The sequence below is a fragment of the Sander lucioperca genome, chromosome 7 (assembly GCF_008315115.2).
Source record: "Sander lucioperca isolate FBNREF2018 chromosome 7, SLUC_FBN_1.2, whole genome shotgun sequence".
Taxonomy (NCBI): domain Eukaryota; kingdom Metazoa; phylum Chordata; class Actinopteri; order Perciformes; family Percidae; genus Sander; species Sander lucioperca.
The window spans coordinates 14,473,132-14,575,708 of record NC_050179.1 but is presented as its reverse complement, the minus strand read 5'-3'; the positions used below and the strand labels follow the sequence as shown (position 1 = coordinate 14,575,708).

At 40.9% G+C, this 102,577-nt stretch overlaps 3 protein-coding genes across 17 annotated transcripts; all 3 read right to left on the bottom strand.

Moving 5' to 3' along the window:
• Positions 1 to 2,291: 2,291 nt before the first annotated feature.
• pclob (piccolo presynaptic cytomatrix protein b) lies at positions 2,292 to 59,895 on the bottom strand. Of its 12 annotated transcripts, XM_036002691.1 has the most exons (38): positions 59,732 to 59,895; positions 58,328 to 59,155; positions 55,996 to 56,811; positions 54,951 to 55,838; positions 53,819 to 54,763; positions 52,665 to 53,606; positions 51,534 to 52,373; positions 50,407 to 51,246; positions 48,977 to 50,173; positions 48,181 to 48,604; positions 47,330 to 48,024; positions 45,757 to 46,851; positions 36,381 to 37,328; positions 28,765 to 35,641; positions 26,683 to 28,250; positions 25,570 to 25,835; positions 24,377 to 25,205; positions 22,809 to 23,859; positions 20,803 to 20,871; positions 20,459 to 20,485; positions 18,877 to 18,965; positions 18,679 to 18,754; positions 18,440 to 18,565; positions 16,645 to 16,753; positions 16,359 to 16,426; positions 16,021 to 16,262; positions 14,718 to 14,765; positions 14,494 to 14,624; positions 13,562 to 13,588; positions 13,023 to 13,116; positions 11,525 to 11,596; positions 10,788 to 11,085; positions 10,211 to 10,405; positions 7,943 to 8,084; positions 7,761 to 7,819; positions 6,893 to 7,030; positions 6,622 to 6,767; positions 2,292 to 5,493 (listed from the first exon to the last, which is right to left on the bottom strand). In XM_036002691.1, exons 1-38 carry the CDS (start codon positions 59,822 to 59,824, stop codon positions 5,350 to 5,352), a joined length of 23,442 nt encoding a protein of 7,813 aa, XP_035858584.1. In that variant the 5' UTR covers positions 59,825 to 59,895; the 3' UTR covers positions 2,292 to 5,349. The 12 variants fall into 12 exon arrangements, 11 of the variants coding, with proteins under 11 accessions (XP_035858584.1, XP_031149395.2, XP_035858582.1 ...); XM_031293535.2 differs by having other exon boundaries at positions 47,330 to 48,604; XM_036002689.1 differs by having other exon boundaries at positions 36,381 to 37,325; positions 47,330 to 48,604.
• LOC116045643 (proline-rich protein 2-like) lies at positions 59,826 to 62,597 on the bottom strand. The gene is made up of 4 exons (XM_036003175.1): positions 62,470 to 62,597; positions 60,087 to 60,941; positions 59,880 to 60,053; positions 59,826 to 59,832 (listed from the first exon to the last, which is right to left on the bottom strand). Exons 2-4 carry the CDS (start codon positions 60,704 to 60,706, stop codon positions 59,826 to 59,828), a joined length of 801 nt encoding a protein of 266 aa, XP_035859068.1. The 5' UTR covers positions 60,707 to 60,941; positions 62,470 to 62,597.
• A 10,694-nt stretch (positions 62,598 to 73,291) lies between these two features.
• sema3e (sema domain, immunoglobulin domain (Ig), short basic domain, secreted, (semaphorin) 3E) lies at positions 73,292 to 97,308 on the bottom strand. 4 transcript variants are annotated; one of them, XM_036002946.1, is made up of 18 exons: positions 96,821 to 97,308; positions 96,194 to 96,754; positions 87,237 to 87,397; positions 86,837 to 86,896; positions 86,169 to 86,288; positions 83,161 to 83,251; positions 82,724 to 82,840; positions 81,990 to 82,132; positions 81,787 to 81,901; positions 80,995 to 81,064; positions 80,766 to 80,910; positions 80,206 to 80,431; positions 79,828 to 79,919; positions 78,493 to 78,534; positions 78,069 to 78,235; positions 77,581 to 77,651; positions 77,035 to 77,174; positions 73,292 to 76,486 (listed from the first exon to the last, which is right to left on the bottom strand). In XM_036002946.1, exons 2-18 carry the CDS (start codon positions 96,312 to 96,314, stop codon positions 75,986 to 75,988), a joined length of 2,382 nt encoding a protein of 793 aa, XP_035858839.1. In that variant the 5' UTR covers positions 96,315 to 96,754; positions 96,821 to 97,308; the 3' UTR covers positions 73,292 to 75,985. The 4 variants fall into 4 exon arrangements, with proteins under 4 accessions (XP_035858839.1, XP_031149413.1, XP_031149414.1 ...); XM_031293553.2 differs by having other exon boundaries at positions 77,581 to 77,648; positions 96,194 to 97,308; XM_031293554.2 differs by having other exon boundaries at positions 77,035 to 77,168; positions 96,194 to 97,307.
• Between the last annotated feature and the right edge of the window lie 5,269 nt (positions 97,309 to 102,577).

The window sequence follows — 102,577 nt, the reverse complement described above, 5'->3', positions numbered from 1 at the left end:
CATACTCCATGAGTATTGTGCATCCATGTGCAGTATTTGTAACCACCAGCAGCATGAATCCAAATGGGGAGATCCTGTCCTACCTGTTATCGTGGGCCTGCATTTTATGATGGTTTAACTGTAAAATGCTTATGTTCCAATTTCAATTGAATTTGTTATTTATTTACAGTCAATCCCCATTTAAAGAAACACATTATAATAACATACAGGGGCAGAAGCTTTGGCTTTGTTTTCAGTGCTGACAAAAGTCACTGTGAAGTTCTTTATTGAAATGCAATGTCCTTTGCATCCTTCTGCAATGTTGTGTTTAAAACGTACATTTATTTGATCATATTTAAATTCATCCAACTCTATAGAAACAGAAACACTAACGTTGGATTTCATTTCAAATGACTGACATATACTGTGTTCACTTTTGGCTCATCCTTTAAAATGTATCAATTCTTCATTTGTCATATCATGATCATCACAATCACAATTTAAAAAATGAAAAATCCAACCATGATCAGTTATTTGCCTGCTTTGCTTGACCCTTGAACTCCTCCTTGCTTAGTAAATTGTTGTTGACTAATAGGTTCGGTTAAAACAAGGAAACATTAACTACGTTATATCCGGGGATGGAAGAAATCATTAAATCCTTTACTTGAAAATAATAATACCACAGTGTAAAATATGCAGTTACAAGTAAAAGTCCTGCACTCAAAACTCTTCTTAAAAAGTACAGTACATATAAGCTTCAATTTTATGTTACTTTATACCACTCCACCACATTTGGGGGAAAAGTTGTTCTTTTTTCTCCACTACATTAATCTGACAGCTATAGTTAGGCCTACTTGTTACTTTGCATATTTAGATTACTGATAGAAAATATAATTAACAAATAAATGATGATGCATTTTTCTACAGCACAGCAGTATATAAAGTGGTTAGAATGAGCTTTCACCACACATTGGTAACACATTGATGCATCAGTAATTATAATATAGTATAGTCCTATGTTATTCTGGGGCGTTCTGCATATTGAGTACTTTCACTTTTGGTACTTTAAGTATATTTTCTTTTGCTAAGTTAACATTTAAAATGCTTCATAGTTGTAACAGAGTATTTCTACACTGTGGTATTGCTGCTGTAGTTATACATCTGTGGTGGTTTCAGAATTATTTCTACAGACTATAAGGACTACATGTAGGGGGCGTGTCAGCTGTCATTGGTCATATGACCCGGAAAATGTGGGGCTTACCATTTAAGTCCTACATGCTGTTGTATGCAGATAACACATAAGTGTTATCAGAAGTGTAATCTGCAAATCATTTCAGATTTGTGGTGGTATTTCCAAATGAAATGTCCTTTTTATTCTGGTAGTTAAACACTGTCCACTTCTTTTAGAACCAGGATGCTCTTCTCTACAGTCTCAGATGTTAGCTGGAGTCAACTCTGCCTCTGAGTGGCCATGTCTTCACATAACAGCTAAATAAAGCATCAAAGATATGACCAAGCATGGGAATGTTGTGTTCATTTAGTTCTAGGCTCTACTTTACAGTTGTAAATGGACTGCCTTTAAACTTAAAAAGAAAAGAAAAGAACAAAATGTTTTTTTTTATATAGTTAAAGCTGATAGAGATTGTGATATGGAGGGTGCTTTCACCCCAAAAAGGATCATTAAAAGGGTAAATGGTAAATTTAATGAATGAAAAAATAAAAGGGTAAATGGTAAATTTAATGAATGAAAAAAGACAAAACTCTCTTTTACCATATTACTGAGAATAAATCTTGAATGTTAAAAAGATGCAGATACGCACCTATAAACTTCACCACAAAATGGCAGCAAGGCTAGGTAAATACATCCATATTTTGAAGTGTCACAGTGCATCACAAGTTGTTTGCACTTAATTGTCAACTTTTGCATTTGAATGGAGGCAGGGTCCATAAGGAGCAGATGGTAAAAAATGAAATGCACTTGCCCTTGAGAAGGTCTAATTAATAAATTGTGATTAAACTACTCCAAAAAATAGTGTTGCAGAGGAGTTACTTTTTTACTGCAAATATGCCCTTTATAATCAGACACACAATGTGCATCACTTTGACACCATCTTGTGGTAGTATCAAGAATGGCACTGTGAAAGGCAGTGCAGACTGCTATGTTTTTTTTTGTTTTTTTTTGTTTTTTTTTACTATAACAAGTCCCTACTCTGACTAGTGAAAAAGCGGTATGGTCTTTATTTAGGAACAAAAAAAAATAGTTCAAAATTCAGTTTCATAATGCGAAACAAAACCATGCCCAACTCTGCATGTGTAATATAGCTCTTCTTAATATTTATTCTTTTTTTCTTTAGACTCAGGGGAAACAGCTGATCTTTTACAGCACAATTTGCATAATATCTCTACACATCCTGTGTACAACCACAAAACCATAACATTAGATTCTTTGTTTTTACACTGAGTGAAAAACAAGACAATTTTACAAGCATATTTCTTTACAGTCAGCATACGGATAAATCTATACATATTATTTCTCTTTTTAAACATAATCTGTAGGCAAAATATACAGACAAACCATCAACAAAACATGCAACATCCAAAACACAAAGTCTCAGACAACTATTGAAGTTGAATAGATTTTTTTTCCCTTTGTGTTGTTTCAGCCGTTTACGGGACGTGGTTGCACAGACAGTCATTGGTTGACAGCACATGTTTTGATTACACAGTCATCTCCCCTTATACAACTATAGACACGCATTGCTGTACAATTATAAGTCTTTTGCGATTTTTTTTCGACACTCACATGCTCAAACTTCGGACGATATAAACATTCAATCTTTGTAGAAAATAAACACTTTATGTACACATGTCAAAGGACTTGAGTCACATCCACACCTCTCAGGACAACAACAAATGGATGGTTTCACAATTACAGGCAACAGCCAATCGGAACAAACAGTAATTAGCTTAAGGAAGGTCTAATGAAACACGAGGGGTTAAACAGTCATGACTGAGCATTGAGGGACTATGTCTCATTTACTGTACGTTGTACACAGACTGGTAAATAGACTATGAGCATGATGTACTGTAAGGGTCATTTCTCCCCAGATTGTGCATTGTGTTTAGGAACCCCAACGTGTTTGTATGTTTTTCTTTTGCCACATAGATACAAAATGCACACCACAATATTTTCTGCCACCCCCATACACCGTGATTCAGTTCATTTCAGTGCAGAAACACAAAACACATAATCTTGCATGTCATGACAGTTAAAATAAGACAAGAAAATAAACAATGTAATAATAAAGTGCACACGCTCCGTGTAGAAGTTAACAGCTGTTAACATCAATTTATATGAAAATCAGTAAAAAAAAATCAATATATTTAATATTTTCTTTTAATGATGTACAAATTAAAGTAATTTTTCTACAAATTTCTTTTAGACAATATCTTCCCAGATATAACATTAAGTTCCCAAAAAAAAAAAAAAAATACATTCAAACACATCTATGTTGCATAGAATTAAGAACCAATGGGTCTGGAGTTTTAAAAAAAAGTGAGGTTGGCACAGCAAATTAAATATCTGAAAAATTAACCACAATCCCTTCTTTATTATATTCTCTTTTTTGTTATCCTTTGCTATATGATTTAAGTGACATCGTGTTCTTAGTGTCTTTGTTGTTTCCTCTGTTATGTTTAATTCTTTAAAAAAATTGCATCAGCCCAGTGATATGCTTAAATACACCGACAGTAGTTCTGAGGGATTCTGATTTGTTAGTGTTTTTTTCTTTTTCTTTCTATAGATATGGAGGCATAACATTACAAGATGAATACATGGCTCACCTGCTCCAAATTAGTACTGAGACTTGGCCCCCATCTGACTGAACTCCAGTGGGCCTGAGTGAGTGTTTTGGTCACAGGCAGTGAAAAAGGCTGGTTTACTGTGTTGCGAGAGTCACTCACATAAAAACAGCATAGTGAGTTTTACAGCACAGCCGGACACAGAGAAACCTTGACATTTGACTGGTAAGAACATTTTTTTTTTTCATTTGAAATTATTTTTAGGTAAAACTCAGACCAGGGGGTTTTACTAATACACAGAAAGCAAAGCTGTCATACTGAAGCGATGGCAGTTGCAGATCCACAGATGGTTTTGACACAACTTGTGTAAATTACATGTTCATTCCAACAGTGTAATTACATGATGAGCTACACAGAAAGAAATATTAGCATACTCTGAGCTACTCTGAGCTCTGAACTACAACAGCCTTAAAGTAAAATGTCGTACACATGACACAGATGTGATAAACTCTTGTCATCCTCTACAGTTGGCTTGTAACTTTCCACACAGCAAGTGTTTTGGATTTTGAAAACCAAAATGCTGTTCATTTTATTGTAATTCTAACCTGCCTTACACAATAGCATGGATCACTGGATGTTGACTTTGACCTTTAAAATGTGTAATCACAGCCCTGTTAAATATCTAATGGTGCATCAGTGTGATCAGAGGTCCACATTCACAAAACGGCTATTTAGACTGCCTACACCATAGACTAAAGTAGCCTACTGGATTGTCAGTGCGTCACCCACAACCTTAAACAGAGATCATATGTCTATATTTTTATTATAAATAATCTGGTGACAAGAGAACAACTCTTATACATGATACTGTATTTAGATATATTCTGCATCTGATATCTTTGTATATTATATAAACATCACACTGTACAATGTGGTTCTCTGATATGCTCTGTAATCTGCATGTGTGATATCTACAATCTGTAGTGCTGTACATTTTGTCTTCATCCCATAGCAAAAGTCAACTGCTGACTCGTTTTTTTCTTCTTTTTACATGAAGCTAAAAGACTATCATACAAAAGAACATTACACATTCCTTCATCATTAAGCATTTCAAGACCACTGGTTTTCACACACATCACAACCATCACTTGGGCATTTCAACAATGAAAACACAATGCTAATTCAGTTAATGATCAAATTCAATTTTTTTTCTTCATCTTTCCTTCTGATAGATATGTTTGTTTAGTTGCACAACACCGAAACAACAAAGTCTCATGTGGATCATGGAGTGGAACTAAGGTAAGAAAGACAACCCTGCTCTAAAAGCCATATTGCTGCATGTTGCAGTGCCTGCTGTGGTATTTGCATGTTTGCATCCCACAATCAAGCACAGCCAGCACAAACTCGATATGAGGTGGACATGTGGGCTGGCAGTGTTGGACTGATAAAGTTGTTATGGTATTAGCACATAATTCCCTCCTTCTTAAAACTTCTGAACTGAACTTTTTCTCTAAATCATCTCTGAACTAGTACATTCTGGCTTCACCTTTTTATCTATCTGGACGGCGCTCAGGGGTTGGTCTGAGTGGAGCTGACGAACAATTTGTGCCAGCTGACCACTCTCTTCCTCATGTCTACCTTGTCCAGCCAGATGTAGGCTTCCCCTATCAGGGTCTTCTTCATGAACTTGCCTCCGTTGGACACCAAGAAAAGCTGGAAATACATTGGAGAGAGAAACAGATTTGTCATGACTGACTCTGTTGTTATCAAATTGTTAGTGTTTGTGCTTTGTCAGCTTGAATAATGCAAGCACCATCAGGTGAAGTGGTTACAAGACGACAAAGTCTGATCTTTTGATTATTTATACCTAGGTAGAAATAAAAAATGTGTAACCTTTAAATCAGGATGAAATGTGGACATGTTAGTATCACCCGCTTACATCCAGGACATGGTCAAACATATACCCCATCATCAGCCAAACTGCTGGCTGCCCCCTCACAGCGAGGGAGAACTAATCACTCAACGAAATCCCGACTGTTCACTGTCCTGGCTCCCAAATGGTGGAACGAGCTCCCCATCGATATCAGGATGGCCGAAAGCCTACACATCTTCCGCCGAAGGCTAAAAACACATCTCTTCCGACTACACCTCGGATAAAAAAAAAAAAAAAGCTTTGTAGCTTTGCCTATTTAAAGCTACTGTATTTGCACTTACTACTTGTAGTCTGGAGTTTGAACCTTCACAGTTGAAAGCACTTAATTGTAAGTCGCTTTGGATAAAAGCGTCAGCTAAATGACATGTAATGTAATGTAATGTAGTATCCAAGACTATAAATGAATGTATTTGTTACACATTCCATTTCATTTTCCCTTCAGCATCGGCTGAAAAAGAATCAATGAGCATGAGATTGTAAGACTTGCCAGTATTTATTAGAATGTACCTTTTATAGAATTTACCAGCTACTTTTAGATGGTCATATCCTGCAGCCCACCATGAGGTCCAATCTCCCAGCTGCTACATGAGGCAGCAGACCAGTTTATAAAACTCACCATAATGAGGTTTAAGACTTGTATTGCCAAGCCTCCAGTTTTAATTAGCTGCAATGAACCATTATGGAGATGGTGGATGTATACTGAACTGAAACTATTGGATTATAACACCACACCTTACTGCAAATCTATGGAATTTATTTTCTGTGATTATTAGGCCAACCAGATATGCAAAAAAATTATCTAATAAAATCAAATTGGAGCAGCATTGTGTGACACATGCTTGACAGGTAGACACAACCAGATCCATATCTGCCGGTCTGCAATTGTCGTATTTGGTGGCCTGTTGTACCTGAATGGAGTGTCCAGTTGAGTTGAGGGGGAATCTGAAGGTCTCATTGAAAGAGGGCTCTCTGTCATGTCGACAAACTCTGGTCTTCTTCTTGATGATTCTCTTCTGAGTGGCTACATTTACCACATACAACTTCACGTATAGGTCTGAAGACAAATTAGATGCATCATAAATATGGATTAGTGAAGCTGCAAACTATTTAATCTTTCTCAAAACACATAACCATATACTTGCACTCATGCATGTGCACAGACACACACTACTTCCAGACCTGGCAGGTGGTCGGGGCTTTTGAATTTATAAGTGATATTTCTGCATTGAAGGATCTCCAAGACCAGTTGGTCGCCTTCTGTCTTCACCTCCTTCTTGAGAGCCACCTTGATCTCCCCCATTACTTGTGTTTTACCGCCTAAAAAATAAGAATGAAAAGAGGGTGATGGAGATTTCTATATTTCTTTATTCCCTGGCTGAGCCCTTGGCTAAGTACCTGCAGGCAGATTCCTACAGTTGCACAGAAAAATGTGTTCTCTTAGGATTATTTAAATTATTTATCAAATATGCATTTCTAAACCTGGACTCATAGCAGAACAAAAGCAGGTCAGGGAACATCTTTCCAGTTTCACAGGTTTTCTTTAGACCATGTCTATCATGTGCCTCTATTGATAATTAAGTGTAAGGATTTTACTAAGACAGGCTAAGTTAAATGAGTTGTTTGGCACCATGGAAATGACCGCCTAACCCTCATCTGTGTAACAGCTGCCAGCTACAGCCTATGACCTTGGGCTTTTTGTTGTAAATTGTAACTAGAGATGGAAGATAGGCACCATGACATCTGAGCTACATGAAACGTAGATACAGTTATGATAGCAGGTAGGATAGGGTGACACCCACTTCTCTTCCACCATCCCAAGCTATGCATTAAGTCATTAGGCTAGGTAAATAATGATTCTTGACAATACCCACTTAACTGAGCATTTCACTCCACAACAAAATAGAGTCATTATGAAAACACAGTTTAGAGGTGGTTAAAAGCGTGTCATTGTAAATAAATGTATTCTGTTGTTATACAAAGTATCCAGCAGGTGGAGACCTACAACCAAGTAACAACTAAAAAAACAGAGGACATTTCTGTAACTTGCCTTCATTTTCTGGGGTGCCTAGTTGGTTTTTGTCGGTGCCGTTAGGAATAGTCTTACCACTGTGAGAAGAAAACAAACATATGGGCATCATCAGATCTATAGAATAGTAATATAATTCTAGTCATTACTGTCAGCCTTGAGCATTACTGGATGTGCTAAGAATGAGCTACAAATGGTCTTACATGCGTGGCACTTGAAATATGGCACTGTCCACTCCAGTCCCTGCCCCCTCTTCCCCATCCAGACCTCCGTAGGCGTCTCCCACAAGACTCGGGGCAGACAGCACCACTGACCCTGAGACATCTCCCAGTCGGTGTCCTGGTCCTGAGGGTGGCAAGAGCAAACATGAGGAAATCTATCTATCTATCTATCTATCTATCTATCTATCTATCTATCTATCTATCTATCTATCTATCTGTCTATCCGTCTATCTATCTGTCTGTCTGTCTGTCTGTCTGTCTGTCTGTCTGTCTGTCTGTCTGTCTGTCTATTTCAATTATTTGTACACAGCAACGGACAAAGAGCAGCTTCACTGACTTTTACTGTACCACACATGCATGCATGTCCAACAGAAACACTTTGCACCCCCAGCTATCACTCACTGACAGTGACGCATAACTTTGACTGAGCATCACATAACAGCATATCAGGGGAGGGACAGATCAGCATAGATGACAGCTTGTCCTTTAGCAGTGCAGTGAGAATTACCTCGTAACTCGTCAAGATCACAGCAAATCCCTTCACTAGGAATAAATCAAGGTCACTTCATAAATGAAAGTGAATATAGTGTGAGGACATGAATGTTCTTTCATAAACTTCATTATTTTCTCTTGGGTCCAAGCTGCTGTTGACTTATGCTCATATACAGTATGAAAGAGCGTGATTAGTTCAGGGAGTATGTGAAGTGTTTCTGTCTAGACTAAGGGTGGATACATTCTTTGCCTTCTTGATCTCAGTGTCCACTGCCTCCATTTGCTTTACAGTAACACAATCATTAATAATCTGTGGCACAAATAGTTGGATAGGCCATTTCTATAGCCATGAAAACACAATTATATCAATAACAAAAGAAACAAAAAAAGACACGCACATGCACACTTAGACATTAACAGACTTACATGAAAAGAGATGGTTTGCTACTTCAATGATTTACACATTTAGTTATATGGCCTTTGTTTCTCATCTTTCTTTTTTTTTAAATTCATTTTTAGTGTTATTACCTTATGGTTAATAAGTTAGGATTAATAATATTTAGCATATTTCCTATGTTGCCTCACCTTCCCTTGACACTTCTGTTCCTCTCATGGTTAGCAGACCGCTTTACTCTCATTGGCCGGTGAGTGAGCCTCCTGTTGACTTTTGAACCTCTTGGTGTGTCTGTGTTTCCTTGTTTGACTGGTTCAGTCTCAGATTTGTGTCTCCTTTGTTTTAGGCGGCAGGTTTGGGAGAGGATTGGGTAGGGAGGGGAGCCTGTGTGCCATACCTGTGTGTGGCTATGTGTGTGTTTTGTGACTTATCTAAGGGTTCACATGCACACAGAGAGAGACTGCAGCATCACAAAGTCCTCAGTGGCCAGGGAACAGTAGCCAGGGAAGCTGCAACTGCATGCTTAGTAAATAGTTCTGACACTGGGCTAACTTATCTTAAAAAGCTATGACAACAAAGTTCTTCAGTTTGAGGACATCACACTAAAGATTATGCATAATCATGAATAGATATTGTTTAAATTGTGTTAATATGGTACAAGACATGGGGGATTGCCATCCCTGTTTGGTTTCTATACCAGGGTTGAATATCTCCACACTTGGGTTCTGTAGAAACCATATGCTTGGGATTGGCACATGCACAATTCATGTAAAAACAGAGGGGTCTGGGGCTCTTATTTTGGAGCTAATTAAATATATACTGTTCATTAGTTGTGTTATAAATTGTTAAACTCTTCTGCTGTGTTAGTGTAATAACTCATAGTAATATATTAACTTTATGTCCTACTAAAGATACCGAAATAGGCAGCAACATGTTAAACAGATGGGAAATGTCAAATACTGTATTTGGGATATTTACTGCACTGAATGTGCCAGATTTATAAATATTTAATTTTAGATTTAAAGACTGAATATAATGTTTTTTTATAGCAAGTTTAGGTTTTGGTATATCTCAGTTGTTTAGTCTTTTTCTTCTGCCTTGGGTTTTGTTTAGTGACTATATTAGGAAGATTGATCTAACTTGGAGGAGTAAAGAATTTAACTAAAATTATTGATCAAAACAAATCACTCTGTGCTCACAGAAAAAAAAAGTAAAACAAGGAGAGCAGAAGGCAAAGGTAAAATGTTAAGGAGGTGAACGCACAGCGGTTCAGGTTTTCATTAAACGTTCTCAACAAAGCGTGCATGCACAGGAAAAAGGAAGCATGTCACAGGAAGTGTGTCATGGGTAGGGGCAGGATTTACTTGGTTGCAGGCGGGACTGTTGCACGGCAGCCTCGGCAGCAGCAATGGCTATCCCAGCATCCTCAAGGTGGGCCTGAGTGACGCTACTCTTGCTTTGGCTTCGGGAGGGGCCATGGGAGCGCAGTTGGCCATCAGAGGAAGACTTGGAGCTGCCTGGGCTGCTGTGTGACTTTTCCAAAGGCATCATCTGCATGTCTGTAGGAAGAAGAAATGGAAGGTTATGAATGCTAGTGGGTCGAGATGATGTGCTGTAGATGAATCCACACTGTTAACAGTATTTATTTTTGTCTCCTCCTCAACGGTCCTTATTGTGTCATTTACTGCAGCAGTTGACAAGCACATGGAGTGTAATAACAGCTGTCAAGAAATGATTCGCATTTTTGTTTTTTATGGTAACAGACTCTATTTCTATGACAACTGAGTGACCAGTTTTATGAATTATTGTTTTTTGTCGCAAACGGAGACCTGCCAAGGATAATCAGTGTCATGATGTGTCATATATACTGATTCATGGAAATGAGTATGTGTATGAGTAGTTCCCAGCCTAAAAACAAATACTTACTGGGGATTATTTTACCTTTGGCTGGATCAGGGAAGATTCCATGGCTTCTGCTCTTGATTACAGAGGTTTTAGGTGAATCATGACTCCCATCTGGTCCATGACCCTGTCCCATACCATGCCCAGGCCCCATCCCAGAGCCTGACATATGGCCTAGGCTGTGTCCCTGACCATAACCCTGACCTGCGCCAGACCCCGGAGGGCCTTGAGCAGCATGGTGGGCTTTGTTGTGCTCAATGCTCTCACTCTGCTCCTTCAGCGGCAGCCATCGAGGAGTGTTGTCGAGCTGGGCCGTGTTCGACAAGTCAATCAACACCTGAGACAAAATGAACATACACACGGCAGTGGCACTGAGAGAAAGACAAAAGAAATTCAACATTCTAAAACAAAGCCCAACACTCAGGTGTAACAGGTAGAAAATAACTCACTGAAACACAGAGAGGAATGTGTATGAAGGTAGATAACAGGACAGTGTGTGCAAACAGTCTATTTGCTAAATAATTGTAATGCATACTGAGTTAAAGGTGCTGTAGGTATCTTTAAGCACAAGATGAATATCACTGCTCATTAAACAGATGTACAGGCATGAAGCTTGACTTGGGAGTTTGTAAGAGGAGGGGGTTCATTCTAGTATTATTAGGTTGTTTTAAGAAAACCTGGTACTTCGAAAAACAGCAGAATCTTTTTGTGTGATGTAAACACTAAATGCATTTGACATTTTCAGACATTTTTATTCAGATTCCAAAAGCACTCACTTCTCCAAGGAAGTCATTGGAGGAGGACCTGTCATAGTCCCAAACTGTCACCTCCAGCGTCTTTTTCTTTAACTGGATAGAAAGAGTGAAGAAGGAGAGAGGGGGCACAGATTATGATGAGGGATTTTGTGTGCATATGTATGTGTGAGGGAGAGAAATGTGTATGTGTGATTGTGCCTGTGTTTGAATGCATGTTGGTGGAGGGAGCGCGAAATAAAACAGGCGCGCTGTATGTGCAGTGCATGAATTAATGCAAATCTATAACAGGCGGGTCATTTACTGTAATAAGCAAGGAAGCAAGAACTTACATTAGATTTGGTCGGTTCCAATACATGAACACGCATGTGTGCATAAACTTGTGAATGTGTATGTCTATATGGAAATGTGTAGGAGGAGATGGAAACATATCTCAAGGGGTGAGTGGGCGAACAGTCAATGCAGCAGCATTTTTAAGGCCGGCAGGCTCCGGCCAGCAATGAGATGTGATTAACAGAAGAGAGCTCAAGAGGAGCCAATGAAGGCCTCTTTTCTCAGACCACTAAAGCTACCGGATCTGCACTCATCTCACTGTTGTAATTACAGTCTGGATGGTGTCTCTGTCACAAACAACACATGCTCCTAGCAAACGCAGACATCCAAAAAGAACATGCACCCATATACACAGTAACACTCGCACAGTAACAGACAAGCATACAGGCACATGATTATCAAGTTTATATAACTCTTTTTGTGTTGAGACTGTGTTAGAGCAGAAATTATGGTTGTTATGGTCTTGGGAGTGCTGATAAGTACCCTAGAAATCTTGACGCACCCTGTCGGCAGCAAATGTAATTTGCAGCCAGGGGGTCTAGCAACTCTCCGTTGGCTTGCGAGCTGGAAAAGCCAAACTCTAGCTGGGCCAATCACATTGTATATAAAGTCGGTGGGCGGGCTTAACATAATGACGGCAGAGTTACGACGGTTGCGCGTGAATTCCCTGCTACTTGAAAACAAAGACGATGGCTGCTGCTGCTGGCGAACAGCGGTCTTTCGAATCGGCTTTGGCCGCGACTCTGGAAGACTTGGAGTTAAGCACTGAAGTCATTTTTAAAAAAGGAAGAAGTGTTCGGAGTTTTGCCGACCGGATACGTTTAATCTATCAACTATGGTTGCTCTGGTTGGTTGTAGCGCTATCCTATTGCATGCAGAGGGAATTTAAAAGACAACCGTTTATCCCGCCCCTCAGATTGAGCCCTGCCAATGGTAAATTCCCAGACCCAACATCTTGATGTGGCTTGTCAGGCTAGCTGATAAGAGGTTGCAGAGGGATACGGAGAACAGCCCTGAGACAGGGCTGAGGATAGAATCCTAATAAGAGTATAAGATATGCACTTCACCCAAAGTGGCCCACAGCACATACAGTAACTGCACAAGAAAGACAGGTTGAAGTGTGTGTGTGTGTGTGTGTGTGTGTGTGTGTGTGTGTGTGTGTGAATGTTAATGTCATTCTGCACAGTACCTGCTCCAGATGAATGTTTTTGTAGATGACAGTCTGGTTCCATTCTGGGTTCATGGTCTTCTGGGCATACTTGGTCCTTCTCTTGTTATCAGCACTGATAAGTCATGATATTCAGAATGATTGGTTGTCAATAATAAATGAAAATGTATCTTCCCTGCCTGACCCAATGGCAAACATTCACCAAATTGTGATATACTCAATACATGTGGACTAAATAGATGCTTGTAAAATAGTCAATCTCCTGCTTTGGAGACATTATAAACAAATTCAAATGTAAATGTTCATTAAATTGTCTGTTTTGGCGAAGATGCTTTTACAAAATCACAATGACTTCAGAGAAAGAAGCTGGGGAGATCTAAAAGTGAGAGGCATGGAGAGAAAAAGCAATGACAGGAGTGTTCTTAAACACCATGAAATAGAGCAGATAATTGGACAAACAACAGAGGCCACAACAAAAGGATGGAAAACCACTTTGGAGACATAATTCACAGAAAGAAAAACATAACACCAACGAAAAGCAAAGATCAGCACCACACTACCTTGCATTCTGGACAACCATGACTTGGCTGAGGGAGTCCAGAAGAGGAAGAGGAGGGCAGATATCACAAACAAGAAAAGCAAAAACACAAAAAACAGTCAGAGAAGCTCAGAGAGCTCAAAGAAAAGCCAGTAAAGGATAGAGAGCTGAGGCAATCAATATTCTCTGTAGGGTGTATCACTGTTTTAGTGCCCAAGCAATGTATGTGACAAGTCCAAAAAACATCACAATGATTACAACTGGCTAATTCACTATTCTGAACTGCTGTTGTCATACCATGACTGTGCACTCTACTGCTAATGTCTGTTAAACAGCAGAGGAACCAAAGTGCTCTCCTGCAGAGCTTTTCTAACCTATAGAGTGTGTAGTAGAGAGGGCTCATAATCTCATAAACAGGTCTGATGGGGTCATTATCTCAGATCAGATACTGTTACAGAGCAGCAGATAAAGGATGTATCGATCCTTTCTCTTGCTATCCGCAGGCTCTCGGGAAGATGGTAGATCAGGGAAGAGGAGGAAGCCCTGGACATAATACTAGGGGACGATTCTAAAATTCCCAATTCTGTCAAAAGTGGGCACAGTAAGAGAGAATTTGTAAATTCAGCATAGAGTGTGTTTGCACACATGTATGCTGTCTATGACCAGATAGTTGAACATATTACATATCTCCTCTCCAAGCTTTGTAAAAAGTCTAAAACACCCATCCATTGATTCATAGACATTATATCAAATTGAAATTGCACTACAAATGACTGCCTCATATCATCATGTCCAGCCTCATTCTCTCATACAAACTTGGGTAGTTAGTCAATTCCGTACAGGACAGTCAATATAAAGACAGAAAGAAATAAGGGAGAGAAAACAAGACAGACACAGAAGCAGAAAGGCAGACACAGACCAGACACCCATCACTTAAACACAGTCAGAGCTCACCCTCTCCCAGGTAAGAGGTAGACCTTGACAAAAGGGTCAGAGTAGCCGTCGTTGTCCCTCGGGGCCAGGTTTCTAGCCTGCAGGACGTGGACGATCAAGTTTCCCAGGTTCCTGTCATAGTTGATCTGGAGCTAAGGGAAAAAGAGTGGAGTGAAGGCTGTGTGAGAAAAACCAAACTACAGCTGAAAGAAACTCTCTAGTACTTTTTGTAAGTGTTTCTATACCTGAATTTCTCCAGTGATGGGGTGAGGTATCCTCATTACCTCTATTGGCTAGAAAAAAATATGGGGAAGAGCATACAATGGATGTAAAATGATTGTTTCATGAACTGACCCACAAAGAAAAGTACATATTAGACTTCAGCCACTATGCACCATCTAGCCATCAGACTCCTAAACAGCAGATAGGAGTTTATACTCATGGTCTACTTCAAAACTGTACTCAACTGTTTACATGTCTCCAGTTTGCACATTCATAACTTACATTATTTACATTTTCAGTGTTTACTATTATTATTATTATTATTATTATTATTATTATTATATTTTCATATGCAGCCTATTCAAATTGTTTTAATTTGTATATCTGTAGTATATATTGTAGATTTTACATTTTGTGGCATTCGGTGGACAGCAAAGGAAGAATTTCATTGTACATGTTTCCTTACTGTGCTTATGACAAAAAACCTTTGAAACTTGAGAAACTATGCTTGGATTATTTTGCAGTAAATGGTGCTCTGACTACACGCTTCGTCATCTTACAGATAAATGGGTTGTCCTTCTAGAAAAGATGTAGAGTAAAGATTTCTCACTGGATCTATACGCCTCAAGAGAGATTTGACTATCTGACCTGTGTACAGTAATTGACTGGAAAGTCCTCCAGTGAAGTTTGAGAAGGTTAATCAATTATTTGAGCTACTTAGACTTTAATATAAATTGTCTGTTTCAGTTTAGACGGTTTCCAAAGTACAAATATATTTCTACTGTTTGTTTCATATTCTATGCTAGGTATTCATCACCATTTGTTATTATATAATGTATCCTCTTTTTTCTATCAGTGTGACATGCCTTTCAATAATCAAGCACATTGCTTATAATTAAACACTTATGTATGCGTACCTAATGCATATTGTCTATTTGATGTGTAAGGAACACCCATACCCAGGGTTATGCACTGTACCACACTATTTTCTTGTTCCATTATAATTGGCCTCTCACTCTCTGATGAACACAGTCACACCATTTGACCTTCACATGCAACCTCCCATTTGTAATGTAATGTATGTGTGATGTAATACTGATGGATGATGCATGATGGATCACACAGGGTTCCACAGACTCCCACTTAAAACAGATCTATACTATTATTCATTCAGACTAGATTTATGTATCAACCTCTGACATATGAACCAGTTGTTCAATATCTATATTCCTCCTCGTCATCACATTGTAAACTGAACTCTTCACAACTGAAGAGTTTGTTTGAGATGAGGCAGCAGAAAGCATGCTAACAAGTCAAATCCACAACCTTGTGTCGTTGTTTCTTGTTTATGGCAGGGGATGCGGGCTGACCGGGGCTTGGCACACCACTGGAGGCAGCTGATCCAGGACCTGAGTGGAGGAGAGCAGAGCGCTCCAGTGCAGAGAGGACCCCCAAACCCCCAGGCCCAAGCCCTGCTCCAGCAACACCAGGAGCCAGCTGCTGGGACACTTTCTGCAGTTCTGCAGCCAACTGCTTAGGATCCACACCAGGGGAACGCTGCCCACCCACTGAGACAAATGCATATAGTAACTCACCTTGTAATGTGAAATAGGTCCACAGATACATGCAGGCATGCAGACATATCAACAAATGCTTGTACATACCAGCCTTAAGCTGGACATGGTGCTCCAGGGCTTGTGGGTGCTCAGGGTCAGACAGCATATTAAGGTCGCTGTTTGGATCCATACAGGAAATTTATAATGGGATATCAAACAGTGTATCTTAGCAGTAATCATAGAGTGATATTTGTCAGATGAAAGGGTGTGGAATGACGGGACGGTAAATTAGGGAGGAGAGAAGGTGTACATGGGTGTAGAGTTAACATATTGCGACTAAACATGTTGGAGTTTCAGTGGGATAGAGGGGTAAATGATGGCAGATGTGACTCACAGTCTCACACAGAGCTCCGCCTCTGCACACGGCTGGCCCATGATGCACTGCACTTCTTCGTAAGTCTTTCCCGTCAGAGGGATTCCATTCCACTCCAACACCTGCATTCCTGTGGTGTGATAAAGGCAAGAAGGCGATTCAGAGTCAAAAGGGTAATATCAATTCCCACACAATATGTTATAGCCTAATGGCAAATTCATTTCACCGCATCTCTGTATAAAATGAAAGATGATTCAGTCTGGATAGTGCAGCCTATGTGTAGTGTATAGTACACCCAATGGGAAACTTTTATAATTTCATTCTCAATTTGGCTTTTGTGTTGATTTTGACATCACATTATTATAGCATTACACACACAGCACAGCAACAGGAAACTAGAGTTTTGCACACAATCTTATTTGTTATTACTCAAACAAAGAATTGCATGTTAGAGGTAGAACAAGTGAGACAAAACAACACATCTGAAATAGAAAATCTATATATTAATGCTTTAATATACAAACATCAGTGCACAGCAAACTTAAACTTCCAACCCAAGGCTAGAGCTGTATGAGGCCTCACTTACACAACTGAAACCTGGTCTTCAGATTAGACTTCTGCTTACGAAGCAACTCACCAGCTGCTGTGACAATAAAGGCTTGAATTAATATCTACATATCGTACTGCATGAGCCAGTGCTCATTTAGATTTTTCCCTCTGCTCTCTCTATATATAATTCACTGTATCCTCCCCCACTTTATTTCTCTTTGCACCCGAAGGCATATTCTGCTGCCATTCTCTTTCAGTGAAACATAAACATCACATTTGCATAGTTACAATTCAGCATACGCTAGAAAGTAAACATGCCGGCCTGACCACTATTCCTATTTCTTTATTACAACTAATAATGCCATGAAAAGGGAACCCAGTCTAACCTTTTCTATTGTATTATTTCCAAACCAAAAATATGAATAAAATATATCAGACGAGAAGAAGAAATACATGATCTTCGTCCCTTGTGCAATAGCAAAGTCATGGCATTCCTTTTGGTGGAGTTACGTTAAAAGAGAGAAACTAGAAGCAATTGTGTTCTAAACATATCTTCAAACTGTGGGAATTACCACTGATATTCAGGCTCCCCTCTATCCAAACAATAAACATTAGAAGATCGATCATTTGAAAATTTGAATAAATGTAGTATGTAGAAATCAAGTAGATTTCTGAACATTCTTAAAGCTAATTATTGTGTATGTATGTTTGTCTATGCCTGCCTTTGTGTATTTGTGTGTCTATAATGACGCTAAATATAGCCTAATGACTAACGTAGCCCAGTGCTGTGGAGGGTGAGTTGACAGGCTTTTTCTGTTTGGATGTGATGTGTCGGGGAATGAGACATGACAGACCACAACACAGAAGGCTACAGCAGCCTCTCACATCTCCATCTGGAATTCACTGATTCAGGCAGAGAGTTTTACTTAAGGCGTATACGCTGCCATGGAAATAATAACAGTTTAAAGATTTGCGTTTACACCATTAATCTCTCAGGCCTCAGAAATTATATTTCTTGTACAGCAAAGTCAAATGAATGCAGCTCCTAATTTGAACATCATGTTCTCTTGTGGAGTGATGGAAATATGTAGCGTTTTTCCTACTATTCCAAACTTAGCTTTGTATTTTCCCTTTTTCCATTTCAAAAAATTAATGTTGTATTTCCTGATTAAGAAATAATAATAAAAACGAAAAATATGCTGAAAAAAGCAAGCTGGGGCAGAAAAACAATAATTTATACCGCCTCCTTTTCTCATTCGCTTCTTACCCTCTATAACTTTTCCTGTTTGTTCTGCCACACCACCAGGGATAACTTTGGCAATGTAGGCTCCAATCTCTCCTCGGCTCCCTGGAATCTCCTTCCCACCTACCACACGGATCCCAAGTCCATTCCCTGAGGGACAAATAAACATGCAAATCCTAATGAGCGTGATAGAAAAGTGATAGAAAATGATTGTGTGCATAATCGTAGTATGGCATGATGTGTGTTCTGTGTTTGCCTCGTACCTGACACACTGGTGTCCTTCGGGTCTCTCTTCAGCTTGATGCAAGTGTGAGGAAAGGCATAAGGGACCAGTTTCATCTGAGAGAGATTTTAAAGCATTTACAGCATGAAGAAAATAGGTTTCAGGTTCAGTGTTTGATATAACATTTAGGTAAGAAACAACATAGTGTGAAGTTGAATGTTGTTGGCTTGGATCTCACCTGTCTCCTGTCTGACACGTTTCCGCTCTGCGGATGCCCTTCTCTTGGTTTATCAAACCAATCTGTGTCCTCTCTCCTGAGGTGGTAGGCTAGACATGGAGAGATAGTGGTTAACAGCCATGTACACATAAACACACACCTACAGTATCCCATAGTTTGATAAATCCCTCCTTTAAATATGGACATGACAACTTGGACAGTGTTCAATCTTGCAATTGAGCTTTGGAAACACAAAGTTTGTCACACATCCATCCCCCTTAGTACAATTGCAGGAAGATCTCTGATCTGCCCTGACTGGATAGATGAATGCACAGAAATATAAACTCTGGTCCACATTATCCATGCCAACTGTGAGATCCAATGATCACTGCAAGCACTAAATGAAGGATGAATACATTTTAACAGCATTTTAAGGTTTGCATGCTTCTCAGTGTGAGGGCTCCCTTCTGTCAACAGTTTTTAAGCTGCTTGATATTGAAACATTGAGAGTTCTTGGAAAGTTTGACTAGACACAGTGGGTTTGAGTTGTCCTATTGTGTGTTTGTATTCCAATAATAATAATCATAATAATATAAAACAGTTTTTATAGTAATTTTCCAAACAATTCTTTGCGCTGTATAATTTGAGGAATTAAGGGGAGAAATATATGCACAGTAAGTCCTTACCTTCCACTGTAGCTTATAGTACACAATCAAAAACCACCAACTGTGAAGTGGTACTGTACTATTTTAATGTATTTATGATGTGTGCTGTGAAACCCCCCAAAGCTCATCATACAGAAATCTAACACCTTTAAAGTGATGTAACATCTAAAAGACATTGGATGTCTTGTGTTACATTTAGCATCATTATTGCAAAGCTCAAAAAACATCTAAAGTCATGGTAACAAGGCAGATTGGTGGAGAATGGTCTACATTAGATATGTGAGTCATCACTTTGGTGTTTGATGCAATTGATTGTCACTAAGGATAGAATGTGCACAAGTCTGCCAAATGTATCTAATTCTAATTCCACCAAGGAGATGCACCCATAATGATGAAGAGAAATGGCCTGATGACTATACACACTGAGGGTAAATGTTGCCTGTTAGCTAAATGTCTTGGATTAGTAAGTACTTATCAGTTCTTATCAGCGTTTTCTGATCTAGAATCAGTAAAGAGTGGCAACATCGACCTTCAGAATTTGTAATAAAAAAATAAAAGTGGATAAAATACCTTAATATAGTATGCACTGCAACAGCAGTTTTGTGGTAACGCTTAGCATGATCACACAATAAAGGCATTTTTTTGCAAAAGTGCATGACATGAATACTAGAAATGGGTCTGATATGCTTACAGAAGCACTGTAATGTCAATCCAAAAAGAGAAACTGAAGTCACTTAAGTATAATACAGAATGGATCTGACATGTCAACTACTACTAGAGACCTGCTAAATGGCATGTATTGTATACTATTGAGATGTGGGTCATTCCAGAATGAGACTGGTGTGTTAACAAAACCAGTGGGTCATTCAGAACCATGATGTGTGGCATGGAGGCATACAGTCTCTATGTAACTACATGGAACTGGGATGCTGTCTCACCTTCTATATTCCAGTTTGGGCCTCCAGCTGGGGTACAAAGTTATATGTTTTTTTTCAGAAATGCGTTCAACACATGTTCAGTAATCTAACAAACTACAGGAACTGTGCTTTATATTGTGAATATACTTTAGCACATGCACTGAAATCAGTAGTGAATATAAGATGCATGCTTGAAATTACTGCAAGTCTGACATTACTAGCCTGTCAGACAGTTACAATTTTAAGAAAAACCAAAAAAGAAAACACATTTTAGGGCAAAAGGTAATCTATCAATTAATGTAAGATTAATCTAATAGCAGTACCATGAAAGTAAGGGTTTTAACTAGTACTGTAAGATACTCTACCGTGTCTGATACTTTCATGAAAGATTCTGGCATCATCTCTGTTCAAAGCCAGCATGGACTCACTTAGTGCTGTAATCAAGGCAGATGGGACACTTTAACGTGGGGTCAGGACAAATATCACCTTCTTATCAAGAATTTAACCATACTGATCCTTCGCAAATTGTTCAGAAACTAAGTGAATGTTGCTAAACATTTTTTTTACTGTGATGCATTGTGATATGTATCTGATAATCAATTTGGATGTATGTGTATCTAATTAAATCTTACAAATACCTTTTCAAGTGGTATATTGACATCTACAGAAATGGATTTGCCTAACCTAAATGAACACTACCAATCTCCCACTTATGAAGATGGGCATTGTACAATATTTTCTGTCAATCACTAGGGGACCTGGACATCTCACATTGCAATGAGACATCCACAGCAACAACCAACAAGCAGAAAACATTCAGTTTATTAAAATGGAAATGTAAAACATGTATTGCACAACATGCAAGGATGCAAAATCAGATACAGATAGAAAATTAAAGACAGAAACAAAGACACACAGTTACATACAAGACAAATGAGACACAATAATATGGTGCTAAATGTAATTTGTAACAGTACACATAACTGCATGGTGGTTCTTGAGAGAAGTAATTGCATTGCAGTATGTTTTGACATGTACAAAACCCCCTGCAAATTGCATTACTCTTAAATTGTGTGTCACTGACTTGCAAGGAGTTGCCACAGAATGATGCCTCAACTGCACTTGCAGAACACTTGAGTACATCTAGACACAATGATTCAGCATGTATTCCTTTAAACCTACTGCTGCTAGTTGTTTTCCAAAATAGCTGAAAGGGTGTGTAAGATGAGAAAATATACGTTGTTCTGAGGCGATGACCTACTTTTCACAAAGACACTATTTCGCTCTGCAGTTTGGTGGGGGAGGGCTGGACAAAAGACTCTCTGGACACTCCTTGTCATACCTTTATGTAAAAGTCCTTTACTACAGGTTTCTGCAGCTACCAGATGGTCTATACAGCATATCAGACACTCCAAATGCCATTAACCAAACATCTTGAAACATGTTTATTCTATATATATATATACTGTATAAGTCATGTATATGTTATTTATGTTTGTACGTGATTTACGTTCATGAGGCACTTCACATATGATAAAATGTTTAAATATTACATTGTTCTATTTTTTACATAGTTTTTGTTATTTAGGAATGACTTACACATTAGACATTTTAGCAGTTTTTCATAACACAACGCCAAATCTTGTATGTAACTTCTACTAAAAATATTTTGTGGTAAATCACATCTAAAGATAAAAAAATACTCTCGCCCTATCAGTAAGTTTCTGAATAACCACTCATGTTAGCCTTTATGTGCCACAAAACACATCATTCTTAACATAAATATTTATACAGTACATCCTCAATAACTATTTATTTATATCTACCATGCATTCACTGAGTGATATTTAGTTAAGGGTGACTGTCAAGTATGTATTGCTTAGTATAAACAATTAATAAATAAATGTTGGACTCTCACTAACAATAAGGCAGCCATATTGTGGACAACATGTATAAATAAATTCAAGCCCATAGATTTTGTGCATACCAGCTGTGTTACCACTGAAGTAGAAGTAGGGATAATCATTTAACTGTGAAGAGGTAAAGCCATTGTAAAATAAAAAGCCAAAGCATGCTAATGAAATCACAGAAAAAACATGGATAGAACTGATTAGAGACATACATAAACTCAAGCCAAGAGTATTATGTATGAGTGAGTAAGATATGGAAAAGAAAGGAAACAGCATGCAAACATAATTAACCTTGACAGAGGGATATATAGTAACACACAGCCAACAACAATTATCTGGAGCAATAATGATTAAGAAAGAATCAGTTAATCCACAAACTCAGTAAGCCCACTCAGCATTAGCATGCATGAAAAGCAAGTCCACACAGTCGAGTTGCTGCAACAGTCTTAGGCTCCATTTACCTTCGCTGTCAGACATGGCGCCTTGCAAGTCATCCATGATGAATGCGATGTCTCGATCATAGCCTCGCGTCCGAGATTCCTCCCTCATATGTTGCTGTGCCTCTGGCAGGGAATGGCTGGACCCAAATTGGTCCCTGGAGTCAGCAGTGATGGGAGGGAGAGGTCCAGCTGAGGCTCTAGCCATACCCATAGGTTGGCCCACTGGGCTCAAAGGGCTCTCCTCCTCAGAGTTCTGAGCCACAATGGGGATACGGCCTCTACTTTGGCTGATAGGTAAACTGGTGGGCTTTGCTCTGGCCACCCCAGGGGCAAATGCTGCATCCAGGACCTCTCCTTCTGTTTTAAGGCCAAGCGAGGAGCTGGATAGGTCCCGTTTGATAGATAGATCCAAGCCATAGACAGAAGAGGGGCGGGAGGAGGGGCGTGATGATGGTCTGGAACGGGTGCCACTTGGGTAGGTGCCATCATCCTGGGCAATGGCCCTGATAGTGGATCCAAGTCCAAGGGACTGGCCAAGATTAAGAGAACCAGCTAAATTGGCCCCCATGGAGGAGCCAAAATATTTTTGATGCTCAGACAAGTTCTTTCTTAGCCCAAATGTAATCTCATCCTGAAGCAACCTAGCTGTAGCAGCCAGATTGGTCACAGAAGAGGCCCCAGATCCCATGTAGCTTCCAAAGTTAGGGTCCAGGTCCCTACTCTCCTGAATTGGAGAACATTTTGTAATGGCCTTAGGGTCTATTAAGGCCTTTTTGTTCTTCATCTGTTTCTGGTAAAGCACAGCTGCTGGGAGCTGCTTTGCAGCCTGTTTTTCAAGGGTGAGCCTGCCGATGCTATATTTTTCTCCTTTAGGGAAGTGGCGAAAACTGCCATCACTGGGGAGATACTGAGGCAGGCCCAGGCCTGTTAAGTGTTCTAGTCCTTCAGTTCCTCGCCTGAACTCCTGCTTTATCTGCTGCTTTAGTAGCTTCAGCTCATAAGGCTCCTCCATAGTGTCATCTTCTCCTTTACCATAACCCTGAAGTCGAGATGAGCCTAAAAAATCTGCCACCTAAAGAGGAAAAATGTCACACATTGAGTGTTTTCTCAACAGTAATGTGAATTAAACTCACATAACAAATGTATTTTATGTGTTAGATATACCTTGAGAATAAGTGATCAATGACATATACACAGATATGGCCAGACTGAAACATTGCGTCTACATTTGTTTGTAATTGTTAGTTGCATATATATTTATATATATATGACTAGATACTGATCTAGTTTGTCTCTCACAAATGTCTTTATAATGACATATGCAAAACGTGCAAAGGCTGAAACTTCAGAAAGAGATGGATACTTTTCATAGAACTCAAGCTTTGTTTTGCTGCCATCCGTTTTGTGGCATTCTGAACAGGCTATAATAACTGCATCATCGGAATGAAAAAGCAGTGTAGCAATGCTCTCAAATTTTGAAATTTTGTATGTTCAGTGACAGCACCCTTGAAGCAAACTTTATAAATATAACTATATACATGAGGATATGAGAGGTAAAAATTAGATTAATGTAACAGTACAGTATTTACCTCTGCTGTGCGCCTGACTTCTGCTGCCCTGAGTAGTCTGTCAGCCTTGGACAACTCCTTATCAGGCATGTTGAATCCAGAACCCAAGCCGGCGTTGCCCAGCCCCGTTGAGGCCTTGGTGAGCTCCCCTATGTCCTCTATCAGCACGTAGTTCCTGGAATTGTGGTGGTCAATATCGGCATAGAAGGAATCAGCAGAAATGCTAGACATGGGGCTAGAGGCCATGCTCCTCTCCCCTAGCCCTAGCCTCAAGTCCAAACTGCCATACTTGCCCCCCAGGTGAGCAACTCCATAACCACTTTCTGTGGAGGTTGGCACAATGAGCAGAGGCTGGTTATGTATTACTTCATAGTTGGTGGTGATTGTAGGCTCTAAATCAGACAGGGTAGATTGTCGCTGCTTTCCCTGTTGCAAAAGCAAAGCATGTTGGTAGCTGCTAGACTGAGCTTGGGCATGGGAGAGGGACAGGGTTGCGTAAGGAGACACCTGTTGTTGGTAAAGAGAATGCTGCTGATATAGGTTCTGTTGGGTGTAATGGCTGGTAGTTTGGGTCTGGGGAACATACTGGGCATAGTGAGAGTAGGGACTAGTTAGTGTGTTGTACTGGGAATCAGCTTCTGTCTGAGGGGGAATGAATTGGTCAAACTCAGACTGGGGAGCTGTCCGTGGTCTCTCCAGGCCATCAGCCCTGGCCTCTCTGATGTTGCTAACCTCACTATCTGACATGTAATCTCTTTCCTCTGCCACCCCCTGGAGATAGGCCCTCTCTCTCTTCTCTCTCTCCTTCAGCAAGGCCTCCTTACGTCGATTGATACCCATCTCCAGGTACCTACAGTAATAAGAAAATGGGGACATATTGTTTTACAATTTTAGCACTAACAATTATATTAACTTTACAACCAAAGAGGCAAAAAAAAATTCCGGGTTCACACATTAGTACCTTTTGTATTAGTGTGACATGTGTGAGTGTGAAGAGGTCTCACTGAGTGATGTCAAGGCAGCCTTTTAGCCCATAAGCTATTAAGGTAAGAGGGGAATCATGCAGATTAATTAGGAATAATGATTGCATGAGAGGGTCAAACGTAATGCTATTAGTTGTAAACAATTTATGACATGAAATAATGTCACAAGGTCTGAAAAAAGTAGAAGCCTACACTCTAAATTGTGTTGATGTTAAATCTGTGGTATCTCACCGTAGCTTGGCATCAATCTCCTTTTCCTCTTCATCTAGCTCTGCTTGTTTCTTGCGAAGTTTAGAAGACTCTCTCTCCACCAGATCAAGCTCCTTGTCAATGTCCTGTAGGATCTTTGCCCGGGCCATTGTTGTACTGCGGGCAAGACGACGACGAGCAGAGTTGGTGATGTAGCCTGACCGTCCTGACAGAGAGTCATCCTCAGGAGGCGGGTCTGGTAGTGTCCGCTTTACCTTCTTACCTGTATCAGAGGGAGAGCCTCGGCTCTAGAACATAAAAAAAAAGATAAATCTGTCAATTATTGAATGATTTAAAAAACATTTTAATTGCAACGCACTGCATACTTCACAATCATTTTTGTATTTAAAGTGCCCATATTATGAAAAAAATCGCTTTTTCTGGGATTTGGGGTTTTATTTTGTGTCTCTGGTGCTTCCACACGCATACAAACTTGAGACTTGAGTGAGATACGGGTTTCTGAATGTATCCTGCCTTCAGTCTCCAGGTGAGCTGGTCAAAATCGGCAGGGCCTTCTACGTCATCAGCCGAAATATTTGGTGTGTGCTAACCACTTTAGCTAATAACACATCAGCTAGCTGTTTCTCCATCTTCGGTCAGTACAAGGCAGGATTAGCCGGGTGACTTCTTCTAAACGAGGGCGCACTTTGCGTGGAATACCTGCAGATGAGGGACATGTAAGTAGTTCTATAGTGTTGTCGCAGTGTTTTGCCATTGAGAACGAGGTGGCTAACCGCTAGCAGCGCTAGCTTCTAGCTAGTAGTCCTTACCTAGCTACTGCGCAGGTGTGACTCCCAACAAAGATGGGATAGAAGTGTGATGCCTCACTCTGTAGCTAAAACAGAGAGCTCAACACACAGGGTCAAACGAGGAGTTGCAGAAATATGGTGTTATTTGAAAATTAAACCATGTAAACCTATTCTGGTACAACCTGAAAATACAATTATGTACCTGAAAATGAGCATAATATGGGCGCTTTAAAGCATTTTCATCATTATGAAACAATCATAAGCACAGTAATTATTGTAATCAATAATATAAGATTTATAAGACTTTATAAGATTTTTTTTTCATTTATTTTCTGCTAGGACTTACAGAATAGCTGTCTGCATAGTATCCACCCATCCTGTCGTCTGTGGCAGGACTAAGGGATTTAGGATCAGACAGAGACTTCTGACCAGCCTTTAATGTTCGAGGGCCAGAGGAAAATCTGGTTGGGTCAGCAGTCAGCATTCTCTGCCCTCCAAGTGACTTTTCCGGGGACATGGGGGAGACTGAGGTGTAGAAGACTTTAGACTTAGAGGGGACATCTGCTGTTAGATGTGTGCTGTAGCCAACCTCAATGGGTGTGTGCCTTCTATCTGAGTCTGTCTGACAGCTCAGACTGCCACCTCTCTGAGAGTTCTCTGGAGCTGAGATATGCTTGATGATTTCCACCCTGGTGTCCATCTGGACATTGGGTCGTTTGATAGTTCCAGAGTGGTCAGTCTGGACAGATATCTCAGCCACTGTCTGGATAGCAATGCTAGAGACCTTGGAGCCATGTTTCCCATCACTGCTATGTTTTCGAGAGCGTCTTCGTGCTTTTGTGGGAGCATCCCATTCATCTTGGTCCTCATCATCAGTCTGAGCTGAGCTGTCAACATTTCTCTTATTCTTCTTTCTCCTTCCTACGTGCTGCTTCTCTGCTGAGTCTTCATCATCTGTCTGCACTCCACTATCAATTATTTTTTTCCCTGTGTCCTGATCAGCTTGAAGCCTCTTTACTATATTAAGCTGGTCCTGACTTTTCTCTAACTGTGTCCCAATAGTTGAAGTTGTAGACTCATCTTTGACAGGCCAGTACTGGCCACTGTCCCCTACCCCTGCATATTTAGCATCTAGGAGGTTTCCTGTGGTACCAGTACTACCATAGTGCTCATCAAGCTGGCGCTGGAGTTGCAGTTGGAGTTGTTGGATTTGCTGCAACTGCTCTTTCTGCTGGGCATAGGTCTCCTGCTGGGCCACCATGTGGGCATGGTGCTCTTCCTCTTGTTGCATGAGAAGCTGCTGTTTAAGAGCCTGAAGCTCCTCAAGCTCCCTTTGGACCATAAGCTGCTCCTGTTCACGGTAACGCTGGATCTCCTGCCTCTCCCACTCAAGCTCCTCAGCGAGACAAAGCTGCTTAAGCTTTTCTAGCTCTAGAAACTCCCTCTCCATCTGATACTGGGCCATCTTGGTATTGTCTAAGCCAGGGAATATTGGAGAAGAGGCTAAGGCATCCAGAGAGGCAGCAATTGCTTCCAGGGTGGTGTCTGAGTACATGTCCGGATAGCCTGTTATGATGTCAGCCAAAGCTGTGGGTAGAAGCTCTTTTGGTAGCCCTGTGTCAAAAGGAATTATCTGTCCAGGGTCTGTACTGGGAATGAAGCCGTATGGATGCGGCAATGACTGGTTCTGGACTGTTGACATAGGTGTTAAGGTAGTGCTGAAGATAGAGCCTGGTTGAGTTGTAATTGCATATGTGGATGGAACTGGAGCAGCAACAGAGGTGTAAACTATTCCATCTGAGGTTCTTAGAACACCATTTACCCCAAACCCAGCTGTTGGAACCTGGGAATATGGAGCAGTAGTCATCCCAGGGTAGACTCCAGTAGCTTTGCTAGTGTAGTCTAGAGCTTTACCTGCCATAATAAGTCCAGAGATATGGATTTTACTTGATGAAATATATTATTATTTCAGAAACAAACATACTTTACTGTATATGAATTGAAGGTCATGCAATTTGGATTTAAAAATACTAATTTCACATGCATCTGGATATCTGCATTCATTTTGGCTAGCAGGATGCAAAACCAAAATATTGAGGAAGCACACGCAGGCACACACATGCATCTGTATGAAGACAAAAGAAAAACAAGATAAACAAGCAGGCATTCATATTTAATGAAAACATGCACATTACATTAAAGTAAATTAAACAGTTGCAAGCATGAATTAATACAATTAAAGGGAACACAACCACATATGCCTTCATTATGCAAAATATTGAACTGTAACAATGTAAGTTAAAGAGTAAAGACACTTTGTAAATAAAAGTTTCAAGTCTATGAAAACAATCAAATGCAAGCCCATAAAGCAAGCACAGAGCATGGTAATATAAAACATGCAAAAATGCAGAAATACTCCCATACTCACCAGCAGAAAGTTTAGCAGCAGTGAGATCTATAGCGCCATCTGAAGATCCACTAAGATAGTCATAGTCATTCCTGGGATCATAGGAGAACAGTCCTGCCTCAGTCAGGTTAGTTTCAGACATTGAGGCTTTTATGCCATTCATGCCTTTGATACCATACAGTCCAGCATTATCATATTGGTAGTGGTCATCTCTATAGCCGAAACGGTTGTCAGGCTGGGCTGTAACTGGGGGCTGTGTTCTGCAGCTTCCTGTAAATGGTAGCTTGTAAATGACATCACAGCATACACTCCTCCTACCAGCTGTAAGGTCAACTGGAGTCCCATCATCCTCTACAACAGTGGTCACCACTCCTGGGCTTGTGTCAGACAAAGCTACCATAGCTCTCACTGGTCTGTAGTTGGACAGATCCATGGCCCCTGTGGCCTCTAGAGAAATGACAGGACCTCCATTGCTGATAGCTGCTGGGGAAGTCATTAGCTGTTTGCCTCCTGAGGAAACCAGAGGTCCGAAGGAAAGATTAATGGGTATGTCTTGATCTGCGGATGCTACAGCACTGACTACGGGCTGGGAATTCACAGGTCTGTATACAATCTGAGCTAGTGGTTCGAATTGTTTGTATGTGGTGAGAGGCAGAGGCAATGATGTACCAGGGCCCTGCAAATCTAATGGTTTCTCTGCTGGAGTGTTGTTGTATGAGGCAATGGTGGCTGTGCATGTGACAATTGTGATGCTGTCAGTGACCACAGACAGTGTGGTTGCAGGGGTGATCTCTGTACTAAGATTGACTATCTCAGGCTGCACTGCTGTGCTTTGACGTCCAGTAGAGTCACTTGAAAAAGACTGTCGACATGACTCAGGTGGTGTCAGGTCCATGCCTTGTTCAGTCATCTTTATGCCAATCTTCATGGTACGTAAATCAATAACATCACCAGGGTAGATTATCTTCCCATTCTGTTTCGGCAGAGGTTGGACTTTAGCTATGTCTGGTTGTATAGTGATTGCTACACTGGGATGAGGGACTTGTGGAAGTCTTTCATGAACAACAGAAACAGTGGTCCTCTGGACCTCAGTGGTGACCACTTGAGTGACCAGGCTAGGCAGGCTTTCAGGAGGCTGGCCTAAGGTGGAAATTGAAGATGAATACCTGTGACTCATACTGGCGACCACTTTTTCTGGTCCTCGAATCTCTTGGCTCTCAATGGACTCTTGCTGAATTTTAGTGATAGTGACTGGAGCCACAGATACACCATGTGGAATGTCCTGTGCAGCAGGCATTGAGGTTCTCCTGGTGTATGCCTCAGTGGTTATTATCTCCAGAGGGTGATCATATTCCGATGAATAAGTTAATACCTGTGGTCTTTGTTCTGTTGAATGAATAGATCCTCTCCTGTAGGGGAACTGAACAGCATAACCATCAATAGGAAAATCTTTTTCAGCTGGCATGTTTACAATATGTGTCAATGGTAATGATTGCTGCATAGTTATGGATTCTCTCCTGGTAGCAGCAAAGGCGTCAGTCGTAACCACCTGCGTTGGTGTTTCATACTCTGCAGGATATGTAAAAATCTCACTCGTGGTGTATGTTGGTTGTACTATGGATGATATAGATGTCCTCCTACTGGTGGTTTCCCCAGTTGAAATAACTGACATCCCAGCCAACTCCTTGGCCTGCAACACTGATGATGGCATTGAAGCTTTTACATTATCATCCTTCGTTAAAATATCTGTGGTTGTATCTCGTTCAGGCTGCAATGCTATGACCTCCATTGCTCCATAGACCTGTGGAATATAAGTAACATGAGGTACTTCTGGCCGTGCTGCCATTGGGTGGACTTCTGTGACTACAGGTGATAGTGTTACTTCACCAATTGCAGGAGTTAATATCTTAGCAACTGCAGATGGTGGCATTAACTTAGCTACTTCTGGTGTTGGGGTAACATCAACAACTATAGGTAGAGAATGAGGTACTGGAGATACTGGTGCTGCTCCTGGTATTCTAACAGTAATGTCAGTTGAAATAATCTCTGTAGGTAATTCAAACTTTGTAGGGAGGGTCAAACCTTCAGCTACAAGAAGTGGTTGTTGCGAACATAGCTGCCCTGTCACTAGAGGCAGAACTTCTAAAGGCTGAACAATTTGTGGTACTGATGGGATTTCGGCAAAAGTAGGAGGATTATTAAAAAATGTAGGCAATTCTTGCTCTATAGAGTGAGTCACTGCTTCAACTGCTGGAAATAGCTGTTGAGCTGGAATTTGCTGACTTACTCCTGGTATTGGTGATCTTACCATTACTGGCTCAGTGACTATGACATGTGTAGGCATATCCTGTTCTTTGCGTAGCATTTCTTGGGTTGAAGCTTGTGGATAAAGAACAGTTGAGGGGACTGCAACAGGTATATCTTGGGGAACTAGTGTAACTAAAGGTATCTCATGCTGCAGTGGTACAGTAACAACATCTGTCAGAGGCTGTGGCTGCACAGGTGCACTTGGTTTTGTGGCCTGAGGAACTAGTGCTTCAGCTGGAACCTCTGGCAGAATTGTTATGACCTCTGTGACTATGTTTGGTTGTTGAGCAACAAGTGGTATAGACTGGGCTCTTGCTGTGGCTTGGACTGTTAAGGGTTGAATAAGAACCTTTGGCTCCGGGGGCATTGTGATTACCTCATACACTGTTTTAGGTGGTGGCAGTTGCTGAATGGATTGTTGCTGTTGCACATATGGTTTCTTAATTGGAAAAGGTACACTCTGTGCCTGAATAGATGCGTCCTGACCTGATGACACTACCGTGACATCAGTGACAGATGTCTGTGGCACTAAGTCTCTCCTGGCTTGCACTGTATTAGCCACTTCTTCAGAGGGTGGCACTTGCTGTACTGCCACTGTTGGAGCTATAAATATTGGAGGTGGATACTTTACAGTCGGGACAGAGGCTCGCCTAACTGTAGCCTGTGCCGAGAATGCCTCAGTGGGTGTTTTCTGCTCTGAAGGTGTGGTCCGTACCCCTGACACTTTTGTAGATGGGATGGAGCCTTGTCTTACAGGTGCCTGGACTGTTATGCCCTCTGTAGGTGAGCCAGGCTCAGATGGAAGGGTTATCACCACATAGGTTTGCAAACATTTTGCATGTCTAGGAGACAAAGGAGACTTAGGAGATGTTGCACCCAACTTAGATTCCACAGGTCGTGTCAGGCTTAGTGACAGAGCATTTGGAGGTTCTTTGGTCCTGGGTAGTGTTGCAGCTTTGGGGGCCACAGGAGGGGGAGGTGGCTTGACACTCTCTCCTGGCTTGTGGCTGAAAACCAGTCCAGCTGGAATTGATATAGGTTTAGGTGGTATGGGTGGAGGAGGCTTGGCGGTTTGACTAGGGCTAGTTGTTGTATCAGAAACTTGTGCTACTGTTGCTGTAGCAATCGTCACTGCAGTGGAAACCAACTGCTTTGGATAAACAGTTGGCTTGGATAAAGTGGTTGGAGGTGGCGGAGGTGTATCTGCTACAGGTATTTCTACTGTGTCCATAACTTTTGTCCCTGCCATAGGTTTAGGCGGAAGTGGTGGAGCAGAAGCTACTGACACTGCTGACACCTTAGTGGATAGTGCAGCTGTATCTGTGCTGGGTATATCTGAAGCTATTTGACTACTTTGTGGCAGAGAAGCAGTGGCAGCTATTGTGCTAGATATATCGTGTTGGGTTTGGCCAAGCAGAGATATGTTTTCTACACTTGGCACTATGATGACAACATGCCCCTGTCTGGTTGGGCTCACTACTTGAGGTACAGCCACACTATCTGATTGTATGTCTTCCATTCTTGGCTGTATATCCACAAATACAGACCGCATTGGATGGTCAGCCACTGTGGTTCCCCTATCTATGGTGTGGCTTATAGTAGGGGTGACATGCTGGACAGTCCTTACAAGTGGCAGCTTTGTGTTAGGCTCAGGTAATGTCACTGAAGTAGACCGAGGGGGAGGAGGGGGTGGTACCTTCTTTTTGATAATAGTAGTTGATGCTGGAGCTGGTGCAGACACATGGGCTGATTGAGCTGGAGCTGGCATTACTACTGGGCTCATTAATGGGATGGCTGCTTGTAAAGGGACTGCATGTACCACCTTGGTTTGGGCTTGAGCTGGGGTAGTTATGAGTGCTAAAACTGGTAGTGGGGTTTGTGCAGAGATTGGAGATGTAGTTGAAACCAGGTCAGGCATCTGGACTATGACTGGCCCAGGGCATGAGGCCAGAGTGACAGAAGCAGAAACAACATTGGTTGAAGCTGGTGTGGAGACTGCAACAGGTGTAGCTGTAACTATGGTTGTAGGTTGAGCTGAGACAACGATAGGTGCTGGACTCTGTGCTGAGACCTGCATAACAGCTGGAGCCTCCATAGGCACCTGAGATGGAGATGAAACCAAGTCTGGCATTTGGACCACGACAGGTACAGGAGTTACCTTCCCCAATAGGGCTGGATTTGGGGCTTCAGCTGTAGAAGCCTTAACTTGAACTACTGCAGTTTCTTGAGCATTGGATGGATCAGACACCACATCTGGTATGGTAACTATACCTGTGGTTGGAGTGGGATGAGAGACTAAGCTCCCAATAGACGGTACTGCTGCAGTTGTAGCAGGCAATGGTGGAGAGATCTCTGGAAGTGACTGGGTTACAAATGAAGTTGGAGGTGTTGGTGTAGATAGTGGAGTTGAATCTGATGAAAGAGGTGTTTGAGCCTGGAAAGAGGATGAAGATGTAGCATTTGAAGCCAAACTGGAATCTGGTGTGGCTGGTGAAGTTGGAGGTGACATTGGTGATACGGGGGAGGGTGTAGCTGTTAGTTCTGGGGCTGATATTGGAGTTGGAATAGGTTTTGGCTCTGGAATTTCACACACCACACAGACAGGCTCCATTTCAGCGGTTTCAGACAAAGGTGGGCTTATGGATGGATCTTCCTTAGTCTCAGAGTCATCACTGGGGGTAATGTCAGAGGAAATACCAACACCATACTCATCTGCAAGACTGTCATCCTCTTCCTCCCCAGATGAACATTGTGTGATCTTGAGGTCTGGTATGGGGAACAATGACTTTTTGAGTGCAGGATCTTGAGGAACCATAGGCCTAACAAAACCTATAGATCCAGTAGGAGTACTGGGAACAACAGTCACCTCAGACCGTTTAGGGGGTTCGGTGGGCCGTGGTGGAGCTGGCCTTTTCTTTTTCTTCACTGGCACTTCACTTGAAGTTTCAGTGGCTGTAAGAGGTATATCAATTTGTTCAGTGAGGGATATCTCTTCTGTGGGTATGGTCACAACACAGGTCTCATCAAACAAGGGACGCCCTGTGACTGAAGCCCCTGATGAGGAAGATTCCATGGCTGTCTGGGCCTGTTGAAACTCTTGCTCTATCATCATCAATTCTCTCTTTTTCTGTATCATCTCCTCATAAACCTCCTCTGGAGACCTCAGTTTTTTGAGACACTCAGAGCTAGTATCCTGTTTAAATTCTTCCTCTTGAGATACACCAATCTTAATTTCAGGCTCCTGAACTAAGGATTCATAAAGATAGTCTTCTATTGCCATTCCTCCATAGAGTGGCTCAATATCAGGAGGACTCTCCCCTGGAATAGCTTTTGTTTTCTGAATAATTTCCTCATATGCTTCTTCGGCACTCTTCAATGATTTTTTCACAGAATCCATCTCTTTAAATGGATCAGGAGTGTATGGGATCACTGTTAGTGAAGGCTTACGTCCTCTCTGTACAGCTTGTCTAGCCTCTGCTTCTGATTCTATACTGGCAGAGTACTCAGAGCCAGATGTTCTACTGCTTTCATCCATTACGGTGATTTGTCTCAGATTCTCTGTGGAGGAAGCATATTCAGTTGGAGACAGTGGTTGGCCATTGGCTCTTAGTTCATATTTGTCTTTCCTAGATTTCTCTCCCTCCCTAGTCTTCTCTTCATCAGAGGAGTCTTCAATGGTGGGGAGAGGCTGGGTTGGCTGCCTGTGCCTACCTTTGCGATGCTGTTTGTCCCCACTGACTTTCCTGTGACTGGGGCTGCCATCACTATCCTCCTCCAGAGATGAAGCTGACGTGGGTGAAGATCCTGGGGTAAAGCTAGATACATGAACACTAGATGATCCCTTTGACAGGGATTCTGTGATGCTCTCTACTTCTTCATCAGTGCTTTGTCTTTGTCTCATGACTGAAATAACTTTCTTGAAAGTAGTGCTGGGTATTGTTTCAGGAACATCTTGGGTAGTTGCAGTGTCAGTTTTCGGGAGGGCTTTTTTCCTGGCTGAGCTTTCTTCATTCTCTGTGCTACTTTTTCTTGACAGTGATTTGGCTGCCACTGAAGCATTATCAAGCTCAACCTCTTTGATAGCTTTCCCATCTGCTAAATTATTTTCTTTCTCATCTTCTGAAAGAGACATTTCTTCCTCATCACCCATACCCATTATCTGCTTGCGGATGAATTCTTCATCTTCCATAGAGGAGTCAGCGCTTTCAGTTTTAATGTCCTCACTGCTGGATGAAACATTGCTGACCTTTAGCCTTCTCCTCTGGACTTGTGGTGAGGGTGTGAGCTCACTTCCACTGCTCTCAACAATTGCTTGGAAGCTTAGGCGTCTTCTCTCAGCTTTAACCTCCTCCTTTACTGGAATAGATGGATCTGTATTTACATCATTTTGATGTGTATCACTAACCACCTGCCCATCCTTTAATTCCTGTGATATGGGTAAAATATGGGGTTGGTCATCATCATGCTCCTTTGCTTTGAATTCAGGCTTTGTAGATGTCACATGGACAACAGTTGTTTCCAATTTAACCTTCCCAGTAGGTAGGAAGACCTTTCCTTCTTTCGTTGGCTCTTTTTTGATTTCATCTTGCTCCTGAAAATGTAAAAAACAAGGTAACCGTAAATGAAGAACCAGACTTTCTGGAAAAAAACACAACCCAATATTTTACCTTGTTTTTTTACATTGTTGTTGTAACTGCAGCATGGAGTAAGAGTATGTCTGAAAATGGTCTAATGCATGGATGCAAGGGATGATGCATCATTCACCCACACAAGTATTGTTAATATACAATAAGCAATACAAAATACTATACTGCAGTAGAAATGCAAACAAACTAAAGAGAATGTAGGCCGCTCTTGAGTTAATCAGTGTAACTGAAACGTGTAGTGTAGTTGTAGGACAGATCTTTCCACAGTCATACAAAGTCCATCATTAGTGTTTTGTGTCACATTAATCATAATAATGTCATCATATGGTGAACATGAGCGAGAAATAACTAACACAAATTATCGGTGAGCAAAATAATGAAAGTGAGTTCAATACAATGCAATAAGATAGTAATGACTAAAATAATGCTCGATGCACAACTTACTAACCTACTGTTAGAAAAAACACAACCTAGGCTACACATAGTTTGCCAGTTTTGCAGCCAAACATTTAAAGACAACATTGGTATTTAATCTTTACGTACATTTTAAGTAATATAGGGAAGTATAGCCAGGATGGCAGCATCTCTTCATAGTATCTAATTATTTTCTTTTACACAATATTTATTGTTTTATGCCAAATTGAACGATAACATTTTGTTTGAATAAAGAGGACACATTCTTACTTTTATGATGATGTTTTTTGTAGATACTGGTTGTGTCCCTGGAGTTGAGGGGATGTCAATTATCTTTTCAACCAACGTATCGGCCATTTCCTTACTGTCAGCTGCTGTGACTGGTTCTACTTCCAATACCAATTGCGGTTCTTGTGACTTTGGTTGCACCTCAACTTGCTGTAAAGATTTTGTTGGCTCTGTCAGTTTGCTATAATCATCAGGCTGTACTCCCTTAATAGTCTTCTCTGGAGCAGACAATTCTGGCTTTGTTTCAGGCAACGGGAAAACTCCAGCCATAGCAACCTCTGCAGCAATAAGGGAGGTAGGTACAACTGTAGCTTCAGTCACTGGGAACGAGGAAGCTGCAGCTACAATTGCTTCAACTTTGACTTTTGGAAGGTCAGGTTTAGACTCTTGAGCTTTGTGAAATTCTGTTTCACTGAGCTCCACTTTCACTGCCTTTTCTCTATTTTCCACTGTTACAGTCTTGGGAACATCTGTGTTTGGACCTTCAACCTTTGGTGTTACTGCTGTCTGTTGCACAATGACCATAGTGGGTATAATGGGTCCTGCTGTGGATGCTGCTAAAGGTTGTTTTTCTGCTGTAACAGGTGAAACCTTTACTGTTGTGGGTATGCGTGTGGTGTCCATCTCGATTTGTGCGGAATCTGCTGTAGACGTAGTTTCCATGGTGACAGATGTAGGTTCCACCTTTGCTTTTGGGGTTGGACCTGTTGGTACTGCCTTGATGGGGGCAGGTGTGGGCTGTGATTTTGTGGCCACAGGTGTAGGTTCTGACTTTGTAGGGGAAGTTTTGCGGTGTGTCTGCTTGGTTGCAGGTGTGGCCAGGGTCTCTGGCTTGGCAGAAACAAGTGAAAGCTGGGGCATTTTTCCTGAGTCTCCCAGCTGTCCAGACAAAGCCCTCTGAGTCTGGCAGTTCAGACACAGCCATTCCTTCTGTGATCAATCAAACAAACAAACAAACAAACAAACAAACAAACACAACACAACACATGATTAGGAAACACACCTGTAGTATATCACATATACAATTGAAGACTTTAAGTTGTATATTCAGTTGATGCTAAAACAGCATTTTGCAGATTTCTCATCAGTTCACCACTCAAAGTATAGGCCTAGATGGTTATTTCATAAAAGAGGATAAGAAAAGCAGGGCTTATTGTGAAATGTCTGACTTGAGTGGAATTAACTTACAGGTAAAGAGCACAGCCTAGGCTTTTGTAACCTGCTACTTTTCCCTGTCACTAAGCTCATACTCTCACGCCAGTGCGATTTTCTGCTGCAGCTCTCGCAACCACTACACCATCTTCTTTACATGCTAAACTTGTGGTATTGTTGACTTAACCATACTGTTCTGGTATGTGTTTGATAAGGATGGATTAGTTCTTCCATGTGGACATTTTGTTGCTACTTCGAGATATTCTTTGCAAAAGCAGAGCCTTTTCATTGCATTTGTAATAAATGGTAATACATATTCTTGATGTAAGGTCTGACTGAATTAGCATTTTCAAAAAACTAACAAAAGCATGCACATTTGCTATTTAGTTTTTAGTAGTGAACTTGTCCGAATGGTGCAATTGTACTGATTAACATTTGTTTGTTAAATTGTTTATAAATATATATAAGAAATATATATGAAACGAACACAGTGTATTTTCTCCAATTCATTAACTGTGTGTGTGTGTGTGTGTGTGTGTGTGTGTGTGTGTGTGTTTGTGTGTGTGTGTGTGTGTGTGCAGAGACATTGCATTAGTGCAGGGCCAGCACTCTACTTTTCAAAAAGGTAATAAACAAAAGTATGAAAAGGTCACTTATCATTTTGATTGAATCCTATTTCTAACTTTATTCAGATTTATGGACATAATAACAGCGATAAGGGAGTAGAAACACTGAATCATAACAGAAGCTGCATTTTATTTTTAATAAAATTGTTAAACTGATAAAGTATATCAATGTATTTAACTCTGTTAAAGCAAAATCGGAAAAGTAGCCTGACCAGGAGCTCGATTAGAATGGAGTTGTAGTTCCATTGTAACATAGTTCCAGTTTTTTAAAACTGCTTTGTGGAGGAGAATTTGCTGAAAACAAGTCTCATTTACGAATATAAGATATATATATATATATATACACACTTTGTAAAAGACCTCTACATTTTACTCCAGTTTTTACAAAGACAAACAAAACAAACAAAAACATTTGTCTGGTGTCTAGTCTTAGTATTAAAATACATGTCACTGAACTTGTATACTAAGTGATAGCAGGTTCAAATTAGTTTTTTTTAGGGGGCAAATTTAGGTGTTAGACTGTAACTTTAAAGGTGAAATGAGGTAAAACGAAGGAGGTAAAATACTAGTTAAAATAACACACTAACTGCATAATGTCATATTTGCCAAGGCAATGAGGTATTGCTGTGTGTTGCAGTGGCATAGTATATCTTTGACTTTTGACTTTGCTTATGCGGAGTAATACCATAGCACTCAAATTAATACAAATTCAATCTTCATCCTGCACTCGTTGCTGGACAATTCAAACAACTAGAGCATTTACACAGAAATATCAACAATAAATACTATTTGCAACAGAAGCTTGTGATACCTAACATTAACATGCTCGCTGCCATTCCAGAACTTACAACACTTGTAAGATAGCATTAAAAATGCTTACCTTGCAAAATAACTAATCACATTCTATAACCAATGCTGTTACTTTGAAAATGTAATCCTCTGAAGGCACATTTCTTATCACACCTTAGCGCCATTAATGGACAGTTAAGGAGGCGAGGAAGGCTTTTAAGCTATCAATAGAAAATTCAGTGTGTCTGTAGCAACCTAGCAGACCAAATCACAGCAATGCGCCTGCCTCTGCAGAGCCACAGAGAGCAGTTCTGATACACAAGATAGAGGAGATTTCATGGCACAGATATCATGTTTGTGAAACAACATTATTAGATTATAAGTATTAGAACCTATACACATTTATTATGTCATAGTTATGAAACCACAACTGCCACATGTGCACACTATTGTGCATGCACTTTATAAACAGAATAAGCATCTGGATGTGTCTCTAAACACACACATTTTGTCTTGGAAATTTGCACTGGTTCAGGAAGCAGTGATGTAAATTAATAACATACATGCAGTTCACAGGCTCATGTGCTGAGTTGGGCTTTAGTAAGTAATCTACCCTATGTCATACCCTGGCTTAGGCCTACTCCTGCAATCCAGTTGTGATGGACATTTCATCTGCTTTCCCAAAAACTAAGACCTGTTGTTATCATACTATTACACAGAACGACAAGGCTTGAGGGAACATTTCAAAACTAAAAATGATTGGTCTAAACTGACACAATCACTTGAAGAAATTTGTATTTTTGTCCTACTAAGGGCTATAGCACAACATAGCATAAATCCACTGCAAATAAAGCATGGCTGAAAATATAAATGCTAATATTAAACCCTGAGACTGTGGGCAGCAGCAACATGAACAAGCATAATTGCTGTAACTGCTTTTCTTTAAAATGTTTTCACTATCTGAGAAAGAGTCATGGCAAACATCATTACAGCTAATATTCAGTCTAAATAAATGATATTAATGCAAAACACTGCTTATTGCTAAAATATATGGGTCCACATAAAAGCTAAATCCCAATAAGGGGTAATTTATTTTTCTTTGTAAAACCTTATGACACTGTCGCACATTGCAACTAGTTTATCTTCAATACAGAATAGCTTATAAATCAGTACTTCTTAAACAGAGTTGATAAAATCGAGTTGATTATTAAGGCTAATCTTTTTTGTTAAATGAAAAACCTGTAAATCCCAGTATTGTAGTATAGTATATGCCTTAAACATCTGTCAACAATGAATTCCTACACATTCCTCTACTTCTCCTTCTCCTCCTCTATCCCGCTGCAGGATGTAATCACAGCTAACAAGCACTTTGCTCCTGTCGCATACATATTCTATTCAGCAATCAGTTATTAGTAATCACAAACTCCAGCTCTTCCTACTTTTCTGATCATCTTATAGACCCACCACAATGACCTTATCAGAGGCAGCTCATATGCACTGATGCTATCTTTGTAGCTAAGAAAATAATAATACCTGTATATTATTGCCATTTAGGGGAAAATGTTTGTTCTTTCTTTGTAGATAAAGTCCTGAGCTGTCAACCCATACTTTTAGACAATATGGCAATATATATAAAAGCTCACAATTAATAACTAATTGTTCCATGTTCAGAATCTAAATCAGAAAAGAAGTTATTGCCAAGTACGTAACACTTACAAGGAATTTGCCTTGGTGGTTGGTGCATACATAAACAAATATTTTAAACATTAATATGACATAATCAATAAATACAGAAACAAATACAAAATAGCTGTTTAGCATAAGAAAAATGAGGCTGAAAAAAAATCACGAGGTTCCATAGATCAGATCAGTTTGGTAATTTCTTAAGAGAGACTGATCTGTAAATAAACATAATTACAGTCAATTTTAACATTCTTATCATCTCTATCATTGCCATTCCACTGATCAGTTGCGTCACACACTTTATGAAAAACTGTTACCAACATTCATTTTCAGCCACTGAAGATAATTGAAGACTGAAATTAACACATTTTAACAATACACAGGTTGTAAAAAAAAAAAAAGGCAGGATTGTCAAAACCCACATTTGCACAACTCATTAAAATCCAACATTGTGGCCTATTCTCTTCTGCTTCCCTGTGCAGGACAAAATTGAAAAGTGCTATCAGGAAAGACTGATAAAGAAGGATCAAACAGCAGTGTTCGCAGGTGGCTGAGCCGTGGCCGTGCATTCCTGAGTCTTTCTGCTGGTCTACTGTGTTCTCTCTCTCCTGCAATTGCCACATGTCCAAGTCTCAGCATGATACCACCACTATGCCATTCTTGCATCTGATAACTCATATAACCTTAAACTAAATCTAAATCAGACTGCAATAAAAAATAAAATAGAAAAACATCTCAGTCAACAAAAAGACCTAATTCCATCACATTCTCATCCAGTGCCAGTCACTGCCTCACAACCACAGTCTCAGAGCCACAGGGTTTGGAAAGCTGCCATCATCCTTTTGTCTAATTAAATCTGTTTTATGAGTAAAGAGGAGGAGCCCCGAGCAGAGAGCTGTGGGGGAGGCTGCTCCCCAAGATTAGCCTGTGAGCTGGATTACCAAAACTTCACAATGACAGCAGTCAGGAAATTATGCTCTTGACACACAGGCGTGCTGCATTAGACTGGATCTGCTGAGCTTTACAAAGACATGTCCATTTCACTTTATTCACAGCAAGACACATTCTGCAGTTATGCAACTCCTTAAGAAAAGAACCCATTCAAATGGGTAAAATTCAAATGCCCAGATATCTATTAAACTGCTGTTAACAGGAAAGTCAGAATGTCAGCCATTCCCCCACTAATGAAGCAATCCCATAATTTGTGTTATTTTTACAAACCCACACCTTCTAAATAAATCCTGCAATTTACATTTATAATAGCTAGACTGAAAGGATGACCTTTTGGGCTGTGGACTACACCACTATTTCTCAGTCTCTCTTCAGTGCTTTCCTGATGTTGATTCTGGAGCTGGTAAGTTTCCTATTGATTTTCTGGCAGATGCCTTTGGCACAAGCTGGAGCTGGCTAATATACTTGGCTTTCAGCGGCCCCCACAGAGCAGAGCTCCTCATAAATCAAGCCCTCTGATAATAGAGAACGTTAAACTACTAATCTGTAATAAGCAGAGTGCTTCATTCTAAAGACAAGGAAATACACTCCCTGCTTTTTCCAATCTCACAAACAGCAAACTTCCTGTTGATGGCAGGATGCAATGGGGTGAAGATTGAGGTAGAAGAGAGTGAAGAGGGTGTGGCATAGATAGAAAGCAAAAACACTTGGAAGTACATTACCAAAGCTGAACCTCTTAGTTAAGGTCCTATTCCTTTTCTTCTGATAGAAGGCCACAGCATGTATCAAAATAGCAACATCCTTTTCTCATATTGAGGGAACTCACTGCAGCTTGAGGGATAAGTGTCAAAACCTCCCAAATGTCATGAAACATCAAACACACTCTAAAAAAGAACTGAACGCAGTGGCAATAAATAAATACAATGACTTCTTGTTTACACTGATATGAGACTATAATCTATAATCTTCTACTGCAGTGTCATGTCTAAAGCATAAGTCAACTCAATTTTATCACTGCTTTTTAAAACTGCACACCAGGGAGTGTCTCCTCCTTATAATGGGGCCAATGGTCTGTGGTTGTCTGGCCTACAGCATCTCACACATATACCTGATGTGTGTAAAGAATACAAAACGTTGGGGCTGATGAAAAAAACTGCAAGTGTCACATTGCAGGTTTTCTACTCTGCTGGCAATGTGCGTCAGAGATATTGCAGCTTGTTATGAATCTGTCTCTCATGAAAGCTTTGCACAATGTTTGTTAGTTGCTTTTACCTTTGATTCCTCCAATGGATCTTACAATAAACTAATATTTTAGGACAAAATATCAGGTAAAGACTGCTTTGTACTTAAAAAAAAACTAACAAAATCTATTTCAAGTGAAAGATATAGCCAAATGGTAACATTTTATAAAAATGACTGAGGAACTATAATGCTGTCTCATCTGTCACACACAAAGCTTTAGCTGGCAAAGCACAACACACGTGTGTCCTACTTATCAGACAACAGTTACTCCCAGGCTTTTGATGGCATCAGCTGAAGCAGAAAAGGAAAAAATGGATAGACCTGCTTCCGGCACTCACTTTGCCTGAAGTGGCCTTCTCATCTTTAAAATCTTACAAGTCCTTCTCATATTTTAAAAGGAGGCATTTCTGCCATTCTACTAAAAAGCCACACACATTCATGATGGAGAACTGACAGGCACAGCCCCTTTGGATAAAGCAGATTGTAGGACAGTAATAAGTATGGCGGCTCATCCTGTCCAGTGGTGTTGAGGCAAAGCTATTTCTGTTTTTCACGGTTATTAAGAGGAATAAATCTATGTTGTACACACAGCAGCAATCATCCACGCTGTCCCTTCCCCCATCCAACCTCTACCCTTAGGCTCTCCCCAGTCTCTGGTGTGCACAAGAAACATGAGAAGTGTCAATTACATAAGAGGCACATCTCTTCTATTTCTATTTGTATATTTATCCACAGTAATGTGCCATTTGGGCTAGGCGTGTGATAATCTATCTCTGGGAAACCAAACTGAAAGCAGAAATAATAACATGAGAAAAAATAATGCTCACAGCCACTCAATCACAGAGATGAGTTTTGCTGTTTACTGAGAGTTTACAGGAAGAACATTGTCCCCATTCTTATACAAACTGTCAGCCAAAAATACTTTGTCTTTCATAGAAACTAGGAATTTACTATTGCTAAAAATGGAATAAAAGGTCACATTATTTTAATAAATGTCCTTTTACATATTTTTCGGATTTAATGTAACCAACTTTGTATCATGTTTAATAGGATATAACATTATGAAAGTATTAGCATCAAAGATGACCTAATTAGTAATATGACTGACATGGAATATTAATGAATTGTACCCACATCATACAGTAAATACTTGCAGCACAGCATTGTGTCATTTGAGTCCCTTTAAAGTGACCATTAAAATAACTAAGAGAAAAATAAAAAACCTTCAACATGTTCACCAAATCACTTTAGATAGGTCTGAGAAACCCCATCTAAAAAAAAAGATTTAAGGCATTAACTGCTACAGTAGTACTGCTTGGCAGAAAAACAGACCAACCCCACAGGGGAATGTGAGCTGTTATAATAATAATGTATACTTTATTAATCCCGCAAGGGGAAATTACAATGTTTTCACTCTGTTGTTATTACACACATTACACACAGGTCTGAATTACACACAGGTGCTCAGTACCTATACGCACTAATGGAGATATGTCAGAGTGAGGGAACTTGTCTGCTGCTCTAATGTACTGTACCGTGTTGTGTTGGACTTAATCTGTTTCACCTCTGCTTATTGGCATATCACAGGGCTTTGCCATCTCAGATCTCTCACGAGGGCTGGAGATTCCCTGGCCTGCTATGGCAGCAGATCCCATCTCACTAATGCTGTTGCACAACCCTCAATCACTTTAATACATTTCAGTGCTGCAGGTTTGCTGAAGCCGTCTTCTCATGAGCCGTTATGTAATAACTCGGGCCACTCTAGTGGGCGACGGCTAGCAGCTTGCCTGCATTTTAGTATGTTTTTAAATTTAGTTTGAGACCTCTCCAAGTAGGTCAATAATTCAAAAAGATTGCATTAATTAACTGCACACTGACCTCTGTTCAAAGTCACAGTCTGAAAACCAATTCAAGCAAGGTCTCTGTATATTTTCTATGCTGTGGCACCTTCATCTATTATTCCACCAGACTTATAATTCATTTTTAGTCAGTTCAGGTTCTTGCCAAGAAATCAAATCAACAATGGGGTTAAATTCAGCCTATTGTGTACTACATTTTCAATAGAAATGAAAGGCTATATTACAGCCAATCTCACAATTTTCCCCACCCTTTACACTGACGAAGAGTATCCTAAAAAATAAATAGACAAAAAAGTACTATATATCAATGTTATTGCTTGCTCACTCCAACCCAAAATAAAATGCTCTTAAATGTGAAATAATTGTATTGACAAAGTATATTGACTTGATAATACAAAAATAGTGTTTTTTTTAATAAATAGGAACTATCAAATAAACCTTAATTTCATAAACTCTAATACTATTATGTAATTTATATGCTCAGATATCAAAGGGCAAAGACATCTCTGACATGTACTGTATGTTACGTATCACAAACCATAAGGCAGCTATTTATAATTTATAAAGCTATGCTGTGTTTTATTATTGACATGAAAGCAAAACATGTACCAACAGCAACATGATTGACTGAAGCTGAACACGTTCACATTTCTTTAGGTGAAGATGACATTAGTGCTAAACAAAAGGTGTGAGGAGAATATTAGACACAACCTACAGATCTTAATGAGGACTTTTCTTCAGCTACATTGTTCTCTACTCTATATTCACTAAATCACCAATGCACCAGTGCTATACTTCAGCTCAGAATAGTGTTGAAACATATGTGCATATGGATTAAAGTGTGCCTCACTAGTGTTTTGCTGATCAGTGTCAGACATACATACTAAAACTGCTGTCCTTATCGTGGTTCAGTAAAACAAAAATGAGGCAACTCAATTGATAAAATGGAACAGTTTGAGTTGGAAATTGTGAGGGTAAATCAAAGCCAAACCTAAAAAAACCAAAAAATTAAAAATCAATGTGAAAATTACATGAAATGAAATGTATTGCACTTACCGCTCCTGTATGAGGCATTGGGTTAAATCCACAAAGGTTGCAGACAGTGTTCTTGCATTCAGTGCACATATTGTAATTGGGAGGATCCTTGGAGCACACGTTGAGGTCGACCTTACAGAGTGGACAGGTGGACTGGCCTGGTTTGACAGTGACTTGGGAGGCCTCTGCAGCCTTGGGAGGCTCAGTTGGAGCTGCTTTAGGAGCAACGTGGGTCACTTCTGTGGATTTTGGAGGCTCTGGTGGAACTTTCTCTACTTTGGCCTGTGCTGATGGAGCAGGCTTGGCCTGTTGAGGTGGTTCTGATGTCTTTGCAGCAGGTGGTTTGGAGTCCTTTGCAGGTGGCATCTTGGGAGAAACTGGAGGTGTAGCTTTAGGAGAGACATGGGCTGTAGTGGACATCTTACGTGGAGTAGGTGGTGTAGTTTTAGGTTCCTCCTGAACAGCTGAGGTTATCAACGTAGATGCAGAGCTGAAGATAGAGGAACCAAAACCAAACATCTTCCCAGTCACTGAGTCAGCAGGCTTTGCAGCAGCAGGTTGTGTTTTAGGACCACCAAGGCCAAAGAAGCCACCTGACTCCTGTTTAGCAGGCTGAGCTGGCGCTGGTACAGATTTGGCAGTAGGGGTTGCAGATTTTGAGGGCTGTTGTGGTGGTTTTCCAGCTTGTTGTTTTGCAAGACCTGCATTCACTTGTGGCTTTAGAGTTTGTGAAAGCTGCACTTGTGGGGATTTTTCATCAGGCTGCTGCTTGCCAGCCCCATCCTGACCTTGTCCTTGTTCAGTACCTGAAAGGACGTGTGTCTTTGGCACGGAACCTCGTCGTGTCTCCGTCCTTTGGACTGCAGTCGGCACTGGAGCATCAGTTTTAGGGGTTTCTTTCTTCTGTGGCGTTGCTTGAGTTGCCTCTTTTTTGACTACTGTAGATTCGGTAGACTTCTCCTTTTGGACTAATGTTGGTACATCCTTCTGTTCAGCGCCAAGAGTTGTAAAAACCTTGCTTGGGGAGGGCAGTGGTTTCACTACAGGACCTTTAGTCGGCTCAGATGCTCCTAGGGCTCTTTGCATCTGGCAGTTCAGACAAAGCCATTCTTTTACCTGTAAAAAGTGAAATACAATATACAAAGTATTGTTAAAAACAAGCAACAACACAGTGATTTGACAAACCAAGGAGCAAATATTTTACAGGACAAATTTAAAGTGATTATCCTGCCTATTGTAATGATAAAATCTGCTGATTCTCAATACATGTGGTCTGGCATTTATAATTTATAATATAATGCACAGAATAAACCTGCTGAGCAAACCACGATGTTAAGAAACCAATGTATGTCAAGTTGTTTTTCAGTGGCAAAGACTTGTGGTATTACAATAAAACTCATTGTTTTAGCAGTTAAATGCACCTTAAAAACAATCAGCATCAAATTCAATGTTAGCTATTCAAACCTTGCAACTTATTGGTCATTGAACAATATTAAATAGTCATATCAAATCATGATTGGCCACTACCAGGCCCATAAACAATGAATAAAGTGAGATTAAAAGAAAGACAACAATTGTGGGGACAGTGATTTACCTCTGCCACAACCGGCATCGTATTAAATCCACATTGGTTGCAGGCAGTAGTCTTGCATTCTGTGCAGGTGTTGTAGTTGGGAGGATCTTTGGAGCCTATGTTGAGGTCGACTTTACAGAGTGGACAGATGGACAGAACTGCTTTTGAAGCACCTTGGATGTCTGTTGGTGCCTTAGGGGGTTCTGATAAAGCTTTGTCCACTTTGGCTTGTTCCTGCTGAGGTTTCTCTGTTTTTTTCTCCTCAGTTTTCTGGACAGCGGGTGGCTTGGTGTCCTTTGCAGGTAACGTTTTAGGAGAGGCTGGTGGTGTAGCTCTAGGAGAGACATGGGCTGTTGTGGACATCTTACGTGGAGTCGGTGGTGTAGTTTTAGGTTCATCCTGGACAGCTGAGGTTATCAAAGTGGATGCAGAGCTTAAGAAAGATGACCCAAAGCCAAACATCTTTCCAGTCACTGACTCAGCAGGCTTTGCTGCAGTAGGCTGTGCTTTAGGACTACCAAAACCAAAGAAGCCTCCTGATGCCTGTTTTGCAGGCTGAGCTGCTGGTGGTTCAGATTGGGCAGGAGAGGTACCAGCTTTTGGAAGCTGTCGTGGTGGTGTCTTTCCTGCCTCTGGATCTGTTGGAGGAGCAGACATAGCAGTAGAAATACCAGCGTTTGGAGGCTGTTGTGGAGGTGGCTTTACTGCCTCTGGACCTGATGGAGGAGCAGACATAGCAGTAGAAGTACCAGCGTCTGGAGGCTGTTGTGGGGGTGGCTTCATTGCCTCTGGATCTGTTGGAGGACCAGACATAGCAGGAGAAGTACCAGCGTCTGGAGGCTGTTGTGGGGGTGGCTTTACTGCCTCTGGACCTGTTGGAGGAGCAAACATAGCAGAAGAAGTCATAGCTTTTGCAGACTGTTGTGGGGGTATATTACATTGTCCTTTGGGTGTCTCTCCAGAAGGCTTTTGTGAAGCCAGTGAAACATCAGTGTTTGTGGTAGTGGATGGAACAGTTTTGTCAGGCAATGAAGCAGCTGCAGGGGTATCTTTCTTTGTTGGGCCACTAAGCGCTGGGGATTCAGTTTCTTTGATTGTTGCAGCAAGCTCAATTTTGAGTGTGGCTGGTTTATGGCTGTCCTCCTGTGAAGTTGACATTGAGGTCTCGTTTTTCTGTGTGGTGGCAGGGACCTCTTTGCTTGGTGAAGGTTGGGGTTTTATCATGGGAAGGCCTAGAGGTTCAGAAGCTCCAAGTGCTCTCTGCATCTGGCAGTTGAGACAAAGCCATTCCTTCCCCTGAAAAAACAAACACAGAACATGAGTAACATTCTTTGCATTTTGTTACATGTAATAACAAACTCTCAAAACAGCACTTTTTTTGTATTGGTCCAAATAACTAATTTGTTTAACTGGAAGGAACAACATAGATTGGAGAAACACATTTAAATGTCCAATAAAATGTAATTAAAAGGACATAGGAACAAGGAAAGCCAATTTACAACAAACAATTTTACAGTACTTCTATTTAAAAATGCCAACCAAAAATGAAACCTGTGACTCACTAGCCAATGAACTATGAGATAAATCAGAACAATTTTAATAAACTGTCTGTTGACCAGAAATGCTGAATGACAAAATTAATTCTACATGAAGTACTAATTTTATTACCTCTGTTACATTTGACATAGGACTAAATCCACATTTGCTGCAGACGGTGGATTTGCATTCAGAGCATGTGTTGTAGTTGGGAAGATCTTCGGAGCCCATGTTAAGTTTTGCCTTACAGAGTGGACAAGTAGACAGGCCCACTTTGGGAGCACCTTGAGAGGCTTCTGGTTTTGCAGGATCTGATGGCTCCACTTTGGCCTGTTCTAATGGAGGAGCCTTGGCCTGCTGAGGTTGGTCTGTTATCTTTTCCGAATGTGGTTTCTGAGCAGAAGGTGGTTTGGCCTCGTTTGCTGAAATCATCCTCGGAGAAACTGGGGGGCTGCCCTTTGGAGAAATCTGCGATGCTGATATCTTGCCAGAGACTTGAGCTGGGGCAGACATTTTGCGGGAACTGGGTGGTGCTGTGCGGGACTCCTCCTTGACTGCAGATGTTATCATGGTGGATGCTGAGCTGAAGAGGGATGAACCAAATCCTAACATCTTCCCAGTCACAGCTTCAGTTGTTTTTGAGGCAGCACGCTGAGATTTAGGACTACCAAAGCTGAAGAAACCTCCTGATTCTTGATTTGTTGGCTGTTCTGCTGGAGGAGCAGATTTGGCAAGTGATGTTTCAACAGAGTTTGATTCTTTGTCTAGGGCTTTTGGGAGCTGTACTTCATCAGAGGATGTGAGTGGTTGATCAGCTGATTTCTGAACAATTTTAGCTTCCTCCTCTTTCTTTTCTGATATTTCTTTAGGTGCAGGAGAACTTGGTGGAGTGTTATCCTTTTTCTTCTGGAGAGAAGTTTCAATATCTGTGTTGACAGGATGAGCTTGAACTGGCAGTGGTTTATTGAGGTCTGAAACTACTGCTGTTGTCTCTTTGATGGGAGATGCAGTGGAGGTTGAAACCTGTTTTGCAGGTGTTGAAGCAGTGGTTGATGTTTGGGTAATGTCCAATTGAAATGAGGGTTTAAATTCTTCTTTCTTTTGTGGTGCACCTGATATTGGACTGTCATTCTGTTTTTTGTCTGGCACTTCAGCTTTTTGTGGGGAAATAATGTCTTTCTTTTGATTGGCAGTGGCGTCTTTTGGGGCAGAAGCAGGTGGGGGCACTTTGTTGGGTGATGCCTGGGGTTTCTTCAGTGGAGGCACTACTGATTCGGCTGCTGTGAGAGCTCTTTGCATCTGACAAGTCAGACACAACCACTCCTTCATCTAAGTGGAAAAGTTGGAAAACCATATTATTTTGAGTGTGTCTGCAAAACATTAAAGGGTTTGTATGATGATATAGTTCAGCACAATGAAAGGCAGTATGTATGCATATCTACATTTTATTTTAGGTATACCACATCATACATTTTTCGAATACCAATATATATTTAAAAGAAATGTAGATATTATTAAGAATATAAACATTAATACACACACTTTGAGTGAATCCCACTTACCTCTGATGCATTTGGCATAGGGTTAAATCCACACTGGTTACAGACAGTGTTCTTGCACTCGGTGCAGGTATTGTAGTTAGGTGGATTCTTGGACCCCATGTTGAGGTCCACCTTACAGAGTGGACAGGTAGACTGGCCTGGTTTGACAGTGACTTGGGAGGCCTCTGCAGCCTTGCGAGGCTCCGATGGAGCTTTGCCTACTTTAGGCTGGACCGATGGAGGTGTCTTAGTCTGCTGGGCCTGTTCTGGCTTCGTCTGTTGTTCTTTCTTCTGAGAAGCAGGGGATTTGATCTCTTTTGCAGGAGACATCTTGGGAGAAACTGGTGGAGTAGTTTTGGGCTGGTCCTGAACGGCTGAGGTTATCAAAGTGGACGCAGAACTGAAAATGGAAGAACCAAAACCAAACATTTTCCCAGTCACTGCTTCTGCTGGCTTTGCAGCATCAGGTTGAGTTTTACCACCACCAAAACCAAAGAAGCCTCCTGACTCTCGCTGTGTTTCTGCTGTGGCATTACTCTGCTTACGATCAGTTTGCCGTATCTGGTCTGGTGATTTATTAGGACCTGGTGTTTTCTGGGGCTCCTGTGGCCTCTTCTGAGAAGGAACTGGGCTGGGTTGTTTCTGACCCTCTGACTTTTTAGCAGTTTCGGCTGTAGCTGGCTGTGCTGTTACAGACGGTTTCCTCTGAGGCGAGTCTTTCTTTTCAGGTTCAGCTGGGCTGATGATGTCTTTATTTTGTGCTTTTGCAGATATCTGAGAGTTGACAGAAGCAACTACTTGGGGCTGTGTTGCTCCTAGAGCCCGCTGCATCTGGCAGGTTAGACACAGCCACTCCTTCACCTAAAAATAAGAAAAAAAGTGTAATTATAATCTGTTCAGTAATCTTTGTATAATTATGTTTTATATTTATGTAAGGCAGTAAGTATGTTTTTCTGTTATATTGCAGCAGTTATAAATCTAATAACAGTAAAGTAATAATAAACGAAGGTATACATAATTTGAACACGAGGAGCCAGCGAAAGGACACTTTCAGAAAAGTAAATGTGGTGTAATTATTTACAGTCTTTGAGCAGTCAAATGTAAAAGGAAATTTGAGTAAGAAATATATTTGTTTTCTCTAGTCTTACCGCTGTTTCGTTTGGCATAGGGTTAAATCCACACTGGTTACAGACAGTGTTCTTGCATTCAGAGCAGGTATTGTAGTTGGGTGGATCCTTGGAACCCACATTAAGTTCCACCTTACAGAGTGGACAGGTAGACTGGCCTGGTTTGACAGCTACTAGGGAGGCTGCTGCAGCCTTTGGAGGCTCTGACGGGGCTTTGGCCAATTTGGTCTGTCCAGATGGAGGTGTCTTCGTTTGCTGGGATGGCTCTGTTTTCTTCTGCTGCTCCAGCTTCTGGGCACTAGGGGACTTGATTACTTTTGCAGGAGACATCTTGGGAGAAACTGGTGGAGTAGTTTTGGGCTGGTCCTGAACAGCTGAGGTTATCAAAGAAGATGCAGAACTGAAGATGGAAGAGCCAAAGCCAAACATTTTTCCTGTCGCTGACTCTGCTGGTTTTTCAGCATCGGGTTGAGTTTTACCACCACCGGTAACAAAGAAGCTTCCTGACTCTCGCTGTGTTGCTGCTGTGGCATTACTCTGCTTACGATCTGTTTGCCTTATCTGGTCTGGTGATTTATTAGGACCTGGTGTTTTCTGGGGATCCTGTGGCCTCTTCTGAGAAGGAACTGGGCTGGGTTGTTTCTGACCCTCTGACTTCTTAGCAGCTTCGGCTGTAGCTGGCTGTGCTGTTACAGACAGTTTCCTCTGAGGCGAGTTTTTCTTTTCAGTTTCAGCTGGGCTGATGATGTCTTTATTTTGTGCTTTTGCAGATATCTGAGAGTTGACAGAAGCAACTCCTTGGGGCTGTGTTGCTCCTAGAGCCCGCTGCATCTGGCAGGTTAGACACAGCCACTCCTTCACCTAAAAATAAGAAAAAAAAGTTTCATTATAATCTGTTAAGTAATCTTTGTATGATGATGTTTTATATTTATGTAAGGCAGTGAGTATTTTTCTGATTTATTTCAGCAGTTGTTATAAATCAAGTAACAGTAAAGTAATAATAAACAAAGGCATGCATAATTTTAACACAATGAAGAGCCAGCAAAGGACACTTTCAGAAAAGTAAATGTGGTGTCATTATTTACAGTCTTTGAGCAGTCAAATGTAAAAGGAAATTTGAATAAGAAATATATTTGTTTTCTCTAGTCTTACCGCTGTTTCGTTTGGCATAGGGTTAAATCCACACTGGTTACAGACAGTGTTCTTGCATTCAGAGCAGGTATTGTAGTTGGGTGGATCCTTGGAACCCACATTAAGTTCCACCTTACAGAGTGGACAGGTAGACTGGCCTGGTTTGACAGCTACTAGGGAGGCTGTTGCAGCCTTTGGAGGCTCTGATGGGCCTTTGTCCAATTTGGTCTGTCCTGATGGAGGTGTCTTTGTTTGCTGGGATGGCTCTGTTTTCTTCTGCTGCTCCAGCTTCTGGGCACTAGGGGACTTGATTACTTTTGCAGGAGACATCTTGGGAGAAACTGGTGGAGTTGTTTTGGGCTGGTCCTGAACAGCTGAGGTTATCAAAGAAGATGCAGAACTGAAGATGGAAGAGCCAAAGCCAAACATTTTTCCTGTCGCTGACTCTGCTGGCATTGCAACATTGGGTTGAGTTTTACCACCACCGATACCAAGGAAGCCTCCTGACTGTTGCTGTGTCGCTGCCGTGGCATTACTCAGCTTACGTTCTGTTTGCCTATTTGTTACTGACTCTGCAGGCTTTGCAGCATCAGGTTGGCTAGCTTGATCTGGTGGCTTCTGTGGACCTGTCTTCTGTCTTTCCTGTGGTGGTTTATGATCAGGTGCTGGGTTGGCCTTTTTTAATGGTGCAGTAAGAGCTTCAGGTTTGCCTGACTGCACTGATGGTGTAGACTGTTTTCTCTGTTGTGATACTGGTTCTGAGGTCTCCTTCTTTTGTACAGCAGGGCCTGGACTGTCCTTCATTTGAGGTGTAGTTGGTTTGGAAGAATCCTTCAACTGGACTGCAGCAGGTGAAGGAACTTCACTGGGTGATGTTTGGGACTTCAATATGGGTGGTCCTGGAGGCCCAGATGCTCCAACTGCTCTTTTCATCTGACAGTTAAGACATAGCCACTCTTTTACCTAAAATACAGTAGACACCAGTTATGTGTTGCTTTGGAATTGGGAATTGCAGTAATTCACATCAACTTTTAGAGGAACAGACCCTTTAAAACTGCAATAAAGGTCAAGGTTATTGTCAAAAGGCCAGACATTACAGATCAACAAACAGATATAGTGTAAATGCATATAGTATATTAAGAAATGTTTTCTTGTTTATGTATTTATTCACTTACCTCTCCTATAGGCATTGGGTTAAATCCACATTGCATACAGACAGTTGCATTGCACTCAGTGCAGTTGTTGTAGTTTGGAAGGTCCTTGGAGCCGATGTTAAGCTCAATCTTACACAGTGGGCAGGTGGCCTGGCTTGCATTAGAAGATATTTGGGAGATTATTGCAGCCTTCGGAGGCTGTAAAGGAGCTTTGTCCTCTTTGCTTTGGTGGGATTGTTCTGGTTTCTTCTCCTGCTCTGGTTTCTGAACAATAATGTTGGGCTCTCTTGCTGGCGACATTTTCGGAGAAACTGTTGGTGTACTTTTTGGCGAAATCTTGGGCACAGCGGACATCTTGGGAGAGACTTGTGCTGGTAAAGACATCTTACGAGAGCCTGGTGGTGTAGTACGTGATTCGTCCTGAGCAGATGATATCAAAGTTGATGCTGAGCTGAAAATGGAGGAACCAAAGCCAAACATCTTCCCAGTCACAGACTCTGTTGTTTTCAAAGCATCAGGCCCTGTTTTAGGACCACTCAAGCCAAATAGGTGTCCTGACTCCTGCTTTGTATCTGGGGTGACCTTACTCTGTTTTAGTCCAGGTTGATTTGCCTGGTCAGTTGGTTTCTGAGAACCTGATGCCCCCCGGATATCGAGAGGAGTTTTCTGACCAGGAGTTGGGCTTGCCTGTGTGTCACGTTCTGGTCCTTTAGCGGCCTTAGTTGCCTTTGTTACTGCTGCAGCCTGTGTCTTCTGAGGAGAACCTAGTGTGGGACTCCCCTTCTTTTGAAATGTATCAGGCACTCGAGTCTCCATCATTGAAGGTGCATCCGCTGTTATCTTCTGATGTACAGCAGATGGAGAACTTTTGTTCGCTGTATTGGGAGGTTTCATTGGAGGTCCTGTGAGTTGAGATGCACTAAGAGCTCTCTGCATCTGGCAGTTCAGGCATAACCATTCATTTACCTGCAAAAAGAAAATACGTTGAATTAAAAAAAGGACTATTTACAACACCTGCATGCAATCACTTAACTATGTCAAAAATGTACTGTAATTCCTGTTCAATAATGGGCTGACATTACTTATCATAATTTTGTATTTTATTGTAATTTGAATGTGTATTGGGGAATTTTATCATATTTGCTCTTGTTACCTCTGATACATTTGGCATTGGATTAAATCCACATTGGTTACAGACAGTGTTTTTGCATCCAGTGCAGTTGTTATAGTTGGGAGGTTCCTTGGAGCCAAAGTTGAGTTCCACCTTACAGAGTGGACAAGTAGATTGGCCTGCTGTGTGAACAGCTGGGGAAGCAGCTCCATCTTTTGGAGGATCTGTCTGTCTGGCTTGTGGTGATGGAGAAGTCTTGGACTCAAGCTTCTTCTCTTGCTCTTGTTTCTGAGCAAGAGGTGATTTGGTTGCCTTCACGGCAGACATCTTTGGAGAAACCGGTGGTGTTGTTTTGGAATCATCTTGGACAGGTGTGTTTATCAAAGTGGATGCAGAACTGAAGATGGAGGAACCAAAGCCAAACATTTTTCCACCCAGTGATCCAGCAGGCTTTGCAGCATCAGGTTGAGGTTTAGGACCACCAAATCCAAAGAACCCGCCAGATTCCTCTTGTGTAGTTGAGGTAGTATTACTCTGCCTACGTCCAGTTTGACTTGTCTGGTCTTGAGGTTTCTGAGGACCTGTCTTTCGGCCCTCCTGTGGAGTTTTATGACCAGCAGCTGGGGTGACCTGTTTCTGACTTTCTGGTCCTTTCAAGACTTCAGCTTTTGCTGGCTGCTTTGCTGGCTGCTCTGCTGGTGTTGGTGGTTTGGAACCTGGTGCAGATGTCTCCTTTATTTTAGATTCAGCTGGTGTTTGAATGTCTTTCTTTTGAGGTTCATCTAGTGGGGGAGTTTCCTTATTTTGGGCACTGGCAGGTACAGGGACTTTATTTGGTGATGCCTGTAGTTTTATCATTGGAGTTCCTGGAGGCTCAGATGCTCCTAGTGCTCTCTGCATCTGGCAGTTGAGACATAACCACTCCTTCACCTATTAGAGCAAACAGTTGAGTAAGATTTAGATTAATATTGATGTACAATGGAAAGTATTTTACTTCTAAACATATATTATTTACATTATTAATAAAAAAGACAATGAGACAATCATTATTCAAGTATATTCTGAATCTACAGTACTCTTGTCTTACCTCTTTAACATTTGATATGGGATTAAATCCACATTGGTTGCAGACAATGTTTTTGCACTCTGTACAGGTGTTGTAGTTGGGAGGATCTTTAGAGCCCACATTGAGTTCCAGTTTACAGAGAGGACAGGTAGACTGGCCTGCTTTGGAAACAACTGGGGAAGCCGATGCTTTCTTTGGCGGCTCTGATGGAGGTTTGTCCGCTTTCAGCTGTACTGACGGAGGCCCCTTGGTCTGCTGTGTTTGTTCTGGTTTCTTCTCCTGTTCTGGTTTCTTGACAGTTGGGGAATTAGAGTCCTTTGGAGGAGGCATTTTGGGAGAAAGTGGCGGTGTAGTTTTGGGCTCATCTGAGGTTATCAAAGTAGATGCAGAACTAAAGATGGAGGAACCAAAACCAAACATCTTCCCAGTCACTGTCGGCTTTGCAGCGTCAGGCTGACTTTTAGGACCACCAAAACCAAAGAACCCTCCTGACTCTTGCTGTGCAGTAGCATTTCCCTGCTTATGTGCACCTTGGCTTGTCTGGTCTGGTTGTATCTGAGGACCTGTCTTCCGGCTGTCCTGAGGGGTTTTCTGACTAGGAGCTGGGCTGACCTGTTTAAAACTGTCTGGTCCTTTAGCAACTTCAGCCTTGGCTGGTTGTGCTGCGGGTGTAGATAGTTTTCTCTGAGGAGAGCCTGGTGCAGAAGTCTTTTGTAGTGCAGGCTGTGCTGGAGTAGTTTTTTTAAATGAGGAATTGACCAAAGATGTGTCTTTTTGGGGTTCAATTTCGCCGGAAGCTCGTTTCACCTGGCAGTTTAGACAAAGCCACTCCTTTCCCTTAAAAACACAAAAAATAAACAAATTATACATGTACATGTTTGAATGACAACAAATAAGAATGAATGCTCTAAACTAATAATAAAATAAAGAAGCTAGGAGTTGAAGTTTCCTATTCTGAACAGAAAACACACACACACACACACACACACATACACAACACAAATAATCATGGAATGGTGAGCAGACTCTGTATATGGCTACAGCAATTTAGATGAGACAGAACTGGGTTGCTTCAAATATTGGGACTGATGAGGCATATGTAATCTTGTTAAGCTTTATGATGTGAGAAACACACAACCTAGCTTAGTCCTTGTTGGTGCTTTTGGTAACATTCACTATTTACTGCAGTATTTAAGAAAATTGCATATCAGATGTGTGTATTTAATTAAATGTGTTTAAAGTAAGCCAAGTGACAGTACTGTCAATGTTTCAGTGGTTTAGACTATACATGTTAAAACACCAACTTTCACAGAGTGCTTGCAAAATGCACAGAAGGATCTCTCCATCCTGATCTTGGTTCACCAGTGTTTTAGCTATAAGTTTACAGTAAGCAGTATCACAAGATCAGGTACCCTTGGGCTGTCCTTGTCAATGTAGCCTACTTATTGCACATTGAATTACAGAGTCAAGTGTCAAGTCATGTGTGCTTCAGTATGCCATGTCCATTTACCTTGTATGTGGTATTGCCTACAAGTCTACAAGACAATCCCCATGAGGTGTGTGTGTGTGTGTGTGTGTGTGTGCGTGTGTGTGTGTGTGTGTGTGTGTGTGTGTGTGTGTGTGTGTGTGTGTGTGTGTGTGTGTGTGTGTGTGTGTGTGTGTGTGTGTGAGTGTGCATTTCTGCATACAACTTTTAAAGTAAGGCATTTCTTTCTCTAAAAACCAGAAACAGTATTCAACACAGTCAACAAAAAGCTGAAGAATCATTGATCAATTCTTTTTAAATTCTATATGTAACCGTGAATTACTGGTAATGTTGTTATCCTCCAAAAACTTCATTATTATCTTTTTTTTACTTTGAAGAGCTGGAATACTAAAGGGAAAGACAGTAGAGTCATGTGGATTTGCTTTTGTATGTGAGTTTAGTCCTCATATGCCAGGTCCGGCCAAGGGGTCTGAACCAAAGCTGTCTGACTTTTTAGAGTAAGTAGGATATAGAATGAAAATTGCTTCACAGCTTTGCAACTTTAGTCGGGGGATTGGACATTGACAGCATTCACAGGTCTGCCCAGAAAAAAACAAAGATAAAAAACACTCCAGTTTGGATTCAGTTTGTATCTGGTTGGTGTAACTTATCTGTTCATACAATTTCATGAGAAAAAAAAATATTTCTAAAGCATGCCACTGTCATAAACTGCACTTGAACTCTGTAACTTAAAAAAAGAACACTGTCATGTCATTGATTTATTTAAATGAGTTACACCATTTGGGATTAACCCTCCAAACAATGAAATGAAAACTACTTAAGCACCCACTCTGAACATCAAAAGTGAACCTAATAGCTATGTCTTACCTTACTGACATTTGGCATTGGGTTAAATCCACATTGGTTGCAGACAGTGCTTTTGCATCCAGTGCAGGTATTGTAGTTGGGAGGATCCTTCAAACCCATGTTGAGCACCGCCTTACAGAGTGGACAAGTGGATTGACCTCCTTTAGGAACATTGTGGGAGGCAGCTGCTGTTTCTGCCTTTTGAGTCTCTGGTGAAGCTTTGTCCAGTTTGACCTGTACTGGATGAGCCTTGGCCTGCTGGCATTGCTCTTGTTTCTTGTCTTGCACTGACTTTTGGACAGTAGCTGGTTTGGTCTCCTTTGTAGACTGCATCTTGGGAGAAACTGGTGGTGTGGTTTTAGGTTCATCCTGAACAGCTGAGGCTATCAAGGTAGATGCAGAACTAAAAATGGAGGAACCAAACCCAAACATCCCTCCAGGCTTTGCAGCTTCAGTTTTAGAACCACCAAAGCCAAATAAACCTCCTGACTCCTGCTGGGCACTGCTTTGCTTGCGTCCAGTTTGACTAGTCTGGTCTGGTTTTTGAGACCCTGATGTTCTCTGGGTCTCAGGAGTCATTTTCTTAACAGAAGCTGGGCTGGCCTGTTTTTGACTTTCTGGTCCTTTGGCAGTTTCGCCCTTGGCTGGCACTTTTTCTGATGTAGACTGCAATTTCTGAGGTGAACCTGGTGATAACATCTCTTTTTTGACGGGTGCAGCAGGAGATAGTGTCTGATTTTGAGCAGCAGAAACTTTGTTGGGTGTTGGCTTTTTCATGGAAGGTCCTGGTGGTTCAGAAGCTCCTTGAGCTCTCTGTATCTGACAGGTAAGACAGAGCCACTCACGCCCCTATACAAAAAAATAAAAAACATACATACATTTTGACAACGTTAACACATTTATGCACACAAAGTACAAGAAAAAAACATACAGTTCACAATAATTGTGAAGCGGCGTTAAAAATGTACGTTATACCTTATAACATGGAATAACTTCAACAACAATTTAACCATGCCAATGCAATTAATCAATTGTTAATTGAGACTGAGAAAGGTGTTGCTTATTTGTATAATAATTAGTGCTATATTAAGATATGAAGCAGTGTGTAATTGTAAGTCTAAATCATATATGCAGTAAAGATCATGTTGAATAAACTTCATCAAACACATGTGCCTGTACATTGTGTCAGTGACAATACAAATAAATTGAATTGAATTGAATCAATAAAGACTGCAATACTATGACTACACTGAATAGCAAAATCATTTTCTAATTTTCAATTGTCAATCGAAGAGAACCATATTAATAGCAAAAGTTATTTACTGAAATATATAACTTACAGATATTAAGTACATGCACATTTAGTGCATTTATTGAAAATATAAAATATATGATACATAAGCAAAATACTAAGCCAATACTTACATCAGAGTCTGGAGGGCTGAAGCCACACATGCTGCACACTTCAGTTTTACACTGTGTACAGGTTTTATGATTAGGTGGTTCCTTTGTGTGCATATTAAGCTCTGTTGTCTTACACACTGGGCAAAGGGACTTAGCTACTGTTTTTGACTGAGATCCGGCTTTGGTTGGTTGCTGAGGCCCAGGCTTATCAGAGGACTGCTGCTGGGGTGTAGTCCTGAAGCCTTGCTGTTGTTGTCCCACCTTAGATGAGCCCTGTTGTTGCTGTGCCACTTTAGGGTAACTCTCTTGTTGCTGTGAAAGTTTGGGTGAGCCCTGTTGTTGTTGTCCAATTCTTGGTGACCCCTGCTGTTGCTGTCTTACTTTCGGGGACCCTTGCTGTGAGCCAGCTTTTTGTGACCCAACCTTTGTGGACTCTTGCACCCCAGTCTTTGCAGGTTGTTGTTGCTGTGCACCAGTCTTAGCAGGCCCTTGTTGCATCCCTGTCTTAGGTGGAACCTGTTGTGTAGAAGCCTTTGGAGATCCTGGTTGAGCTCCACTCTTAGTCACAATATGTTGTTGAGCTCCAGGCTTAGGTGAACCTTGCTGTGGTGGGCCCTTAGGTTGATTTTTTTGTGGCTGTCCTTTAAGCTGGTCTTCAGGCTGTGTCCCTTCCTTTGGAGCAGCTTGTTGCCCACCGGGCTTGTTTGGGGGTCCAGCCTGTCCATTCCCATGCAGCTGTGGTGATCCTTGTTTAGGAAGAGGCTGGCCCTTTTGCATAGGTGGACCCTGGCCTGATTTTTGGGGTCCATGCGGTTGTTGGGGGCCTTTGTCAGGGCCTGCTCCTGGCTGCTGTCCTCCAGATGGTGTCAACTGCTGGGAAGGTGCTTTCTTATTCTTATCCCCCTCCCCATCATCTCCAAATAAACCAAACTTATTCACAGCAGAGGACACGGCATTGAGCGGATTGGCCCCACTAAGGAATTTAGAGGAAAACATAGTTGCGTCTTCCTCCTCCTCCTCCTCCTCCTCTTCCTCCTCCTCCTCCTCGCAGGAGCTGGTATCTACAGGACTGTCGGAGTCAGAGCAAGAGCTGTCTCCTCTCTGTCCTGGCTCTCCGGCAGAGGCCTGGGGGGGGGCTGGGGACGGAGCTGTGGAGAGGGCATCTACAGCCCCACTACTGCTGGTGCTGCTCCCTGGGCTCTCCTCTGGCTCACCATCTACATCAGACTTCCTAAATGCATGAGAAACAGACAAAGAGGAAGTGTGAGATGACAGGGAACAAGACAAGAGGGAGGGATAGTAAAAGAGAGCATGCAAATTTGTGAACCACATGTGCAGTACTGTCTGAGCCAATGCTGGTAAACAAAATAAAAACCTGCTGCAACCTGCGTACTAAAGTATAATGGATGCAGAGGAAACATAATATCACTCATCCACCGATTCACTGTCTAAGGTGGGTTTTTGATCCTGTTTATACATGTTGGGACATAATTGTAGTCTCTAATAACTCCACTCAAGAGAGCATCAGTGAATTACATAATATCATTTGGTTTACTCATCTCTATCTAAATCCATAATCTGCAAATTTCATAACAGAGGAATTTACATTTGAATACACTGTAAATGTGAAGAAACCGTGTCTGTAATACACCACAGTGCTGGATAAATAAAACTGACCTATATTGATTATTATTTTCAAAGCAATTGTCGCCTCTATACAAAGAAAGCCATCAATGATTCAGCCTCACGTTGATTAACTCAGCTCTGACTGTTGCTTTCAGGACCATGGAGAGGGTCAGAAACCTCAGAGATCCCTTTCAGCCGGCAATACAATACAGACCAATGTGCAACACAGGAGGCGGATATCGCTCTCAATAGACCGTACTACTACAAACCAAATTCAAATAACCATTCAAGGTGGACTCACAGGTTGCAATTTGTCTTCCACCGTCAGAGACTTTTTCCGCTACTCGCATCCTCGGGATTCCATGTCATTCATCACCACAATAGCACAGATGTCGGGCAGTGAGAAATCTCATGCAGGGCATGTTTTACACCAGCAAGACGAGTACACACAGGAAATCTACCGCTCTCTCTGGAGAAACTGCAGGCACATCCGGGTAGGGGGCAGTAAAATAATGCATGGGAAGTGAATACTGATACTTTCCTTACAAAAAGCAAAAGCAACATCATGGGCAGTAAGTGATGAGCAATTATGTACACACACACACACACATATATATATATATATATATATATAGCCTAACAGCTGGATTTAATGTGTACTACGCTTAGCCCACTGGCAGTATGGTTCATCCAGAGGCGGTTTAGTGGATGTGTCCACAGCGTTTTACCGTAATGAAAAAGCAGGGCATGCATTACGCCCGACCACTCTAAACCCGATAACATGTTAGTCCGCAGAGGGTATGAGGTGATGACAGCTCCGTGCACACGGGTGAGCGCAGATTTAAAAAACACATTATCACCTATTTGTTTGCCCTTGAAATGGATTATCTTCAAATATTGGTACAGACTAATTGTTGTACAATCCAGAATTATTTGAAACCAGCCTAAATAAGCGAGGAAACTCCACCAAAAGCCATGTCATCGGTGGCATTTCCCGAAATACCATCTGTTCTCCGGTCCGTGTCCCCCCTACTCATCTCCTCCCTTCCTGCAGCCGAGCATCCATCACCCTCCACGGTCACAATGTCAAACACTGAAGCGCGCTATTCCAGTGAAAGCGAAGTAAATTGTACCTTCATCAACAGCAGATCTGTGTCCCCATCCTCGCTCAAAGCTCCTCGGATATCCCCTGTCCGCGTCTGTCTGATCGCCGAGGGATGGAGGGCACAGGGCATAGAGAGTGATCAGCATCCACTCCGCCTCCCACCCCAGTGCGCAGGCGCCGCATCTGACAGGTGATCACAATATATGTCACGCACGGAAATTGAAATTAAAGGGGACAAGGCGATTTATTTCCCCGGATTGACGTGTGATCAGCGTCGAAGACCTTAGGATTTACCCTTCTGAGAGATATGTATTTTATCAGCGGCCGTTGACTTATTTGAAATGTCACTGTGGACTTCATGAGTAGTATAGAGGGATAATGTGATTTTCCTGGGCCATGACAGCGATATCTGACGTATTCAGTTTGCTTTGGATTCCAATTCCAATTCGCATGAGTATTTCTGTATTTACTATGCATATAATGATTTTAAAACACCATCATCTATTAATGCTCACTTTCTTTTTCTGTTTTATGCTGGGAATAAATTAACACATAGCACTAGGCAAAGTATATTCCATCTACCAATTGATTGTAGACACCTCCAAATAAAAAATATTTCCAAATACTTAGATCCATGTATTCAGGTTTGGGTACAGTTGCATGCCAGGTCATCTCTCAAAATGAGCTAACCATGTGTCCCCTTTGTTTTTATGAAAATAGTTTGTCTATACCTGATATGATCCAACAAGAAATGTTGTCATCCAGACACTGATAGATCACATATCTCCAGCTTGCATATCTTAAACATCATCCATCCATCAACCCTGTCTAAATATGAGCACAACCCATTTCAGCAGAAATCAATACATCTCAGAACTGTCGTTAAAATTGCCTTTTCATATTTCTTTGTCTTTGCCAGTTTCACAAACCTAATTGCTCCATCCATTTAGACTTGCCTCCAGACCTGCTACACCTGGCACACTATACTGGATATAATCCACACAGCTTCCAGTTTCGGACAGCAGTCATTACATTTGTGGAGCAAAAGGCAAAAAGCAAATGCATTTTGGACTAGATGCATTTCTTAAGTATGCAGCAATTCTGCCACTGTGCATACACTGTCTAGACATTTCCTCTTGGGCCTGAATTAATGCTTTTTGCTGTTGGTTGCAATTTAGTTTATAGAATACGTAATGGAGATGTAGGTAATAGGAAGTGAACACCCATTGGCACAAAGCACCTCTTCAGTCCTGGTTTTCTTATTCTGGCATACATCCCACAAGAGTTTTTCTACAAAGCAGATGTGATGTGAAGAGACAATCTGGGCAATCTTATCCTGTGCCACTGTCAGTGTGATAACAAACTAGCTGGCTTTCTTCTTTTCTTCTTCCAGCTTAAGGCCAGATGAATAGACATGCTGAGACTTCTATCCAACCATGAACTGACCACGATCATTGAAAAGCATTAGTATCTTAACACAACTCTGTAGAATGTGAAATTCGGTTATGAAAATTCATACAATATTAACTGCACAATATATAGTATACATACACTTCATGTGAATCAGTTGACAGATTACAAACTGGAGGTTTAGAAAACCTGATAATAGCAAGAGGACAATTCACCACAAAATAGGGAAAATGATTCTCACCTCCACAGATCCACCTTCTGCTATAAGAAAGATATTTCACCAGCAATGATTAGTTACCAACAAAGAAAGGGATTTATCTAGAATTTTTTAACAGAAACAATGCACCCCCCACCCACCCCCACAGTCACATGCAAATCTACACACAACATGCGGTTGATGAATTCCTATTCAGTACGTGGTAAGCGTGAGTGAGAAGTGTGGGAGAGCAAGTGGTGTGTGGGCGTGTGGGAGAGTTACGTCATGCGTGATGTGTGAGAGGCAGAATCGGTCTCTCTTTGGAAAGTGCCAGATTTGGCTTCATTGCCGACACACACACACACACACACACACACACACACACACACACACACACACACACACACACATGCACACAGGATACATTCATCAGCACAATCTCCATCTGGGGAAATAGGCTGTAGCTTTGCAGTGGGCTCGTACATGGTCCGGAAATCCTTTTAGTAATCTTAGACTGCTTATATCTACCTCATCCACACAATCTGGTACTTGGAAATCTTTTTGGTGGACATGATGACCCTCTTCCTGTTTCTGTGGAGTATCAGAATAGAACTGATGTCAATGCAGGCCTACAGTACAGTTCTTAGATGCCGCTACTCTTTATCTGGTGGGAGATGTAAATGTATGTTTTCTCCAACCCATGGGCCTCTATAAATTCTGAGAAAAGTATGCAACTGCTGGTTCATTTTTTTAAACACATGACAGTAAACAAACAGCTGTATAAAAATCTGAGTTTATCATGAATGTTTTTGATGTTGTTAAACTGCTTTCATCCTGTTCCACAAGTGAGTCGTGTTTGTCAGTCAACAATATTATGTAAGACTGTAAGACAGCAGGCAATCACCAGATGCGGCACCATCATGTTCTTTTCTTTTGATCTCTCCCCGCTTGTCAGTTTTAATGCAATAACGACAATCTCCTCTGTCACCGTGCTTTTCTCTCCCACGCACTTTCTGATAATGCCAGACTAGACTTAAATCCCGCGCTCACACAGCTGAAGCATCATAGACTTTAACAGCATCGCTAGAAGAACCCCAAAATGAATTGCATGCTCTTGTGTGAGGAGTCAAAAGAATTCAAGCTGCTCATGGGAAACAATTTGAAAAGGTAGAATATTAAAACATGTTTCACCTGTGGGTTCCTTTCGTCTGGCTTTACAACGTGTTTAGTAAGTCAATTCACTTGAGGGACTGATATAAAATTACCATCAAAGCCCCTTTTTAATATCAGTTTTTTTTTCCAATTCCTTTCCATTCAAGCAGATTCCCCAAGTCCACAATCACACAAAGCCTACTTTAATTTACCAGATGCATGTACTAATATGTTATGGTATACAGTCGCACATCTAGCATCCACATCTAGAAAAGGTACGGCTAGCATTTGATATAAAGAATGAATATTAATGATGAGGAGTGTTAGGATAGAGTGTAACCCATTAAATGAAAGGCCATTAAGCTTGTCTAAAATTGTGTGTTCTTTCAGTTAACATTTAAATGAAGCACACATTAACTCCAGTACATATGCATGGCTGAAATTGAAAGCTGATCTCCATGAGTAGAAACCTATCATGTTTAAGGTTCAGGTGTCTGAAGCATATATATAGAGAGAGAGGTGGGGTACATCCTGCACAGGTCCCCAGTCCATCACACAGCCCATACAGACAAATACATTCACATCGCCTTAGTAGTTTAATTTGTGCTGCACCTAGCTGCAAGTCGTTTAGCTGTGGGAAGTAACGCACATAGCTTTGAATCCAAGAGGCAGCAGTGAATACCATTAAGCCACATATCTGCCATGCATGGGAAAACCCCAGAGTCCATTAATGCTAACCAATGATGTACTTCTCCCTGAATTCCATTTTCCAAGTCGTTAATATAGACATGAGGGCATGTCCCATCTGACAGTTGACCAGGTGCCTCTGTGGTTCTCCCCTTGCAGCATTGCCTCTCTTCTCACTAACACATACACCATTAGAAAGACACACATTGAAAGAGCATTTGTATTCTCCTCTGCACAATCGAGCCTGTTCCCAGCACCCACGCACACACACCTATCTTTCTCTCTTCCTCTCTTCCTCTATCTGGCTCTCTCATACACAAACACACTCAAACAAACAGAGCTCAGAAGCAGTACTTATCTCGCTCTCATTTTAATTAAGCTGACACGCTGCAGCATAATGCTGCCTTAGCTGTTTCTACCTCCCTCAGCTGTAATTCTCATGGATGAGACTGCAATTTACACAACAACAACAACAATAACCAGTCACTTACAAATTCCTGAAAAAGTGTTTTAGTCAAGGAACTAGTTTGCAAAAAAGACACACCTCTGACGTTGACCCTTGAGGAAGGCAAAGCAGTTTTTCCCTGGCATGGTTTTCTCTGGGGCAGAGCCGGAGCGGTGTGGAGCAGTAACCTGCATGGAGGTGTATTGCTGTCCTCTCTAGGTCTTTAGGCATCTGTGCCTGTGTGTTTGGCAGGGTCACCATGTAATCTATACAGTAACCTGATCACACACACTTTGCCAGTGTCATTAAATTTACATATCTGCCCGAGGAGGGGGAAATATGCACTCACAACACTACTCTCTAGATGGAACCATAAGACCGGTGGAATGGACCAAAACGACAAATGGAAAATTAAAGTGGACAGTTGATGAATTGGTGTGACATTTAGGACTAAGTATACTGTAATTGGTATTATGTGAGCTAGCATATTGTTTGCATCATATTAATTAGAAATATATAAAGCCAATATATTAATATTAATACACATTCATTTTATTAATATAGTAATACTAATTATATATATATATATATATATATATATATATATATATATATATATAGATATATATATACTGTATATAATTAGTATTATTATATTAAATATATAATATATAATGTTATAATATTAATATATATATATATATGTATATATATATATATATATATATATATATATCTATATATATAGATATATATATACTGTATATAATTAGTATTATTATATTAAATATATAATATATAATGTTATAATATTAATATATATATATATATATGTATATATATATATTATACAATAATGAAAAATGAAGTTGGTTCATCATGGGTCTCTGAACACCTGGTTATTCACAGACTCAGATTCAAGCCAGTACCTTCTCACACATTATAAACGTTCCACTAATGTAATTGACTGATAACTTGATTGCGTTAGAATGGGCATGATACGCAGGTAGAGTTACCAAGCCTTGGCAGTCTGCTGTGTGTCCGTAGGGAGCATGGTTTGTGCTGTGCATTCTCCCTCTCTTACTCTGAATCACGCCAGAACGCTGCACAAGTCTCTAAAGCCACCCAGTCTTTTTTCCTGACGAGTGACCACAGCTATCTCCCATACTAAAAATACTCTTAAAGGAGCAGTGTCCACAAGGCATCAGTACACCCTTATCGCCTCTTCCGCTATTCTTATCTCGCTTTTTCCACCAGCCCCTCCCTTGGCTGCCATGTCATAGGAGAATTCTACGGATAACACAGTTCACGCCCCCAAATCCTACAAATCAGTGAGCAGGAAATCACTGCTGATCAGAGTCAGATTGGCAAAAGAGAGAAGGTTGGGTGAGAACAAAAATGAGAGTGTAAATAAGAGGGTAAGGGCAAAAATACATTTGATAATGGAAATGAGGACACTAAATTGATAAATGCCATAAAGATAAGATGGAAATGTCATTAGCAGATGTGAGGACAGGAATGGAGTGGGGAAGGAGTCTCAACGATGCTGATGTAAAGGGAGGGAAATGTGGCAGAGCTGCAGATGCTTCAGTGCTCATATAAGTATTTATTGGAACTGGCAATATCCTGGAGTTAAAAGTCTCTCTTCCATCAGACATATCTTCCCATTAGTAATCTCTAATACTAAGGTTATGGGAAGTGCACACATCTGCATTCTGTTCTCAGCACTGCTCTCCCCTTATAATGGCAGAGTGGACAAGCCTCTGAAATACGAATGTGACAGAAAACGTTTCCACTCTACCACTGAATAGATAAAACCATAATGGTTGTCGGTAGGCAGTCCGAGGTGTATTGCTGTTTGGTGAACGGTGTTTTTTGCTGTTCGACAGGAAGATGAACTTCAGAATGTTCGTTGAGGTGCTGTGATAAGGTCTAGACAGCAGGCTGTATATAATTGAAGAGGTGTAAAAGAAGATGGGGTTTTAGACTACCAGAGGACTCCTGCCTCCAGTGTACAGTGTCAGAGGCAATCCTAGCTCAGTAACAGGCAGGTACAGTACCCATAGTGCATAAAGGTTTACAGGAGTGCATTTTTCAAGGATTGAAATTTGCGTTTCTATTTCAGTGAAAGGTCAGATTTATGAACCAGTTTGTTTAGGCTTTTCATCATATCTGAAAGTGTTTGCACCTCCCTAGTCTATTTACCCTTTAGCATTTACAGTACAAATCAAACATACTTTACATTACTGCTAACCCCTTTTTTAATGTCATCTTTAATGTTTTAGATTTTTTATTTGTATTTAGCAATTTTAGGCTGCTTTTTGTTCATATCACAACAGCATAAAAAACAACTGCAGAAGCTTGAAACTTGCTTTAGTCCATCAAACTGAGTACCATTTTTGATTGTTTTGTTGTTTTGTATTACCCTCTCTATGCTAAACTATGCTAATGCAGTTATAAGTGCACATCTATTTGAAAAGTCTGCACTGCAATGTCACACAGAAAAACAAAACAATCAAGCCTCTAAAAGGTTTTTAATGAATGGACTCAAACATTCAGAAATACTGGTGTAATCCTCTAAGTGTAGAATTCTACAAATAGTGGCAAAGTTAAATATCAATGAACGGACAATTGCACTTGTAATTGCTCAATTTCTAGGCAAACTTGTCTTTGACTCACTCTTTTATTATTCCTCTCTCGCCACTTGAAAGCTACTGGTGAAAAAGGGAAGACGACCTTGCATGTGTGCGTAAGCGTGTGTCCCAATGATTTGTAAGATGGAGATCCTGGAGAATAAGAGGCATCACTTTCTGGTGTGCTTTTCATTGGCAGTTATGCAGTGTACTCTAATATCACCTTCACTGGCACCTGCTCGGCGTAAGACTGTGGATAAACTGTACCAACTGGTGTGTGTGTACATATGTGTATGCCTGTATATGTGTGTGTGTGTGTGTGTGTGTGTGTGTGTGTGCGATTGAGTGTGCACACTGTACTCAACCTGCCCAGGGAGAGGATCCATTCTCTCATCAAATATTCACCAGCAACCACACAGGCTCCCAGCTGCCTGCTGCTGTAATGTGCACACATTGCTGTGTTATTGGTTCCTGATATATTCACTGGAAAAAATGCCCCATAAAATGTTTGAACACTCCATTATGCGGATCATTTTTCACTTTTATGCAGCTCAGCTTCAAGTGTAACTGCCGTACACCTACACCTGGATACAGCAAATCTCCCACTTGAATGCAAGCTGGCTAGTTTGCCAGATTGTGAGTAAAAAGTCAATTCCCACTCAAAAATATGTGCTCATGCACATCCAGAGTATCTTGCAGCTGTTTGTATAATACCCCACCCCAATGTGCATGCCATGTTTGTCTATCAAAGTAGTAGTGATAAACATTAACTAATAAAGCCAAGATTGATGTAAGGTGTAAGAGTTTGATTCACTTAACTCTGTCAGGGGAGAACAAATGTTTGCCATTACTCTGCTTCTGCCTATACTGTCTTATTTATACTTACTTGTTTACAGTGATGGTTTGTATTCAGCACTGTGAAATGATCCACTTCCATCTAATGCATGCATTTTTAAATGAAAGAATAAAATGTATGTGACTTGAAACGGATGTGACTCAAATGTGAACCTACAAATTATTCATGTCTAGAACTTCATAGCCAAAAATGGAAACTTGTGCTGGCGGAACAGATAAACAGGCAGCCTAAAATGCGTGGTATTACAATGAAAAGCAGAAATGTGATTAACATTAATGATGATAATGATGATGCTTACTGTATGTTGCATAATCTTGTACAAGAACACTACAGTCAACAGTTGTGCCTATGTGTAACAAACACACTATAAAGTATAAAGTAAATTCTAAATTTAAGTTTGTTCTAAAATTATAATTTTAGATTGGATTAGATTAGAATTCCCTCAAAACTAATAAGTATAGTATTTTAATACTGAAAGAACACAGAAAACATAACCTCCTTTACAGATACTGAGACATAATTCATAATTTACTTCAGGTAAGGAAAAACAGGCAGCCCCACTGAAAGTCTGTTTATTTCACCCACAGATAAAGATACACAGCATAGTGCCTTTGTAATAGCATTATTCCATTGGGGGATTTATTTTCATAGCTGACTTGTTTCATGTTATCACGAAATGCTGTCAGTTCTGACTGGTGCTGCAAATACAACTGCTTTGTTTGAGGGACAGTGTGAGAAATGAATAAAAGAAAATCTCTCCAACATATATGCAAATATGAATATTTGATGAAGTCTTTCTTCTAAAGCTGAGTGATGTATTCCATTTGAGACAAATCTAATTTAATCCCTTACAAAGTTTAAGTGTACTACAAGATGATTTGAAGAATGTTTCTGAAAATGTCACACAGGGTGAACAATCTGCTTAATACTTTTAATGAGCTCACTCATATAAATCCTTACTTTTTATGTGGTAGCAACATCTGTTGGAACCTTGCAGCCTTAAGTAGTGTCTCTTAAGGCAGCTTTGAGTGGGCCTGCTCATTCAGCATCAGGTAAAATGTTGTCTTGAGCTTTGTATTTTATTTTTGTCATTTAGAAAGAATGCAGTATGGTGCGATAGACTCATTTAATGCAGTTATTACCTTTAAATAAATTTGGGATTTGTTGGTTTATTTCATAAAGATTGACCTTTTTGAGGACATATATATATATATACATATATTATACAAATACATGTATGTCCAAACATTCATACTATTTCATATTCTTTTTTCGCTTTCTCATGGTTAGTTATGTTTGAGAGAGAGAGTGAGAGAGAGAGATAATATCTGGCCAGGTATATTGATTAGACGAGCAGAGCAGCTCAGTCAACACCCAACTCACTCCAGTGGAAGATTGCCTTCAACATATGCTTACTTAAGTACATATAAGGCCTTGAATTTCCAATACATGCATTTCTTCAGCTCTAAAAATCTTTTGGGATATTCAGCTTTAGCTACAGTATAGAGTATTTTCTGCTACTACACTACATCCAGCACTCATATTTCATATACTTAGAGTCACGCTTTTGTAAGTGATCCTATAGTGAAACCACCAGTATCCTATGTGTATTGTGGTATAGTTTTTTTATGATACACTTTCTGATTTCTATAGAGTCAATATGGTGTGTTGATTGATTGCACGTTTGTTGTTTTACAGGCCTTGGCCAGCTGTTGGGGCTGCCACAGTGTAGAGGTCAGAGTGATGTAATAAGAATGATGCAGGGATAAGAGATGGATTAGAGGAGAGAGCAACCCACACAGGGACACAGATGTAGTGATTACACCCAGATTAATGACACAACACTCACTGTGTCACACACATGCACACATATCCATGATGTGCATTACTTTACCGGAAAATAACGTACTTTAATGTATGCCGACACAGAGAAATGCACTCAAGTTTCATAGATAGGTTTATATTTCGACATTTTGCTGGAAATGCATTTCAAAAATATTTTTTGTTATTTATTTAATTTTTTTATTTTTTAGCTGTGATAAACATAACTCATTTATACCTGTCTGACATGCTTACTTTCATTGTGTTTTAGGGCATCTGTGTTTCTTACTTGCATCAGGTACCCGTCCCACTTCTCTTGGCAGACTTAAGGTTCAGGTTGCCAGATCAGGCACCAATATAATTCAAAGACTCGTTGGTCCCTCGGGAGGCAAAGCCCCGAGGTGAGGAGAGGACAGAGATTTACATCACACTCTTCCCCCGGGTACACGTTCCTCTGTTTCTTTTTCCTCTCCTTTTCCTTTTCACTGCTTCGCTCACTTCACACTTTCTCTCTCACTGATTCACTCTGCTGTCTCTGCTCTCCCTTGGCTATCAGCAGTAGGATAAAGCCAGATGATCTATGCCTCCAATCTTTCTCACTCCCTCGGCTGTCCTCTCTGGCGTGTGTGAGCTGTGGTAGGCATCTTTTTATAAAAAGAATCATGAAGAGGCACATAAATACACACACTTGTGCAGCCTAGTGAATCATGTTAAATTTTTTATTAGGCTGTATCTTGTACTGTATATGCTTTTGGAAGCCATATGTGGGACAAAACAAAGATCATCTACACAGACAGATTTTACAAGAACAATTACAAAATTAAGTTGTGCAGGGGTCAGTCCAACCTCTCCTGGTGCTGGATATTTAATGTTCTAACTGCTGAGGGTGGATACTGTAGCTGAGACAGCTGTGTCAGTGAGATAACACATAGTACATGTTGACACGCTGTTTGTGTGTACAGTGTGTTCATGTCTATATTATTTCAGATTCCCTTTATGTATTTTGTGTATGTTTGTCCTCATCATATCCATTGGTGACAAATATATAGCTTACTTAAAAACTAGAGTCCCTTTTGTTCTAATCTGATATGCAGGGCAAGTTACTGCCTGTTCCTCTACTGATAGTAGTTCCCCTTTACTTATCAGATTACTTATCAATGCGGAGAGTATTGTATTTGATGGTTAACCTTCACTTTTTGCACCTTTGTGCCGAAAACATCTAGAGATAAAAACAAAGACTTGCTCTGTCTGGAAACATAAACATTAAAATTATATAAAATGGCCACAGATTGGAGCAAAGCCAACATGGTGAATCTTTTGGAAATATTAAAAGCACTGAGGTGCAACCTTGTGCTGTAATAAGAACCTAAATGAAGGCTGAGGAAGTAAATCCAGAATATGAACATCAATTTATTTCTCAAAGGCTTTAATCTGTAGCTTACAGGTCAGGATGAAAGACTGAACGAGAGTTACATGTAATGAAGTGAATGGTATGAAAGCAAGAGACATTTTGCCATGGTGGTGTGTGCCTTGCATATCACTGATAAGACTAAAGCAAAGGAAGAAGAGAGAGAGAGAGAGAGAGAGAGAGAGAGAGAGAGAGAGAGAGAGAGAGAGAGTGAGAGAGAGTGAGAGAGAGAGAGAGATCTGTTTCTATCTGCCGTGCTTTTATTCTTATTTACCATCAAGACCTGTATGCAAACCCCAAAAAAGTCGCCAAAACACATACACATACACACAATATACTGTACACACTGACAGCATGTGGAGTGTTACTGGCTGTCGAGGCTCGTTTACTCTTTGTCCTCCAATGTTCATTTTCCTCCGCCTCATAAACTCTCCTTCCCTCCCTGACATTTTCACTTGTAATAAAGCGTTCTGGTGCATTGGCTCCTGATAGAAACAGCACTATGTGGGGACAACAAAGGCGGTAGGAAAAAAAGGAGATGGGTGCCAATAGAGGAAAAGGATAAACACTGTCATCTTCACACAGTGACTGAAACATGTACAGCAGCCTGTTTATTAGTGACCTTTGACCTTTTAATCTCTTTGTTGCTGAATTGGTTTACAGTATTTCATTACCCCTAATTGACCTCTTGAACCTCGTAATGATTGATGTCTAAAAGAAAATATGTGCAGCTCCAAATGAATCTCTATTTTTGCATCTATTCCCAAATGGCATCTTACTGTGGGATCAGAAGCTCCATCCAGCAGGCAAATGCCAGCTTCAGTCCCTGCAGAAAAGAAAGCACTTTTAAGCTTAACTAAGAGGACCGGTATACATTAGAGTGTGATCTATTTGTGGCTACAGGGACCATGGCTAGAGGGGGCCCAGAGTAACAGTGTTAAAACTTGACAGAGAGAGAGAGAGAGAGAGCTTTGATGAGGAGGGGAACTGAACTGGTTCAGAGCCTGTTGCTATGGTAGCCATGTGGAATATATCAGCGGCATGAATTCCATTCTCAAATGCCTTCAGCACCCCACAGACTCAGGTAGACCTAGACAGAATTTGAATGAGTGTGGTCTAGTGCACAGTTCAAAAAGGTATAACCAGTCCGGTTGTACTAGACAGCAACTTTTTTAAATCATGTTTACAGTAGTTGCCCAATCAAATAAAATATTACATATGAAAATGTATGTTTTAATCTAAGTGACTACTGCACACACCTCTCTCTCAACCTCTTTTTATTCCGCTTCATTGGCTCGGACTCTCAGTATGTCTGTGTGTGGACGTGGACTGAGTATAATTTGTCATTATTGATGGCTAAACCACAGAGGTGACACGAGGGAAGGATGGTCCATCTTTTTTTAATGGCAGGTATTTATAAGAGGTATAGCAGACACAGCATTTTCAATCCAAGTCAAAGCTCTTAGTTGAAGAATATTCAAGGAGAATGACGATGATGATATAAGGCCTTGACAGAGACCAAGTGATTGTTTTTACCTCATTATGAATAGAGAAATACAACGAGGTCAAATTTCTAAAGTGAAAATAAGGCACAACATGGAAAAAATAGGTGATCCTCCAGACTATATTGTTAGCACAACCACTACAATCCATTTCACTGTAACATCGGATTGTTTGATGTTTCTGTCATTTTAGGATTAACTGAATATTCATCAGGCTGACTCATCACTTTTGCTAATGGCATGCTAGGATGGTCACCCTAACATTTATTTGTATGTTTTTTTCTTCTGAGGAGAATGTGGTGTTGTAATTATGAATCCCATCTGCAACATCATTACAGATGAACAAAAGAGGGTAAATGAAGGGGGAGGAAAGTGTGATAGAGGGAGATAGGGAGAACCAGTAAGAGAGGGAGAAATAGGGAAAGAGGAGGGAGCAACCAGCAGTGAAGGATGACTTTTTGTATACACAGTAATAGATACCAGATGTGCACACAAAGACCACCCTAAATTGAGATAAATACAATACACAATACACAATACTGTTGGTACATTTGATCACAATTGTAGATGTAAATGTACACACTTACAATAACATTAATATCTACTGACCACTTTTCATACTACTGTTACTGTTTTCACAAGTGCTTAAATAGTAATTATTTCCATTGAGGGCATACATATAATTCAAACATCCCTCAAATATCCATAATAGTGGCATTGCAACATCATTGCAATAATCAAATTATCAGTATAATAAAGCTCAAGACATTTTTCACTGTACAGAAACAACACTATATTTTCCAGTTCATGACATCTAAAAACAACTACATAACTCAAAGTAGAGACCAAGAAAATAAGTTATCATAGTACCAAAAAAGATTAGAAGGCCATTACCTTTAACATAGTTTCTCTCATAATAGATACAGTAAGAGTTTGTCATATTGAGCCATTGAATGAGAGGTGGGGCATAGGTTTAGTGTAGCAAGTCTCTGTGTGCGTTTGGATTATCAGCTGGGTTGGGCTGGGTCAGTCCACAGGAGCTAATATATTATATTCTGTCTCAGATCAGAGGCAACGTCGCTAAATCAGTCGTCCATCTCTTCCCAGGCCCTCTGCTCTGACACTGACATGTGTTGTATTTACCCGGGGTTTGCACCACATAATCAGTTTACACCACATAAAAAGCCAAAAAGTTGCTTTTTAAAATAAGTACAAAAAGCATAGTCAAACTACTGATACTATAAATGTAGCTACAACAGCTAGACAGCCTGCTACATATGTTTTTCATTGTGAAAACCTTTGACATGGTGCAAACACTGAGGAAGTCTGACCTTTAGACTGTGTGTGTGTGTGTGTGTGTGTGTGTGTGTGTGTGTGTGTGTGTGTGTGTGTGTGTGTGTGTGTGTGTGTGTGTGCAGTCAATCTCTATTCTCCTCAGGTGTCCAAGGTGTGCCTGGGCGCTCGGTGGGAGTTCTCCTCTCCTCTCCCTTTCCCTTTCTTCTCGCCACCCAAAGGAACATACTTCCTTTTGGTCTTTTTACGTTTTTTATCAGAGCACCACATTCTCTCACAGTATTCCTCTACTTTCTGGGCATCCCCGTAGCCAATCAGCTGGAGAAACTCTTTGTACCACAGCCTGGAGTGGGGGCCTGGGACTGAGGATGGCACCAGAGCCCTGGGGCTGATGCTGGGGCCTGGTGAATGGCCCATAGAGTAGTGGCATGGAGGTGCAGCTTTCTCTCCATCCCCATCATTAGCCCTGTGGATCGCTGACTCCACCCTCTCCCCTCTGAGCACGTGTAGAGAGATGCGTAATAATGTGTGCACATATCCATGTTCCACAGTCTGGCACACGTACACACCAGCATCCGAATTTCTCACTCGTAAAAACAGCAGCCCGTGGGAGGTCATGATAATCCGCTCATCACCTCGAACCTACATGAAGGTAAAAAGCCATAGATGGAACCATTATTAAAGTCAATTCAGACTGCTGCATTTGTTCTTCTCCCAAGAGGAATTTACAGAACTAAAGGATACATTAAGGAATGATAGAACATCAATAGTGCACTCAATACAGTAACTTCTGTACTTAACGTTCTGTGAGGTATGCTGTATACTGTGACCATCCCAGGTTTCTGTTTTAATGCACTATACAATACATGTTTGAATATAATGTTTACATCTATTCTGATTAAATGTATTTTATAAGGTTTTGAGATATATGGCAGTGAGGCTTCAAAATGGACCAAAACTATTTGCACAACTAGACAGATCTATAGAGGTTAGAAGAAAAATGTGTTTTTGGAAGTCTAGTACACAATAAGAGTACGTAGCAAAATCTGATTGAAGTTAACTAAACCTCACCTCCACTGTGCAACTTTCTTTCCCAGTGTATTGTATATTTTCATATCTGTGTTGTAGTGTAATATATGTTCAGTATGTTTACATTTGTATTTTTTCATGTATAGGTCCAATGAACTCACCTCATGTTTCTCTCCGTCTTGCTGTAAGAACCAGAGTACCTTTGCTTGGAGTGATCTAGGGACACACTCGAGTAAAGTGCTGTTGCTCTCCACACCGTACACCAGCCTCTCCTCACCTCTGTGCCATTGTTCATCTACACACACACACACACACACACACACACACACACACACACACACACACACATACAAAATGATAGTGAGGCAAGGGAGATTGCAATGAACTGACGTGACCTTTTATTAGCTGACAAACAGAGTGGATTGTTGTATCCAATCTATCGCCTCAGTAGAAACACACAAAACTCTTAGCTTTAACTGCAATGACACATGAAGAGTTCATATTTTTTCATATGCAGTCTAGTGCTTCTAAAGATCTGCATCATTCCCTTGCTTGTACACAGTATTTGTCTGGCACATTTTTCGATAGCAGTGAATACACACAAGCATGCCCATATACACACACACACACACACACACACACACACACACACACACACACACACACATCACACAGCCATTTTATACACAGTCATTTTATACACTAACCATCAATTTGCAGCCCATTGCACAGCTGGACGGCGTTGCCATGGCGAACATCCTGCCGCCTGAATCGTCTGCTGAGATGGGAGTGAGGGAAGTAGAGAGGGAGAGTAATTTTTAACGTGATGAAAGTACGAGAGATGGGTGAAAGGAAATAAAAAGAAATCAAAGAGGGAGAAAGAGAATACTGATAGGCATCACACAACACCTGGCTGTCATGTGTCTCAGAGACTATGATAACGACTTAGCAAACCAGCTTCAGAGCATTGTGACATTCAGAGCAAGATGCTATAATGGACTGAAGTGCTATGAAGTACTGGAAAAGGTGTGAACAGCTGGCACACACAAACACACGCACACACACACACACACACACACACACACACACACACACACACACACACACACACACACACACACACACACACACACACACACACACACAGATCTGTAGGGAGAAAAGATGGGTTCTGTCTTAGTGTGTGTGCTGTTACCTTTTGGTGTAAACTCCAGCAGGGTAGTATCTGGAGCAGGTTAGACCATCCCAGGCACAGTAGGGGTCTCTGGCCAGACAACAATCAGCACATTCTGAGCCATAGAGGTCACACTGATGCAGTCTGACCTGAGCCACTCCCACTTCTGACCCGACATACAGTTGTTGCTGTGGACCCAACAGCATGGACCATTAATATAAGGACACAGCTTAATTAGAATCCATATATATATATATATATATATATATATATATATTTAATTCATTCAAGTGGGTTATATAGCCACAGGTAGGCAACAGTACATACAATATATGTACTGTATTATATCAATGTAATGGAAAGTGTTACAACGTTAACATCTTGTGGTTAAACAACAGAATTGCATGAATGAACAACAAAGTGATGATTCAGATGTTCCTCTTACCCTTTTAGGTGAGATTATGATCTCTCTTATTGGTGCTGGCACCTGCAACCAGGACACATTTAACTGTTATTCAAACATGAATATGAATCAGTGGCTCATCATATGCTATACGAATGACGTAACAAGAGCTGACATTAAGTTCTTTGTCACTGGAGGCCTTCGTCAAACTTTTATCCATCCCAAATCAGGCCTTAAATTAAAATGTCAGCAGCAACTGCTTGCAAAAAAGTTTTGAATTTATATTCAAATCACATACGCGGAGTTTGCGGGGGGGGGGGGCAGGGGGAGCACTGCCCCCCCTGGCGGCTGAAGCGGGTAATTGCATTGTTTCATGGCATGCCCAGATATTTTATAAATATTTTAAATAACACAAAACAACTAAATGGTGGTAGGTAATACATCTGATTTCATATAGGCCTACTGCTTTAGTAAAAAATAATACATTTTTTCAGGGCTCTGGCTCTCACCTGAGACCTGTCGACACATATGCAGGACGCAAAAAACTAAAATTACTGTTGCACTAGTCTGGACATTTTACCGTGCCAACGTTGTAATAAAGGTTTCCTAAATGCCATGTATATAAATTTGCTGTCAACTTCCTAATTGATTGCGTGTTTTGTGTAGATTTGGACTTTTATACGTTTTTATTCCACATTGTTTAAACGGCGAAGTGGATCTACTGATCGCTGTGGATTACTTTTTTTTTCGTGTCATTGGATTACGGCAAAATATGGATCTTTTTTCTTAACGTGTCTTAACCTTTTATGGTGGGACTGCGCTTGGTTTCTGCGTTTGGAGAGGCATCTCAACAGACTGGAGGTCCAACACTGATTGTTCACTGTTACATTTTAGTTGAATTTAAGTGTCGGGGCAGTTTGCCACCGTCTGTCTATTGCATTCCAAGACAGCCGTGCTGCGATTGGATTTCATAAGGGCGAGTTGTTTGAATGTAATTTAAAATCTTCTTTAAAAATAAACATATGTTTATTTAGCTTGTTTGTTTTGTCCATATGTGCTCGTGCTGTGTTCCCCAAGTGGTAGGCCAGGTCTCAGCTTCTACAATGAGTTTTTTTTTTTTTTTGCCCCCCCTGGCTCGAATGTCAAAACTCCGCTTATGTCAAATCATATTGTGAAAATCTCTCCCGGCAGGCTGGCTGCTCAATCATACTTGCACCCCTCTGATGATGGAAAGGAAGCAAATCAGCAATCAGTGTTTTCAAAATACTACCTATTATTGCACAACTGCAGCAATAATCAGCTGTGATATGTATGCAGTAAAAGGCAGAATATGCTTGCTTACATTGTTTTCACATTTTGTTGCTAAAATTAGAGTACCTTGAATACTTGCAGCTCTTCCAGCAGCACCTCCTCCATAGTGTCTGTGTCTTTGTTGTAGATAGTGATAACTTTCAACAGCACTGAGTCATCTAATAAAAGTAGACATTAATGTTACACTGTTACTTATAAAAATGTTTTACAGGACAGGTAATGGCATAAGATTATTTTCAAAATATCTGGTTTATGCAACAACTTTTGTATTATTGTTTCACGAATATATCTTTTATTAATATTTGACTTGCCGATAAAATATCAGTTTTGATGGCAAAACGTGTTTGTGCAGGAGAGTATTTGTCTTTCATTTTGCCAATAGTAACATGCATATGGCATTCTGGATAAAGCACAATAGGTATTCATTCTTAACAGTGTGTGTACCAGTGCCGATGTAGAGAACATGGTAGTGTCCATCCTGGGCTTGGACTCTGTCCACAGCGATCTGGGTCAGCTTTCTTCTGCCTGGCTCTGTCTGCAACAGGACAGGTCTACGGTGCTGGGGAAGGACTGGACGGTACATCACAGGATGAGAGCGCACAAACCGCAAAACCTCATCGGGAAACTCCTTGGAGCTGGAGAAGCCACCGCCGTTCACTTTACTGGCACACTGTTAAGGAGATGGTGTGACAGAAATAGAGGGAGTAAAGGAATGAGAAGGGACAGAGACACAGGAGGGACAATAATTACATTGGCCCTTCATGCAGTGTAGAAAAAAAGCTGACATGTTTTAGTCTGGCACAGGCTGTCCCTGTATGACCTGCTGAGGTATCTACAACAGTGCTGACATTTACCCGAGCTGTCTTACATGCTCTCAACACTGTCCCTCCCAAAGGACGTCTGTCATGGGCACAGACTAATAGAGAGTGCAGTGAATACATAATGTGGGTGCATTCGGGAATGACATCCCATAAACATTACTTCATTCAGACTTTAAGACTCACAGATCCAGGTCGAGGGTAGGGGACTCTGTCGTCATATGGTGTCCAGTGATGCTCAGGTCTCTCTCGGTATGCAAATGGACCATTAAAGGCTGCTCTTATGTCATCCATGTGATAGACACACACTGCATAGCCTTTAAACACCGCACTGCAAAAGAAGGTTGTATTAGTGATTTGATGGATAGTAAAATTGTGACTGAATGATGAAATGCTGACGTCACCCTCCACTCACCTTGTTGTGCTAAAGAGGCCAAAGACTTCTGGATTTTTGCCATCCTTGTTCTTGAGCACAAACACATCCTCTGAAACACAAAATGTAGAAATTAGCCATTGTTTGTTAGTCACGACATTGTTGCGTTTTAGTGAAAAGTCTCAACAACTTTGACATGGTGAACATGGCAAACTTTATACCTACTAAGCATCAGCATGGTAGCACTGTCATTGTGATTGTGAGCATGTTAGCATACTGACATTAGCATTCAGCGCAAAGCACCGCTGTGCTAAGTACACCTTCACAAAGCTGCTAGCACGGTTGAGACATTTGTAAATCAAGGTATTACAATTACTCCTAACAGATTGAGAAAGAGATTATCCTGCAGCAGACGGATAGGTATGTGTTTCATCCAGATGAATAGAAGAGTCTTATGGATTTTTAAAATACCTTCAACAAGGCTCACTGCTGGCCTTGTTAAACGAGTTTCTGGGGCTTTCAAAAATTACCCTTCTTTATTTTTACGTAAATTGAATACTTAGCTCTGTGATTGGCAGAGCTTTATAGTTTAGAAAATATTACAGGTTAACAAGGGGCATGAATTTTGGTCATTTTGCTAACAAGGGGGATGGCATCACCCCTCAAATCGCCTACTGGTTACCACTACTACAGGTCAGACACAATGTAACAAAAGTCCTTAATCCAAATATTGAGGGATGTAGATGCAGATGTGTACATTACTGTCAAGCATAGAAACCTTAAAGTTTAAAATAAATATGGTGGCATGTATAAAGAGTTCCCTTGTAGCCTCACCAAGTTCATCAAAGTGTGTGTCAATGCCATTTGGTCCAGCCACAGAGCAGATAAGACGAGTTTTCAGGAAGGAGCTCCATCTATTCACGAGCATTCTCTGTCCTCCTTGGTCATTCTGAGAGATGAAGGCAGATATAGGATGTGAGCGCAGTACTTTGGCTGAATTATGGCCAGAAATCTTTCTACAGCATTTGCATTCTCACCGCACAGACTCGCCCCACACGAGTGTACACAGCCTTGTTCACTCCCTCAGCATCAATCTCTCGTTCAGTGAAGAAGAAGTAAACTTTATCATCATCCCTGTCATCGTTGTCAGGAATAACCGCTGACCCCACAAATTTAGGTTCTGTAGGGAGAAGAATTTGTAACAAAAGGCTTGGAATAAAAGTGAATAAAATGAAGTTAAAAACAGTAAGGTAATGGAGGTAGTGCAAACAGTAAGCCCATAATAAGCTGTTCATTTTAAATTCATACTCATGGAAGTGTTCTATGGTAGGGATCTCTTTAAAATAATTAAATATTTGTCAAGCCTGGTCTGGAAGAAAACTTTATACATGTGAACATATTGTTTCATTATTTAAAAAATTTAATTAAATAAAACAACATGACCTCATGAATCCTCAAATAGAACCAGTCATGTTAAGAACAGTTATAGTACATATTTTCCAGTGTCACATTTTCTTTAACGATTATCACTCATGAAACTACCAGGTTTGGGAAGGAACATAAGTAAGGGTTAGTAAGCATTTACAAATGAATAATAACATGTAATGTGAATAGCATCTCATTTTCTGAACTGTCACACTATTTTGATATATATATATATATATATATATATATATATATATACACACTTAGGACTTGCTACCACATATACTATATCTGTTTGCACTCCATTGCATTTAAAGGGAGATCATTCCCTGTAATGTACACCAACCATTTAGTTGCTGCCTGTCGTCTCTCTCAGTGCGTGTGTAGGTCTGGTTGTTAAGTCGACAAAAAGCACCATCATTCTCCCAATAGTCAGTGTACAGGCCAATATACAGCTCTCCTCCTAATGTATACACACACACACACACACACACACACACACACACACACACACACACACACACACACACACACACACACCTCAATTAATAACAATGCATATGTTATTGTAAATGTGAAACCCTTTTACTGTGATTGAAATACAGGCATGAAAAATGACCACACGATGGCAGTATTGACTGGTTAGAGGTCAACAAAGTGAGCACATCTCTCTTCAATATAGAAATGCATGGTAGGAATGAACACATACATTGTAGTCACACAACTGTGCTTTTAGTTCAGCTGATGGTGAGACGATGAGTGATAGAGTGAGCAGTGTCTTACTGGAGAGCGTAGACGTGCATGGACTGTTGGGGTCATATGGACAGCGTCCTCTGCCACTCATGATATTGTCTTCTTCAAGAGCAAACCTGTCCTGAGAACACCACATGGATACAGACATAGTTATACACAAACATGCGTGAATATGAATACAGCAAGCACACACTCAAAAGCTGTACCCTTGGAAAGACTTCAACAACATCCAGGCAAACCCTAGGAGGTCGTGCGTGGAGAGAGAGAAAGAGGTGAATTTGAGAGAGGAGGGATCAGAACGTGATGGATGAGAAGGAGAAAGAAAGATGCATGAGACAAGGAGTGATGGGTTGCCAAGTGAAAATTTTGTATAACCAACAATGCTCTGCTCTCTAATGAGTTCACTACTTCTACTCTTCTGATCGTATTGTCCTGCACAGCAGGTGGCAGAAACACACACACATAAGCCCCCACGCACATACATACATAGACCTAAACTCCCTATAGACCCACAGCTCATATCTTATATCCCTCACAGTGTTTATGACTGTCATTGGCAGATCAGAGGGGATGTCATATATTGATTTATGAGCAGCCACGGAACCCTACTGTGCTGTGACTACTGCTCGGCATTCAAAGTCAGATTCAGAGTTCAAGTCATCCATCATATAATTACAAAACCAAACGGGAAATAGGTAAAATAGGCTGATACAATATTGCTCTACATGCAGTACTCAGATTTTTTTTTTTTTTAAATGTCTGGGCCAGTAGTCCACTTGATTTGTTACTCATCGGTCGGCTGGATAAATGGCACTTGTATTTTTTATTTTTTTTTAAATGTATTGTTATGTAAATATTATTCACGTCAAGCTTAATGGGGATTGTATGCACAAACAAAGTCTGATTGATTTGTAATGCTGAAATAGTCATTAGATAGTTGCATGCAATATGGACGCCATTGTAAAATTACTCAAGATGGGCTTTTCTCATGGTCAATCCGTGGTTGATCACATGATGAATAAGTGTGGCCCTGATCTCATCAGAAATGGCTCTCCTTCTTCTTCTTCCCTCTTCCTCCTCCTTGTTGTCGTCCTGTCTCTCCCTCCTCCTCCCCTTGCTCTCTGTCTATTGTTGGCATCCATTGTTCAAAACAGGTAATCTGACCTTTGACCTCTGTATAGGCCTATACTAAAGCAGTGATTGGTTAGTGTTCAGTTATGACATGACATGTGTTTGCACATGTGAAGAGTGTGTGTGTGCCCTGGTAAATAAGTGTAGCATTTTGATTGGTTGTGTTTAGAAAAGGAAAGCAAGTCACTTCCTGTTAGATTTTTGTGTCTTACGCTGCCTTCACACTGGCAGTTGAAATCAGCTCCGATGCGGCTTCAAAACGACCGGAAGTCATTAATTTCCTATGGAGATTCGCAGACTGCATACGAATGGGTCTGAACTGGGTCCGAACGAGTGCGGTGCGAAAAAAATCGTGTCAGTTGGTCATCCGGATGCGTTCAAAAACTCTTGCGAAAGGCTACGGACGGTTCCTATCCGACAATTCCAGCGTTGCTATGGTACTGATAAACAAACCTGCTAATGCTAATTAGTTAGCTAGCAACAGACATCAAACTATTGACATTATACCGCTATATCACATTTAACCGACATGACAAGTCAACGTCCTGGGCAACTTTTCTCCACGCAGCAGCCTCTCTATTTATATCTGTATAAGAGAGGTCTATAGAGAATCGTACATTCAGACACTTATCAATTGTTTTAGTCTCTCTGCCATTTTTGTGAGTTGCTTCCGAAGCTTTTCAACGGTGTAGTACGACGTCCGCTGGGGGCGTATTGCGTATTACGGAGCTGATTTCAACTGCCAGTGTGAAGGCGGCGTTAGGTAGAGAATTGTGTGTAGTGTTTTGAAAAAAGTGTTTTATGCAATTGAAAACTGAGTGAAAGGCTGAGAAATAGCTTATGGTTTTGGAGATTTGCTGTGTAATTTTGCACTTTGAGTGAGAGGTTTCAAAAATCGTGTGACATGAAAAGATTTTGTGTAAGCAGAAAACTGTAATTGGCTTATATGGCCCCGGTTTTGCTCACTCTATGAGCATTCCAATGATATGAGTGATGGCTAAGAGTGGTTCCTGTTTGGATGGTGCGACAGGCCTGGTCGACCTATACTGGATCAGTGTTGGAATGCAGGGTGGAAACCTCCTCGCACTCTAAATACATCTCAGACACACACACACCGCGGACTGTTCCATGTTTGACACCTGGGAGATATGTGTCACACTGTGGACCAACATGCTTGCACAGATGGATGCAGGCAATTTTGCATAGACACCATAATGCACGCAAAACATTCCTGTGCAGCTGACACACACACACATTAATGACCCCTGAGTGAGAAAGAACATTAGTCTTTCCTGACCTCTTGAAACGTGCTAAGACAGAACCTGGTTCTCCCTGTATATGTGTCACATGTACTGAAGTGTTGTCAGCTTTTTTCAAAATAAATGAGAACTTTATGCAAAACAATTCTCTCCCTCTGACGAAAAGAAAAATTCCACCCTCTCTTACTCATTGTCTTTTCCATCTCCACCTCACATCACTCCTTGTTGCTAGGAGGATAAACTCAACTGCAGTAGCATGAGTTTATGTAATAGCTCAGCAGTCCAAGCTATACTAACAGTTCTAGGTGCTCCTGGCTGAAACATCAAAACAGTGTGAAGAAGGTTTAGGCTACTTCGACTAAAGAGGGAAAAATATAGGGGCACAACGGGAAATTTGGCACTTGTGTCGGAATAATCATCAGTTCTGCTGCCACTTCTTTGCAGTAAATATCTGATGCTCACAAAAAGCAACCACAGCTTTTAAAGCAGGCAAAGTAAGAAAAAGTCTAATTAGAAATATCCACAATGGAACAGTCAAGTAATGTCAATGTGTTCTTTGATTTTGAAAAGATCTCTGGCAGGAGAAACCCTATTCTGCTTGCATATTTGGTTGTGAAACCAAGCTCTAATTCTTTCTCTTAGACTCACCTGCCCTGTGTGTCCCACTCTGACCAGGACACAAATGGGGTTAAAGGCTCCTGTTCCACAGACCAGCAAATGGGTCTGGTTGTACTGTTGCAGAACCTTGATGTAGTTAGCACACTCCGACTGTTGGAATAGATACAGAGATGAGGTAGGAGGGTGGTTGGGTGAGGGGTCATGAGGGTGATTTGAGGCCAAGCAAGAGAAAATGGTGTACTGGAAAAATTCCAGGGGCCTCATTTATAAAACTGTAAGTAGGATCCTTACTAAAAGTATATGTATGCCAAAAAGCCAAAAAAATCTGACTTATAAAACCATGTGTATGCACATTTCCAGATCTATTTTGTGCGTACGCCATGTTTACAAATGAGACCCCAGGTCTTTTACTGCCTCATCAATAACATCAATATTTCAGGTTAAACAAAGGTTAATGAGCACAGTGAGATATGAAAATAAATCCATACATGCTGGCAGTATCTATCTTTATAATGGATCTATCTACTTACATTATAAATTCAATTCAAAATTAATTTTACTTTATATATAAATGCCAAGTTAATGCACAGTATCAACTAGGCATTTGTGCTTTTCTCTTAATAATCCATCTCAGTCATACTACCACACCAAGTTGAGAACATGTATTTGTATGCAGCCATGTAGAGGGTGTACCTTACCTTATCCCTTCCCTTCATCAAACACTCCTGGATCTGAGATTCTGTACTCGCCCACTGAATCTGTGAAAAAAAACACTTTTGCACTCATATTTACAAATAAGTTGTTTCACTCTAAATTAAAAAAAGAAATAAAATATATTGTACACATAGATAAGTGTACTCTATAGTTGAAAATGTGACCAAACAACCATTATCTTCACTGCATACTCATATGGTTATCATTCCACCTTTTCAGTTTGTAATTATAAAAACTCAGTCAAAGTATTGTTTTATACTCAACACAGACCTATGCAGATGCACACATGCACACTCCAGTTTGGCTAACCTATTGACCTATGGGTTTGTGAGTTCAACATGTCTCACTTCCTAACAGGCAGGGGGGGTATGAAAACAGGCCTACCTCTCTGTGGTGTGTGTTGACCCGGTCCAGGCTAAGGGAGAACAGAGTATTCTTGGCCCCAACATAAAGCCTCTCGTGGCCCTCATCCAGAAGCATGGTCTGTGGCTGAAGAGACGCTCCATGTCCCTGGAACACCCAGGTCCTGTTCAGCTGCCAAAGCTCTGCAGACAACAACACGCACACAAAGAGATTAAGACAAAAAATTATAGCAACACAATAGAAGCCTGCAGCTTTAGACAAAAAGATAGACAGAACTTTCATATCTTTTTAAACGTGAATCCTCATTTTGCTTCTAGCCTGTACTAACCAGCTGAATTTAACCAAACCCCATTCTCAAGGGATTTCTAACTTCTCCAGTAACCTGCGTCTGAGTCCCAACTGCTCCCATGGCCTAGGGCACATCGCAACATGTGTTTCTAATTCATAGCTTCCCCAAGAGAATGGCAAAGAGCAACAGCAGGGTTATCTTTCTATCTCATCTCTCCCTCTCATATGTCACCTATGCCTCCTCTCACCGTGTTGCTTGGTCATAGAAATATCTTCTTTTTATCATCAGTAAAAGTTCACATGGTATAAAAGAGTACAGGCAGCTCAAAGCCGACCTTCCAGGACTACCGAGAGGAGAACGGATAGGACATTTAGGCAACCCTAAAGACACTTTGCAGAAGCAGAGATGGAAGAAGTGGGATATGAGTCCTGGGAAAGATGTTGTGATTAATGGGAGGGACATTTGATGTACAAAGCATGGTCTACGGTCTCTTTTACCAGGAGGAAGCAGGTTTATCAGACAGGAAACGGAACCAGTCTCTTTATCAGCCATTAGTTTGAGATCAGCTGCCACTCCCTGTCTTGCTTTAGGTGATGTGAAATCATACTTTAAAAAGGAAGCAGTGGACCATGACAGATGTGTCATTACATATAAACACACACTCATCAGAATAATCACAGACTATGGTGGAAACAGATAATATGCAACACACCCAGTTGCATCTACCTGACTGAACCGGACAGGCTGCTCCTCTATACCTGCTCTTTGTGAGCTTCTGGAGAGGTTGAGGGTGAAAGATTTAAACAAAGTGCTGAAGCCCCAGAGGTGTGCACTTCCTCTGGGGCACATTGACCTTTCATTAACACATGACCTTTTTGGACCAGGTATCCTTGTAAAAGAAGAAATGGGGATCTGGTGTGTGTTAGCACAGCTTTTAAAACCTCAGACAGATTCAAGCAGACAAGCCAGGGTTCGTGATCAAATCTATAACACTAGCATTGCACAGGCTGTATTCTCTCAATTGGGTTTACGTTAATGCACACATTAAACCATCCATGCACTATACTCTTCAGGAACCTCCCTTTAAATAAACGAAGAGGGGGGAAAAATGGCGACCACCAGCAAGATTGTAATACTATGCTACCTCAAATACTGCTGAGATGTCTCTACATGATGGGGTTGCAGGGGGTAATTTAATGATTTGTTTTCCTAGCATCTGTGTATTTTTAGTGATACTTGATCTCCAAGATAGAAGGAGAGAGTGTTTAAATCCAATTTTTTCTAGATTACTCCTAGGAATAGCATACACTCGGTAGAAGGTTTTATTTGTTTAACATGGGATTAGGTATCCACAGGAGTGGGTGATTGTGTATATTTTGTTGCTAATAAGATTTCTACGTTGGAGACAAGCGACTGTTTGTTTGAGTAGCATTAGACCTCGGGTGGTTAGGTGGCAGAGACTGAGGGGATGTGGCAGTGGCGTTCTGCCAGGGCTCAGACATGCTTCCTGTAATCATCTAATCCACACACACTTGGAGCTCTCTCTCTCTCTCACACACACATAAACACACACACACACACACACACACACACACACACGCACGCACGCACGCACGCACGCACGCACGCACGCACACACACACACACACACACACACACACACACACACACACATACTGTCTCTCCCCTCTATCTCCTCTGAGTTAAGCTGAACTTGGATCAAGGACAGTCCTCCAACATTCCACTCCAACTTTTCTACAAGTGTTAGGCCGGAGTTCTCAAACAATCAGCTCCTTCTTTATGTGAAGCCAAATCTGCTACCACTTATTTAGATGAAAGACGTAGACGGCTATTTAAAGTGATGGAGTAAACAGTCCATATCCAAATCCTTTTTTCCATCTACTTTTCACTTGTCTTTGTTAATAATCATGAGTGGCAGCTGATTTATATGGACACATGCACACAGCCAGATGCACAGGCTGTCACGCTCTCTCCCACACAAAAACACAAAAAAACAGATACATTTCGTTCTATAATTTTGGTTGCATGTAAACATGATATTTTAGATGCATAGTTTTCAACTCTGAACTAGAATGTTTATATGCCATGCTTACGTGATTAAACAAAAGGAGGAAACTAACAATAACCAGCTTGGATCTTGAAACTGAAAGACAAAAGAGGGAAGAAGGATACAAAAAAGAAAGAAACAAACAAAGAACATCCATTCCTCACCAGTATGCAAGTACAAGTGTAAGGAACTATAGTCACATTTATAATAAGGTGTTGATTAATTGGCTTAACTACACATGATTACAGAGTTACTATAAAACAGAACTGGTGGATGTGATTACACTGACACACTAAGAGATGCTTCAAAGTGCACAATGCTGTTTACAGTTTCTCCTCTGTCATTATGTTCATGCAGCCATTGCTCAGACTGAAGAAGGGAAAGGGGGGATTTCCGCAATTCCCTTCTCCTATCTCTCTCTCTCTCTCTCTCTCTCTCTCTCTCTCTCTCTGTCTCTCTCTCTCTCTGCAGCCTGTGAGGGCTCCTTAGCCATCAGCTAAGGAACTGAGAGGAGGAGGAGGAGGAGGAGGGTGTTTCTCCATCATCAACTGAGCCAGGGAGACACATGGCCCTACTGTGATCCCACTTCAAATGGAAAACACAGGGAAAAAGGACTCCCCCAAGACAGACACTTTCATCGGCTGTCTGAGGACTGCTGAGAGATGCCTGTGAAGATTTGGTTAAGTGAAATCAAAATAAACTTTGTGATCTCCTCTTTATCCATGTATGGAAATACTGTTTTAACTGGGGGAGAACAACAACACAACATGTGTGTGTGTGTGTGTGTGTGTGTGTGTGTGTGTGTGTGTGTGTGTGTGTGTGTGTGTGTGTGTGTGTGTGCGTGTGTGTGCGTTTGCGTGTGTCTTTGCGTGTGTGTTTGCAGTAGCAATCTACTTCTGATTATAAGTCACTGGGGGGTATTCATGTTCAGTCAAAGATAAATGCACACAGGAGTTCATATACAACAGCTCCTCAGGAAATTAAAAAACACAAATTAAATTTGCTCTCATACAGTAATTTCATCAATTGCCAATACTAAGCCATTTCATGTCAGATATACAACTTGTGGTAGCGAGTGGGCTGGAGTTAAAGGGGACAAGAATAAGGAGGGAGTCTGTTCTTCTTGTGCCGTCGAGGCCTGAGACTGTTGTGCCTCTGGGGGTGGGGTCAGGAGCTAGAGAAGTGGGGTGTTATGCCATTATCGGTATACAGCCTAGTGTTCCCATATCCTATAGTGTGTGTGTGTGGGGGGGGGGATGATGTCACAGAGCAAAATGAAAGCCACATGGGGTATGCGAGCAGGATGAGAGAGAGAGAGAGAAAGAGAGCAGCATGTGTTTCTCTGTATTAAGCAATGACTGTAAGAATATGACCTGATTGATGTTATAAATCAGGAAAACGCATTGACAACTGACAGGTCATGTTGTTATTGGCCTGAACAGATACAGTATACCTCTTATTCAAACCCTGCAGGTATTTACATACAGAACGTGTGTCCTGAGTTTGCCGTATTTGAGTGTTGTTTAATTAAAGTCTATCCCCATCAGCTCCAAACTATACTGCCTTAACCCCGCATGTACTCTATATGACCTCATTGCCCAAATAATTAGGCCTAGTTATTCATATGTGGGTCTCTGTGTGTCAATCTATAGCTATATGTCAAAAGCCCCATGAAGTTTAAATTGATTTATGTACTGTAATTTTCATGGAATATACAAAACAACATTTCCCTCAGTTGTTTAAGTAGCAGAAGATTTTCATTTCTTGAATCATGATGATTAATTCTGCCAGAAGGAATAGTAATAACCGATGTATGAGAAAAATATGTCTTACTTTCAAGACTTGAAAGAATCATTTTGTAGAGTCAAAAATGTTCACAATTTGTGTGTGTGTGTGTGTGTGTGTGGGGGGAGGGGGGGGGGGGGGAGCACTTCTGTGTCTTGAAGTGCTCACCTCATTTATCATCCTCCATCCTCTTTTTTTCACCTCTCTCTTATAGCATTGCAACATACTCTCCGAAGTCTCAAACAATCTTTGTGCCTTCTCTCCTTTCACAGGTCACAAACTTAACTCATATTCTCTCCCTGATCCATTCAGCGGGAAAAGGTCAGAAAGGATATTAGAGTTTCACCAGCTGCCTTCCCCTCTGGACATCTCATTAATGAACTAGAGAGCACACACATAACACAATGGGAGACAAAGGGATGCTGGTGATGTACACAGACTAAATGAGAAAGCGAGAGTGAGGTGAGTGTGTAGGGGAGGGGGAGAAAATACCCCTTTTCCTTTGCTGACCTAAAAGGTGTGATTTACCTAATCATCACCATAGCCTCAATTTTCCAGTGGTTTGATATAAGGGTATGGCTGCCCTGTGGCCACGATCCAATGTGGTAAATGTTAATTATAGGGTGCACATGTAGGCGGAAGAAAGTTAATGGGACTCCTCACTTTGCACATTAGCTTTATATTGAAAACATTAAAAAAATAAAAGTCCCCCTCATTAATTTCATTTCAGGCAGACACAACTTTAGGCCATACTGGTATTCCCCAGCTCACCCTCAGAATACATTCACCTACAGCCACATAATTTCAACGTTGTAAAATATATAGAGAGAGTGCTTTCTTGTCTGGAGAGGAAGGTTTGAAATTACAGTTCAAGGGGGTTTCATCCATACAGTAATTGCTACCTGAGTAATCCCTGTGTTCACACATGCACATATCTCAGCCCCTTGTGCTTAAATCTCACAGTTTCAGAGTAAATGCTGGAGAAAAGAAATGTGTTTAGTATTTGTTGACCAATGCTTTTTTGTCAAGCTTCATGTGCTCACCTATGTTCTCATTTATTCAGTATATGCAAAAACGTACATGCATGAGTAATTCCAGCTGTTAAGTGCTTTAACTAACTTTTGTTTAACTTTTCTATGAGGTAAATGTTCGGTTGAAATAGGAAAAGCACATGTGTTTATTTATATAAGCGAACATATACAGTATGATGTTAACCCTGTCAGAACAGCTTAGCATCACCGGATAACTTTATTCACCGTTCACAGACCTGCTGAAGAAAAATATTTATACTATACCTTACTAAACGATTACGACTTTTAAGTATTGTAAACACATCTTTGGCAGACATGCTGATGGTATGCCTAGTCAATTTAATTACTGTGAAATGGTCAAGTTTTATTCTGTGTTTTCCACAGCTGCCCTCATGAACACAAATAACACTTTTATTTTTGGATTTTTACAATATTTATTTGTTGCAAACAGAAGCAGAAGCATATAGACTCTCTCAGCTATGAATCATTTAGTTTTAATATCACACTTGTCTTTATTTTCTTTATCCGATAATGGTTTCTTTAAGTGCACATTACCAGAGCAGTTCTGGACAGGTGCCTATTACAGATTATGGGTGGGGTGAAATTTTAGGCTTCACTAAATCAGGAATGCATTCTCCTGATTTGTCCAAAAACACAGCATTGAAATGAACGGACATGACTGAATTAACAGGAACTGAAAGCTCAACACAACCTCACCTTCGGAAGTAAGTGCAAAGTTAGTCTATATCCTTGATGTTCCACTTCCGGGATTGCTCCGGTGCCGCCGGAAATTCCGCCGGATTCATGTATTTACGCCGTTATCAGTTTCCTTCTGCTTTCTTTGTGTTGGAATTTTCCAGTGGATTTATGAGGACTAAGGTTAATGGGGTTAACTGCTCCTCAGATCTCTGCAGGGTAAATTGAGACAGCTAGCTAGACTATCTGTCAAATCTGAGTTTTCTCTCGCACGACTTTGTGATTAAAGAAATGCCAATAAACCAGGTCATGTTTTTCTCCCATCCTGGAATGCTGTGTTGACTAGCCAGACCCTCCTCTGCTCCGCAGCGTGTGGATGATCTATCAAAGTGAAACTAGTGCAAAGTTAACTAAATTAGCAAACATATCAAACTATGCCCAAATGAAGAGTTTTTGGAAGTGACTTTGATCTGATTAGGTCGTCCCTATTAAGAAAACTGCTGTTTCACACTTTCTGCAGCTTAAGCCAAACATTATGACTGTACTGTAGAGGCAGCAAAATAAGTCTAAGCCTGGCCACCTACCTGCAACCTGTCGCGACTCTGACATATGCTAGCTGCGCAACAGCTTCATTAGCAGCAGAATTGATGGGCATCCTAAAAGAAGAGCTCATTTCACACCACAGGCACGGAGATCTGAAGCTGCTGCCAAGAGCCCTGGACAATGCAAATCCAAATCTCATGGATCTGTGTCCAAAGGCACAAACAATAGTATAAAAACTTTCTGTTCCTTAGTGAGCACATCTCCCTACAGGGCATTTCGTTGTATAATAACCCAGGATTTAGGGAGTTTGATTGGCCAAAAGTCCAAGCAATTGAGGTCTTTAGCTTGTGTTTAAGGTCTTTGGAAGCTGTGCAGTTAAAGATTAGGTTCAATTTCTTTTTAAAGACAGCTATGCGTCTGCAATTGCAATTCAATACTTTATGTGATTTATGTAACAACCTTTTGGAACTGGAGTAAGCAAAGTGAATCAATTGCATTTAGAAAAATCTTCACTGGTCCTGAAGTCTAGACAAGAAGATGGGGAATAGATGAAAGAGAGTGAATAATAATTCCACACCAAGTGTGAGGTGTGGCTAACATTAAAGCATGCAGAGATCTATACCCGATGGTAGTAAGGTCGTCCTTGAAACACATGATAATGTTCCCAAAGGAATTCATTCCCAGAAACCAGGAGAAAGTTGAGCCGATATTTTATTGAAATTTTGATTGATCCAACACTTGGTATGTGCCAACGTGACCAGAAGTGGGGTAAAAATATTTCTGTACCAATATTATTAACTTATTATTAATTCCCATTATCAATCTTTCAGTCAAAGAGCAGAATCTAGTTTTTTTTCACCCTGTTATGATACCAGATGTTATGGTAATATTTTTTTGGTCCTAAGGGTGAACAGTTAAAACCACATCCCTCTTCGTCTCCCTGAAGTGCATCCAAGATATTGGTGTGTGTGGAATTTATACTATTCTGCCTGTGCATGTGTGTGTGTGTGTGTGTGTGTGTGTGTGTGTGTGTGTGTGTGTGTGCAAAAATCACTGTCAGAGCCCATGAGGCATATATTAAGGCTTAGATGTTTTTCATTCCATAATGATAGGATCCAACTGCAGCCTGTGCATGGCCCTCTGTGCTAGCCAGAACATGTATCAGAGGCAGAGAGAGAGAGAGAGAGAGAGAGAGGTGGGATGCCAGCCACTTAGCTTTCTCCTCAGGCAGCTAATGAATTGGGGCGATATTCATCAGCACCTAAGTCACGATCATAACAACTATTTACGTGGCATTTATGACTAAGCACATCAGCACTGATCTGCTCACTTTTGTTGAAATATGAGTTTTGCAATACTGTGGCCAAAAGAGCCAATCTCTTTTTCTTGTCTTTGTCTCTCACTTTATTTTCATTCAATTTCTATTTCCATTACATCTCACTGGAAAATAGTTTTTATTTATTTATGTTTTGTATGCAAAAAGGAGAGAAATAAAAAATACAGTACATATCGTAATACAGCAAACCCTGCTCACAGATGTAACTGATGAACCAGACTTTCAGACTCACAGCACCATATTTATATATGAGTTATTGACCATCTAAATTCCACACCTATATTCAACCATGACTAACAGGCTTATGTGGAATCATCACCTTCTGTTGCTGTAGAGATCAAAGAAACTGTGAGAAAAGGCTAATGTTTACTCATGAGTTTTATCTACAAAGATAAAACCCCCATTATTGTCCAAGAGATACACAACGATCAGTCCGCATACCAGTGCATGAACATATCACACACTCCCACACACACGTAAACAGCCACACACAAACACTTTTCTCTATGCAGCCTCATCCATTACCATACCCCCAAAAAAACACCTCCATTGCTGCCACTATGGCATGAGAGAAAGCCACATTGTGGATTCTCTGCCCGCATGGCCGAGGAATCAAAACAAACTACAATGAGGCTCTGTGATTATCAGTGAGTGAAAAAGTATGCACTTCACAAAGTCAGATCCAACCCTGCATGGTGACTGTTTCTCTCAGGCTAGAAACATAAATCTTCAATGACCATCTCATTACATGGTAATGATAACCTGTGGCTTGTTTTATTCACTCAGTGGATGTCGCTTCTCTGACTTCACTTTTTTACAGCACGTTTTCTGTATTTGTGCATTTTTGGTTGTAATTTTTTCAATCAGTAATAGGTAAAGAAAAAAACTATGTGTATTCATTTAGCTAATTTTAGTTGTAACAAAAAAAGGCTGCCATGTACACTGCCAAGAATGGAAAGTAGACGTCTATTAAAGTGTGAAAAATTCTGTTCTGTTACACCTGTCTTATTTTCAATCTCCACTGAAGGCACTGAACAGAGAATACTAGTTTCGGTTTAAGCTGCATTGACTATTCCTGACAGTTTAACACACTATGCTGCATCACCTAAACACTGTATTTGCCTTTATATTGGTGCAACACAATGGAGTGATTGCATTTGTGCACCATAACAATGTGTTGCCAGAGTAGATTAAAGATAATAAAAGAAATACACACTCTGTATTTCTTACCTTTGTGGGAGAGCCGTATCCTTGGGTATATGCTGTGGGCTGTGTGAGCCGTGCTCAACAGAACAAGATACAGCAGCATCAGTGTCAGATACACAGTCCTTATGCACTCTGCCATCCTCATTGAGACACACACTCCACGTTCATATACACCGAAATCCTGCAAGTCCACTCAACACGGGCAGCAAAGTCCATGAATAGAAAAAAAGTCTTTGCCCTACAAGTTCCTTCAAACAATATTTAATAAGAGATAGCAATCTAACAAAAGTCTATTGGAGGTAACAGTCCATTATCTGACGATCACCACAGTGAGAATCAACTAGATACTCTGCAGCTTCTATACAGTATCTGCTTTCCCCTATAGCCGTGTGATGAAAGCTGCATCCACCCACTACCTCGGTGGACAGTGCTCTGGCTGTTATCCTTGTTTGGTCTTAGTAACCAGGGAGAAGAGAAGTCCAGTTGCTAGATTCACGCCGCAGTGCCCACTGCTCTCTGTCCATATGTCAGTCAGTCTGTTTGTTTGTCTATCTGTATGCCCAGCTTAGATCCAGTCTTTCTTATCTGATGACAGAAAAAAAAATCTACCCTGTGAATCCCATAAAGGTGTTGGAGATGATTTGTAAAAACCTCAGTGCATTTGTGTCCCAGCAGGCAGGCGGGCAGGCAGGCAAGGCTGGAGCTGCTGTACTGTATCCTCAGGCTGCGTTCCTCTTGGGTCCACTGGAGCCAGTCATTCTCTGGACTGGAGCCCAGCAAAAAGGCAGAGTGGGAGAGGGGAGGAGTGGGGAGTGGGGAGCCTCGTGCCTGGCGTGCCGTCTCTCTGCACTGGAGAAGAAAGTGAAGCTTGAGCTCTTCTAACTCTGCTCACGCTCGAACAGTCAGCGAGGATCCAAACCTCAGCTCAAACCTCAGTGAGTCAGTTAAGATGGCTTCTACCACAGCTACTGATCTGGGCAGAGGCCACCTGTCAAGGTGTGGTGTGTGTGTGAGAGGAAAAGCCTGTTTGTGTGGTTCGTAATGAGGGGAGTGTGTATCAGCTTGAAGGGCTGAAAATTGGCTGCTCCTTCTTCTAGATTGTCCTGAGATCTCTCTCTCTCTCCCTCTCTCCCTCCCAGGCAGCTGGATTAAGTGTGCTGTGTCTCCCAGGCAGGCTCCCTCTAAGAAATACTGCCTCTCATATCACTCTACAGACCACCCCTTGCTTCTCCTCTCTCCTTGCCCTCCTCCTTCACCACCTTCATTTTGCTCCTACCTCCAGTATTAACATAGACATGAGCCAAGGTTTTCAGCCTCTTAACTCTGGCATTTCTTTCATTTTCAATTATTGCCCTCTTTGTGTTTGTTTCCATGTGGATAGTCATTATCACTGTTACCATGGATTTCCATGTACAAGGTTTCTTTCATGCCATGCCCATTTAAGCTCTCCTGTTTATCTGTCTTCCCACCTCTCTTACTCCTCAGTTCTGTAAAACCTAGTTATTAGTTTGTCCTTCCTCAATGTATCATACCATGCCTGGCTTTTTCACTTTATTTGTCTGTCTTTCTCTTACTCTGCTACTGCAATCTGTCTAAATTTACTAGTGTCTATCTCTGTTTGTGTATGTGTACCTGTGTATATTCAGGTATTGTTAGTAACATGTAAAATATTAATGTTGAACTCATTGACATGCTGTCTTGTATTGTGTCCTTGTAGTCTTTTGTTTTGTCTGAAGCTCCACAGCTTTCTGAATCTGATTAGTAACCACACATATTAAAAAAGAAAAACATGCACAAGATGTGACTGGAGTCATTATTGAATTTGGACATATCCCACAGGAAAGTCCCACAGGCGTCCAGTTACTGGAGCAGAGCGTTGTCTGTCTCCCGTAAAGCCCTCTGTAATACATCTGTTTCTCTCTGTCTCTTTCTCATTGCTGTGTGGTGACACCAACATTAAGTCATGTTGATCCCTTACATGGAAGCATTCCATCAGTCTGCCAAAAAAAGTTTCTTTTTGTTTTTCTGAAATTTGTGTATGGTTCATTTTGTGGTATAACTGTTTATTCATTTGATTTTGATTAACAGCAAAAATAAAACTGCACCAAAATCACAAACTCATGCACAGACAAATCAAACCTATATTTCTGAATACATAGGAATATGCTGAAGGGAGTGACAGTGAAAAAGAGATATATGCACAGTGGGAATGTGAGTGTGAATGTATAGGCTACCCATTAAAAAATGGCAAGCTAAGACAATACAGTAATACAGAATTGGATAGGATTCTATTAGGCTGTAGCAGCTGCACCCCCACCCTCTTGCACCACCCTGAGATCTAATGACTCCAACTCCTACGTTGCACCTGTTCCCTGCCAGAACAGAAGGACTTTGTGGAGGTCTCCTAACATACACTATCTCTGTTATTCCATTGCCTGGTGCAATTATAGACTCTCATCTGTTGTTGAGGGTAAGACAACTGTTCAGCGTCAGCTTCCCATGGAGCTGACACTATCTGACTTATTGAGACACACAATTTCATCAGTCTGAACCTAAGAGCATATTTTAGCCTTGCATCCCGTTGAAAGGTGCGCCGGAAGATTTTCATTTCCGATCTCTTAAGCCACTACCTCAGATTGATAGCCATTTAAGGAAGCTAATGCACATAGGCCAGTGGGCACAACATCCACTTACTCACACCGGCCCCTCAGTGACTGAATGGGTCGCTCCTTCCTTCACCCAGTCTAATAGCAGTAATCAGTCAGACATCTGACTCAGGCCAGAAACAGCAACAGCTCAATCCCAAACCTTCCCACTCCTTTTTAACTATCCCTCTGTCCATGCTTCCCTTCCCTCCCCTTTTCTTGATTTGTATTGTACTCTCTGCCCTTGATGTTTCCATTAGTATGATTCTGACTTTGCTAGTAGCTTGTACCAAGGGTCCTGTCATGCAGCACAGACATACACCCACTTTCTTCCGGCTCCATTTAAATTCTGTCCTCTTACGTGCGTCCCTGGGATTCCAACAATACCTAGAATATGTATTCAGCATATGCTGCACTGCAGATATATTTGCTCTGCACTGTCTCAGTTCTATGAATGCATCAAATTGAAAAGATGGTAACATTCATGGTCACAAAATCTTGCATGCAGCCTGTCACATCACTAAATGCTACCTTCTATTAGCTGCTGTTTTAGGAAACCGGTGTGTGAAAAGACTGTTTGATTGAGTGCTGATGTCTGGCGTTTGTTTGAATAGGCCATGTCCAAACGTCTGGCAATGTTCCTTTCATGCTTTCTGAACACAGAAAATATTTTCATTCATGTTAATGCTGTGTCAATATCCGCCCCTGTTCACCAGAAGCCCCCCTCGCCTCCTGTTTTGACCCGCAGAGACAAACACTCCTCCTGCCCTCCACACACTGTTTTTACCAATGCAAGTGTCTAATACTTATGTGCACTGAACTGCAGAGTTACAGTGTAAGAGAGTAAGAAAGCAAAGGAAATAAATAGATTAAAAGCAAGATAGACTTAAGTGGGTGAGTATGCATTTATGCATGAAACTGTGTGTATGTTAGTGTATGTCTACCATTGACTGCCTGCTGGGCTCCTCTGCTAAAGAGAGGTCAGGCCCCTGGTCTCCCACGGCAACAGAAGCAGCACTCTGAGGATCCAGTGTTTCAGAGCCACTAGATACTCCAACAGTTTACACAGGTGGCTATCATATGGCCAGGTTATCCCCGCAGCACACACTCACTACATCAGTCAGAATTTGCCGTCAGGTAGCAGTCCTTGCTTCCTTGCCATACTTCAGCAATCACAGTGTATGATATAATTCGAGTGGCAAGGTAACAAAACCATACTGACACAAATATGTATCCTGTTTGTACGGTTTGGAGATTCTATTAGGGAGCTCATGTTGCATTGTGTATGATACCACGCAGCGAGAGGGAGTCACTGTTAGCCACAAATGAACAAACTGGGGGAGAGGAAGGAGAGAAGAAGTGTAGGCCTTACTCTGACTGAAAAGCCAGGTGTGTTATGGTTGGCTATAGATGTGTCTGCTGAGTGCAAACATTATTTTGCACACCTTCATGCATATGAAATCATACTTGTAACCACTTTTAACATATGTTAATAGAGAGGTGGAAAGAGTTTTGTATATATTCTGTTACACTCCATTATTTCGTCAAATCTCTCCTACTGAGAGTTGCTAACCCTCAGGTGAGGCCCTAAGTAGGTTCACGTTTCGCATGAGTGTCCATGGCAACAGAGCGTGGTAAATACATTTCCTGCCAAATACAATGCCAGAAACCACAATGTATCATCCAGATCAGGTGGTTACAAAACCGCTATCAAAGATGCTATGTGGCCAAAATTTTGGCTTTCTTTGCTTCCTGTGATTCAGCTCTCAGTCATATTTCTTAGTTAGTAATGGGAAACGCAGCGTAGGCCAGTGCTCTGCAGTCACAGATGGTGAAGAGGAAGAATGGGTTACGCTTCTGGAGTGATATGTGGAAGTGACCATCTGGCCTCATGTGTATTCTCATCCATTTTCATGGTAACTGCCACATAATCTACAGGTGTGGATGTCTGCTTGTGAATGCATGTATTGTGTGCATGTGTTTATATGCTTTCAGGTAAATTCTGTCATGTTTTTGCACATAGGCACAGGAGGAAAAAACTTAAAGACATGTGGAAGTACCCATTTATCCTCCTGTGCATTATCTGGCATGCATGACATAGTGGCATGAGTGTATTTATGTAGAAAAGTTTAGGATTGAAAAACCAGGTTCGAAAAGCTTTTTTTTAAGTAGTCTAGTTTTGTTTTAATCACGCTTAGCTCTTATCGCTGCAGACAAAATAGAGATGGCTATAATAATCATGGTGAGTGAAAAGTACAGTATAGATTAACTATCTTCAACAGGTTTTGTTAGCTCACTGGTTTGTGATTTATTCCCACACAGAAATGTCAGAAACATTTCATTCAGGACCAAAGCTAAAACACAAGTGTGGATACTGTACGTCGAAAAAAAAAACAGCTGAGTTTGGATCACTGTGGGGAAAATACAGTATTGTAAATTGCATCAATTCAGACAACATTTTGAAAAACCTCTGCATAAAATCGATCAAACTTGCAAACAACTTTTCGCAGTGTGATTGGGTGTGCAAATGTACACCTTGCCCGTCGGTGTGTGTGAGTGCATGCCGTCTGTGTGTGTGTGTGAGACGCCGTGCATGTATTTATGCGTACCCCTCTGTGTTTATGAAATATGAATAGTGACATGTAAATTGAATCAGAGTGCTCCCATCCTGCTCCAGGGAAGGACCACCATGAGCTGCTGCAACAGGGAAATGTTGTGGCACTTTCTCCCTGCCTCCATTTTTTGAAAGTCTGCTTTGAAGTGGCTCAGAAGCAGTAAGAGTCCCTCAAAATCCTATATGAATTGATTGTCTGTGACTAATAAAGGCCTGCTCTGGTGTTCAAACCCTGATAGTAATTGCTCAACCAATCTGACTAATAAACATTTAACCATGTACAAAAAAGAAATCCCATTTTGATCTAGAAAGACATAAACGGAAAACAAAATTAGTTTAAATCAATCCAAATGCTTGAAAAAGTAGTAAATACAGTATCCACATCTGTGAATTGTGAGTGTGAGTCATACTGTACTTTGGGTGTATCTGTTAGTTGTTATGTGTTTCTTAGTATATTATGGGCTAGCGTCTGTTGTTTCCTCCATGTTTTTCTCCTACAAATAATAATAATAATAATAATAATACATTTTATTTATATAGCGATTTACATGGTACTCAAAGACACTACAGTAAAACCAGCACATATAGCACATTAATAACAGATAAGCAATAAAACCAACACATAAAACAAGCATATTAAAAGCAATTAAAAACAATAAAACCAGTAACTATCAGGTGAGACATGTAAGACTATTGTATGTAGAAAGCTAATCTGAAGAGGTGTGTTTTGATTAGTGTTTTGAATGTGTCCAGGTCAGCACAGTTACATGTCAATCAGTGACTGACATTTCAAATGCCAGACACGCTTCACATCAACACTTTGTCCTTGTCTGAACTCCTTACTTATCAAGAGGAAAGAGGTGTGAGTTAGCCCTTCAATACTGACTAAGTTTCACTGTGCTTAAGCTGCACCCATTGCTCACACAGCGACATGCAGTATGTGTTCTGTCATTGTCAAATATGAGTAAGAATGTGAGTGGGAAGATGAGAATTGGATGGAAGGTATCAGGGCTAATGTTTGTAACAGATGTTCTGTTCCTTCTGGCAGAACTATCAGTTAACCTGTTAACCTACACTATATCACACTGACCGCTTTAAATGGCACTATCAGTGAGCTGTGTCAAAATCTCCTGTTAATCCATCTGCAGA

What these genes read in the sequence shown, in the direction of transcription:
- sema3e (XM_036002946.1), bottom strand. Translation starts at nt 96,314, where the DNA reads ATGAGGATGGCAGAGTGCATAAGGACTGTGTATCTGACACTGATGCTG. An exon ending in GTGTGGGGCGAGTCTGTGCG is followed by an intron (nt 81,902 to 81,989) that starts GTGAGAATGCAA and finishes TTCATCTCTCAG; the next exon opens with AATGACCAAGGAGGACAGAG. An exon ending in AAGAGCTGCAAGTATTCAAG is followed by an intron (nt 78,535 to 79,827) that starts GTACTCTAATTT and finishes TCCTGGTTGCAG; the next exon opens with GTGCCAGCACCAATAAGAGA.
- pclob (XM_031293535.2), bottom strand. Translation starts at nt 59,824, where the DNA reads ATGCACACAAAGGAACCACCTAATCATAAAACCTGTACACAGTGTAAA. An exon ending in TGCTGCTAAACTTTCTGCTG is followed by an intron (nt 28,251 to 28,764) that starts GTGAGTATGGGA and finishes TTATTATGGCAG; the next exon opens with GTAAAGCTCTAGACTACACT. An exon ending in ACTATGCAGACAGCTATTCT is followed by an intron (nt 25,836 to 26,682) that starts GTAAGTCCTAGC and finishes TTTATGTTCTAG; the next exon opens with AGCCGAGGCTCTCCCTCTGA.
- LOC116045643 (XM_036003175.1), bottom strand. Translation starts at nt 60,706, where the DNA reads ATGTTTTCCTCTAAATTCCTTAGTGGGGCCAATCCGCTCAATGCCGTG. An exon ending in CAAGGGTCCCCGAAAGTAAG is followed by an intron (nt 60,054 to 60,086) that starts ACAGCAACAGCA and finishes AAGAATTGGACA; the next exon opens with ACAACAACAGGGCTCACCCA.